Source organism: Carcharodon carcharias, chromosome 10 (genome assembly GCF_017639515.1).
Source record: "Carcharodon carcharias isolate sCarCar2 chromosome 10, sCarCar2.pri, whole genome shotgun sequence".
NCBI classification, from domain to species: Eukaryota; Metazoa; Chordata; class Chondrichthyes; order Lamniformes; family Lamnidae; genus Carcharodon; species Carcharodon carcharias.
Window position 1 is genome coordinate 151,127,935 of NC_054476.1, and position 144,179 is coordinate 151,272,113.

Consider the following 144,179-nt stretch of genomic DNA (forward strand, 5'->3'; position numbering starts at 1 on the left):
ATGTGGTGTAGGTACATCCACTAGACCCACTGTAGGGAAGGAGTTCCAGGATTTTGACCCAGCGACAGCGAAGGAACGGCGATGTATTTCCAAGTCGGGATGGTGAGTGGCTTGCAGGGGAACTTCCAGGTGGTGGTGTTCCCATGTGTCTGCTGCCCTTGTCCTTCTAGATGGTAATGGTCGGGGGTTTGGAAGGTGCTGTCTAAGGAGCCATGGTGAGTTCCTGCAGTGCATCTTGTACGTGGTACACACTGCTGCTACTGTGTCACTGGTGGATGGAGTGAATGTTTGTGGATGGGGTGCTATTCAAAAGGGTTGCTTTGTCCTGGATGGTGTCGAGCTTCTTGATTGTTGTTGAAGCTGTACTCATCCAGGCAAGTGGAGAGTATTCCATCATACTCCTGACTTGTGCCTTGTAGATGGTGGACAGGCTTTGGGGAGTCAGGAGGTGAGTTACTTGCCACAGGATTCCTAGCTTCTGAACTTTTGTAGCCACGATATTTATATGGCTAGTCCAGTTCAGTTTCTGGTCAATCGTAACTGCCAGGACTTTGATAGCAGGGGGTTTAGCGATGGTAATGCCAACAGTTAGATCCTCTCTTGTTGGAGATGGTCATTGCCTGGCACTTGTGTCGCATGAATGTTACTTGCCACTTGTCAGCACAAGGCTGGATATTGTCCAGGTCTTGCTGCATTTGGACATGGACTGCTTCATTATCTGAAGAGTCACAAATGGTGCTGAATATTGTGCAATCATCAACGACCATCCCCACTTCTGATCTTAAGATGAAAGGAAGATCATTGAGGAAGCAGCTGAAAACAGTTGAGCCAAGGACACAACCCTGAGGAACTCCTGCAGTGATGTTCTAGTGTTGAGATCACTGACCTCCAACAACCACAACCACCTAGATAAAAGCAAAATATTGCAGATGCTGGAAATCTAGAACAAAAACAAAAATACCTGGAAAAACTCAGCAGGTCTGACAGCATCTGCAGAGAGGGACACAGTTAACATTGAGTCCATATGACTCTTCATCAGAACTAAGGAAAAATAGAAAAGAGGTGAAATATAAGCTGGTTTAAGGGGGGGGTGGGACAGGTAGAGGTGGATAGAGGACCAGTGATAGGTGGAGATCGTCAAAAGACGTCATAGAAAAAAGGACAAGAGGTGTTGAAGGTGGTGATATTAGCTAAGAAATGTGCTAATGGGACATTAAGGGTAGAAGGCAGGATGAGCAAGGGACAGATAGCCCTAGTGGGGGTGGGGTGGGGGAAAGGGATCGAAATAGGCAAAAAGATAGAGATAAAACAATGGTTGGAAATACATTTAAAAATAACAGAAATAAGTGGGAAAAGAATTTTTTTTTATAAATTATTGGAAAAAGGGGGATCGGAAAGGGGGTGGGGATGGAGGAGAGTTCATGATCCAAATTTGTTGAACTCAATATTCAGTCCAGAAGGCTGTAAAGTGCCTAGTCGGAAGATGAGGTGCTGTTCCTCCAGTTTGCGTTGAGCTTCACTGGAACATTTCAGCAGGCCATGGACGGATATGTGGGCATGAGAGCAGGGTGGTGTGTTGAAATGGCAAGAGACAGGGAGGTCTGGGTCATGCTTGCGGACAGACTGAAGGTGTTCTGCAAATCCAGTTTGCGTTCGTTCTCTGCAATGTAGAGGAAACCGCATTGGGAGCAGCGAATGCAGTAGACTAAATTGAGGGAAGTGCAAATGAAATGCTGCTTCACTTGAAAGGAGTGTTTGGGCCCTTGGATGGTGAGGAGAGTGGAAGGGGCAGGTGTTGCACCTTCTGCAGTTGCATGGGAAGGTGCTGTGGAAGGGGGTTGAGGTGTAGGGGGTGATGGAGGAGTGGACCACAACCACCTTCCTTTGTGATAGGTTTGACTCTAAGTAGCAGAGAGTTTTCCCCCCATTCCAGGGATCCTTGGTTCCACACTCAGTCAAATGCTCCCTTGATGTCAAGAACAGTCACTCTCACCTCACCTTTAGAGTTCAGCTCTTTTGTCCATGTTTGAACCAAGGCTGTAATAAGGCCAGGAGCTGAGTGGCCTTGGCAGAACCCAACCTGAGCTTCATTGAGCAGGTTATTGCAAGCAAGCGCCACTTGATAGCACTGTTGATGACCCCTTCCATCACTTTACTGATGATCGAGAGTAGACTGATGGGGTAGTAATTGGCCAGGTTGGATTTGTCCTTTATATGTAATAGGACATATTTGGGCAATTTTCCACATTGCCAGGTAGATGCCAGTGTTGTAGCTGTACTGAAACAGCTTAGCTAGGGGTGCGGCCAGTACTGGAGCATAAGTCTTCAGTACTATTGCCAGAATATTGCGAGGGCCCACAGCCTTTGCAGTATCCAGTGCCTTCAGCCATTTCTTGATTCCACATGGAGTGAATTGAATTGGCTGAAGAGTGGCATCTGTGATGCTGGGGACCTCCGGAGGAGGCAGAGATGGATCATCCACTCAACATTTCTGGCTGAAGATTGTTGCAAATGCTTCAACCTTAACTTTTGCACCGATGTGCTGGGCTCCTCCATCATTGAGGATGGGACTATTTGTGGAGTTGCCTCCTTCAGTGACTTAATTTAATTGTCCACCACATTCACGATTGGATGTGGCAGGATTGCAGAGTTTAGATCTGATCCATTGGTTGTGGGATCGCTTAGCTCTGTCTATCACTTGCTGCAATTGCTGTTTGGCACACATAGTCCTGCGTTGTAGCTTCAGGTTGATCCCTCATTTTTAGGTATGCCAGGCGCTGCTCTTGTCATGCCCTCCTGCACTCCTCACTGAAGCAGCTCTAAAACAGTGTCCACTCAAATCCCAGATCCTTGGAATGCATGGATTGACCTAGATTATTAGCAACGATGTATACCTTACGGTATGACTTCCAGCCATGATAATTCAGATTAGCGTTGTTTAATCTTGAGTCAGAATACATTTAATCAATGGATGAATACATAACATACCTAATCAACTCATGGCTGGTGGTGTCCAGATAGTTGAGTATTATATTTACCTACCTTTTAAGGTGTCTAGCTAGGATTAGCATCTCAACAGCATGCCTGAGGTTAGAACTTTGGCATGTAGGAGAATCAACATGACAAGCCAATGGTGCACCGTCAGCCACCCTTCTGCCTGATTAAATGACCTCTCATCACCAAACTCGCTGCTGGGGAGGGTGCAAGATTCCATCCTACATCGCAATAGTACTTTATTAGCTGTAAAGCACTTTAAGACAGAGTTCATGTAACTAGCTATCCATATCAGGAGAGGTGCAAGAGTTGTCTGAGGTGATTCTCCCTGACTGGTTTTTCCTTTGTCTCTACAAGGAAACACCTACCTTTCAATCCCAGCAGCAGCAGCATGGCTAGATTGCACTCAATGTGCAACTGCAAACCTACCTTACCAGAATTGTGTAATTTTGATATTTTGGAACCACAGTGCACAAATTTTTGACTAGACTGCCTCTACTTTGATTTTGCAATGACCCAATGACACTACATGTTGACCATATGCATACTGATCACCACCAGTGATGCCTTCACAGTCCAACAGCAGCCTCCTCTCCCAAGCCAACTCGTCCAGCATCAAGGCAATAACCACTCAAAACCAGCTCTGCTGGCCAGAACATGTCTTTCGTATACCAGGCACCAGACTCCTGAAGCAACTGCTCCACTCGGAACTCGGCTGGGGTAGAAGCCTCCCAGGAAAACAGCAGAAACACTTTAGGGATGTCCTCAAGAGGTCAAACATACCTGCCAACTCGTGGGAGTCCCTGGCTTGTGACTGATCAAAATGGAGAAGGTTTATTCAGAAAGGCACCAAACACATCGACTGTCAGGAACATACAAAAACAAAGATGAGGTGTCGAAGAGAGCATACAAACCTTCAGACAATCCATTTACCCAGCCCTTCTAGCACCACCTAACCTGCATGTGTCAGAGACTGCAGATCGCACATTGGACTTATCAGCCATATCAGAACCCATCAAACCAGAGTACAAGCGAGTCACCCTCGATCCCGAGGGACTGCCTAAGATGATGATGACATACTGATCTGCATTAACAAAACCCAAATGGAAAATAGTAAATAACCAGAGGCTGGAACTGTGATGTAAATGACAGAGTTCAGTTTAATCCTAATCCCTGCTTTGTCTCTGCTTTGTTCATTGGGGTTTACACATCCACTGCGACAGTGAAGTGTATCACGAGTCCAATTGCCAGAATGAGTGGTCCTGAAAGGAAGGCTAGGCCACGGCGGATGATCAGTTGTTTCATGGGTAGAACATCTCCAACTGTAATACCAGATGGTGTCATACTGGACTCATCGATCAGTTGTTCTATGTCGATGTTGTTCTCTACTTCCTCAATTTTTTCTGCAAAACAAATCAAGGAAGAAGTGTTGTGTCAAACAAAGTTTCACAGAGTCAAAGAGATGTGAAGCTTGGTCAAATTATAAGGAGTGTCTTAAAGGAGGAAAGTGAAGTACAGAGGTTTTAGGGAGGGAGGTCCAGAGCTTTGGAACTGGCAGCTGATAGCATGGCCACCAACAATGAATGAACAAAATCAGCGATGCTCAAGGCTCCAGAATTGGAAAAGTGCAGAGGCCTTGGGCTGTTGTAAGGATGGATTTTACAGGAGATAGGGAGGGACAAGGCCCTGGAGGGATTTGAAAACAAAGATGAGAATTTTAACACTGAAACATCACTTAGCCAGGACCCAATGTAGTTCTGTGAGCAAAGGGATTACTGGGCTATGGACCAAATGCTAGAAAGTGGGATTAGACTGGGTGGTTTGTTTTTTGACTGGCACAGGTACGATGGGCCAAGTGGCCTCTTTCTATGTGGTAAACGTGCTATGATTCTATGATAGGATAGCAGTCAGGAGAGCACTGGAATAGTCAATTCTAGGAGGTAACGAGGCTGAAAGTCACACAGATATTCTAAGCCCATTATTTGACAAGTGGACCAAACTTTTAGGGGCTCAGAATGACCATGTGCAAAGCTGCCCGACCCACACACACAGGTGGTGTAGCAATTGCAGAAAGGGGTGACCAAACTGCATTCTTGGCCTACAAAAGGAACATACTGTCAATGCCGGAAATCAGAAACAAAGAGACAGAAAATGCTGGGAATACTCAGCAGGTCAGGCAGCATCTGCGAAGAAAGAGTTAACATTTCAGGTTGATGATGTTCCATCAGAATGGGGAAATGTTATAAATGTACGTGAAAGGCAGGGAGGTGGAAGACCACCAAAACGGAAGGTCTGTGTTGGGATGGTGGGGTTGCTGGGATTAAATGACAAAAGGTTTCATAGTCCAAAATCAAAGAGAGCGGTAATGCGACAAGTAATGAAACTAAAGATGTTGAGACGGATGTGAATGGCAAGATAGCTACATTCAAATGCAAAATAAAAGGAGAGAGAAAAAGCAAATCAGTAAAGGAATGTGAAATAAATTGCAAATAGAGGTTATGTTCTGAAAGCATTGAACTCAATGTTGAACCCTAAGAGAAACACTGGACTTTTTTTTTGGATCAGTGCAAGGTTCTTCATCCATTAAAGTATCATTGTATACTTACTTATAAAAATGTCACTATTTGTGTTAGTTAAAAGGAAAAAGATTTTGTTTGGGATACTCTTTCAAGTTTTAAATGGCAGGTGGGAGGGGATTGATATAGGTGGAGCATGCAAAGAGAGTAAACTTCTCATTGCTTATCTTGGAGTCCTCTCTTTTAGATTTTCCTTTCCCTTTTTCTCTGAGCTGTTCCAATAGCTTGGCCAATTGTCATGAAGCTATTAAGGTATATAATATTTTGGAAATTATTCTTGTTTTAAAATAGAGGTTTGGTCTGCGGGTGTGTCTTAATTAGATTAAAGTCAGCTACTCTGGGTGCTTTGATATGTTCTAGTTTGAGATGTAAACAGCGAGGTAGAGTGTATTTGCATTTTTTGAATAGAGCATCCAAGGAGTGGGGTGTAAACTTGATGCCTTTCTAGCAGCTACCAAGCCATATGCTTATATTACTAATAAAATTGGTTCTAAGGGGTTTCATTGTTAAAATGTAAAGTACAAAGAGGCTGGTGAGACAATGAGAATTTGAATTCAATCAGTGGTGGTAGGTATAACTTCAGCAGTTTTTGGGTGTGCAGGCAGAGGCCTGTAAGATCAAAAGGCAGCTGCAAGCCTCCAAGTGGCTCCAATGAAAAGAACCTCATTTTGAATTTGTAAGGTGAAAATGCTTTGCCTGGTGTTTGCTTAAGTCTGTGGGTTGCTGTTGCCTTAATGGAGATTAGTTTGGGAATTTGTTAAAAGCTTATAATAGTAGTAATTTGTAGTCATGTAAGTAACTGTGAAAAAATGTAAATAAATAAAATGTTTCAATTAGTTTAATGTAAAACCTCAAGAACTGGTGGTCTGATTCCTGAATTTAGAGTCGCATCTCAAACATAACACTTAAAATTATAGGTTATGACAGTTGTTTAAAGTTTCCCTCTGGGATTTTTAAATAACTCCGCTGTACCAACTGCATCAGTCATAACACCAATAGAGAGACATCAGTCCTTATTGGTCTTCCACTGGTTTGAAGGAGAATTGCAACTTCAGACTGGCTGGAGGGCTGGCTAGAAGGAAACACGTTACTGGCCATGTCCATGTACACTTCCTTCCTCTTTAAGCAAGCAACTGAAATGATCATTGGTAGGAGGGAATAAATGTTTACTATGTGATGCATAGTATGCATACTATGTGATGTATTATCAATAAATACAGGGATTCCTCACAATCACTGCTTTTGGTTTAATTCAGGAGTTGAAAGATAAAAAGCTGTTGCCCTGTTGCTCTGCAAGAAATGTGTCCCCTGTTTGTGAATCATACAGCTCTAAAAGTGGCTACTGGCCATGAGAAGGTTTGTTCTTGTATCATGCCTGTCAGGGTGGCCATTTCTCTTCAATTTCCAATTGGATTTATTGGTGACGATCTTATACTTATAGCCCCTAGTTTTGATCTCACCCACAGTTCTTATATTTCATGTGAAAAATATCAATTTAATGCATAAGCATTGTTTAAAAGTTGTTCTATTGATTACTCTACGTCAGCTACATTTTCTGTGAACTTATTCAAAATATATGAAATTACTTACTTCCATGTAGCAAACTTATAGCCTGTTTATACAGGGATGGGTTTATGGTTTTGTTGATTCAGAGCAGTGTTCAGGTTTGTTAAATGGAGAGTGATTTAAAGTGGACATAAAATTGGATACCTGTAAAAATAACTTCTATTTGGCCACCAGAGGGGCTGTTTGAGGAATCCACGTTATTCTTCACACCGGCATTAACCCGAGCCTTTAAAGTACAAGAATCTTTATTAAGAGAAGACAGACCTGGAATAGGGAGTGCTTTCTATTTGAAGAAATCCCCCTCATCTATATTATTTTAGAAGCAATCAAAAACTATTTGCCAGGTGTTAGAATCATAAAATGATACAGGAGATCATGTAGCCCATCATGTCTTTGCTGGGCCTTTGACAGGGTTATCCAATTTGTCTCTACCCATTTCTACATAGCCTTGCCATATTTTTCCTTTCAGAGATTCATCCAATTTCCTTTTGAAATTCATTGAATCTAGTTCCACTAACAAATTTCAGGCAGAAAAGTAAAACCACAGGTACAACTGGTCTAACAGCTATGAAGAACTGCATTTTCATGCTCCTCCATCAAGAAACACCATGAGTTCTCCATATGTGCTCTGTAGGCAGTTCCATTAGGTTTGTTGGGAGCTGATATGTCACAAGAGCTGACAGACCAATCTCAAGGTACCCTGCAGCTAGAATTTTCTTCTTGCTGATAGAGAGGAACCTGCCAGCCCATTGGTCTAAGCGGCACTTGAACCGAAGTACCAGAGGCTAGCAGTTAATGAACTGAATTGGTTGGGACTTTTTAAAAAATCGACTCTAAGGAACATTTTACTTGATATGCTTATTGTAGCACTTCACTGTTGTATAATGGAGGTAACCGAGAATTAAAGGAAAGTATGTATCATTCATCATTTTTCACAACCCTAAGATGGCCCAAAGCACTTTACAGCTAACAAAGTACTTTTGAAGTGCAGCCACTGTTGCAATGTAGCAATGTGGCAGCCAATTCTATACACAGCAAGCTCCCACAAACAGAAATGAGATAATGACCCACCTAATCTAATCTAGGTGTTGGTCGAGGGATAAATATTGGTCAGGACACGGTGGATGACTCCTTTTCTCTTCTGAAAAATATTGCGCACAGGATATTTAACATCCGCCCATGGGAGTGGATGAGTCCTCATTCTAATGTCTCACCTGGAAACCAGCACCACTCCCTCACTACTGTGCTAGGGGTGTCAGAGGAGGGCAGCAGAGGAGGGGTGGCAGATGAGGGGCGGCAGGAGTAGATTTTATGCTCAAGTTCCCGAAGTATCCTGCAAACTTTCAATTCGGAGGTGAAAGCACTACAAACTGAGGCTGAGAGAACAGTATCCTGGCACTTTCCCACTGGGAATCAGAGAGCAATCCTTGGCCTCTGCCAAACACTAACAGTGGTCAGATGGCGAGGGACTCCACAGACCATGTGGGAGCACATCCAGAGTTTTGACTGGACTGTTGTGCATGACTTGAGGAAACAAGAGGGAAAAGCAGGATTCCAAAAAAAAAAGCATATTTTTGCAAAATTTACATAGTAACTAATTTCCGTTATACCTGATCAGATGTTTTCTTCCAGTTCAATTTAAAAATCACAGTTTGGAAAAAGATCACTTGCACAATCACAGCTGTAAACATTCCGGACCAAAGGCCTGCAAACACAGTAGGACTGCAATGAACAAGTGCACAATCAGGTTGACATTCTTCCTGGGCAGTTTTCTCCCCTTCTCTGCTTGAATTACCTTTGACATATGTTCTCATGATGTGGCACGGGAATCTCACCTTCATTAGCCAGGCCCAATTCCCTTGAGAAAGCGGCCTGCCTTCTTCTATAGCAATTTTTTGCTGAATTAATTGGCTGGTGGCCCATTCCAGAGGCATCAAGTGTCAACCACACAGTGTGTGAGGCTAGGGTCAATGCAAATACATTTTTCTAAACTATATATAAATGTATTACAGCATGCTGCAGTGAGATTTGAACACTCAACCTTCAGGTTGCTAGTCCAGTGGAATAGCCACTTCACTACAGCAATCAGAAGTGCCAGTTGCTCTCTGGCACCTTGCACAGTCACATGCAAGTCTAGGCACGGAGTGTTGACATGTTCTTCAATCACAGCCAGGTTCCTAAAGTGTACAAAAGCAAAATACTGTGGGGGCTGGAATCTGAAATTAAAATAGAAAGAGTAGGAAATACTCAGGTCAGAGAGAAACAAGGCTATTGTTTCAGGTCAACGATCTCTTACCAAAACATCCTGAATTCAGAGTTCACTGAATGTTAACTCCAGAAGCACACACACTATCATGATCAGGAGTGGGAAATCTTTTCTCCGCCCCACCCAATGGCGAAGTTATCAACTAAAACACCCTTACCTCTAACCTGGTTGAAATGAACTAACTCAGCCCTGACTAAGGGATCAAATTGCCCTTCATATCTATCCCCTCATGAAATGCTGCAACTTAACCAGATGGCTTCCCAACTAAGCATCTCCACAATGTAGCACAAGAAGAACAGAAATATAAGCCAGCTTTCATAAAAGTATTATAGTATATTCAAAATAAAATCCTACCCAAGATGCCAAGTTTTGCTGCAAACATCAGTGATATTCCAATGGGATAACCAATTGCGTAGAACACAATTAGATTGACAATGGCTCCCAGTTTTTGTTTCCCAGATCCTATTACCACTCCAGTACTCACACACTGTAGAGCAGACAAATGAAATATATTAGTGACATAATTCAATTTTCTGTTACAATCTTCCCCTACCAGAATTAGATAACAAGTTAGAGAACCTTACACCCACACAAGCTGCCAAATTCACAGTCAGAAAGTTTAATAAGTCTTTTGAGTTTAATATGCCGAGGTTGTGTTCTTGTCCAAACTTTAATCTTGCCAGATGTTAACTACATTATCAAATCAACAACAGAAAATGTTGATGCAAGCCAGATCTAGGCAGTGACCATGTGGACAGATCTGGACTTTGCCTAATAGATTATGGCCTTGGCACTTCGAAGCCCTATGAATTTGACCAAAATTCGCCTTGGTTTCTAGGTCAGCTGGAACAGGACAAAAGTACAAACATTAGGATGTGATATTGTTCCAGTTACATACATAAAAGATTATCCTGGATTCTGTGACATAATCTACCTACAGGGGGAGCACATCTTCCTCAAATGGGAATAGTTTCCCTGACTACCATGGATACACTTAACTTTTGAGCTCCACAAGTAACTCTCTATCCTATATAAAGATCTAGCACAAGTCTCAATCTCACCATATGGCTCAACGATGCATTAGTAATACCCATGTTGAAATATGGCTCAGAAATGGGCATAAGAACTGGGCATAAGCACCAAAGTAATGAACAAACAAATGGATGGATCTGATTTTAAATTGCTTTGAATACCACTAAAGGGCAAGGCTCAGGACAAAATCTCAAAAGAAACTACACGAACTGACTAATCAATTGCCACTAACCCAGTTGGTGGACTCTAGCATGGACACCTCATGTGCCAACCCATGCCTGACTTTGCCAGAGTATTCACCACAAAAATGGAAAAGGCCACCAGGCAGAACAAAATGTGGCAACAATATAACAACATATACTTCCAAGGGGACACAAGCAAGTGCCCAGGGCCAGAAAGGCTGGAAGATGGCTGCACCCAGAGACAAAAGCTCAAGGCTTATGCTACCAGTTCTTCAGGTTGTATTGAATGCAGCAGCAAAAAGTTGAAGTTATGAATATTGACTCTAATAGATCAAATGTAGATTAAACTTATGCGTCATTTGTACAATAGTCCCAGCATTCGGAACAATGTACTTACTTTTGACTTGATGAACAAAGATGAAAACAACCAAATCACAACACTGGGGGAAAAAAAAACTTAAAATAGCTGAATGTCTTCCCATCTTAAAGGGTACAGGCTGGGGTGGTTCAAAGTTTAAAGTCTGGTCAGTCTTGTGTGAGCCTTCCTCAGCCAGGACAGAAGGAAGTGTGTCCCAATTGGTTTCAACACTCCTGGGTTCACACTCTTGGTAAGCATGCAATGACCACAGACGGAATGTAAGCATGGACATTGGGCATGAACAGGGTTGAACTCAGCTGCATTGAACTCAATGGATGATTAGGCTGATGACACAATCTAAACTCACATGAAGGATATTGCTGAAAAGAGAGACAACATGTTGCTGAAGCTTTTCTTCTTGCACTCAAACACAAGAATATTCAAATTATCACAACAATTTTTACCTCAAGAGAAAAGGGGGTTCTGATTGGTTGGCAAGTTGACTTCAAGCCAGCCAATCAGCACCCTTTTCTCCTGAAGTATAACTTGTTGCGATTGTTTGAAATTTGGCATTCTTGCATTTGTCCTGATGAGCGCAAGATGAAAAGCTTCAGCAACATGTCTCACATTTCAGCAATTTTCAAGTTCTGCACTACCAAGCAACATGGAGAATAGTTGAGAAGTGAACACGGCATTGAAGGACAGCCTATATTGAATCACGTGATATTTTCTTTAAATTTGCTGTATTACAATATGGGAAAGCCACTGTTGTGTCCTTCTGGATCACAACAAACATTAGAAACTGTACTCAAGGTTCCAGACTACTTTTGATCAATGTGAACATAGCAACAGGAGGGGGCTATTTAGCCCCTCGAGCCTGTTCCACTATTCAGTTTGATTATGTCAGTTCTGTATTTTAAATCCATCTACCCACCTTGGTTGCATACCCTTAATACCTTCACCTAAAAATAATCTATCAATCTTAGTTTGAAAATTTTCAATCGAGTCCCAGCCTCGACAGATTTTTGGGGAGGGAGTTCCAAATTTCCACTATCCTTTACGTGAAGAAGTGCTTCCTGACATCACCCCTTAAATGGCCTGGTTCTAATTTTAAGGCCATGTACTCATGTTCTGCACTCACTCACTAGAGAAATATAGTTTGTCTCTATCAGATCATTCAACTCCTGTTATTATCTTAAATATCTCAATTAGATCACTCCTTAATCTTCTACTCTATACCCAAGGGAATACAAGCCTAGTCAATGCAACGCATCTTCATAGTTTAAGCCTTTAGGACAGGGAACACACAAGAATATAAACAATGTTCACATTCTTGATAAATAATACCTTTTGGATTCAACTTTTAGTTTGAAATTAAAAAAAATACTCACAGTCACAGCATCAAAAAAGTGGTAAGTAGCAATTAATGGATCTAAATGCGCAACCATTCGAATAATTTCTCTAAGAGAAAGAAGAGACAGGTGTTAGTTTGAGGTATTTGTAAATTACTTTTGTAAAGTACACACAGAAGAGTTTTTCCAGTTTGTAAAATTTTGCTTTTACTAACTTGTCAGTGGTAAAGATATAACCCACCACATCCTTTATGGCTGCCAGTATCAGAGCGATCACCAATGCACAGCAGCCTGTTGAAATAGACCTGCATGAAATGGCTAAATGAAAAGGGATGCGAGGTATTCAAAAATTATAAATAAATTTAAAGCTCCACCAAACTCTTAATACTACAGCTCAGCTGTTTCCGAATCTTTAAGCTTGAAGATGGTATGGAATTTTCCTTTGTTTTGCAAATATATTTTTTTAAACAAGTTTAACTTGATGGGGGATATCTGTATTAGTCAGAATTCTTGCTCCTGATCCAGCAACCTCTCTGGGAAGCTCGATCCTTTGCACCCTACAGCCCGATCCAGTCAAATGACAAGTCTCTGGCCCACATATTGAAGAATCAAATGAGAGAGCGAAGTCAACTCCTTCCAAAAGAGGGACTGGGAAGGGGAAAAAAGCATAAAGGAATGGAGTAAGAATTGAGGCGATGGATTACATTATTTGAATGGAGGCCATTCAGCCCATCATATATGTGCCAGTTCTTTGACGGAGCTCCCAATAATTCCCCCCCCCTCCATAGCCCTGCAAAGTTTTCCTTTTTAAAGTATATATCCAATGCTCTTATGAAGCTTGCAGGCAAGTAATTCATCACCAACGTAATATATTATAAACCAAGCACTCACCAGCACACAACAGAGCAACTTTGGCACATGTTTTAGCCCGCTCTGGGTTTCCGGCACCCAAAGCATTCCCCACACAAACGGCTACAGCCACATTGTATCCCAGAGGGATCTGCAGGGGAAACAACATCATGATTGTAATTCAGGATCACTTCATTTTCCCCATGTTGTTCCTCCTTGTGATAGGTAGCTTTTGCCCCATCAGTATATGGTGTAAATGTACGATTTGGGGTGTTACAGCACCATAAAAGACTCAGATTAAAATTCCCAGTCTGTGCTATGACATGCTGTTTGGCAGCAGTGGCTATTTGGTCTGCTTCGTCTTTCATTGTGTCGGCATCACAGGCCCATATCTATCTTCCGCCAATGTTTATATAAAGGGCAAAACAAAAGAGGGTACCAATGATATTGCTTTCGACAAGCCTGAGCAAGAAAAGGCAAGTGTATTTTGCCTGAGTTCAGTAAGTAGGGGTTAGAAACAGTACAGGTACCAGGTGATCCCAGTCACACTGAATAATCTGTTTCATGCTGCATGACCAATTTGCGATTGCTTGTTTTAATAAGTTGATGATCCTAATAAATAGAACAAATGTAATTCAGCAAATGTTCTGGGGTGTTTTGATGAAATAAAGTGCCATAAACATTTTGTTTTGAACAAGCTGCACTGCTCTACATTTTGCATTGTAACCCAGTTTCCAGTTTAAATAAGTAAGCTAATGGTGTGTAGTCTCAATGAAATGCCAGCCTTACCATGTATGCTGCTGATAAAACTTGATAAATAATGGCCTGGGCTCCAAGTTCTACTTCACTAACTAATCCTGTGAAAAGGAAACAGTACAACCAGACTTTAATAATGTAAGAGATGTCAAAATAAGAAAAAATATAAAGACTTGGATTTATATGTTAACTTTCTTGATCTCAGGATATCCCAAAGCACTTTTAAAAAAAAGTAATTCATCAACTACAATTTACAGTCACTGTTGTCATGTAGGAAGTGCAGCGCCCAATTTATACACAGCAAGCTTTTATAGATGGCAATGTGAAAATGACCAGATAATCAGTTTGCTTTAGTAACGTTGGTTCAAGGATACATAAATCAGGACACAGGAGAATGCCCCTGCTCTGCTTTGAAATAACATGGGAATTATTTTTATTTTTAAAAAAAAACATCCACCTGTGAGATCGGACAGGACCACTGCCAGTGACGTATCAATCCCTGGAGTGTGGTTTAAATACAACTTGCTGACTCAGGTGAGAGTGCTATCGACTGAGCCACAACTAACTCAAGCAAGAGAAGGCCATTTCTGAACAACCTTTTCACCCTGCCTGGCAAATTATCCCAGAACACATCAAGCAGCACAGATGCCATTTCAAAATATTTTTTGTTAATTTATATCTGGTCTTACCCTCTTTTTGAAAAGTAATATTCAGGGTTTAACTTCTGCAAGCTCTTTAATATTTTATATACACAAAACTCCCCCCACCAAACATCCAAAAACACAACAGCATCAGTTTTCTCATGTATGCTGCCCTTTCTGTTGACTCCTGCACATCGGATAAGCAGTCTGATAATTTACTGAATGTGCAGGAATTTTCTCCACTTAAATATTGGGAATATCAAATCCTCGCTTTCAATCCTTGCTCCAAACTCCATTCCCTTATCACCAACCCTCATCCTGACAACTGTAGAAATGGAACCAGTCTTTGCACAGCCTTGGTGTCACGCTTGTCCCCAAAATGAGCTTCTAGCACATACCCACACCATCACCAACCTGTTTCCACCTCCGTAACATTGCCCGACTCCGCCACTGTCTCCACTCCATCTGCTGCTGAAACCCTCATCCATGTCTTTGTTGCCTTTAGACTTGGTTATTCTAACACTCTATCACCCACATTCTACCCTCTAAACCTGAGATCATCCAAAACTCTGCTGCTTGTACATTACGAACTCTGGACTTCATAAGACAAAGTTTTAACTGTCTCTTTGAAGAGGGGGATGTAACCTCCTAAGAAATATGCTTGGAGACAGGCCCATGTAACCTGCTTAGTATGGAGACAGAGACTCAAAAATCAAATTGAAAGTAAGGTGCATGTTTTAGCACCTTGAGACAAAGGAGGAGCCAGCTGGCCCAGCTGCATATAGATCCACGGACTCTCAGTCAATCAGGCAGAGAGATTTGGAGAAGCTGATCCACAACAGATGCTGCCATGCCAGAAGAAAAGGACTGTTTTTTGGGTTAATGACCAAGCAGAGTGCTGGTAAGGACAGATCCAGTCCCAGTTCTAATCTCCTTCAGCTGCCTTGGCCTTGAGGCTCTGGAATTTCCTCCCTAAACTGCTCCACATCCCTACCTTTCTCTCCCTTTTCTTCTTTAGGATACCCCTTAAATTCTACCTGTTGAGAAAGCTGTTAGTCACCTGTCCTAATATCTCCTTAGGTGGCTCTGTGTTCAACTTTGATAATACTCTAGTGAATTGCCTCAGGACATTTTGCTGTGTTAACAGGTGCTTTATAAATGCGAATTGTCATAATTATGTTATACTTGGGCTGTCAATTATTTCATCAGAAATTTGAAGTGGAGTACAGATCGAATATCCTTTACCCGAAACCTTCGGGGCTGATAGTATTTTGGATTTTAGATAATTTTGGTTTTCGGATACTGCTTATAAAATTACAATAGCCTAAGCTGGCTCTAGTCTAAAGTAAATAACATGGCTAGAAAAGAAAGCTGTATCACTGAAAAAACAAAGGTTGCGGAGTATTAAAGGCTAAGGCATCACTAGAGCATGCCTTACCACTGGAAGTCCATTCGATTATGCTCAGAAGGCTAAGTGAAATGACACTGGAAGGTTCACCCTTCTGGGGTAGGGAGAAGAAATCCTGTTAAAGCCAAAGGGAGGTTGGGACTTTAAAACACAGGATTACATTTCCAGTGAGTGCGCAGAATTACGTATGAATGATGGGAGCTGGGATTTTCCGCTCCAGTTCGCAGCGGGCGTCATAAGCGGAAACGGAAAATATCGAGAAATCACAAAAACTTGTTTTCAAGTTGTCATAAAACCAGTTTGCGATCGTCCGCTCTACCCACCAATGGCAGGCTGCGTGTCCTGCCACTGCACATTGGGAAGCTAATTTCAATAATTAGAATCTCACTATAAACACTGCTCGTTGGAATCATCCTGCGCTTCCACCCCCCACACCCCCCCCACAATCCACCCCCCAAGGCTGCATGATGAACTCACACCGACGTGTTCCACAATGCTGACCAGTTGCACTTCGCTCGGGACTTCGAGGTTTGTTTGCCTCCCTCGCTTCAGGCAGCACTTGCGGTCATCAGTACCAGGCTTCGCAGGAAGCACATCGCTTTTAGGGGGAGCTCATGGGCAAGTCTCTACCCACCAGACCAGCTGTAAGGCATATTTGGCTTTTAAATGGCTGCAGGGCCTGGTCTTCATTGGGGAAGGGGAAGAAAGGAAGAGGCTGCAGGGCAAGGGCTGTACTGGGGAATGGGAGGATACCCCAGGGTATGTATGTGTGGGGCACATGTTGATCTGTGCATGTGGCCTCAAGATGGTGAGGGCTGAGGAGGCAGTCTCCAGAGGAGATGAGGCCAGGTGGAGATGTGAGGGTGTGTATGAGAAAGAGTGAGTGGTAATGTCCCCTGAGCTGGCAGTGAGTGAGATGCCAGTGAATGTGTGATGGCCTTGTGAGTGCGTGAGTTTAGAGTGATGAGATGGTTGACTTACCCTGGCTGCACGGATGGGATCATTCATCCTCCTTCTGCACTGGATGGCCAACCTCTTCTGTGCAGCATTGGCACTGACTCCCAAGCCAGAGTGGCTAGAGTGCTAGACCTCCTGCGGCCAGTGCAGGGGTGGAGGACACCACACAGGCCTCCCAAAGGCATTCCAGTGATGGGTCACTGAACTCTTCTTGGCTTTCAGGGCCATATCTTCATTGGAGCAGTCCTGGGCTACAAGCATTAAGGACTGTGCGCACGACTGCAGTTTAGATAGGGCACCTGGAGTGAGGTAACAGTGAGGTAATGGCATGGCGGGTGATTCAAGGCCGCCCACCAGTGAGATGGCCTGTTTCCTGTGGCTGCATAATTAATGAGGCAGGAAGCGGACAATATGGTGCAAAAACCCACCATTGCTGGCAGGAAAAACGTCTTTTTTCACACTCGCCACCATACTTAATGCAATTCTGGGAAAATTCAGGCCGGGGTTTTCGGTTGTGTTCAAAAGTTAATAGGGAATACCTTTTCTGTAGCTTAGTGTAGTAGTTGCCTACTTAGTAATGTGCGAAGATTTTAGTTTGTTTGTTACAGTAAACATCTTAAAATGTGAAATCTTGGTATGTAATCCTTGCATTTGTCTCTGTGGAAAATTCATATCCCTTTAAGTTATTGGTCTCCACGGGGATTGTAATACCATGTCCTCAATCAAACAAAGTTCCATTCACCTAGCACCCCTGTGCTCGCTGACCTATAATGCTTCCTGTCAAGCATGGTCTTGATTTTAAAATTTTCATTCTTGTTTCTAAATCCCTCCATGACTTCGCTCCTCCCTATCTCTGTAATCTCTTCCAGCTCCACAACCGGATATCTGCACTTGTCTAATTCTGGCCTCGAGCACCCCTGATTTTAATCACTTCATCATGGGTGGTCAAATCTTCAGCTGCCAAGGCCCTATCCACTGAATTTTCCTCCTCAAACCACTCTGCCTTTATCCTCCTTTAAGACACTCCTTAAGCGACCTCTTTGACAGAGTTTTTGATCATGTGCCCTAACGTTGTCTTATGGGGGCTGAGTGTCAAATTTTGGTTCTATAATGCACCTGTGAAGCACCTTGAGAAATTTTATAACATTAAATGAAGCTACAGAAATACAAGTTATTGCCTTTTTTTCTAGCCTATAGTTCAGGGATTGAGTTTCTTGTAAAGTTTTCTTCAAAACCCATCCCACTTAAAGCTTGAAGCACTCACTATTCTGCACCACCTCCAGGGGTTGCATACCTCCATTGTAGTCTGCTGACCAGAATTGTGTGCACAGAGCTTGTGATATCACCCAATGTTTTGTCTGTTTTTTTTTAAAAACACATTACCTCACCCCATCATTTAAACATTGATGGTGACAAACTTAGAGTCACAGAGGTCTACAGCATAGAAAAAGGCCCTTCAACCCATCGAGTCTGCGTCGGTCAAACAAGTACCTAACTATTCTAATCCCATTTTCCAGCACTAGGCCCATAGCCTTGTATGCCATGGCATCGTAAGTGCACATCCAAATACTTCTTAAATGTTAAGAGGGTTTCTGCCTCTACCACCCTTTCAGGCAGTGAGTTCCAGACTCCCACCACCCTCTGGGTGAAAAAATTCTTCCTCACATCCCCTCTAAACCTCCTACCCCTTACCTTAAATCTATGCCCCCTGGTTATTGATCCCTCTTAACTATTACTCGCAGGATCTCCCTGTCCCAGTTCTATTCTCTTTCAGCTACCTTGGCCTTAAGGTTCTGGATTTCCTCCCTAAACAACTCCACTTCTCTACCTCTCTCTCCCTTTTCTCATTTAGGGTACTCCTTAAATTCTACCTGTTGAGCAAGCTGTTGGTCACCTGTCCTAACATCTCCTTAGGTGGTTCCGTGTTTAACTTTGATAACGCTCTAGTGAATTGCCTCAGGACATCTTGCTGTGTTAACAGGAGCTTTATAAATGCGAGTTGTCATAGTTGTGTTACACTTGGGCTGTCAATTATTTCACCAGAAATCTGAAGTGGAGTACAGGTTGAGTATCCTTTACCTGAAACCTTTGGGGCTAATAGCAATTTGGATTTTAGATAATTTTGATTTATGGATACTGCTTATAAAATTACAATAGCCTAAGCTAGCTCTAGTCTATAGTAAATAAAATGGCTAGAAAGGAAAGCTGTATAATGAATAATGAATAGAGGTACCTGTAATAAGTTTCTTTTTGGCACGTTTACCACAAAAATCACAAGGTGCAGACAAAAGACTAGACTTCCTGCGCTAAAGGTCAATAAGGTTAAAAAAAGTGGGGTTTTTGGATTTTTTTCGGATAAAGGATACTCAACCTGTACGCCTAACAAAAAAGGCTTTCACTCGTTAATTAATAAGAGAGTCAGGGACTTCAAAGAGGAAATGTTAGTTTATTTACCTGCAAGGAAAATTCCAATTTCATATGTCCACCATTCAATACACATCATCAGCATGCTAGGAACTGCCAACTGTATAAAACGGCCCCACTCTTGCAGGCAGTCAGTGGACCATCCTAGGCAAGAACAAAATGGTATAGTTGACACAATGTACAAATAAATAAACAAACTATCCAAGAAGATTAGGAGGAAAGAAGGGAGGAGCAGGAAGAGAAAATTCTAGGTTCAAGTTATGAATTGCAGCCTGGTCATTTTTAGGATAAAGCTGAATTCACACCAACTTTGTGATCTCAGTCATGCCCATCGTGCAATCTCACTGTGTGAAGGTTAACTGCTTCTCCTACAAAGAAGGATACAAAACACTGGTGACGGGTCATCTTGGCTTCCTAAAAGCTGATAAACATTGATGTCTGGAAATGGATCACCCGCCTGAACACTCAAGGAATTGCAACAAATGGTGAGATACTGATCCACGAAGACCAGAATGTGATGGACTGGGTTACATGATTTAGCCTTGCTGAATTTTGCATAACCATTTCAGAACATAAAAGAAAGAGAGAAGGCCATGTTGGACCTTATGGTTACAATGCCTGCTTGCAATATCCTGACCATTTGGCCATCAGAACTGCCTAGCCATCCTTCACTGGTTTCCTACCAGAACTCTGCAGCTTCCTTATGGCTTATTGCCTCACAGAACTTGATATTAGTCCGCAGCAACCTCCCCCTCTTCTACGGGTTTCCACTTTTAGCAACTCTTCAGGACATGCATTCATAATTTTCAAATTCTGTTATCGTTCCTGAGGTAGTGATAGGGAAATATGCCACTCGGAGATGAAGTGAGCCATATAACCATATGGGGGATGGTCCCAGAGTTGATCGTGTCTCATCTAATTAGTGGCAGAGGTGCTATAATTTGCCGCAGCAGCTCTAAGCCAGGAGGGGATCCATCCGCCTACACTTCCACATCTCATTGCTGCCCAGTGATTCTTGATGGAAAGTGTTTTTACCACGAGTGAGAACAAGATCAGACTTGGCTATAATCCCCTTAACAGTCAAATCTCTTGCTGGCATTCCCCATCTAAAATCACTCATTTAGTACTGGACAGCCGTCAGCACCCACGGGACCAGCCAAAGGGTCAAGTGCAACACATGGGTAGTAGTTAGGAGGCAGAGATCTGAAAGGCTGAACCCTGTGAATAAACCTACTATCAAGGAAAAGATCTAGGTCTGGTTTCATACTTCACCATCTGGCTTGGATCCATCTAACATGCCAGTCTATGCTGGTATTTGTACTCCACACAAATCTCCTCCCAGACAAACATTAATTACCTGTCCAGGTCCCAACATACAACTTTTTCCATCGAATGTATATAAACAGGAGAATGCCTTGACAGTACTGAGACACAACATTGGCAGCAGCAGAGCCTCTGTATAAAAAAAAATTACATTCACGTGTTAAATGTGGTTCCAAATCTGCCAATTCAACAGAGAGCTCGCCTCATCAAAACTGGATTTGGAAGGATTTCGTTTTTACATATTGGCCAGCATAAAAGCATTTATAAAGCACATTTCACACCCTTGGGATGCCCCAAAGCAATTTATGACCAACAAAGTAAAGCCATACTGTTGTAACGTGGGAAATAGGCAGCACTTTTGGACTCAGTGAAGTCACACAAACAGCAATGGGTAATGTCTTGGATTATTAGTATTTTTGGTATTGGACACCAGAGAAAGATCCTCTGCTCTACTTCAAAATAATATCCACTGGATCTTTTACATCTACCCAAGAGGGCAGGCGGGGTCTTGGTTTAACATCTCAGCCGAAAGATGGCATCTCTGACAATGCAGCAATCTCACTGCACTGCGAGTCTGGAGTGGGAAATTTCCGACTGATGCACATAGCCACAGCTGGCATAGCAACAACTATGCAGCCAGAGACAACAAAAATAAGGTTAGATAGGTATGATACTACATGGGCAATGGTGATCATGAGGCCAAAAAAGGTGAGTAATTTTTAAGTTTATACAGGGCAGCTCAGTGTACAGCATGCTTAAAAGCAATAACATAACCGAGGGATTGGGATAACAGTAAACTGGTCAACACTTTCTGTTGTAGGGTTATGATGGAATCTCAATTCCTAGATGTGCCACCAATTCACAGGCACTGGAGTTTATAGGTCCTTCATTGTATATTCTATACCGCATGGCCGTACGTTGTAAACCTTTCAATTGTACTTTGATCAATTCATATAGTTTCCAATACTTCAAATAATGTAAGGAATTTTCAATAAGGTAACATGTATTTTTATCCCTTGGCTGGACATGGACCCCAAATTCCATTGCTGAGTGGGAACCTTTGTAATTCTTCCCAATACCATTGGAAAGTTATCTAGGGACTGAGTAATTTAATACAGAAATCCTGCTAAATTTTCACTCATTTCTGGTTGAACAACATTTCTGTCTATCCAACAGAGGCCAATGCCTGTGTCTGTCTTGGGGCAAGAAGAGTGTGAACCTTAACTAAGGCTGGAATTTAAAGCTGCTTCTCCAATTTTTGCAGCACAAATTTCCACAACGCATTTGATAAAGTGTCAAATCAAACTTTATTGTGGAAAATAAAAGCTCATTGTGTAGGGGTAACATATTGGCATGGACAGAGGATTGGCTAGCTAACGGGAAGCAGAGAGTAAGCATAAATGGGTCTTTTATCTGGCTGTCACGAGTGGTGTGCCAGAGAGATCAGTGCTGGGGCCTTAGATTTTTACAATTTATATAAATGACTTGGATGATGAGACTGAAGGAACGATTGCTAAATTTGCTGACTACACAAAGATAGGTAGGATAGTAAATTGTGAAGAGGACATAAGAAGGCTACAAATTACATAGGTAGGTTAAGTGAGTGGGTAAAAATCTGGCAAATTAAGTATAATGTGGGCAAATGTGAAATTGGCCATTTTGGCAGGAAGAAAGAAAGAGAAGCTTATTATCTAAATGGTGGGAGGTTGCAGAGCTCCGATATTCAGAGGGATCTGGATGTTCTAGTGCATGAATCACAAAACGCTAGTATGCAGGTACAGCAAGTAATTAGGAAAGCTAACAGAATGTTATCATTTATTGTGAGGGGAATTGAACACAAAAGTAGGGAGGTTTTGCTTCAGTTATACAGGACATTGGTAAGACCACATCTGGAATATTGTATATTCATTGTCTCATTATTTAAAGAAAGATGTAAATGCAGAGTTCAGAGAAGATTTATTAGACTAATACCAGGAATGGGCAGGTTGTCCTATGAGGAAAGGTTGGACAGGTTAGGCTTGTATGCACTGCAATTTAGAAGAGTAAGAGGTAACTTGATTGAAATCCTTAAGATCCTGAGGGGTCTTGACAGGGTGGATGTGGAGAGGATGTCTCCTCCTGTGGGAGAATCTAGAACTCAGGGTCGCTGTATAGACCCTCTATGGCAATAATATGCTTCGTAAAAAAAGGGGACCAAAACTATACACAGTACTCAGTGTGTAGTCTAACCAAGGTTCTATATAATTGAAGACAGACTTCGCTACTCCTCTATTCAAATCCTCTTGCGATAAAAGCTAATATTCCATGTAATTGCCTGCTGTACGTGCATGTTAGCTCTGTGACTTATGGATAAGGCCATCCAGGTCCCTTTGTACATGTAAACTTTCTAATCTCTTACCATTTAAGAACTATTCTGCACATCTGTTCCTCCTACCAAAGTGGATAACCTCACATTTTTCCACATTATATTCCATCTGCCATGTTCTTGCCCGCTCACTAAGTCTGTCCAATTCCTTTTGAAGTCACTTTGCATCTCCCTCACAACACACATTCCCATCTAGATTTGTGTCATCCATGAATTTGGAAATATTACATTTGGTCCCTACATCCAAATCATTGATATATAGTATGAACAGCTGGGGCTAAGTACTGATCCTTGGTACCGGACCATGAACCTAGAGATCATGAGTTCAAATCCCATCAAGGCAGGTTGAGAGTCAATAAATCTACTACATTTGTGACCAAGTAGCTGGGAAACAAGACTTACATTTATATAGTGCTTTTCATGACCACTGGACAACTCAAAGTGCTTTACTGTCAGTGAAATACTTTTGAAGAGTGGTCACTCTTGTAATGTAGGAAACACAACAGCCAATTTGTGCACAGCAAGCTCCCAATCAAAATAGAAATGCGATAATGACCAGATAATCTATTTTTGTGATGCTGATTGAGGGATAAATACTGACCAAGACACTGGGAATAACTCCTATGCTCTCCTTCAAAATAGCACGATACAATCTTCCACATTCGCGAAAGGGGGCAGACAGTGGCTCTGTTTAACCACTCAGAGAAACAGAACTCTGACAATGCAGCACTCCCTCAGAACTGCACTAGCAGCTTTGATTTTTTTTTGTGCTTGAACCCAGAATCTTGTGATTCAGAGGCAAGAATGCTACCAACTGAGCCACAGTCGACCCCAAAAAAAAATGACAATGAAAGATGACAGCGAAAGCTGCCAGGTTACTGTAAAAAGCCAACTGGCTCACTAATGTACTTTGGGAAAGAGAAGTGGCCACTCCAATTTGACTGGACCCGACCTACCTGTGGCTCCAGTGTCACAATATAACTGGTTGACTTTTGATACTATTTTTAAAGTGTAAAAAACTACTAGAGAAGGTCCCTCAATACTGTCTCAAGGCAACTAGGGATAAGGACCAACAGCAGGCTTATTAGCCTTAGCCGGATCTAGGAGGACTTCTTTTTAAATTACAGGACAAAAATAGAGGTAATCTCTAAATAGCATGGAGTGACTGCAAACTTGTTTATGGTCGGTTCGTTAATCAGTGTTCACCGTACCAGTATAACATTCTTGCGTGCATTATTTTTACATAATTATTAACCTATTTACAACAAACAAATTAATTTGTGTGTTAAGAAGAGCATACACAGAAATAATAGGACTGCACTAATCATAGGTAAACCTCATCCACGGAATGAGCCTCCTATCACACAAGATAGGCAGGTTCAGTTTGGCTTCATGTTTTTTAAAATTAGATTGAGAAACCCAGATGAAGGGTTAAGGCCTGCAGTGAAAGACACCATCAAGGCTGAAACAATCAAATGGGAAATTGGAGGCTGAACCACCAAGAACTGCTTTTGCAAAACTCTTCCAGTGGCTAGTTACACAACGGGGTGTGCAGAATTTTAAACTCTCATCCTTGTTTTCAAATTCCTCAACACGTCCAGCCCCCACCCTCCAAGATATCTGCACTCTTCTAATTCTGGCTTCTTGAGCATCTCCGATTTTCACCATTCCACCATTAGAGGCTTTGCCTTTCAGCTGCCAATGACCCAAGTTTTGGAATTCCCTCCCTAAACCTCTCTGCTCTCTCTCCTAACTTTAAGACACTGCTTTAAAACCTACCTCTGATTAAGCTTCTGGTCACCTGTCACGTTTTGCTTGATAAAACTCCTCTGAAGTTTCTTGGGATATTTTGCTATGTTTAAAAGATGCCGAGAGTTCCTATTTAGGTTGGAAGTGAGTGCCACAAGTACAAATTTCTAAATCTGCATGTAAGCAGACAACCGAGTTTTTGGGCTACATGCACTCATAACTATGCCCCACTAGGTGGGCCTACCTGTTCATATCCCACAATTTGCTTTCTCAAGTTTTTGCTTTTTTTTCTCAGCGTAGAGCAGGAGGGGGCTATTCAGCCTCTCAAGCTTGCTCTACCATTCCTTTAGATCATGGCTGATCTGTGTCCTAATTCCATTCACCCTCCTTGGTTCTGTTACCTTCTATAGCTTTCCCCAAGAAAGATATCTCAACCTCAGCTTGTGAAATAATCAATTGAAGAATTTTGATGGGGTGGTTGAAGTGGAGGACTGTAGAATTCATTTGCTCTCCCCTTCAAGCAAACAATGGGGGGTGGGGCAGAAGGGGTGATACGGGAGAAATGAATACAGATATACAGGGAAAGGCCTATCACAAACAGGTGACTACAGTTTTCATTTTTCTTTGAAAAAGGAAAGAATTATGTGCTACTTACGGCACTCCCAGCATTAGCACATACAGCAAGATGTAATTTATCACAGCATTAAAAATGTTGGCTGCGAAACCAGTGAAAATCTGTGGCAGGATAATCCCCTGGAATGAGAAGAAACAATAAACCAGTTCTTGCTGTTTCCATTTAGCTGATCAAATAGACAGTGAAATGGGAAGAGACATGATGGATAAAATTTAAAGCAGAGAAGCACGGAAGTAACGCTTTTTAAGTGTAAGAACAAGAGGAGGGGATATAAACAAAATGTTATAATTTCTAAAGGGGGACAGTGGGGGGCAGAGGTGGGGGTGCAGGAAAATATGGACCTGGAGTCTCTAAAGATGGCAGGACAAGTTGATAAGGCTGGTACAGAAACAGGGGTCCTTGGCTTTATCAATAGGCAGAGTAACAACACTTGTTACGTTAAACCTTTACCAACCGCCGGTTAGGCCTCAGCTAGGTTACAGTGTCCAAATGTGGGCACCACACTTTAGGAAGGATGTCAAGGCCTTGCAGAAGGCAGAGAGGAGATTTACTAGAAAAGATGCCAGGGTGAGGGACTTCAGTTAGGTGGAGGGACTGGAGAAGCTGGGATTGTCCTCCTCAGAGCAGAGATCGTTAATGGGAAATTTAACAGAGGTGTTCAAAATTAAGAGCCATCTGGCAATAGGATCAGTAACTAGAGGAAAGAGATTTAAGGCAATTGGCAAAAGAACCAGATGGGAGTGGGGGATGCGGAGAAATTCTTTTTAACCCAGCGAGTTACGATCTAGAATGCAATTCCTGAAAGGGTGGTGGAAGTAGGGTCAATGGTAACTTTCAAGAGGGAATGGATGAATACTTGAAAAGTAAAAACATGCAGGGTTTTGGAGAAAGTGAGGTGGAGTGACACTGATTGGATAGTTCTGCTAAAGAGCTGGCATGGACACATTGGGCCAAATGGCCTCCTTTGCTGTATAATTCTATAATGGCCTGGATGGACATGAGGAACATGCGCCGGAACACAGATTAAATACCTCTCAGTTTATCTCAACTGTACTGCCTGCAGGAGGGGGAAAGGCTTTGGTCAGGCTCATGTTGCTAGGTTTCTAGCAGTTGGAGAGCAATGTTGAAGACTATTTAGGAATAAGTGACATGAATACGTGGCTCATTGAAAGAAAAAGGAAAAATGAAATGAGGCATTGTCCTTCCTGTAACCCTGCGATTTCTTTGGAGAGGGGAACCAGCTGAGGCCAATTGTCAAGTAAAATGTTGGGCAGAGTGAAAGCCTTCAGGAGGATGCTTCATGCAGATGTAAAGGGTAACCTTTCTTCCCTCTGGTGCATTTTCAACTCCATAACTTTTTATGTAGAAACACATAGTATAAAATTGCAGAAAAGGCATGTTTCTACTTGTGGGCGAGACCAGAATTAGGAATGTAAATAGAGGATAAATCTAATCGGGAATTCAGGAGAAAGTACTTTACTTAGAGAGTGGTGAGAATGTGGAACTCATAACCAAATGGAGTGCTTGAGGTGAATAACACAGATGCATTTAAGGGGCAAGTTAGGTAAACACAGGAGGAGAAAGGAAGAGGGTTATGCTGTGTTATGATCCTTAGCTGAGGTTACCACTGGACAAGCCTGATTCCAGGGTGGAGCTCAGAGCTTGATAAATGCCGGGGGGGGGGGGGGGGGGGGGGGGGGGTTGTGGAATAGTGGTATTGTCACTGGACTAGTATTCCAGTAACCCGGATAATGCTCTGGAGGCCCAGGTTTGAATCCCACCACAACAGATGGTGAAATTTAAATTTAATTAAAATTCAATTAGATTTAGAATTAAATGTCTAATGATGACCATGAAACCATTGCCGATTGTCATAAAAACCCATCTGGTTCACTAATGTCCTTTAGGGAAGGAAATCTGCCCTCCTTACCTGGTCTGGCGTAAAACGTGACTCTTAAAATGCCCTCTGAACAAGAGCAATTAGGGATGGGGAATAAATGGTGGCCTAGCCAGCAAGGCACACATCCCATGAATTTAAAAACCTAACATTTATTTGTCCATTTAGATATGTGGAGAGAGGCTACCAAACAGAGTTACTGGAGTCAGCTAATGAACTTTTAACAAAAGCATAAAATGTTTATTAAACAAGAAAAAAAATGAACTATATTTACAGATTTATAAGGATAACACAAGCTATCTTATAGTCTAATGTTCCCAGTAAGTACACAGTCCATGTAAACCAATAGACACCACATAGTCAGACACATCACACTTTGAGGTGGCATCTGTCATTATGTTTCAATCGGATGCTATGGATCTCTCCTCAACTCGCCCCAGAAGCTTGTCACACCATGAGCCAACCGATCTCACTGCACTCAGTCTTTCACAAGAGGGTTTCTAATCTCCACTTTCCAAGAACTCGCCTTGGAATCTTCTCCCAAACCAACGCTTTCTCTCAGAAGCCTTCCACAAAGATTCACCTCCAGGGTTTCAAACTCTCTTTCCGACATTTCTCTCCCCTGGGTCACCACATGCATTCAAGCTGTCTTCCACACATTCTCTCACTGGCACAGCCATCAACAATACACCTCTGCATCACATGCTCATAGCAAGGAGTTACAGACCTTCAGTTGTCTCTTTGTACCTTCTGACTTCTCAAATCTTTATCTCTTTAAACTTGAAGCCTTTCACTAACTTCACTTAACAGGACTTTTTCCCAGGTTCCTGTCCTTCCTTTGACTAAAAGGTCTGCTTGGGACTTTCTCCTGTTCCACACCCCTGGATTCTTGGTTTTTTCTAGAGCTGGGGACTTGCTATCTGTCCCCTTTGCTTCAGTCTCTCCTGCAACTACTTTCAACCAACTTTATCTTGGAACTAGCTATCTGCCCTTCTAGGTTGTTTCTGCTTGGCAGCTGTCTTCAAAACTGAACTCAAAATTGCTTTTCTAGATCTTTGTGTCTGTGTGCCTGTGGGAGGGACCTGCCTCTCTGGAAGCCTGTTGCTAGGCAACAGCACTGTTTTTCTACTCTTGTTTAACTTAAGTCGTAAAACTCATTAAAATGCAGGCACCTTTTTAAAGTGAAACTAAAACTCAATTTGATCTTTCTTAACACACAAATATAGAAATACAAATCAAACTTAAACATTAAAAGCTAAAACTCATTCCTAACATCCACAAATACCAATATAACTTACTTAAACTGTCTCAATTTCCTAACAGCTGAAAGGATGAGATGAAGTAGCATGGGAGGAGGCTCACCGAGCATAAAAAAATAATTGAGGCAAGTTTGCCTGAAAAACCTGTTTCGAGGCTAATGTAAGCCCATGAAGTACACTTATTTGTTCACTAATAAAGGAAATTACTCCAGGCGGTATGCTGTCAGAACAGGTTTGTCTCAAGACAAAAGTGAGAATGTGTCTGGGATGATGGGACTGTCACTTGTTCCTCCCTCTTGTTGGGAGACAGGTAACCTTTTGCTCTTTACCTCCCCACAAAGGTATTGCTAACATCAGCAACTTAGCAGATTGAACGCTCTTCTATTACTATGGCACTTGACAGTTTGTATTTCCAAAGTCATCCAATTTATTGATTACAGCCAAAATTCAAACCAACAGAAATGAGTCAACACTGCATTTAGTAATATTTCACAAGTCCTGTGCATTTTCAAAAATAAAGTTAAACCTTCATTCATTAAACATACCTGATTCTGAAGGTATCTGCTCTCTAATTCATAAATAAATGTTGCCTAAGAAAGAAAGATGAAAAATAAAATTACTAAAAACAAATATGTAGCTAACATTGGTGAGATGGACAATAAACTTACATTTGGACTTTCTTTAAAAACTTGAATCTGACCTGCATAGAACCTGCCACTTGCATAGGACCAAATTGTAAGAGAATACAGCTTTAGAAACTGAATGGGTCTTTTACAAATAAACACCTTTTTCTAGTTAGCCAATTGCTGAAGGATAGCACTGAGCCAATCTTTACTCAGCCTTACATTTATTTACAGAGTCGAACGTTACAAGCATACACCTCCTAACTCAACCACACAATTTTAACAAGTGTCTCTTTATATGTGCTCAAGTGAAACCTCAGTCAATGATCTCCTCCTGCAACCAATTCAACACAATAAACAAGTCACATGCTGCTATAACCTGCTGAGTTTCTGACTAGACTTCAGTGCACTTCTGGTTCCTCAGCTTCATTTAGTTGCTGTGCTGGGTCCAGGACACAAGCCCACTTTCTCGGAAGTAGTTCATTTTTCTGCTGCTTATGGTGAGATAGCAGCTATGTCACTGGACTAGTAATCCAGAGGCCCAGGCCAATGCTCTGGGGACACAGGTTCAAATCACACCATGTAAGCTGGTGGAATTTAAATCCAAATAATTAATAAAATTAATTGATAAAAATTCTGGAATTGAAAGCCAGTGTCAGTAAGGATGACCATTAAACTATCAATTGTCATAAAAACTCATCTGGTTCACTAATGTCCTTTAGGGAAGGAAATCTGCCACTCTTACCTGGCCTGGCCTACATGTGACGCCAGAGGCGCAGCAATGTGGTTGACTCTTAACTGCTTGCAAGGGCAATTAGGGATGGGCAACAAATGCTGGCCTTGTCAGTGACCCCCACATCCCATGAAAGAATAAAAAACTTCCAAGGACACTGCTGTTTTCTAATGAGACTCGTGTCCTCTGCTGTGTGATTTCTAGTATCTGCTGCTGTGTTCAGTTTTCTCACGAGTAGGATTCTGATTGGTTTTCATGCTACTCAGACATCTGTTGTGCTGCTGCCTAATGTCCTTTGCTCATCCTTTTGCACCTACTTCCCAGTATTTCTGGTGTACCTCTGCGGGGGTACTGGATCCATTGGTGTGCGCTCTACTATTGACCGATGCCACTACTCAACTCAGCTGGATTACCAAATGCTGGCTCACCTTCGACTCTCCTCGCCTCATTTTCCATATAAAAACGACTAGCACGGCGGCCACCAATACTTTGCCTGTCTAGCAGCTCCCTACTTACTTAGCCTTCACGCTGGTCTCAGAAGCCGGATTACAGTTTGTTGGTGCTCCACCCTGTGTAGAAGGCAACTTGACCCCGTCACAGGATATTTGAAATCTATCTTGTGTCCTCTCTCGCAACCAGAACAAATTTACCTTAAAACGCGATGTGCCCATTCACATGTGCATTTTGGCACCTGAGCCTCTTACTTTCTAACTCTACTTTCTCCCCTGTCTCCTCCCTTGCTTGGTAACCACCATACTTCCTTTCAATCTCTCCTCAGGCACTTTTCACCTAAAATCCCTAAACCAAGCATTCACGATTCCACCACACTGTTACTACCGTTCCAGACTGAACTCCATTATGGATAAGCTCAGAGCTTTCCCTCTATGCCTCTCTGAAGGACTCACTGAGATATTCATTGTTGCCTCTTCATGAGCAGCAGCCCCAACTGCCCCCTCCTCCTCAATTGATCTCCCCCAACCAACACTCCGGGCTAATCTTGACAACCTCCTCCTCATTTCACTCACCTACCCCACTAGTGACCCTATACACTCTGCCAAAGAATCAGTTCTCACTGCCCCTCACCACATTTTCTCATGGAATCTTATTTCACTTGCAAACAAGTCCCTTGCCAACCATGACCTTATTATAGATGATCACCTTGTCATCGTGACCTTGCTAGAAAATTCAAGGTGTCAGCATGGGTGTTGACACCTTGCCTCTTTCTGAAGCCTCTCCACCTTGCCCTCTCAGCTAAGTTTGCTACCACCCTGATCCTCCCTTATTATCTCCCTCTGTACACACTCTCCTACCCATATTCACAGCCACCCCCTAAGCCCTGCCATCTCATGACTTCTCGATTGCCATCGTGCTAATCACAGACGTGGCCATCTCTGATCACTTCCATGTAGCCCTCACATCGCCAAGCAATTCCTTGTGTCTGCCCCGGGAAAATGCTCTCCCAGGAGTCATTTACAACAACACATTCAAACTCCCTTATCAAGCAAGAAGCTCCTAGGTTCAAAGGTCTGTGATGAGCTGCAATGGTCCCAAACCATGCACAAGACGTCTGGAAGAGGGAATATCAGCAGGCATTGCTGCTTAGAATTCAGTACTTCCACTGGGAAGTCTGCAAGTGTGGACATTGGGCGAAAACAGGGCTGGTTTTCGGTGTGTTGCTCTGCATGATCATATCAGGCTGTCAGGGCTCAAATTTGTTCGCACGTGAACAATGCCCACTTGAATAAGGTGCTGATGACCATCTTCAGAATCACCAGGCTTTCATGTCTTTGCAAAACTTAATGTATGTAGAGTAACAGCAAATGCAGCAGCATGAACACCAGGCCAGTTGATACAAGCTAACACCACCCAGAAAGGGATCAAACTGGCAAGGTCCACTCCATCATATGGCTCAGTATCACACCAGGCAATTATTAACCCACAGAGTAACTTTCCTTTATTGGACTCAATTGTTCCATATTTCAGCCAAACAACTGTCTTCAGTGCAGTTATGAGTCTTGCGTTATCTATAATAATTTACTTACGGGAAGACCAGGAATAAATATCTTCACATAGAGTTGTGTTAAACTGCAAGAAAAATAAAAGATGCTGGTAACAATAGGGTAACAACAGACTACCAATGGTAACCTCAAAAATACAAGTGGGAAGGTCACACAATGCTCAAAACACATTGTGACAATCCAGCATTCAAGGGCATGAAGCAATCTGGACTAGTGTTTAACAAGTATTGATGCAACTCCGAACAATATGATTAGTTTAAACTACACGAAAGGCCATCATTCAAACTGAATTCTGTGGGTTCTGTGATTTGGAGAAAACGTCTTTAAAAAAAAAGAGTAAAAGACCAGAATTTCATCTGATGTGGTTTTAAAAGCATAACTGCTTGTGTTAATGTCATGGTTTCTCCGTTCCCTCTCCCTCCACTTCTCCCTTCCATTAATTACAGGAAACAGTCCATGTTTTACATGTTAGCTAAAACAAAACTGCAAAATTTCAAGGAGGCCCTGGCACAGAAAGGGAAATCTGTTTGCAACCTACAACAAGGTTTTCAGGGACTGGAAAGTTCCCGAGTGGTTTTGAAGCCAGTGACACCAGCAGTTTGCAATGGAGAGAATGACACTGCTAACTAGAAACATAAGAGCAGCCTAACAACTGTACCCTCAGTTCTTCATGGTGGCAAATGGATTGACAAATTTTTTGCAAGGCTATTATTTTCTATTCAAAGAGACAGTACTCTGAAGAAAAAATATTCCCCTTATACTACTATTGTCTGTCATACAGCCACAGAAGGTTACAAAAGCATTTATGTCAAGAGAAAAGAAAGCAGACATATTCTTAAGTGAGAACAAGACTCCAACTTACCTATGACAGAGTGACCATGACTGACTGGCTGGCTGTGGGGAAGGACTAGTGACTACAACCTTCAGCCTATCCACCCTACAAAGGCCATGGGGGAGCAAGTGCCCAGAAAGGGGAGAGTAGGTCCCCTAATTTGAGTTAAGTTTGTGTGCCAGCTGTGGTTCATTGGTAGTGCTTTCACCTCTCGAGTCTGAAGGTTATGGGTAGAAGTCCAATCCAAAGACATAACCTTGACCTTTTTATTCATTCATGATATGTGGGTGTTATTAGCTGGACCATCATTTATTGCCTATCCCTTGGTGACTGACACTGCAGTGCAGTATTAAGGGAATATTACACTGTTGCAAATGCCATTGTTCAGCTAAGACATTTAACAATGGTTCTATCTGTCCTCACAGGTGGAGAAAATATGCCCCACTCAAAGAGCCTGGCAATTCTCCCAGTGTCCTCATTTAACCTTTAACCAACATCCACAGCCGTTTACAACAACAACAAAAATAGCTGGAAAAACTCAGCAGGTCTGACAACATCTGTGGAGAGGAATACAGTTAACATTTCGAGTCCGTATGACTCTTCATCAGAACTTCCTAGTTTTGATGAACAGTCATACGGACTCAAAATTTTAACTGTATTCGTCTCCACAGATGTTGTCAGACCCGCTGAGTTTTTCCAACTATTTTCGTTTTTGTTTCAGATTTCCAGCATCCGCAGTATTTTGCTTTTATCCACAGTCATTTATCTCATTGCTGTTTGTGGGAACTTGCTGTGCACAAATTGGCTGTCATACTTCCCTGTGTGACTGTACATGAATGGCTGTAAAGCATTTCAAAAATGTCTTTATTGCTTTGAACAGCAGCCTTCACAACCAAGTTCTTTGTTTTTGAAAAAAAAAGACAAATGTGTTCGCTTGTTAAATGCCCTATTTTGCCCACCATTCCCAACCAACTGGACAATACGTGGCCAGTTGTCTGTGTTTTCCCAATACTGGATTCCAGGTGGTTCCTAGAGTAAGATACATTGGCTTAACCTCTCATTTCCCTACCTTGCCACTGCTGGATTCTTACCCAGATGAGACTGGGCTTCTCTCCAAGTTAAATCTGACATGTTACCTGTGAACTATCATCCCAATACCCAGCTGCTTCATGTGCACTAAGCTGCTCTTTCATTAGCCTGAGCCCACAGAGGATTTTCTTTCTAACAAAAAAATGTCTCACACCCAAAGACCACGGAAGATAGAGGGACACTCACTTGGCCACCTCGGGAGATTGCTTGAAAGCCAACAGGATTTGCTTGATGTTAATGAAGAGCGCCCAGCAGGGAAAGCAGGCTATCATGAGAATGAGAATCCCTCTTTGGAGAATCACGCCAATTCGCTTCAAGTTTTTACTACCAAATGTCTGAAAATCAGAACAAAAATAAACTTTTGATTTTCGCTGCTGAGCTGCATGGTCTTTTGGATCAATTACATATCTCCATTGGGTACAAATATTTCTCACAAAAGAGTAACTGCAACAAAGTACTTTGCAACAAAAAAAAAACTTGTAACTCGAGCACTTTTATGTAACATTACAGATCATGCCCTGTAAAAAGAGAGGTTCAGATGATAAGTCCAAAGGGAATGTTACAATCCAAGGAACTGCAAGAAAACAGTTTTCTAAAAAAAAGATACATTAACTCCAAGTGGACTGATTCCCGTTTCTTATGCATGTATTATGTTATTTAACATTCAATGCCTTGCTGCTTAAAAAGTTGTTTTGCCTGTGGGAAGAGGTTGAGTGACTGCTCTGCTGTCTGAGGTGATGATGTCTGTAAGCAGACACCTTACAGATTCTCCAGTATATAGTGTTTGAGAAGTTTGTTGGAGGGGCAGGTTTGGGGAGTGGGGGGTAGGGAGAAAGAGGTGATTCAACAATAGGTTATTCCAAGCCATCTATGGTAGACATTAAAGCAATAGGTTACAGTTTATAAGAGACTCATTTATAGAAATAGTTTGTGAGAAAAAATGCCAAAAAACAGAACCGTAACTCCAGTTACTTCGACAGTTTGGCTTTTAATAAATATCATAAAAAGGGATTTCTAGTTGCGTTTCCTAGGGGCGCTAGCCAGAAGCAGAGCCAGGGAATGTGGAGGTGGCTGGTTTAAGCGGTATTGAAGTCGGATGACTTGGGCAGGCTCCAGGTATACATCACACATTTAGATGTGAAATTAGCAATTAACTTGTCTCCTGACCTTTTCACAAGTGACTTTCCATCTGTTTGTTAGAGGCAGAATACTGAGGGTGGACACTTGGACTGTAAGCCTAGCATCTGGGCTGAACTGATGTAGGAGTAGAGTACCAGGACCAGGGGTTCAGGAAACAAAATAATTTTCAACAACACCTTCACCAAGCAGTTAGGTTGTGAAAATTCAAACATCTGAAAAAAAAATTGTAGAGAAACTTAGTGAGAGTTCCCTAAGATTCCATTATTTGGTTTTTCCCTTTGTTTATTGCTATTTTGTCTTGCAGACATATTCTGCAGGAATATGGGGTCAGTTTCCACATGTTTGTTTGCAATATTCAGCACTCCTGAGTTCCAGTGCTACCATTGTACTGTCAGCTGTTTGTTCAGTGTCAAGTCAAAAACTTTCCCAACACTGGCAGCTACCACCAAAATCTTGGCATGATTCAGCCTTCTCCTGAGCTGCTTACTGAGGTTCCACCCAATGGTGTGCAATATTTATGGCCTATTCACCCAAGCAAAACTTCAAATAACATTACCTATCTGACTAGATCATTATTTCCAGTTCCAAGGTATCACTTGTCCCCAATGTTCTATGAACTTCGAAAGCTTTATTATTACATTAAAAAGGCCCAATTAAAAACACAAGTTACTCAAGAGACTAAAACTTCCAAATGGAAGGCTGTTCCAATAACTTTTTTCAAAAACAATATTTGGGATGCGAGTGGTGCTGGCAAGGTTAGCATTTATTGCCCCTCCCAAACTGCCCTTGTGAAAGTTCAGGCAGAAAGTAGCTGAACCATACAGGCTTGAATTATTCTGGGTTTCATCCCATCTCAAGCAGGGAAGCAATTTTTTTTTTTGAAAAATATACTTTATTCATAAAATATCTGGAAGAACATTCCAAACCATTTCAAAATCACCATCAGTGTGTGTCCCTGGGAACAGCCCATAGTGCACACAGAGTCCTGTGTCACAGAACTGCTCGGGATGAACCTCAACAGAAACCACTGCACCTTTCTCCAGACCTTCTTTGCAAAGGGACTTTCCACAAGGAGGTGAACAACGGTCTCGACCCCACCACAGCCACCTCGAGGGCAACGTGCAGAGGGGGTGAGACTCCTGGCGTGTAGGAAGGATCTGACGGGGAGGGACTTTCTCACCACCAGCCAAGCTACGTCTTGGTGCTTGTTGGAAAGTTCTGGTGATGAGGTATTCTGCCAAATGACTTTGATAGTCTGCTCAGGGAACCATCCCACAGGATCCACCCTCTCCTTTTCCCTCAGGGCCTCTAAGACGTTACGTGCTGACCACTGCCTGATGGACTTGTGGTCAAAGGTGTTTCTCTGTATAACTTTCTCCATGAGGGACAGATGGTACAGCACGGTCCAACTACTTGGAGCGTTCCACGGCAGCGTGGCCAGACCCATTCTTCGCAACACTGGGGACAGGTAGAACCTCAGCACGTAGTGACACTTGGTATTTGCGTACCGAGGGTCTACGCACCGCTTGATGCAGTCACACACAAAGGTGGCCATCAGTATGAGGGCGACGTTGGGCACTTTTTTCTCTCTTTATCTAGAGGCTTGTACATCACATCCTTGCGAACACGATCCATTTTCAACCTCCAGATAAAGCAAAAGATGGCTCAGGTGATCGCCATCGCGCAGGAGTCTGGAATGGGCCAGACCTGCGCCACGTACAGCAACAGCGAGAGTGCCTCACACCTGATGACCAGGTTCTTACCCGCAATGGAGAGGGAGCGTCGCTCCCTTTTCACCATTTCTTTTCACCATAGACACTCACTCCTTCCAGTTTCTAACACATGCCCTGGTCCCTCCGAACCATATCCCCAGCACCTTCAGGCCATCAGCCCTGACGGTGAAGGGGACAAAGGATCAGTCAGCCCAGTTCCCAAAGAACATGGCCTCAATCTTCCCACGACTTACGTTGGCTCCTGAGGCCAGTTTGAACCGGTCGCAGATGTGGATCAGTCTGTGCACTGACAGCAGATCCGAGCAGAAGACGGCGACATCGTCCATGTACAGGGAGGCTTTGACCCGAGTGCCTCCACTGCCTGGGATCGTCACTCCTCTTATGCCCTGATCCTTCCTGATGGACTCAGCAAAGTATTCTATGCAACACACAAAAAGGAGAGGGGAAAGAGGGCAGCCCTGCCTGACTCCAGATTTAATAGGAAAGCTATCTGATTCCCACCCATTGATTGAGACTGCGCTACTGATGTTAGTGTAAAGCAGTTGGATCCAATTGCGAATTCCCTCCCCAAACCCCATTTTGGAGAGCACGTCCACCATGTAGGTGTGCGATATTCTGTCAAAGGCCTTCTCCTGATCCAGGCTGATGAGGCAGGTGTCCACACCCCTGTCCTGCACATAGGCAATCGTATCCCTGAGCAGCGCGAGGCTGTCAGAGATCTTCCTGCTCAGCACAGTGCAGGTCTGGTCAGGGTAGATCACCAATTCCAGAGTGGACATGACCCGATTGGCGATGACCTTGGACAGAATCTTATAGTCCACCTTCAACAGTGAAATGGGTCGCCAGTTTCTAATTTCCTACCTTTCCCCCTTGTGCTTGTAGATGAGGGTGATAATGCCTTTCCTCATGGATTCTGACATACTGCTGGCCATATGCATACTCTTGTACACTTCTAGCAGGGCTGGGCCCACACAGTCCCACAGAGCCGAATACAGCTCCACCGGCAAGCCGTCGCTTCCGGGAGTTTTACTCTTCTCAAAGGACTCAAGGGCCTTAGTCAGTTCGTCAGGAGTTAGCTGCTTGTCCAGGCTCTCCCCTGTACTGTCGTCTAAGACCTCCGTGATAGAGGACAGGAAGGACTGGGAGGCTGTGCTGTCTGTGGGCTTCATGTCATACAATCCGGCATAAAAGTATTTGCTGATCCTCAAAATGTTGGACTGCGATGACTTTACTGAGCTGTCTTCTTCCTTCAGGCTGCTGATCACAAAGCTCTCTCTGTGTACCTTTTGGAAGAAGAAATGTGAGCACATCTCATTCTGTTCCACGGAGCGGACTCTGGACCGGAAGATTATCTTGGAGTCCTCCGAGGCAAAGAGCGAGGCTTGCTGGCTCTTCACCTCTTGGAGTTCCTCCTTAACATCGACCCCCATCGACTGCAGCCGGAGCAGATTTTGCATGTTTTTCTGGAGTCGGAACATTTCCATCTGTTCCTTTCCAGCTTTCTGAGCGCCTCTGAGGATGAAAAACCTCTTGATGTTTCCCTTCCCTTCAGTGTGTCAGGGACTCAAAGAGGGGTTTCACGGTCCTCCAACCTTTGTAATCCCTCTTGAGCTCCTCAATGTTCTCTGGGATCAGCAGTTGCATGTTTAGCTTCCATGCAAGCAGGGAAGCAATACCAGGACTGCAACTGCCCTCAACAGTCCTGGATTATGAGCAAATAAATGGCCAGGGTATCACCCTGATGGAAGCACGTTTAGATTAGTATTTTGTCCTTGCTATGGAGCAATTGCACTGAACAGTAGTAATCATCTGACCTTTCAAACAGTCATGGTAATTTTAAGCAAACTCACCGGTCACTTGTAATCACAGGACTGTTTTATTTGTGTCACCTTGTCCCAATTTCATTAGCTGCTGGTAAATACATAGCCAATCAAACATGAAACAGTGCTCTGGGCCAATGTTAGTAAAGGCAAGGAAGGAAGAGTAGGGAGTAGTTGTGTTTCAGTTTACATATTAATGGCTTATGGATCTCTTTTGCAGTGACCACTGCTCTTTGGTTTTAAAGGCTGTGTTTGGTCTAGGGTAATGAGGTAACTGAAGAATCTCAGCTAACAGTGATCTGCAGTGACCACATGACACAACATGCAATGATATCACCAACAGTGGCAACACAGGGACAGTTTCAACTGATTTTTTTTTCAAAAAAAAAGATTTTTTTTGGTAACCCAAGAACAATGTGCTAATGCTCATTAAATGAATGTAAACCAGGAGGGAATAATTCAAAATCCTCATCCCATTTATCATTAAGTTACAACGGAACTATGTAATATAGGCAGATGAATATTGTATATCTTGACCACTTATGGCTGCTGGGATTAGAAGGCAGATGACAGAAGAGCTTTGAACCTGATTTCTAACCTCAAACAAAGTCATAAGACTTTTGAGCCAATGGCTTTTCAGCCTGGAAAAGGAGCTCCCAAGAACCGATTTTAGAGATGCAGGAAACAATGAAGGGAATGGAATAGGCAAATGTGCAATATTGGATTACTATTATATAAGGGTATACTTGAATATAAGAACATTACTATATTATAGTAGGACCACTTGCGTTTATATAGCATCTTTAACATAGCAAAACCTCACATGGCACTTCACAGGAACAATTCTTAAATTAATTGACACCAAGCTCTGCAAGGAGATATTAAAACTGGTAACTAAAGGCTTGGTCAAAGATTACGTTTCACACTATGAAAGAGGTAAATTTAGACAGATATCAGAAAGTCTTGAATTACGCAGAGTGATAGCAAACACGTGAAATGGATTTCCACACCAAGTTGTGAAGGCAAACAACTTGGAATCACTTAAGAAACAGCCATCCTTGTCTGCAATGATCTTGAGAGTAATGGAATAGCAGGAATTTATAAACCCATGGAATGTAATAAATATACTTTTGATGATATTATGTGCTTGCACAAAGGCCATGAGCAATCAACTAGTATTTAAATATTACCTTCACTGTTAAATATGTACACTCAGAGTGATTAAAGCATTTTACAACAGTCAATCTGTATCATTTTATTTCTTGATCACAATCATGGCTTTAAGAAGGAAAGTTCTGTCTGAATTTGTTGGGACTCTCATTAAATTATTGAACTGGAAATAATGATAGAGATTGTGGCATAAAGATCAACTCATGTTGTGTAGTGAATTGCAAGGAAAATTATTGGAGCAAACAAGCACTGCAATCAATAAAGCATTGTATTTACAATCAGCACAGGTTAGAATTTGCATTAGAATCAGGATCAATTGTGATAGAGATTAGAATTTGCATAGAAATCAGCATGAAAATCAGTTCCATGCTAGTCAGTGTATTTACCCTCAGAACCAAATGGGAGAATTACAGTAACGAAGTTTAAGGAGGAAACTAACATTCTGCGTTAGTTATTAAAGATTTATTTGTGGCATACAGTAAAGCCCTGCCATTCGTGACTCCCTTGTTCCTGTATACGCTTACCCACGCTAAAGCCTTTGTACACCAGATCACCCATTGAGGGAGCAACTGTTTGCTCACCTGCTTTACTTTCCCCTGTCTCATTAAAGACACTTTACTCTAAATGAACTTATTCCATTTTATTAATTTCATTCTGGACGGATGTGACAGCGTTCAGTGGTTGGTGCCAAGGAGACGGCAGCCATGATGGAGCAGAGACCTCGGCACATTTTAGTGGGGAGATGGCGTGGAAGTCTCTGGAAGTGGCTTCCTTCCATTAGTTCTGGATGTGGACATTTATTTATTTATTTTTTAAGTACCTTTCTGACAGGAGTGAATGGAATGGTTGCAGCTGAAATGCAGCATGAATGGAAAGATTAACTTGGAAATGTCCAAACCTCAGTCCAGTTCTGTTAAAAAGACAAATAAATCGGTGAACATTTCATGTACTTGCATCAAAATCTGATTCGGTAAAACTTGGGAGTCAAAGGGAATGTTATTTGGTCATTTTTTTTTTTGACTCTTGTGTTACGGATGGGCACTTTCTTTGTTCAGGTTAAGAACCATAAACACTTATTTTAATTAACTGGGTTGAGTTGGCTGAATGGATGGTTTGAATAGGTGCCAGATGCAGCACCGGCTTGTAAATGTATGGTGTTGTGTGGTACTGCTGTACTGGGTTGGGCTCCCATTGATTGATTGCGAGCCAAGGAGACAGTGCCATTGGCTTGACGAGGTTTCAATGCCTTTGTAAAAAATTCATTTAAGGGACGTGGGCTTCACTGGCTGGGCCAGCATTTGTTGGATTCCAAGCAGAAGGTTCGCTGGATCAAAGCATCCCTGGTTTCCCTGCCTCCATGAGGGCTCCTGTCCTCTGCCTCAAGGTTCTCACCCTGCACCTCCACAGGCTCTTCATCTAATCCATCACTGGAGTCATCCTCCATGGCCTGTGAGCTGCCTCGCTTTCCTCAGCCTCCAGTGGGTCCCATTTTGCCAGAGCCAGGTTGTGTAGGGCCCAGCATGCGATGACTATGAGGATGACATACTCTGGAGGATACTACAATGTTACCACTGAGTGGTCCAGGCATCTAAAGCGCACCTTCACTAGCCCGATAGTCCTCTCCACCACCACCGAAGAGTGGGGTCATCAGCCACCTCTTCAAGGGATAGCCCTCGTTACCCAGGAACCATCCATCCACTCGTACGAGAGCCATGAACAGCCTTGGTACCTGTGTGTGCCGTGAGGTGTAAGCATCGTGTGAGCTCCCATGGTAACGGGCACAAACTTGGAGAATCTGTGTCCTGTGGTCACAGACAATCTGAACATTCATTTGAGTATAGGAAGGATGTGATTGCACTGGAGGGGCTGCAGAGGAGATTGACCAGGATGTTGCCTGGGATGAAACATTTAAGTTATGAAGAGAGGTTGGATAGACTTGGGCTGTTTTCGTTGGAGCAGAGAAAACTGAGGGGGCGACCTGATCGAGGTGTACAAGATTATGAGGGGCATGAACAGGGTGGATAGGGAGCAGCTGTTCCCCTTAGTTGAAGGGTCAGTCATGAGGGGATATAAGCTCAAGGTGAGGGGCAGGAGGTTTAGGGGGGGAATGTGAGGACAAACATTTTTACCTAGAGGGTGGTGACGGTCTGGAATGCACTGCCTGGGAGGGTGGTGGAGGTGGATTGCCTCACATCCTTGGCACGTCATAATATTTAAGGTTACAAGCCACGTGCTGGTAAATGGGATTAGGTAGGTAGGTCAGGTGTTTATCATATGTCAGTGCAGACTCGATGAGCCGAAGATCTCTTCTGCACTGTGATTCATTGAGTGGAACCCCTTTCTGTTTATGAAAATCCCAGGCTCACCTGTTGGTGCCTTGATGGCCATGTGAGTGGATTCTATTACACCCTGGACACCGGGGAACCCAGCCATCGCAGTGAAGCCTCGTGCTCTCTCTGCCTGGCTTCCCTCACCTATCCGGAAGTGGATGAACGTGCGGACATGTCTAAAGATAACTTCAGTCACGAGCTTGACAACTGTGAGCAGCTGATTGAGAAATGCCGCACAGGTCCCCCCCACTAAGTCCTGAAAAGAACCAGAGGCATAGACGTTGAGGGCCACTGTGACCTCCAAAGCCACTGGCATGGGGTGACTGACCACGCAGGTGGAGGTGATTTATGGACCTATCATGTGACATATTACTGTCACTGTGTCCCTGGAGAGGCGGAGCCTCCTGCGGCACTGGACCTCGCACATTTGGAGGTAGTTGGAGCGTTGCCTGAACACTAGACGCTGGGTAGTGGCGTCTTCAGTGTGCCCTCCCACCTTGGCCTCCCTGTTGGCCCTGTACCAACTGAGCCCGTGCCTCTCCTCTTAAAGGTCTGTCGTTGGGATGCTGCCCACGCCCATCTGGCCTCCTCTCTCTCTTGTCCCTCGCTCTTCTTCAGAGCAGGTTCCACCAGCGGAATACACTATCCCCATTAGATGGGATGCAGAGGAGCAGTGCCTTGAAAATGAAGGAGTGCTGGGCTGCAATACTCCGGGGAACCTTCCAGGGAAGATGAGGACCTGAGAAGCTGAAAGGCAGGCTTGACAATCAAACGAGATGCCAAGAAACTGCCAAGAAACTCTGGGACAACTTTGTACTCACTCAGCAAAGGAATGACAATGACAAAGAAAGTGCTGCTGCTCCGGGGTCCTTTTATCCCACTTGGGGATGAGGAAATTATGAAAAATTAAAATCTGCCCACCTGTTTTGTCCGGACAAGCTGGAAAAAAAATCCCACAGGTAACGTAAGATCATTGGCAATTGGCTTTTTAAATGGCCTTAATTGGCCCTTTAATTTTCAGCAGGCACTGCTCCGACTCCCGCGCACACCTGCTGACCTCAATGTTGCACGCGTGTGCAATGATGTCAGGACCCACGCCCAACATCCTTTCGCAGTGTTTTACATGTGTTCGGAACACAAAATTCTGGCCCTTTTGTTACAACATTGAACTCAGAGTCCGTCCCCCCCCAACCCACCAATTGTCACATACCCACAATTGCTGTAGAGTAACTGCACAAACCAATGCTGCCCTCGTATTGCTGGAGCCTATATAATTGACTCATATTGGAGAGAACACTCCTCATTCGCGATGTCTTTGCTTGCAATGTTTCACGAGAAAGTAACCCCAGCGAATGCAGGGACTTTGCTGTAATCTGGATTATGCGCTTACCTGAGATACAAGCGTGTCACATGCTGAAGACAACCCAACACCTATCGAAATACCTGATATATTTATGACCTGTGACAAAGAATCATACAATATATCATATTGTTGCAGGCACCATTGCTATGCTATCACAAAATGTAAAAGATTAATGCATGTTACAGGAATTAATATTTTATGTCTCCTTTAACTTTCTCCCCATAGGTACTGATGTGGTGGGGTACAGCTCCAGGACACGGCCAACTCTGATCTCAACCAAGATGCGAGGTAGGTTAGCCAACACTGACCAACTATTCCACTGTGGAATGCCTCACAACAAAAACCAACATGGCTCTCATCCAAAATCCTCCCAATCAATTATTTCAGGAGACATCACTGGATACCAAGTACTAAAAGGGCTTGCACATATATGGCACCTCTATGGCCTCAGTACATTTCAAAGTGCTTTACAACCAACAAAGTGCCACTGAAGTGCAGTCACTCTTGTAATTTAGGAAATGCAGCAGCCAAATTGTGCACAGCAAGCTCCCACAAATAGCAATGAGATAATGACCAGATAATCTTTAATTTAATCCTTTATACTCATTCCCGGGATGTGGGCATCGCTGGGCAGGTTTTCATTTATTGTCTAGCCCTAATTGCCTAATTAGAACTGATCCACCTACTTAACAATTGAGTGGTTTGTTAGACCACTTCAGAGGGCAGTTAAGAATCAGTCACATTGCTATGGGTCTGGAGTCACATGTAAGCTAAACTAATAAGGTGGGTAATTTTGCTTCTGTAAAGGACATTAATGAATCAGATGGGCTTTTGTATCACATGGTCAGTTAGCTTTTTAATTACAGATTTATTTAATTGAATTTAACTTTTCCAGTTGCTGTGGTGGGATTCAAACTCATGTCTTCTGATCATCTGTCAAGGCCTCGGGATCGCTAGATCAGTACCATAACTACGGTGTTACTGTTCCTGATTTTAACTATATGATTGAGGAATAAACATTGGCTAGGACACAATACAAATCCTCTATTCCTCTTTGAAATAGTTGCCTGAGATTTTTTTACATCCACCCAAGAGGGCAGACAGGGCCTTGGTTTTACATATCATCTGAAAGATAGCACACCTCTGACAGGGCAGCAGTCCCTCATTTCTGTAATGGGAGCACCAACCTGGATTTTATGCTCAAGCCTTTTTTATAATTCATTCATGGGATTATGGGCATTGCTGGCTAGGCCAGCATCAATTACCCATCCCTTATTGCCCTTGAGAAGGTGGTGGCGAGTTGTCGTCTTGAACCGCTGCAGTGCCTGTGGTGAAGTTACACCCACAGTGCTGTTAAGGAGGGAGTTCCAGGCTTTTGACCCAGCAACAGTGAAGGAATGGCGATATATTTCCAAGTGAGGATGGTGAGTGGCTTGGAGGGGAACTTCCAGGTGGTGGTGTTCCCAAGTGTCTGCTGCCCTTGTCCCTCTAGATGCTATAGGTCATGGGTTTGGAAGGTGCTGTCTAAGGAGCCTTTGAGTTCCTGCAGTGCATTTTGTAGATGGAACACACTGCTGCCACTGTATGTCAGTGATGGAGGGAGTGAATGTTTTTGGATGTGGTGCCAGTCAAGTGGGCTGCTTTGTCCTGGATGGTGTCAAGCTTCTTGAGTGTTGTTGGAGATGCACTCATCCAGGTAAGGGGAGAGTATTCCATCACAGGCTTGACTGGTGCCTTGCAGATGGTGGACAGGCTTTGGGGAGTCAGGAGGTGAGTTATTCGCTGCAGGATTCCTAACCTCTGACCTGTTACTGTAGCCACAGTATTTATATGTCTAGTCTAGTTCAGTTTCTGGAGTGGGAATTGGACCCACAACCTTTGACTCGAGGGGAAGAATGTGACTTGCTGAGTCGTGTCTATCACAGGATCTCTGGCATACTTTTTGCCTCCTTATTGAAGTTCAAGGATACTGCTGTCTCTTCTGATATCAGATAGATCAGCAAAGACCAGCAAATGAACCCAAGAACCTCTCAGGCTGTTTGGCGCAGTGATGTCATCGAAATCTGTTTTCCGTTTGTAAAAAGCACTTGATCTGTTAATAAGCACATAGTATCAATTTAAAAACAATCTACTGCAGCTCAGCTTGTACTTAACAAAACGGATATTTCTATACAATAAATCATCATAGACATACTTACAGCTGTGGCAAGTGAAACAGCATCCAACTCAACTTTTCCTAAATGCCCACAGAATATGGAGCTGACAACACTTATATTAAAGACCATCAGATGCGAGAAAAACTGTAGAAAAACATGAAATTGTCCATTAGGCTTTCTTTTGAATACATGTCTAAACAAAACTTCATAGTGCGATGGAATACTGCCCACATGCCTGGGGTATTGCGAAGTTACTCAATTTGGTCTTTAACCAGGTTGAAATCAAGGCTGAAATGATTGGACATTACCTTGGAGAGTTCTCCATCACCTACAAACCTGTCATGCACAGCAGACCTGGTATCGGTGCCACTCACTCCTCCAGGTTCATTCCTCTGAAGTAAACTGTTTACATGGGAATGTTGCTTAAATAAAATTAATAAAGAGTTGCTGCGATTGTACAGGGTTTTTGGCAAGACCACATCCGGAATACTATGTGCAGGAAGAAAGGATATACTTGTATTGGAGGTGGTACAGCAAAGTTCCACTAGATTGGTCCCGGGGTTGAGGGGGTGGTCCTATGACGACAGGCTAAGTAAATTGGGCTTATATTCTCTGGAGTTTAGAAGAATGAGAGGCATTGAAATCTATGAAACTCTGAAAGGATAGACACCGAGAGATTGTTTCCATTGTTCGGGGAATCAAAAACACAGTGGCAGCGTCTCAGAGGGACCAATCATTTAGGACTGAGCTGAGAAGAGATTATTTCACTCAAAGGATTGAATGTCTTTGGAATTCTCTATCCCAGAGTGTTGTGGATGCTCCATCACTGGATACATTTAAGGCTGGGATAGACAGACAAGGAACTAAGAAATGTGGGGAGTGGACAGGAAAGTGGAGTTGAAGCCCAAGATCAGCCATGATCATATTGAATGGTGGAGCAGGCTTGATGGGCCATACAGCCTACTCCTATTTCTTGTGTTCTTGAAAGTGCAGCTCTAACACTCAGGGAGCTTGACAGCATCTAAGGCAAAACAATCCACTTGATTTGCTCCGCCATATTAAACATTCACACCCTCCATCACTGAAGCATGTGATTACATTGTGTACCATCTACAGAATGCACTGGAGCAATTCACCAAGGCTTCTTCAAAAGCACCTCCCAAACTCATGACCTCAACCTGGAAGGGCAAGAGCAGCTGGCACATAGAAACACCAACAAGTCACACACCATCCCGACTGGAAATATAATCACCATTTCTTCATCGTTACTTTGTCAAAATTCTGGAACTCATTACCCAACAACACTGTGGAAGTACTTTCACCACACAGGACATGGCAGTTCATCACCACCTTCTCTAGGGCAATTAGGGGTGAGCAATAAATGCTGGCCTTGCCAATGACACTCACATCTCGTGAATGTAAAAATAATTCAGGTTTTAGAATAACAAAAACCAACTTATGTTTAACTCACAGTTCAACGTTACTGGAAATGGTAATAAAAAATATAGTTCTATTTTATACAGCTGCAGTTAAGTGAATTGCCCATGATGTTACCATCAACAATAAATGACTCACTATTTGTATTACACAATGTGCATTCTGTTCCAAGTGAGCTAATCTCAACAGCAATGAACTGCAATAAAAAAGTGAAAGCCAGTGTTTTACCACCGGTACATATCACTGAAATGAAATGATGCAGATTAACCCTCCTGAGTACTTCTGACACAAACTAGGTACTCAGCTAGTTAAAATTACATTTTTCTTTAGAATGCACGACTGATGGTAACTGACAGTCAACTGCTAAGCATGGTTTGAAATTTAAACCAAGCAGCTTGACCCTGATTGGTGTAGACTGTCCTGAGGAATGAGTCAGCGAATGGCTGTTATTTACTTTGCGCCTCTTTCAGCTAAACAATGTGTGTATATGTTCTTTCTGTCTACAAAGAACAGGGCCCTGTGTCTTAATATATGTAGCTTCCAGGACACGCAAATGTGCCACACTGCATGCCCAACGAACAATCTTAAATTGGTTGTCAGAGTAACTCTTAGCACACTGAGGATTATTTAGCTAATGTTGTCCAATTGTGGAATCGCATCTAATGTTGGACAGTCTGTTCTGAGTTTGCAAGGATGGGTTTGTTGGGTACGGTGTGTACCCTGCCCATTGCAAACAGTGGCTGGGACATGTTATTTGATACAATCAGGCGGTCTTTGGGACATATGGCCTACATGCCTAGCATCACACTGGCACTGACATTCATATACCATATTACTCATTCATGTGATCGGCTGAATGTCTTTTTGACTCGACAGCAGCATCCTGCTGGTGGCGAATCCACTCACGTTGCTACTGCATAGTAACACCGTCAAACAGCTAGCTTCACTTGTTGCTCAAATTTTTGACATACCTTACCCTTAGGGTAATCAGGGGTAGACTGGGCACTTTTTAGGGCTGAAAGTGACAGCCTTAGTCCCGTTAATGAGTTTGAGTGATATACAGCGCAAAATAATCTGAGCAGGGTAACCGTTATCCGGCAGGATGTCTTTGATGTGCCCTATTTCATGATTAAGAGCATAAGACATAGGAGCAGAAGTAGCCCATTGAGTCTGCTCCATCATTCAATGAGATCATGGCTGATCTGATATTCCTCATCTCCACTTTCCTGCCTTTTCCCCAAAACCCTCGATTCCCTTACTGATTAAAAACCTGTCTAGCTCAGCCTTGAATATACTTAATGACCCAGTCTCTATGGTAAAGAATTCCACAGATCTACTACCCTCAGGGAAGAAATTCCTCCTCATCTGTCTTAAATGGGCAACACCTTACTCTGCAATTCTGCCCTCTGGTCCTAGACTCTCCCACAAGGGGAAACAACCTCTCAGCATCTACCCTGTCAAGCCCCCTAAGAATCTTGTATGTTTCAATAAAGTCACCTCCCATTCTACTAAACTCCAATGAGTACAGGCCCAACCCACTCAACCTCTCTTCATAAGAAAATCCCTCCATATCCAGGATCATCCGAGTGAACCTTCTCTGGACTGTCTCCAATGCCAGTATATCTTTCCTTAGGTAAGGGGCCCAAAACTGTTCATAGTATTCTAGGTGTGGTCTAACTAGTGCCTTGTATAGTTAAGCAAGACTTCCCTATTTTTATATTCCACTCCCTTTGCCTTCCCTATTACCTGCTGAACTTGTATGTTAGCTTTTTGGGATTCATGCACAAGGACTCCCAAAACCCTCTGTCCTGCAGCTTTCTGCATTTAAATAATATTCAGCTCCTCTATTCTTCCTAACAAAGTGCATAACCTCACATTTTCCCACATTATATTCCATCTGCCAAGTTTTTGCCCACTCACTTAACCTGTCTGTATCCCTCTGTAGACTCTGTGTCATCCTCATCACTTGCCTTCCCACTTATTTTTGTGTCATCTGCAAACTTGGCGATAATACATTCACTTCCCTCATCTAAGTCATTAATATATTGTAAATGATTGTGGCCCCAGCACTAATCCCTGTGGCACTCCACTAGTTACAGATTGCCATCCTGAAAATGCTCCCCTATCCCAACTCTGTCTTCTATTAGTTAGCCAATCTTCTATCCATGCTAATATACTAGCCCCAACACCATGGGCTCTCATCTTATTAAGTAGCCTTATTTGCGGTACCTTATCAAATGCCTTTTGGAAATCCAAATATATTACATGCGCTGGATCTCCTTTATCCTGCTTGTTACCTCCTCAAAAGAGTTCTAATAAATTTGTCATGCATGATTTCTTCTTCATGAAGCCATGCTGACTCTGCTTGATTATATTATCTATTTCTAAATGCTCTGCTATTACATCCTTTATAATGGACAGCAACATTTTCCCAATGGCAGATGTTAAGCTAACTGGCCTATAGTTACCTGTTTTTTGTCTCCCTCCCTTTTAGAATAAGGGCATTTACATTGGCAGTTTTCCAGTCCTTTTGGACTTTTCCAGAATCTAAGGATTCTTTGAAGGTTACTACCAATGCATCCACTATCTCTGTAGCTACTTTTTAAAAATATCCTAGGATGCAACCCTTCAGGTCCAGGAAACTTATCAGCCTTCAGCCCCATTAGTTTCCCTAGTACTTCGTCTCTATTGATAGTTATTGTATTATTTCCTCCCCTACTTTTCCCCTTGATTATTTAGTATTTTTGGAATGCTATTAGTGTCTTCTACCATGAAGACTGATGCAAAGTATTTATTCAACTCCTCTGCCATTTCCTGGTTCCCCATTATTATTTCCCCAGCCTCATTATCTAAGGGGCTTATGTTCACTTTGGCCTCTCTCCTCCTTTTAATATATTTAAAGAAGCTCTTACTATCCATTTTTATATTACTTGCTAGTTTAACCTCAAAGTTTATTTTCTTCTCTTTTTTTTGGGCATCTTTTGTTGGTTTTTAAAATTTTCCCAATCTTCTGGTTTACCACTGATGTTTGCCACATTGTATGTTTTTTCTTTTAATTTTATATTATCCTTAACTTCCTTGGTTAACCATGGTTGGTTTATCCCCTTCCTACAATCTTTCTTCCTCACTGGGGTATATCTTTTTTGAGAGTCATGAACTATTTTCTTAAACGTCTGCTATTGTTCATCAACCGTCTTTTCTGCTAAACTCCTTTCCCAGTCCACTCCAGCCAATTCTGACCTCATTCTTTGTAATCACCCTTATTTAAGTTTGCCACAGTTGTTTCCGACCCAAGTTTCTCACTCTCAAACTGAATGCTAAATTCAACCATGTTATGGTCTTTTAATCTGAGATCATTTATTAAACCTGCCTCATTACACATTTCCAGATCCAAAGTAGCCTGGTCCCTGGTTGGATTCACAACATATTGTTCTAGGAAACTGTCCTGCATACACTATGAATTCTTGCTCTGTCAATTTGAGTTTCCCAATCTACACGAAGATTAAAGTCATCCGTGATTAACGTATTGCCTTTTTTACATGCCCTCATTATCACCTGATTTATTCTGTCCTACAATATAGCTACTTATAGGGGGCCTATAGACTACTCCCACCATTATCTCCTTCCCCATGTTATTTCTTACCTCCACCCATATGGATTCTACATCTTCCGATCCAGATCATTGCTTATAGGATTACAAAAATTAAGGTTTTGTGAAAAGGAAGTGTCAGCCCTACATAAGATTATAGACCTTTCAACTTTCATCTTTGAACAAGGAATGATCATGACCCACACTCACTTTTGACACTGGCTTCATAATATGATAGCACAGGCTTAACCATTAGCACCAACACCAGTTTAACTGGCTATTCATTTCATCTGTTGCTGTGATCTTGCTGTGTGCAAATAGGACCAGATACAGCTGCAACAGATGGATTGATGAGGATGAAGTTAAGTAGGTTTTCCCTTCTTGTTGGTGTTCTCACCACCTGCCACAGGCGAGGCCTGGCAGATGTTTCTTTGGGACTCAGCCAGCTCAGTCTGTAGTCCTGCTACTGAGCTACTCTTGGGGATGGACATTGGAGTCCCTCACCCAGAGTGGGTACTGTGCCCTCATTACCCTCACTGTTTCTTCCAAGTAGTGTTCACCATATGACAATACTGGTTCATCACTTGAGGGAGGGCAGTAGGTAATCAGGTTTCTCCGTCTGTGTCTGACCTGACACCATGAAATTTCATGGTGTCTGGGGTCAGTGTTGGGGATTCCCAGGGCCACTCTCTCCTGACCATATATCAATGAGCTGCCACCCTTCCCGAGCCTGTCCTGATGGTGGGACAGGACATTCCCAGGGATGGAGGTCCCTCCATCAGGTTTCTCCGTCTGTGTCTGACCTGACACCATGAAATTTCATGGTGTCTGGGGTCAGTGTTGGGGATTCCCAGGGCCACTCTCTCCTGACCATATATCAATGAGCTGCCACCCTTCCCGAGCCTGTCCTGATGGTGGGACAGGACATTCCCAGGGATGGAGGAGTGGGGATCATTGGCTCTGAGCTATGGCTCCAAGTATGAATACCAGGCAGCTTTCTAAATTTGGACATAGGACATTATAAACAGAAATTAGTACATAGGTGAGAATTTTAAAAAAGAGGCAAATTAAATTATATCAACAAGCCTTAACCCAATTATCCCACTATCTAAACCAGCTTCATCTGAGAATGATCAATGGCCTTGGCCCCTCCTGAGCAATACTGTGAAAGGCTGAGTAGCAACATTAATTTTTAATGCAATGATTTAAAATAGAAACTCACCACTGGCCCAGCCAACCGGGAAAGCTCCTTCGCTTCTTTCCAGAAACTGTCCTCACTTATGCCAATCACTCTCCTCAATATTGAGCGCTCCGAACTGCCTGCTGCCGGGCTACCATTGCTAAAGGTCACATCTGCCGACTGGGCCATGCCTCAGGGCTTCCACTGCACCCCGAGCCGCTTTCTGCCGCTGGGGAGGGGAGCGAATTTACGGCTTTCAAAGCGCTCGGACTTTAAACAGGAGCTGCGTGCCCGAGCATACCTGATTCAAACTGTGCGGGCCAGGCCCGCCTCCAGGTGAGTCCAGGTGAGCAGCCCCTCCCCACTCACCTGGCCGCCGCCGCCCCCACCCCAGCTCCCGCTCCCGCTCCCGCTCCAGCACGGCTCCCCGCGATTGGCTACAGGCACTGCCAATCACTCCTCCGCCTACCGCATCGGGCTCCGCCTCCCATTGCGGACGCTCTATCAACGGGCGGCCAATCAGCTGAGGGAGCTCAGCCCCGCCTCTGCTGCAACCTCCAATCACGATTCTAACCCTGCCCCCTCTACCATCACCCTTCGCCCAGCCGTTGAACAGTTAGCCCGTCCCTCTACAATTACCCCGCCCATCTATCATTGCTCCGGCCCCTCTACAACTATTCAGCCTCCCTATCATTGCCTCATTCCCTCTACAATTACCCTGCCCCTCTATCATTGCCCAATTCCCTCTAACATTACCCTGGCCCTCTACAATTACTCTGCTCCATTGTCACTCCCCACTTGCTATACAATTACCCCATCCCTCTATCATTGCCCAATTCCCTCTACAATTACCCCACCCCTCTAAAATTACCCTGCCCGTCGATCATTGCCCTGCCCCCACTATTGCCCCACCTGCTTATATCAATGCTCTATTGCTATTGCCCACCTGCTTTTGCACTGATATAATTGGGGAGATGATGGCGTAGTGGTATTGTTGCTAGACTAGTAACCCAGAGACCCAGATAATTCTCTGGGGACTAGGGTTTGAATCCAGCCATGGCAAATGGTGGAATTTGAATTCAATAAAAATCTGGAATTAAAAGTTCAATTATGACCATGAAACAATTGTTGTAAAACCCCATCTAGTTCACTAATGCCCTTTAGGGAAGGAAATCTGTCGTCCTGGCCTACAGGTGACTCCAGACCCACACCAAAACAAAAACAGAATTACCTGGAAAAACTCAGCAGGTCTGGCAGCATCGGCGGAGAAGAAAAGAGTTGACGTTTCGAGTCCTCATGACCCTTCGACAGAACTACAATGTGGTTGACTCTTAAATGGTCTAGCAAGCCACTCATTTGTAACAAACACAAAAAAGGAATGAAAACGGACAGAACACCCGGCATTGATCTAGGCACCGGAAACGACAACAGCAATTGCAGTCCTGTCGTCCCTGCAAAGTCCTCCTTAGTGCCAAAATTGGGAGAGCTGTCTCACAGGCTAGATGAGCAACAACCTGACATAGTCATCCTCACAGAATCATACCTTACAGATAGTGTCCCAGACTCCACCATCACCGTCCCTGGTTATGTCCTGTCCCACTGGCAGGACAGACCCAACAGAGGTGGCGGCACAGTGGTATGCAGTCGAGAGGGAGTTGCCTTGGGAGTCTTCAACATCCACTCCTGACCCCATGATATCATGGGCAAGGAAACCTCCTGCTGATTATCACATACTGCCTCCCTCAGCTGATGATTCAGTGCTCCTACATGTTGAACAACACTTGGAGGAAGCACGGAGGGTGGCAAGGGCGCAGAAGGTTCTCTGGGTGGAGGACTTCAACGTCCATCACCAAGGGTGATGGTAGCACCACTACTGACCAAGTCCTAAATCACATTGCTGCTAGACTGGGTCTGTGGCAGGTGATGAGGGAACCAACAAGAGGGAAAAACATACTTAACCTCATCCTCACCAACCTGCCTGCCGCAGAAGCATCTGTCCATGACAGTATCGGTAGGAGTGACCACCGCACAGTCATTATGGAGACAAAGTCCCACCTTCACATTGAGGATACCCTCCATCATGTTGTGTGACACTACCACTGTGCTAAATGGGATAGATTTCAAACAGATCTAGCAACTCAAGACTGGGCATCCATGAGGCGCTGTGGGCCATCAGCAGCAGCAGAATTGTACTCGAAGACAATCTGTAACCTCATGGCCTGGCATATCCCCCACTCTACCATTACCATCAAGCAAGGGGATCAACCCTGGTTCACTGAAGAGTGCAAGGAGGCATGCCAGAAGCACCAGGCATACCTAAAAATGAGGTGTCGACCTGGTGAAGCTATAAAACAGGACTACTTGCATGCCAAACAGCATAAGCAACAAGTGATAGACAGAGCTTTGCCATCCCACAGCAAACAGATCAGATCTAAGCTCTGCAGTCCTGCCGCATCCAGTCGTGAATGTTGGTGGACAATTAAACAACTCACTCGAGAAGGAGGCTCCACAAATATCCCCATCCTCAATGATGGAGGGCCCCAGCACTGCAGTGCAAAAGATAAGGCTGAAACGTTCGCAACAATCTTCAGTCAGAAGCGCTGAGTGGATGATCCATCTCGGCCTCCTCCAGAGGTCCCCAGCATTCCACATGCCAGTCTTCAGCCACTTCGATTCACTCCATGTGATATCAAGAAATGGCTGAAGGCACTGGATATTGAAAAGGTGATGGCTCCTGAAAACATTCTGGCAATAATACTGAAGACTTGTGTTTCAGAACTTGCCGTGCCTCTAGCCAAGCTGTTCCAGCACAGCTACAACACTGGCATCTACCAGGCTATGTGGAAAATTGCCCAGTTATGTCTTGTACACAAGAAGCAGGACAAATCCAACCCGACCAATTACTGTCCCATCAGTCTACCATCATCAGTAAAGTAATGAAAGGGGTCATCAACAGTGCTACCAAGCGGCACTTGCTTAGCAATAACCTGCTCACTGACGTCCAGTTTGTGTTCCGCCAGGGCCACTCAGCTCCTGACCTTGTTTCAGCCTTGGTTCAAACATGGGCAAAAGAGCTGAACTCCCGAGGTGAGGTGAGAGTAACTGCCCTTGACATCAAGGCAGCATTTGACCGAGTGTGACATCAAGGAGCCCTAGCAAAGCTGGAGTCAATGGGAATCAGGGGGAAACCTCTCCCAGGAGTCATATCTGGCACAAGGGAAGATGGTTGTGGTTGTTGGAGGTCAGTCATCTCAGTTTCAGGACATCACTGCAGGAGTTCCTCAGGGTAGTGTCCTAGGCCCAACCATCTTCAGCTGCTTCATCAATGACCTTCCTTCCATCACAGGATCAGAAGTGGGGATGTTCACTGATGATTGCAGAATGTTTAGCACCATTTGGGACTCCTCAGATACTGAAGCAGTCCATGCCCAAATGCAGCAAGACCTGGACAATATCCAGGCTTGGGCTCACAAGTGGAAAGTAACATTTGTGCCACACAAGTGTCAGGCAATGTCCGTCTCCAATGAGAGAGAATCCAACCATCAGCCCTTGATGTTCAATGGCATTATCATCACCGAATCCCCCACTATCAACATCCTGGGGGTTACCATTGACCAGAAACTGACCTGGACTAGCCATATAAAAACTGTGGCTACAAAAGCAGGTCAGAGGCTAGGAATCATGCAACTAATAACTCCCCTCCTGACTCCCAAAAGCCTGTCCAGCATCTACAAGGCCCAAGTCAGGAGTGTGATAGAATACTCCCCACTTGCCTGGATGAGTGCAGCTCCTACAGCACTGAAGAAGCTGGACACCATCCATGACAAAGCAATCCGCTTGATTGACACCACATCCAAAAACACTCACTCCCTCCAACACCGATGCACAGTAGGAGCAGTGTGAACCATCTACAAGATGCACTGCAGGAATTCACCAAGGATCCTTAAACAGCACCTTCCAAACCCACGACCACAACCACTTAGAAGGACAAGGGCGGTAGATAGATGGGAACACCACCACCTGGAAGTTCCCCTCCAAGTCACTCAGCATCCTGACTTGGAAATATATCACCGTTCCTTCACTGTCGCTGTGTCAAAATCCTGGAACTCCCATCCTAACAGCCCTGTGGGTGTACCTACACCACATGGACTGCAGTGATTCAAGAAGGCAGCTCAGCACCACCTAAGGGCAACTAAGGATGGGCAATAAATGCTGGCCCAGCCAGCAAAGCCCTTATCCCATGAATGAATAAAAAAAATAATTGCCCCATTTCTATTTCCCCACCCTGTTATTATTGCCACACAGCCTATACTTCCATCTCTCCTGCTGCGATTGCACTGCTCTTATATCATTGCTCCTCCTCGGTTTCCAACAGACAGCCCCCAGATCTCCCCACCCCTGTATCATTGCCCAGCATCTTTATTATTTTCCTTGTCTCTGCTATCATTATTCAGACCCTGCCATCATTGCCAGGATCCCTCTATCTTTAACCCACCTCTATCATTGTCCTGCCCCTCCATCATTCCCCCAACCCAGGGTTTCATTGGAACAAACCCTCCAACATGGCCCCACTCCCCCTACCCTCGGGCCATTCCTGCCTTTTCTGTTTCTCAACCCGTCACAGCTGAAACTGGTACAGGGTAACAGTTCCTGTCCCACCATGTGCCATGGCATTTTCTTTTCAGGACTTTTCTGCAATAAATATTAAATAAAATATGAAAGGGCCTGAACTTCCTTGGAGGGACAATAAGCGGATTGCCGCTCAGTACCCAATTTCTTACCGTAATTTTTCTTCATTCCTATCTAGCCCAACTTTCCAACTCAGGCCGGGCGAGATCCAGGCAATGCAAGCATGTGTCCGGGGCCTTGTATTAAGGAGAGTCGAAGTGAAGGAGGCCGTGCCCATTTTGTTTGCCTTTAGCTGCCATAAACCAGATAAGTTGAAGGGTCCAGTGAAATTTAAAAGTTTCGACTGGCCAAGGAAAAGGTAAGTGCCTAAGGTAAGTGGATAGGATTTGGGGAGTTGAGGGGTTTCGGAGGTCAGTGGGGGGTATCTGAGGTCAGGGGGTCAAAGGTCGGAGGGGGAAGGTCAGGGAAGCCGGAGGCCGGGATGTGGGCGGGGAGTCGGACGTTGGGGTGGTGTCGGGCCTCTCGGTCGGGGAGTGTCGGGCCTAAAGGGGGGAAGGGTTATACCTCGGATCGGGTCGGGTCTGGGGGTTGGGGAGCGGGGTGGCTGAGTCTTGCAGGGGGTGTGGGGGAGGGTGTCAGGCGTTTTGTGGAGGGGGGTGGATCTGGGCTTCAGATCGGCTTGGGTCGGGCCTCAAGTGGTGGGTGTCTGGCCTCGTGAGGGATTGGGAGGGAGAGTGCTGGTCCTTGGTGGTGGGGGCGGAGGGGGGTTGAGCTTGGAGGGGCTGGGGTTGGGGGTGAGAGTCAGGCGTACCAGGGCTTTGGGGGTGTTGGAATCCTGTGCCAGTGAGGGAATCCCTTGGTGGGGGGTGGAGTCAGGGGTGATCAGGGGAGCCCCCTGGGTAGAGTAGTTGGGGAGTGGGGGGAGAAGCCCTGGGGGTTTGGAATTGTGCGGGACTCCAATGGGGGCTGTTGGTCTGGGTCTGTACAATAGTTACCCAGAGTTAGAAGTGGTTTTAATTCTAAATATTTCTGGGTAACTATTGGTGTAACCCAATCAGAACCATCTGGAATTTGCGATTTAAATTGCACTTATGTATCGTTCCCAGTTCAGGGCAATTGCCCAGGGGAAGTTTGCCCTTCCGGCAATTGCCATGCAATCCTTACCTGGGAAATCCCGAAGGGGGTTCCCTAGTGCATTTTAGGGTACCCTCCCCGCCCCCCCTCCCACCCCCAAATATGATACTGTGGAGCTTGGAAGTTATGGCCCTACATATTTTTAAACTAGAGTGCATGCAGATTCTATCAATGTAAGATAGGCCCTAATAAATGCAATAGAGAATCCTGAAGAAATCCAGAGCGGAGTTGGAACGTGAACCTTGCTATTGCATGGAGTGGTTCAGGCCAATAGCAAAGATTCATTTCAGGGAAAACTAGATAAGCACCTGAGGGAGTGAGGAATAAAGGGATATGCTGATAGAGTCAGATGAATTAGATTATGGAACATAAACACTATTGTAGACCAGTTGAACCTAAGGCTTGTCTGTGCTGTAAATTCTATGTAATAATTCTTGCTTTATTTTATAATCATGTGGCTTGTAGCCAGAACCAAAAAGGAAGAAGCAAGAAATAAGCAGAGTCCTCCAAAGTGTTTGCACAGCAGTAATGAGCAGTAGCTGAGTCACTTCATGTTAACATGCGTTGATAGCTGTAATTTCTCTGAAATATTGTCAATGAATGGACCTGTCAATGCAAGCTTTCATTCTGATGCAAGCATGTCACTGTTTTTGTTCCTATAACTAATGATCTGTTCTAACCACAGTAGGTTTATAATGTCTGCCTTGTAATTTTTTGAAGAAGGAAAAACAATAACCAGGCTTTGTCAATAGTTTATTAGTGCCAACATGCAAAAATAAAACAAGCTATTTCTAGAGTGCTCAATCATCCCTGTATGCATAGAGCCCTTTTTCTTGCATTTCCAACCAATCCACTCTTATCAATCAACAAAGCAGCACCAGGCATGTCAGATCATCATCTGATCTACATCCAAAAGGGACCTTTCATTGGTATTTCAAAGGCAATATCAACTGCAAAGTTTGGCTATAGGACTGAGCCAGTTGGAATAGCCTCAAGCAGAAGGCTACAATCTCAGATTGGCATACCATCTCTCAGTTAAAAACTCCGGACTCCATCTCAGATCAAACAAATTATATTTAATGCTATTGATTCCATCCAAAGAGCTAAATGCTAATACTAACCTTAGCCCAAACTTTCCTTTAATGAAAGACATATTGCAGAAATACCCAAAAAGCAGCAATGCTTTGGTTTTTACCATTTTATGGTAAGCTCTTGAAAAAAATTGAGTGCTTTAATTGAATTCAAGTTTTGTGTGAATGGCTATTTATTAACTTTTTCTATCGGTCTAATGACATGTTTCAATCAGGATGGGAGGTGTGTTCAGGTCATCAACCCCACTACTCCACAGCTCACACCATTAGTAAATGTTTAATTCATTCACCAAAATGGCCAATTATTTACCTTCACTACTGATAGACCCAGAATAAAAGAGATTTTAACCAGGCTTCTTTCAATAAACTCAGAATGATTGATTTATTATAAACTGTAGGAGGACACCAATGGACTGGTCAGGTGGGCAGAGCAGTGGAATTCAACATGGGAAAGTGTGAGGTAATGCATTTGGGGAGGGATAACAAGGCAAGGGATTACACTATGGATGGTAGGACCCTGGAAAGTACTGAAGATCAGCGGGATCTTGGTTTGCATATCCACAGATCCCTGAAGGTAGCAGGGCAGGTAGATAAGGTGATTAATAAGGGATATGGAATGCTTGCCTTTATTAGCCAAGGCATAGAATACAAGAGCAGGGAGGTTATCCTGGAACTATTTAAAACACTGGTTAGGCCACAACTGGAGTACTGAGAGCAGTTCTGGTCACCACATTATAGGAAGGATGTGATTGTACTGGAGAGAGTGCAGAGGAGATTTACCAGGATGCTGTCTGGGCTGGAGGGTCTGAGCTATGAAGAAAGATTGGATGGGCTGGGGTTGTTTTTCTTGGAACAGCAAAAGTTGAGAGGAGATCTGATAGAGGTGTGTAAGATTATGAGAGTCATAGATAGGGTGGAAAGGAAGGCACTTTTTCCATTAATAGAGGGGTCAATAACCAGGAGGCATAGATTTAAGGTAAGAGGTAGAAGGCTAAGAGTGGAGTTGAGGAGAAATATTTTCACCCAGAGGGTGGTGGGAGTCTGGAACTCACTGCCTGAAAGGGTGGTTGAGTCAGAAACTCTCGTAACATTTAAGAAGTATTTAAATATTCACTTGCTTTGCCATAGCCTCCAGGGCTATGGGCCAAGTGCTGGAAATAGGATTAGTGTTGTCAGATCTTTGTTGACTGGTGCAGACACAATGGGCTTAATGGCCTCTTTCTGTGCTGTAAATGTTTATGAGTCTATGACCAAATCACTGAATAGAGCTTAACAGTTTCACAGCAGTCCCTTAAATGGATTTTGTTCCCTCTGATTGAAAAACTGTTCATGTTTTATTGAGCTCTTATAGAGTAGCATCCTTGAGAGTTAAGAATTTTCCCAGTTTGTATAATCTTTTTTCTAAGTTTAAAAATAGTGATGAAATCAAAAAAACTCTTCAAAATGGAGGTGTTACGCATAAACCAGTGGTTTACAGATTAAAATAATTGAGTTATTTTCAATTTAATTGTAAGGTAAACTATAAGAGCAACTTGCATCACTTTATTCAAAAATGGAGGGAGACAGAAAGCAGGAAACTACAGGCCAGTTAGCTTAACTTGGGAAAATGTTAGAAGCTATTATTAAAGATGTTATAGCAGGGCACTTTGATAAATTCAAGGTGATCAGGCAGAGTCAACATGGTTTTGTGAAAGGGAAATTTATTGGAGTTCTTTGAAGAAGTAACATGTGCTGTGGATAAAGGGAAACCAGTGGACGTACTGTACTTAGATTTTCAGAAGGCACTTGATAAAGTGCCACATCAAATGTTATTGTGGAAAATAAAAGCTCATGGTGTAGGGGGTAACATACTGGCATGGGTAGAAGATTGGCTATGTTTGGACCTGTTTGGGGATTATCAGGAACTAGGAACTAAATTAAAGAACAGGTCCTCAAGGGTTATAATCTCCGGATTACTACCCGAGCCATGTGCAAATTGGCACAGGGACACGAGAATAAGGGAAGTAAACACGTGACTAAAGGAGTGGTGCAGGAAAGAGGGGTTCCATTTCGTGGGGCACTGGCATCAGTATTGGAACAGGAGGGATCTGTACCGTTGGTATGGTCTCCACCTGAACCGATCTGGGACCAATGTTCTAGCGAAAAGGGTAAATAGTATGGTCAACAGGACTTTAAACTAGAAAGTTGGGGGGAGGGAAGGGTAAAACTCCAAGAAGTATGACTAACGGGAAACAAAGCAGCAGGTTAGCATGGAGGGGTTTGGGGGGGGTGGGGGGGTGGATTCAACTTCATGGAAAATTATGAAAAAACTGAAAAGAAAGGAGAGCCCAGGAGAGGCTATTAAAGTCTCCAGAACACAAAATAGGATAGAGGGTTTAGAAAGGGCTAGGAATCTAACTTCAAGCACATCAGTTAAAAGAATGACAATGAGAAAGGGGACGAGAAATACAGGACTGAAGGTGTTGTATCTGAATGCATGCAGTATACAAAATAAGGTAAATGAGCTTGTGGCACAGATTGAAATTGGCAGGTATGATGTGGTGGGCATCACGGAGACATGGCTGCAAGGGGATCAGGACTGGGAACTAAATATCCAAGGATATACATCCTATCGAAAAGACAGCCAGATTGGCAGAGGGGGTGGGGTTGCTTTGTTAGTAAGAAATGAAATTAAATCAATAGCAAGAAATGACATAGGGTCAGATGATGTAGAATCTGTGTGGGTAGAGTTGAGGAACCGCAAAGGTAAAAAAACCATAATGGGAGTTATTTACAGGCCTCCGAACAGTAGTCAGGATGTGGGGCACAAGATACACCAGGAGATAGAAAAGGTGTGTAAGAAAGGCAAGGTTACAGTGATCATAGGGGATTTCAATATGCAGGTAGACTGGGAAAATCAGGTTGGTGGTGGATCCCAAGAAAAGGAATTTGTAGAATGTCTACGAGATGGCTTTTTGGAGCAGGGAGCAGCTTGTGGTGGAGCCCACAGGGAACAGGCAATTCTAGATTTAGTGATGTGTAATGAGGCAGATTTGATAAGGGAGCTTAAGGTGAAGGAACCCTTAGGAGGAAGTGACCATAATATGATAGAATTTACCCTGCAATTTGAGAGGAAAAAGCTGGAATCAGATGTAATGGTATTACAGTTGAATAAAAGCAACTACAGAGGCATGAAGGAGGAGCTGGCCAGAATTGACTGGGAGATGAGCCTAGCAGGAAAGACAGTGGAACAGCAATGGCAGGAGTTTCTGGGAGTAATTTGGGAGGCACAGCAAAAATTTATCCCTAGGAAGAAGCAGCATACTAAAGGGAGGACGAGGCAACCATGGCTGACAAGGGAAGTCAGGGACAGCATAAAAGCTAAAGAGAAAGCATACAATGCGGCGAAGAGCAGTGGGAAACCAGGGGATTGGGAAGCCTACAAAGACCAACAGAGGACAACTAAAAAAGAAATAAGGAGGGAGAAGATTGAATATGAGGGTAAACTAGCCAGTAATATAAAAGAAGATTGCATGAGTTTTTTTTAAATATATAAAGGGTAAGAGAGAGGCAAAAGTGGACATTGGGCTGCTGGAAAATGACGCTGGAGATGTAGTAGTGGGAAACAAAGAAATGGCGGAGGAACTGAATAGGTCAGTCTTCATGGAGGAAGACACGAGTAACATCCCCAAAGTTCAAGAGAGTCGGGGGGCAGAGGTGAGCCATTACCAAGGAGAAGGTCCTAGGAAAACTGAAAGGTCTGAAGGTGGATAAATCATCTGGAACAGATGGATTACACCCCAGAGTTCTGAAGGAGATAGTTGAAGAGATAGTGGAAGTGTTAGTGGTGATCTTTCAGGAATCACTGGAGTCAGGGAGGGTCCCAGAGGACTGGAAAATCGCTAATGTAACCCCCCTGTTTAAGAACTGAGTGAGGCAAAAGATGGGAAATTACAGGCCGATTAGCCTGACCTCAGTCGTTGTAAGGTTTTAGAATCCATTTTTAAGGATGAGATTTCAGAATACTTGGAAGTGCATGATACAATAGGGCAAAGTCAGCATGGTTTCATCAAGGGGAGGTCATGCCTGACAAATCCATTAGAATTCTTTGAGGAGGTAATGAGTAGGTTAGATAAAGGAGAGCCAATGGATGTTATCTACTTGGACTTCCAGAAGGCCTTTGACAAGGTGCCGCACAGGAGGCTGCTCAGTAAGATAAGAGCCCATAGTTTTAGAGGCAAGATACTAGCATGGATAGAAGATTGGCTGTCTGGCAGGAGGCAGAGAGTGGGGATAAGGGGGTCCTTCTCAGGATGACAGCCGGTGACTAGTGGAGTTCCGCAGGGGTCAGTGTTGGGACCACAATTTTTCATGTTATACATTAATGATCTAGATGAAGGAACTGAGGGCATCCTGGCTAAGTTTGCAGATGATACAAAGATAGGTGGAGGGACAGGTAGTATTGAGGAGGCAGGCAGGCTGCAGAAGGATTTGGACAGGTTAGGAGAATGGGCAGAGAAGTAACAAATGGAATACAATGTGGGGAAGTGTAAGGTCATGCACTTTGGTAGGAAGAATAGAGGCATAGACTATTTTCTAAATGGGGAGAGAATTCAGAAATCTGAAGTGCAAAGGGACTTGGGAGTTCTAGTCCAGGATTCTCTTAAGGTTAACTTGCAGGTTGAGTTGGTAGTTAGGAAGGCAAATGCAATGTTGGCATTTATTTCGAGAGGACTAGAATATAAAAGCAGGAGTGTGCTGCTGAGGCTTTATAAGGCTCTGGTCAGACCACATTTAGAATATTGTGAGCAATTTTGGGTCCCGTGTCTCAGGAAGGATGTGCTGGCCCTGGAGAGGGTCCAGAGGAGGTTCACGAGAATGATCCCAGGAATGAAAGGCTTAACATATGAGGAACGTTTGAGGACTCTGGGTCTATACTCGATGGAGTTTAGAAGGATGAGGGGGGATCTGATTGAAAGTTACAGAATACTGAAAAGCTTGGATAGAGTGAACATGGGCAAGATGTTTCCATTAGTAGGAGAGACTAGGACCCAAGGGCACAGCCTCAGAGTAAAGGGAAGACCTTTTTGAAGAGATGAGGAGAAACTTCTTTAGCCAGAGAGTGGTGAATCTATGGAATTCATTGCCAGAGAAGGCTGTGGAGGCCAGGTCATTGAGTGTATTTAAGACCGAGATAGATAGGTTCTTGATTGGTAAGGGGATCAAAGGTTACGGGGAGAAGGCAGGAGAATGAGGTTGAGAAACTTATCAGCCATGATTGAATGGTAGATCACACTCGATGGGCCAAATGGCCTAATTTCTGCTCCCATGTCTCATGGTCTTATCGCTAGCTAACAGGAGACAGAAGTTAGGTGTAAAAGTGTATTTTTCTGGATGGCAAGGTGTCATGAGTGGTGTGCCACCGGGATCAATGCTGGGACCTCAACTTTTTACAATATATATAAATGACTTGGATGAAGGGATGAAGGTATGGTAGCTAAATTTGCTGATGACATAAAGATAGCTAGGAAAATAAGATGTGAAAAGGACATAAGGAAACTACAGAGGGGTCTAGATAGGTTAAGTGAGTGGGCACAGATCTGGCAATTGAAGTATAATGTGGGAAAATGTGAAATGTTCCATTTTGGCAGGAAGAATAAAAGAGAAGCAGATTATCTCAATGGTGAGAGATTGCAGAGCTCTGTGATGCAGAGAGATCTGGATGTCCTAGTGCATGATCACAAAAGGCTAGTATTCAGATACAGCAAGTAATTAGGAAAGCTAATAGGATGTAATCATTTATTGCGAGGGGAATTGAATACAAAAGTAGAGAGGTTATGCTTCAGTTATGCAGGGCATTAGTGAGACCACATCTGGAGTACTGTGTACAGTATTGGTTACCTTATTTAAGAAAGGATGTAAATGCATTGGAAGCAGTTCAGAGAAGGCTTACCAGACTAATACCTGGAATGGGCAGGGTCTTTTATGAGGAAAGGTTGGACAGACTAGTCTTGTATCCACTGGAGTTTAGAAGAGTAAAAGGCGACTTGATTGAAACATTTAAGATCCTGAGGGGACTTGACAGGGTGGATGTGAAGAAGATGTTTCCTCTTGTGGGAGAATCTAGAACTAGAGGTCACTGTTTAAAAATAAGGGGAGCACCCATTTAAGATAGAAATGAGGGGAAACTTTTTCTCTCAGAGGATCATGGGTCTTGGAGATCTTTCTCTAAAGACAGTGAAAGCAAAATCTTTGAATATTTTTAAGTCAAAAGTAGATAGATTCTTGATAAGCAAGGGGTTGAAAGGCTATCACGGGTAGGTGGGAATGTGGAGCTGAGGTTATAATCAGATCAGCCATGATCTTATTAAATGGCGGAGCAGGCTCGAGGGGCCGAGTGGCCTCACTCCTGCTCCCAATTCGTATGTTCATAAATATGGAAAGGTATTTGAAAATGGTTTGCATTAAGGAGAAAGAAAGGAGCAACAAAGGGGGAATTAGAGAAGACTACAATGGAGGTGCTGAAGGCATGCTTTGAAGAAAACTGTTCTAAATTGGATTCTGAAAACCGAGAGGAAAGTGACAGGCAAATGGATTAAAGTAAGCAGTTCCGGAGGACAAGTGCAGGGTAACCATCAATAATAGAGTGAAGGGAGTGGGTACCAGGAGTAGCACAAATATCAGAAGAGTGGCATTGACAGATGTGAGTGGATATGTAAGGAGGATATCACTGAGGTACAGAGAGGCAAGGCCTTGAAGAGATTTGACAGTCATTGTGAAAACCTTGACATTAATTCAATTTCACATATAAACCCTGTGGACCTTGGCAAGGGCTGGGGAAGTGGAGGCTCACCCATACAAACAGGCATGTCCACAAACAATTTGCCAAATTTTCTAAGTATGATATCTGCATCCATAAACACAGCAAAGTCTAAAATGCCCTGAGACAGAATGTAAAAATACCTGTAACACTTGTTATGCCACAAAAAATTCAATCAGCATATGACATTGACTTATATTGTACCATTTTGTATCCCTCTATCAGGGGGTCGAAGCCTTTAGTCTGAGTACATTTTCTGTCCATTGACTAGGAATGGATAATGAATTGAGCACATATTTTGGCAGAACTCCAACTTTTCTTTTCCAAATCCTAAATTTTAACAATGACATGCCTGTTAACTTCAATTGAAATATTTTTTTCAGCCACACTGTACAATATTTCACATGCACACAAAACACAGACGCTTTGTATAATTTGGAAACAATTGTTACAAATACAACTGTATTGAAGTTTTATGCCTGATCACATCAAACATGTCAGGAAGCAATGCATCTCGTTCATATCGAAGGAATGTTGTTATTGATTAAAGAAACAGTCTATTTATCAATATGCAGAAACAATAAGTAAAAAAAGTGCACAATTCAAACTCTTAATGGTGCTGGTTTAATCATCATTAATTCACTTTGTGCTGGTCCAGACATAATCTGGTAGGGCAAAAAGCAAATTACTGCAGATGCTGAAAACCTGAACCTCTCCATCTCCGAGAAAATGTGGAAAACACTCAGCAAGTAAGGCAGCATGAGTGGAGAGAGAAACTTCTTGGCAACTTGATCTTTCGCTCTATGAGCATTTCCACCTTATTGGATAATGCTGAGATACAGATTTTCTCAAACCAGGGCTGTGGACCAGTATAAATGTTTAACTGCAATAATAATTAATATAGGTGTATGGTAAGCAGAGTGGTTAATATACAGGCCGAGTAATCCTGAGGCTGAGACTAATGATCTGGAGACACAAGTTCAAATCCCACCTTGGCAGCTAGGGAATTTAATTAATTAAATACATCTGGAATGAAAATCTAGTATCAGTAAGGGTGGTCACAAAATTACCAAATTGTCATATGAAAAGATCATCTCATTCATAAATCTCCTTCAGGGAAGGAAATCTATCATCTTTGGCCTGGCTTACAGGGGACCCTGGACTTACAGTAATGTGTTTGACTATCTTTACTGCCCTCTGAAATGGCCACTCACTTGCATTCAAGAAGGCGACTCACCACCAACTTCACAAGGGCAGTCGGAGATGGGCAATAAATGCTGATCTTGCCAGCAACACTCACATCCTATGAATAAAATACTCGTTGAACAGGACTTGGTGTTTCGAAGGTGTGAGATAGCAACTTCCTGATTACGAAAAATCCAACATGTGCATTTGATAGGGAAACAGAAAGTGCCAGAAACATTCAGCAGGCCCGGCAGCGTCTGTGGAGAGGGAAACAGAGTTAATATTTCGAGTCCAATGTGACTCTTTCTATCCTGTTCTGTGAAGAGTCACATTGGACTCGCGATGTTAACTCTGTTTCTCTCTCCACAGACGCTTTCAGACCTGCTGAGATTTTCCAGCACTTACTGTTTTTATTTCAGATGTCCAGCATCCGCAGTGTGTTGCTTTTATTTATTTACATCCACTTGATATTTCTTTTCATGAATCCTAATGGAAGGCAAGTCAACGCAGATCACATAGGATTGACAATAGGCAGCAAGAATTTTATTAAACCGTTATTCACAAAGCTGGACTGATTGAGAGCACAACTATAATGAGAAATTCAGTGAGGCTTCACTGTAATGATAGGGTCCTATACAAGTATATATTGTCTCAGCTGAGACTGATAGTGCACCAGTACAGAGTGGTAAAAACATCGATGTTGATTATAAAACAAAAACAAAAACAGAATTACCTGGAAAAACTCAGCAGGTCTGGCAGCATCGGCAGAGAAGAAAAGAGTTGACGTTTTGAGGAAAAATGTTGATTATAAGTTCATTGAGGGATTAGCATCGAGTCATTTTTTGTACAAGGTGTTTGTACTGAATGAGAGCAATGGAACTTAAAGCATCCAAAAACAGGAGGTGATAAATAATCAATGTGAAGTATATACCCAGTCAAGTCTCTTTAATTCAGCATGGCAGCGGTAGATCTTCACCTACTGGGGAAGGGAGAATGCTTCCCTTTAATCCAGTAGTCGAACTATGTCAATAGTTTGAAGCGCAAATCAACTTTTAGCTTTGGAGACAAAATGGTTAATGGTTGGCTTTGGATTCATTTCAGAAAGGGGTAAAGACTATGGGCGTGATTTCCCAGCCACGCCAGCCCCCATGATCACCTGATCCTGTCGAAAGTCAATGGGTTTTTGCCTGGGCCGGTGAATCTCCTGCAGAGCGTTCCTCCACAACGGGACCAGAAAATCCCAGCCTAGCATTTAAAGGGCACTTTTCATGAACACAGAAAAGCTCAGAGTTCTTTACAGCCAATGAAGTACTTTTTGAAGTGTAGTCGCTGTTGTGGGAAACACGGCAGCTAATTCGCACACAGCAAACTCTTGCAATGAGAAAATGATCAGGTAATCTGTTTTGGTGATGGTGATTGAGGGCTAAATATTGACCAGGGACAACTCCCCTGCTCTTCTTTGCAATAGTGCATTGGGATCTTTTATACCCACCTGAGAGGGCAGATGCAGCCTCAGTTTAATGTCTCATTGGAAAGACTCTGACAGGGCAGCACTCTTTCAGTATTGGGATGTCAGCCTTGATTTTTCTGCTCAAGTGCCTGCCTTCTGATTCATAGGCCACAGCGCTACCAACTGAGACACAATGCACATCGAGCCAGAAACTTTCATTTAATAGTGTTTCCATAATATTGTACTTAATTCATTTTAGCATAATATTTGAATCTTTTAATCAAAATCCTCTTGTTTCAACTGGTCATTACCTGACATGGCTGTTACCCATTGGCCTTAGGCATGCAAAGCTAAAGTTTGCCGGTTGACATAAATTAGATTTGATATGATTAAGACAGAAACAAATTTGTCACTGCATCAGAATGGCAATATTCACTGCATCAGTATTGCTGATGACAGAATTGAAAACAAAAAATTCTGGAAATGCTCAGCAGGTCTGGTAGCATCTGTGGAGAGAGAAGAAAAACGGCATTGGGTGGAATCATGTTGAGGAGTCGGGGTCTAGCCTGCTGGCTGGAGAGCTGGCGAGAGACCAGCACTGCCTCTTTTTGGGGAAATCTGTCGAACCACATCCCACGTTAAATTAGGAAAGCATCCCTATTACAGGAATTTTAAACTACTTTAGCTATACAGGATTATGTGTTTTATAAATAAAAAGTTGCGATGGGAGAAAATCTCTTACTCTTCAGAAATTAAGGTTGCCTATTGTAAACAGATAAAGTTGATTGTATTTGGCAGATAAGTGGAACTTTTCTACTAGGAGTTCAAATATAGATTGTTTTGTCTTTTGGCATGTGTAAGATTCAAAAGATGTTTGCCAAATTTCCCATTAGAATATGTTAAATTTCAAGGTTTTTAAACTTTTTAAAATCAAAATGCTGCTATTAATTTAAGATCAGTGCTCAAGGGCAAAGTAGTTTGAGAACATCAACGATCTAGGAACATACATTTGAACCAACAGCCAGGATTAGACAAATTGGCAATGTTTTTCTCAAATACCACTTCAATTGGGATTTATTAATACATTCTGACATCATTGACAAATAACTGCTTTGGCCTGGGGCTTGATGTGAGTGGGTGGAGGAACAGTTTCTGCTGTTCATGTTGTGTAACACTTCCCACAGCCATTTTGTAGGTTTGCCAGTGCAGTTTTCCAGTCTTCCAGTGTCAGTTTGAATTCAGCGACCTTTATAGGTGACCTGTGGCAGGGTAAGCAGCAGGGAGATTGGTCAATCAATTGGACTGAAGAATCCTTACAGACAGCATAGCATAAAGTAGAAAACAGGAAATATAAATTACATTTAATTTATTGTGCAGGAAGCAAAGATTGGGCCATAGACATGGAATTAAGAGAAATACATACATAACAAAACTCAGAAAATTATTTTAAAAGTATATCATTTTAAAATCTGCAAAAGTAACATTTTCCAAAGGATTGAAACTTCACATTTTTTAAATTATTTTTTCAGGGCCAGAGAGGATGTTCATCAGGTATTATCACTTATTATGTTGTTTAAAACCTAGTCACTCTTGATGAACAAAGTTTAAGTTTTTCATCGGTCTTTAGTTTGATGGACAGAGCTAAGCAATTCCACAATCAATGGATCAGGTATAAACTCTATAGGCCTGTCATATCCAGTCATGAATGCTGGTGGACAATTAAACAACTAACTGGAGGAGAAGGCTGTACAAATACCTCCATCCTTAACATTGCCTAGCACATAAATGAAAAAGACAAGGCTGCAGCATTTGCAGCCAACTTCAGCAAGAAGTGCCAGTTGGATGATCCATCTCAGCCTCCTCCTGAGGTCCCCAGTGTCATAGATGCCAGTCTTCACCCAATTCAATTAACTCAACATGATTTCGAGAAACGGCTGAAGGCACTGGATACTGCAAAGGCTATGGGCCCTGACATTCTGGCAATAGTACTGAAGACTTGTGCTCCAGAACTAGCTGCGCCCCTAACCAAATGGTTCTAATGCACTACAATACTGGCAACAACGCTGTAATGTGGAAAACTGCTTAGGAATGCCTTGGCGACAAAAAGAAGGACAAATCCAACCTGGCCAGTTACCACCCCATAAGTCTACTCTCGATCATCAGTGATATGATAGAAAGTGTCAACAACAGTGCTATCAAGTGGCACTTACTCAGCAACAGCCTGCTCACTGGTGCCCAGTTTGGGTTCCACCAAGGCCATTCAACTCCTGGGCCTGAATTTTCCCGTCAGTGATTTGGGGGCGGGGGCTGCTCGCTGACAGGAAAATGACACGGGATGACATCAGGAGGAACCCCCAACGTCATCCCGGTCCATTTAAATCTTTAGGAAGGGGGTGGACAGTGAAATCAGCTGTCCGCCCACCGACCTGTCAATGGCCAATTGAGGTAATTAAGATAATTAAAGACCTGCCCGTCCAACCTGGCGGGCAGACCAGGAGCCCCAGTGGGCTTCTGATAATACATGAAACCTCAACCACTGGAGGGATGAGGTTTCATGTTCATTTTTAAACTTTAATAAATTTTATGTGATATTTATTAACATGTCCCATCTCGTGTGACATTGTCACATGAGGGGGACATGTTAATAATTTTTTTATTTTTCTATTTTTTAACTTTGTAACACTTTCATTGATCTCCCTGAGACAGCACTTAGTCTCAGGAAGCAGTGCACCTTTTGACAGATGGGGAATCCCTCCGCCGCCCGCCCCCCCTCACAGGAAGCACATAGCGCTTCCCATTGGGCAGGCCGCTGGGCGGGCTTAAATTGGCCCGCCCACTTAAAATGGCGGCGGGGCCCGCTTCGGCGGCAGAGTTCGGCTGCCAGCCTGCCAACCGAGGGCAAAATTCTGCCTCTGAAATCATTACAGCCTATGGCCAAACATGGATAAAAAAGCTGAACTCAAGAGGTGAGGTGAAAGGGACTGCCCTTGAAATCAAGGCAGCCTTTGACTAAGTGTGGCATCAAGGAGCCCTAGCAAATCTGGAGTCAGTGGGAATCAGGGGGATAACTCTTCACTGGTTGGAGTCATACCAAGCACAAAGCAAGATGGTTGTGGTTGTTGGAGGTCAATTGCTTTAGTCCTGGGACATTGCTGCAGGAGTTCCTCAAGGTAGTGCCCTATGCCCAACCATTTCAGCTGTTATCAATGACCTTCCCTCCAATATAAAAGCAGAATTGAGGATGTTTGCTGATGATTGCACAATGATCAGCACCATTCGCGACTCCTTAGATAATGAAGCAATCCTTGTCCAAATGCAGCAAGACATGGAGAATATTCAGACTTGGACAATATTCGTAAGTGGCAAGTAACATTCACACCACACAAATGCCAGGCAACGACCAACTCCTACAAGAAAGAATCTAACCATCTCCCCTTGATATTAAATGATATTACCATTTCTGAATGCCCCACTACGAACATCCTGGGGGCTACCATTAACCAGAAACTGAACTGGATCAGCTATATAAGTAACTGTGGCTACAAGAGCAGGTCAGAGGCTGGGAAGTTTGTAACAAGTTACTCACCTCCTGACTCCCCAAAGCCTGTCAACCATCTACAAGGCACAAATCAGAAATGTGATGGAATACTCTCCACTTGCCTGGATGAATGCAGCTTCAGCAACACTCAAGAAGCTCAACACCATTCAAGACAAAACAACAACACGTTGGCACTCAATCCAACACCTTATGTCATGAAAATATAATATTTTTCATAACATTATCGTGATTTATTGTAAAAGTGGGTTAACAGTGGGGTTTGGATTAGTTTCTCTATGTCTATGTGTGTGGGGGTGAATTTAATTGAATTGGAAGACAGCTGGTCTGGAAGCTTTGAGTTATCAACAAGAAGCTTGGTTTGAAATGCTAAATGTATAAACATGGCTGAAGTTTTAGAATGTGAGGAGTAAGGAAAATGTTTTAGATAAATTAGGTTAGTTTGAATTTCAAAGAGATTGTAAGATGTTACACCTAGCCAAAAGAAGCTAAGTGAAACAGTGTGTTAATTTGTTCCCAAAGGTTACTGATAAAATTATGAAAATATTTATATTATGAGAAAGGTAAAGTTCCAAAAACATATCTGAACAATGAAATTTGCATTAGAATGGGAGAAATATGTATAAAGGAGATAAGGCTATGTGTAAGAGCAGAAGACATTCTAAGATCGAAACAAGCGTGAAAAGCTTCCACAACCTCTGTGCATCAAGTTTCTGTCCACAGAAACCGAAGCTAAGGAAACTCACTTTGAATATCACTGTCCAGGGTATTGTGTGGCTTTGCCTGGGCCTGTTTAAATCTATTTGCTTTCACTCTTGCCTCAACAGAGATGTAAATGGGAACCAGATTAATTAGGAGTTTTAGGAGTAATAATTTGTAATAATTCGTAGATCTATGTATGTGTTTGAAATCTTTTCTTTTGTTAATAAATGTTTAATTTAGTTTTCTAAAAACCTCTGAAGTTGTGGTAGCCTTATTACTTCTGAATTCAGGGCACATATCTCAAAATAAAATACAAGTTGCAAAACAGTTGTGACAGTGTGATCAAGTTTCCCTCATGGATTTGATCTGCCTGGCACACATCATCTGCCACATCATAACTAATTGGGGGCTAGTTGCGGGATATATTTGAAATTCCTTGATTGGTTTGGAGTTGGTGAATCTTGAGGTTCGAGTACGAGAGGCACTTTGAATTCAGGATTGGTGTGAGGTATTTTTAAAGTGGTGAAACTGCAAAAATGGCTGTATCCATGGCTACGATTTTTTTTTTGGGAGTAAAAGGTACAATTCTGATTGGTTTACAAAAGGCAGCTTAGGTAAGTTCACAAAGTTGGTGGACAAGCTGCAGTTGAGGTTACCTGTAGGGGCAAAGAAAGCAGACATAGTTGAAGGGATAGCACGGCATTTAAAGTTGGAAGGAATACCTGCCAGTAGTGAGTCACAGCTGCAGGTAGTGAGACTTCAGTTAGAAATGAAGAGGCTTGAATTTGAACAAGCAAAGGAAATGAGAAAGCTTGAACTAGAGGCAGCTGCAGAAAATGAAAGGACAGAGAAAGGAAGAGGAAAGGAAAGAGAAAGTGCATTCCGAAGGGAACTGGCAGGAAGGCAGGAGAAAGAAAAAAAGACAAGAAAGGGAACTTGAAACAGTGAAGTCAGAAAAGAAAGAGAGAATGAAGGAAAGAGACAGAGAGTACCAGCTTAAAAAGCTGGATTTTAAAAAAAGAGATGTCAGATGCTGAGGAAAGTTCTGATGATGAGAAAACCTTTAATCTAAAACCTAGTGGGGAGATGTTTAAATTTGTGCAAGCTCTTCCGAAGTTTGTGAAGATAGCTAAACAGATGAAATGGCACAGGAAAACTGGACATTGTTGTTACATTCTAGGTTGTGGATAGAGCACTTGAGGTTTATGCTTCACTGTCAGAAGAAATGTCAATGGACTATGATATGGTAAAAAAAAAGGCTATTTTGAGTGCATATGAGATTGTTCCTGAGGCATACAGGCAGAAATTTAGGAATATGAGAAAACAGCCTGGGCAAACTTATGTTGATAAAAGCAAAATGCTGCGGATGCTGGAAATCTGAAGCAAAAACAGAAAATGCTGGAAAACCTCAGCAGGTCTAACAGCATCTGTGGAGAGAAAGACAGAGTTAACATTTTGAGTCCGTATGACTCTTCTCTTGCTGAGTTTTTTCAAACTTATATTGAGTTTGAGTGAGTAAAACAAAGTAATTTTGATTGGTGGATATGAGCATTAAAGATAGAGACAACATATGCAACCCTTGGAGAAGTAATTCTTTTGGAAGAATTTAAAGATTCAATTCCTTCGGTAGTGAAAACTCATGTGGAGGAACATAGGGTCAAAACGGTAAGACAAGCAGCAGATATAGCTGATTCATAGATCTAAACATTTTTTGTCACCCTTTTTAAATCCAAGAAGGTTGAGAAGGTCCTTGAGAGGGTGGAAGGCAGGAGCGATTCAATGACAAAGAGGATAATGATGCAAGGCCACAGGGAATGGGACAAGTAAAGAAATAAAAGATGGGTCTGGAGGAGGCATAAGCAGAATCAATATGTAAAACATGGGGACAAAGTTTTTGATCTGAACTCATTGATCTTAGTGCTGAATCCAGAAGGCTGTAAAGTGCCTGATTGAAAGATGAAATGCTGTTCCTTGATCTTCCATTGAGAGTGGGGTGGAGGATTAACACACTGCTGCTAATGAAATAAAGCCAGCTATAATCTGAACTGTGATGAATCAAATGTCCAACAAAGAAAAGTCACCATGAAGTACTCCAGGAGTCACTGAAAAAATGCCCCACTTGTGTAAGGTATTGAGTCATGTATTTTCCCAGTTTTTGACCACAGTTGGAGTGTCAGAATGCATGATAAAACACCTCTGCACTGCTGGAACCAAGGGATCTTTCAGGGTCATGTCCTTTGCAAACAGAAAGAGCGTGTCCATGCATTGTATCTTTTTCAACTAAACAAAAGCTTGGGGTACAGCCATTCCCTCATTCATTTCCCATGGCAATGCTTTGACCAATCAGAATCATCTTGTCTGGTTTGAATTTAAACAAAAGCTTGGCAGTTAACTGTTTCCTGGTGCATTCTCCATGACCAATCAGAGTCAAGCTGCCTGGTTTAAATTTCAAACAATGCTTGTGAGTTACCATCAACTGGTGCATTCTTCATGGCAACGTCTCTACCAATCAGAGTCCACTTGCCAACCAATCAGCACCTTCTTCTCGTGCAGTATAAATTGTTGTTTCCTTTGAGATTTAGTATTCTTGCGCATCTGTCCTGATGAGTGAAAGTTGAAAAGTTTCAACAGCATGTCTCTTATCAGCAATACTCAAGTTCTGTACTACCAAGTGACTGTACATAATAAAATACATGTATGAATTTACATATCAATGGGAAAAAAAATCAAAATTAAAATAGACCTAACTTTATATTATTGCATTTTAAAACTCTTTCATACTATAATTCTGTCAGTAGAGTTATTTTTAAAACAAATTTAATTAAATTTAAGGTGTGTAGAATTAAGACAATGGGCAGAATTTTACTGTCAGCGAGCAGGGGGTGGGGCCTGCTCGCTGACACATAAAATAATGCAGGATGAGGTCAGGTGGAACACCTGACGTCATCCTGCCCCATTAAAATTTTCAGGAAGGCGGGGGCACAGCGAAATCAGCTGTGGGCCTGCCAACCTGTCAACCTTGAGGCCTTGACAGGATCAATTAACCAATTAAAGGACCCGCCCGTCCAACCTTAAGGTTGGCGGGTCAACCAGGAGCCCCGGCGGCAAATAGAAAAAACATGAAACCTCATCCAGCGGCTGGATGAGGTTTCATGCAGGGTTTAAAAAATTGTAATAAGGTTGTTATGGAAAATAGAAACATGTCCCAACTCACGTGACATTGTCACATGAGGGGACATGTAAGGGATTTTTCTTTTTTCTATTTTTAATATTTTTAAAAGTTGAGGCGATTTCCCTGAGGCTGCACTTAGCCTCAGGGAGATGAGCGCGCTCTTTCGTGCGCATGCGCGAAAAAGGCGCACTCTCGATTTTAGGGACTCCCCCCCCCCCCCCGCCCGCATAGGGTGCGCATAGCGCTTCTCGGCAGATGTCACACTGGGCAGGCCTTCATTGGCCCGTCCATGTAAAATGGCGGTGCGGCCCGCTTTGCTGGCGGGGATCGGCTTCCCGCCCGCCAGAGATTGCATTGGGCCCGCCTGCCTGACAGGCAGAAAATTCTGCCCAATATGTTTGGCTATTGATTTTCATGATGAAGAAATAGCTTCTAATAGAGTGACCATTCAAAAATTGATCATCTCACCTACGTTAGAAGCAATAATGATCGCAACCTTTAAACCTGATCGTTGAACCAGAGGCATTAACCATAACCAGCAGGGTAAAAATATCATTCAAATGGGTTAATTTAGAGCACAATGATGTTTTTTTGTTAAAGTAACCATTTGGAGCCATTTAAGTGCAGCATAATGATTAACCTTTTAATCCCGCAATAAAAACGTGGCTCTTACTTTACTTCACCTCACTTTTTCCGGCTTTTTTCATGATAATGTGATCCAACGGGAAAAGGTTGGGAGCCTCAACTGAGATGTTAAAAAGCCGCATGCAGCTCCCGAGCTGCAGGTTGCAGACCCCCCGGCCTGGACAGTAGTGTTAGCCAGATATATGGAGAGCATCACAGCCAATCCTAAAATAAATACAGAACACGACGGAAATATTCAGCAGGTCAGACAGCACCTGGGGAGAGAGGAACAGGGGCCAGAATTCTTTCCTTGTCAGGTCGGCTCGGCAGGAGCGGGTGGGGGCGGTCGGGAATCCGGCTGCTGCCCGCGATCGGCTCCGCTCCGCGATTTCACAAGGGCGGGCCAATTAAGGCCCGTCCTCATGGATAGCGAGCGGCAGCGCTCAGCACTACCTGTGTGGGCGGGGTGGGGGGGAGGAGGGAGAGCGGGTCTGGTGCACAGTTCGTACATGCGCGCAAAAGGGCGCCTCAATCTCCCTGAGGCACGGAGCTGACCCAGTGAGATTGAAGTGCTTTTTGGAAAAAATCATAAAGACAGTAAAAATTTTTTAAAACATGTCCCATCTCATAGTCCATGTTTTTGAGGTTTCCTAAAAAATCTAAAGGCCGCTCGGCCTTTTCGCCTGCCCGCTGACCGTTAGGTTGGACAGGCAGCGTTAATTTGATTTTAATTAGCTTGTTAATGGCCTTACGAGGCCTTTCAATTAGCCGAAGTTGGCTGCGCCCCCACCGAGCGAAATATCGCGCGAGTGCACAATGACATCAGGACGCACGTCTGACATCATCGCACGGCATATTACGCTCGGGTATGTCAGGTGCGCGCCCGCACTCTGAATGTAAAATTCTGCCCAGAGTCAATTCTTCAGGTTGATGACCTCTCATCAGCCAATTCTAATACCGTCATTAGCCCATTTTCCTGCGGAGATGATTGGCTATCATCACCAAAGCTGTATTTTGCCCTTACTGGCACAGGGGCACTGAGGTAAATTAGAGTGTTTCTCCACTTTACCCTCAGCTTAGGTTAGCTAACACAGCAGTCACTGAGATTGAACCTGGGACCTTGATGGATGATATGGCACACTGACACATGAGGCAGTGCATTTATCTACTGAGCTTTCAAGCAGTTTTCTTTTATTAGCAAATGTAGCACACTCAGCACAGATTCTTACGTTAGCCAGCTACGCAATGGGCTGTGGATGACCAGTGCACACAGTATAAAGTCGACCTGAATGTTGGTCTAACGCAAGTCACACTCAAAATTCTGCATCGCATGTAAAAGTTAATTATATTTTCCATCCCAGTTGTAATCATTACACTAGCTGTTATCATCCCAGTCATTCAAACATTAAACCAAGGCCACATCTGAACTCTTGCATGGAGGTAGAAGGTCCCATGGCATTACTTTGAAGAAAAGCAGGGGAATTACCCCGTGTGTCCTGCCAATGTTATTCCCTCAACCTACATTCAGTATAACAGATTATCTGGTCATTATCACGTTGCTATTTGTGGCACCTTGCTGTGCGTTAGTTGGCGGCAGTGTTTCCTACTTTACAACAGCGACTACATTTCAAAAAGTACTTCATTTGCCGTAAAGTGCTTTGAGACATGCTGAGATTGCGACAGGTGCCTTGTAAATGTAAGTCCATCTTTCTTTTAAGAACTTTTTTCTATGTTTGTTCTTAGGCAATATTCCTTTATCATTTAGAAATCAGATACCTTCAAAATCAGGTACAATCACTGAATACTAATATTTACAATTTAGAAGATCAATTTTAATCAATGTTTAACATGTAAAATGAATTCTCCAAGTTTTATTTTGCTTAATTTGGTTTTTATGATGATTGATTCCATCAGCATTGGTTGGCAATGCAATGAGCTGCTTGTAACTATCCTTCAAACTGAGTCCTCATATCTCAGAATGCCCATGATTGCTTTTTTACTGACTTGTTAATAGTTCTCTCTCTTCAGGCACTCTCACCCTTTTCCTTCAAATCTGCTGGTATCTCCCTTCTCCTCAGAAAAATCAACTCTTGACCGCACAGTGCTTGCAAACTACTGCCCATCTCCTACCTCCCTTTCCTCTTCAAAGTCACTGAACCTGTGTTCACCTCCCAAACCCACGTCCATTTTTTCCCAGAACTCCATGTTTGAATCCCTCTAATCAGATTCCTGTCCCTGCCACAGTATCATCCTGTTTTTTTTATCAAAATCAAAATGACTTCCTATATGGTTTTAACAATGGTAAACTATCCTTCCTTGTCCCTTTCAATCATTCTGTGGTTTGACACTGTTGACCACACCATTCTCTGATGCCCAGTGTCAGCTACTAATTTTTAATTTGACAACTCCCTGCTCTGGCAGCTCCTCAAAGTGGTCATTCATGTATGAACCCAGAACTGTCTGGCTGTGAGGATACAACATTCCAATGCTGTAACCATCTGACATTGATGCACATACTTTAACTCATCAGTACAGAATAGCAATCGAGCAAAGAAACCCTGATCTATTTTTATTTTCCTCTCACAGATTCGTGTTAAGTAGTGCCGCATTATGTGCAATTTTATGCTGGAGATTTGTGTCCACTGGGTAAGAACCGAGATCAGGCTAGCTCCAACAAGATCACATCCTAGTATCCAATCTTTGATCATTTTTTCTCTTCCTCTATAGCACTTAGTCACAATCCAAAGAGGTTAATGAGCTGTAGGGATTAACAGTCTTTTTTTAAAATGAGAGTATAGATCACATTGGATTATTTTATGAGGCCACGCCTGCAGTTGCATCTCCTTGAAACATAGAAATAGAAATAGAAAAACATAGAAAATCTATGGCTCTGAAGAAGGCCATTCAGTCCATCATGTCTGTGCCAGCCATAAAAGAGCAATCTAGCCTAGTCCCGCCACCAACTCTTGGTCCATAGCCCTATAGATTTTGGCGCTTCAAGTGCAATTTCAAGAATTAAAATGTGATGAGGGCTTTTGTCTTTAACACCCTTTAGGCAATGAGTTCCAGACACCCACCACCCTCTGAATAAATAGCTTTCTCCTCAACTCCCCTCTAATTCTCTGCCAATTACTTTAATCTATTGTTCTCTCTGCTTTGTGAAATAGGTCCTTCGTATCCACTCTATCTAGGCCCTCAATTGCTTCTCAATTGAAGACCAATCCAAATAGTCCCACTCGTCGGCTCTTTCTAGATGTACCTGCAGCTTCTCCTCCTTCAAGTATTTATCCAATTCTCTTTTGAACCTTGCATAAGAAAGTCTTGCCTCTTGCTGTCTCTGATTTTACCAATCACGTTCAATCTGTTTCCTCTGGTTGTCAACTCTTCAGACACTGGAAACAGTTTCTCTTTATTTACTTCATCTAAACCCGTCGGGATTTTGAACACCTCCATCATATCTCCTCTTAGCTTTCTCTGCTCTACCGTGAACAACCCCAGCTTCTCCAATCTATTGACGCAAACCTTCATCCCTGGAACCATTCTAGTAAATCTCTTCTGTACCCTTTCCAAAGCTTTTGCATTCTTCCTGAAGTGTGGTATCCAGAATTAGACATAACACTCCAGCTGGGGCCAAGCTAGTGTTTTATGTAGGTTTACCATAACTACCTGGATGCCTCCATTTGTTAAGCCCAGGATCGCTTATGTGTTGTTCCCTGATTTTTTAACCTTCAAAGTGTTAGGGGAAAATTAAAAATGCTAAAAGAGAACACTGTAAAAATTTACTGAAAATCCCTAAAATCTCCAGGCAGACATGGCTGTTAAACATATTGAGAGTTGAAGATTACCAGATAAACATTGCACAGTCTTGAGAGTCAGACTGGAAGACACAAGCAGGACATAAATTAGATTAGGTGCACTCCCCTCTTAGAAATGGGAAGACATACAATGGACAAAGAGGGGGCTTTGATGAAACACAAACAGTCTTGAGCTGTGAGAACCAAGGTCTTTGCGTACATGTTTTAATTTTGATTGGATAATATAATCATGTATACATCCTTTAGAATAATTGGTTAGCAAAATCACTCAATAGGATATAGTTAGCATGAGACCGATGTGTCAGTTACCGATTGGATGTAATCAAATGTTCTCAAATGTATTATGATAAGAAAAAGTACAAAAGTAGTGAAATGTAATCAATCTGGGAGCTGGGTCATTCTTAGGAATGATTGCGGCTCCCTTGCATATGCTTGAATAAAACTGGTTAAAGGAAGCCTGAGTCTCTGTGGTCGCTGTGTGATTGGGGATTGTAATTTCTCCTCTTCAACTGGCCTATGTGGTAGTTGCTGGATTGAAAGGAGTACCCTCTTCAAAAGGTTTATGCACAAAAGCTCCCAGGCCTTGCTGTTCTTGCACTCCCTAATCATACCATTTAGCATATCTCCTCACCCTTCTGTATCAACCAATCCCTCATTTTTTACTCCGTGTCTTCTCCTGTTGGATCTGTATGGTATATGTAACATGCCCATCCTGTCTATGGCGACACCATATCACATCTGGGTTATTTTTCAATTGGCAATACCGTGATTAACCTGCTCTGCGTTTTTTGTTCTCACTCTAGGGGATCATCATGCCACAGATACTCACTGGTTTCATAGCCAACATTTTCAATGCTGCAACAAATTACCTTCTGTTGAATGTGGGTGTGCAGTAAGTAGCAAATAAATTTCTTCGTCTTTGAGACATAGAAGTATAAACATCTGATTTGTGATCTTTCTTTAATGCAGCTTATTCTTGTCTTTGTTTTTCACTTTGTTCGCATGAAAGGGGGCAAGAGTGATCAGCTGAGTATCAGAGTTGTCTATAAAATTTGTGCCACTGTCACCGGGCTGGCAGCAGATGTGCTTGCTTCACAGAGCAATAGAACACGAGCCTGGTTTGGAATGTGGAGAAGATCCAAGTAATCTGAGCTCGTGTAGCACATGGACTCAGTTTTCAGTTACACTTGCATATAAGCATAGGAATTTGTACTCAGTAACCCTTTCCAATAGAGTATGGGCTTGCATCGCAGTTCAGTTGGCCAACACAACTGAAGAAGATTATCATAAAAACAAAAAAACTGCGGATGCTGGAAATCCAAAACAAAAACAGAATTACCTGGAAAAACTCAGCAGGTCTGACAGCATCGGCGGAGAAGAAAAGAGTTGACGTTTCGAGTCCTCATGACCCTTCGACAGAACTTGAGTTCGAGTCCAAGAAAGAGTTGAAATATAAGCTGGTTTAAGGTGTGTGTGTGGGGGGGGGCGGAGAGATAGAGAGACAGAGAGGTGGAGGGGGGGCGGTGTGGTTGTAGGGACAAACAAGCAGTGATAGAAGCAGATCATCAAAAGATGTCAACAACAATAGTACAATAGAACACATAGGTGTTAAAGTTAAAGTTGGTGACATTATCTAAACGAATGTGCTAATTAAGAATGGATGGTAGGGCACTCAAGGTATAGCTCTAGTGGGGTTTTTTTTTAATTTATTTTTTTTAAATTTTTTTTTATATAATGGAAATAGATGGGAAAAGGAAAATCTTTATAATTTATTGGAAAAAAAAAGGAAGGGGGAAACAGAAAGGGGGTGGGGATGGGGGAGGGAGCTCACGACCTAAAGTTGTTGAATTCAATATTCAGTCCGGAGGGCTGTAAAGTCCCTAGTCGGAAGATGAGGTGTTGTTCCTCCAGTTTGCGTTGGGCTTCACTGGAACAATGCAGCAAGCCAAGGACAGACATGTGGGTAAGAGAGCAGGGTGGAGTGTTAAAATGGCAAGCTACAGGGAGGATTGGGTCATTCTTGCGGACAGACCGCAGGTGTTCTGCAAAGCGGTCGCCCAGTTTACGTTTGGTCTCTCCAATGTAGAGGAGACCACATTGGGAGCAACGAATGCAGTAGACTAAGTTGGGGGAAATGCAAGTGAAATGCTGCTTCACTTGAAAGGAGTGTTTGGGTCCTTGGACGGTGAGGAGAGAGGAAGTGAAGGGACAGGTGTTGCATCTTTTGCGTGGGCATGAGGTGGTGCCATAGGAGGGGGTTGAGGAGTAGGGGGTGATGGAGGAGTGGACCAGGGTGTCCCGGAGGAAGCGATCCCTACGGAATGCCGATAAGGGGGGTGAAGGGAAGATGTGTTTGGTGGTGGCATCATGCTGGAGTTGGCGGAAATGGCGGAGGATGATCCTTTGAATGCGGAGGCTGGTGGGGTGATAAGTGAGGACAAGGGGGATCCTATCATGTTTCTGGGGGGGAGGAGAAGGCGTGAGGGCGGATGCGCGGGAGATGGGCCGGCCACGGTTGAGGGCCCTGTCAACGACTGTGGGTGGAAAACCTCGGTTAAGGAAGAAGGAGGACATGTCAGAGGAACTGTTTTTGAATGTAGCATCATCGGAACAGATGCAACGGAGGCGAAGGAACTGAGAGAATGGGATGGAGTCCTTACAGGAAGCGGGGTGTGAGGAGCTGTAGTCGAGATAGCTGTGGGAATCGGTGGGTTTGTAATGGATATTGGTGGACAGTCTATCACCAGAGATTGAGACAGAGAGGTCAAGGAAGGGAAGGGAAGTGTCAGAGATGGACCACGTGAAAATGATGGAGGGGTGGAGATTGGAAGCAAGATTAATAAATTTTTCCAAGTCCCGGCGAGAGGAACAACACCTCATCTTCCAACTAGGGACTTTACAGCCTTCCGGACTGAATATTGAATTCAACAACTTTAGGTCGTGAGCTCCCTCCCCCATCCCCACCCCCTTTCTGTTTCCCCCTTCCTTTTTTTTCCAATAAATTATAAAGATTTTCCTTTTCCCACCTATTTCCATTATATATAAAAAAAAATATTTAAAAAAATTTTAAAAAACCCCACTAGAGCTATACCTTGAGTGCCCTACCATCCATTCTTAATTAGCACATTTGTTTAGATAATATCACCAACTTTAACTTAACACCTATGTGTTCTATTGTACTATTGTCGTTGACATCTTTTGATGATCTGCTTCCATCACTGCTTGTTTGTCCCTACAACCACACCACCCCCCCCCCTTCCACCTCTCTGTCTCTCTATCTCTCCGCCCCCCACACACACACACCTTAAACCAGCTTATATTTCAACTCTTTCTTGGACTCGAACTCAAGTTCTGTCGAAGGGTCATGAGGACTCGAAACGTCAACTCTTTTCTTCTCCGCTGATGCTGCCAGACCTGCTGAGTTTTTCCAGGTAATTCTGTTTTTGTTTTGAAGAAGATTATCCTTCATTAGCCAACCCCACCCCACTCCCAGGCCCAGCAACAACTTATTTTCATTTCCCACCATCCCATTCTCATCTCAACATTCCACCATGACACAAAGCGAGCAGACAGGTAACCTGTTTACAGTCTTTTGTCAATTCCTGTTCTTGTTTGAAGATAGACCGCGGGTAGAATATCATGTCCAGTTCTGCCGCTGTACATCAGCAAAGAGATTAAGGCCATGAAAGTGCAGAAGAAACTGATGATGCCTAAAAATGAGAGGCTGCATTTATGAAGAGAGGCTAGGAAAATTGGGCCATTTTAATTGGAACTGAGAGTTCATGAGGAGATGTTACAAAGATGTTCAAAATGATGAAATGTTTTGATGAAAAATTCTTTCCACTGGGTATTCAGTCTAGAAGTTGAAAGCATACATTTAAAATCATAATCTAAAGATAAAGGGAGAATTCAGTGGATTATTTTACACAGAGGGTTAATAAAACATGGACTGCCCTACCAAAATCAATGGTGAAAGCAGAACGCATAATAACTTCTAAAGATAAATGTTAAAAAGGTGTAGGGAAAGCCCTTGGAGTAGATAGTTCATTCAGAGAGCTGACACAGATGCATTGGCCCGAACACTTCTGTGATATAAAATTCCCTCATTCTAAGATCAGTCATGGTTAATGTTCCTCCTCGTCCGCTATTCTACTTGGAACCTGAGTGACATCTTGCATTTTGGGCCTTGGTTCTTTGTCTTGGTTTCCCAATTGAATTAATTGAACCAGCACAAGTTTAGTAAAGAACACTGGATGCAATTGTTGTGTTGCTGTAAAGATATACCAATCACTCATAAGAGAGTTGGTAAACATGATGGTGTGGGTCCACTTATTAAGATTAGACACATGAGAACAGTTATACATAGGCATAAAGCTTGAAGCCATCAGACTGTGTGTGCGCTCTGCTCAAAGCAAGAGCAAAACTAAGACTGGAACACATGACACATGACACATGTAATGTCATGCTGACATCTCTTAAAGGCATATTACAACACCAATGCCACCCTATACTGTACAGAAGTATCTTCTTCTTCAGAATAATGATGGACCTGTGAGAATTAAAACCAGAGACTAAGGGCAGAATTTTACAGCCCTGCTTCAATGGGGGCGGGACCATAAAATGCAGCAAACCGTTCAAAAATACATTGACTTCGGCAAGACCGGAAAATCCTCCAGGCCTAAAATTTCGCCTTAAGATTAAGAACTTTCAGAAATTCTCTTATGTTCATTTAGTTTACCTGTACAATACATTAGTGGACCATAGTGTAGAAGGTGGAGAACGACTGCAAGTTCCAGAATTGGTTCACATTCTCATTGCCCCAGACATTGAGCTGTGTGTTTCTGTTGGGCTTATAGGTGGAATGTTGCTTAACCAGAAAAAGTGAACATTTGGCAGGATTTCCAATCCTTCATCCCCCAATCGCTATGGCACATAATCATTGGGTTGGGTTATGGAAGCTCCCACTTGTACATAGAACACCAGGAACAATGACATATTTTGTATGTAAAGATAGACTTTCGAGTCCCCAACCTGGAAAAGACACCTCTTACAGTCAGGTACTTGGCACACAGCGATGGCACATTGGAATATGGCAGACTCTATTGAGCTTATACAGAATAGCACCCGGTCGGCAATGTATTCCAAAGCAGTGGATTGTCGAGGAGTTAAAATGGCATTTGCCAAAGCTGTGTCCAACTCATATCCTGTTGCTACCTTGAGACATATTACATTTTAATTAATTAGATGTTAAATTTTGCTGTATGATGTACACAAACTTAACACTGCTTGCACCTGTTTACGGTTTTCCATTTTTCTATGAGGAACAGGAGCAGGTCATTCAGCCCTCAAGCCTGTTCTGCCATTCGGTTAGATCATAGCTGAGGCATGTCAGAATGCCAGCGACTCTCCTTGGCTGACAATGATAAACACCCAGCTCAAATCACACGCCTTGAACACAAGGTGTTGAGCCGTTAGTTGAGTGGTAATATCAGACTTCACGGGCAGAATTTAGCCCTCGATGGGCGGGCTGGCAGCCAAACGCTGCCACCGAAATGGGTCCTACCGCCATTTTGAATGGGCGGGCCAATTAAGGCCCGCCCAGTGACCTGCCCGACGGGAAGCGCTATGTGCTTCCTGTGCAGGGTGGGGGGAGGGATTCCCCAACTGTCAATGGTCAGCCAGCACGAAAGGCTCACTGAAAAGGTTCAGCGCTGCCGGGGTGAGGGCGGGAGGAGGGCGGGTGTTTAAAATGAAGTGGAAACGGCTTTTTTGCGTTTTTTGCTTACCGTTGGAAACCTCGTTCTGCCCGTGGATGAGGTTTCATGAAAAATGCAAAGGCCGACTGGGCTATTCGCCCACCCGCCAACTGAACAGCTGAGTGGGCAGCGAAAAATACAACTTAATTAATCAACTAAGGGCCTTAATAGGCACCTTAATGGTCAGCGAGCGCACTGCCGATTCTCGCGCATGCCCGCCGACTGAAAGAACGTGAGAGTGCGCGATGATGTTGGGACACTCGCCCGATGTCATCGTGCTTGATTTTACACCTGATCGGGTTGGGCGCGCACCCAACCGACAAATGTAAAATCTTGACCCAAGGCTCATGGACCCCCAAAGCAGGTAAACCTGGGGTCTTGGGCCAGGTGGATTTGGGTAGGTCTGTGAGATAGGTGTGGGTTTGCGGTTGGGTTCAAGGGAGGGGGCATGAAGACAGGAAGCGGGTGGTTCAACCTAGGAGGCTGCCCCACAATTGGCAAAGGGCAGCCCTCAAAGAGCGACCCCCTTCCTTCTCAACCTTTAAACAGTTGAATGAAAACTTCAGGCTTCGTACTCCCGCCTGGCTGCCATTGCCAAATATTTTATGGCATGGCCAATGTATTATCAGGGTCAAATGGCTTGATAACAAACCTAATTGATCTTTGATTACTCATTTAAATATGGCTGGTGGGCAGCCGATTTCAGTGCCCACCCACCCCCCCATACTATGGGTGTGAGCTCGAGGATGGGCTAAAAGGTTGGTGGGATGGGCACCCAACCTATTTTATGTGCCCCTCAACAAGAAACATGCCCACTTGGAGCATGTAAAATTCAGCCCAAAGTTTGAATCCATTATAATAGGCTATAAAAATTCTCATCTTTCTTTTGAAATCCCTCCATTTTCTTGCCCCCCTCTTGAGCTCTATTTTCTTCCCCAACTTAACCAACCGCCGAGATCTTTTCACCCTTGCGATTCTGGCTTCTCACCCATTCCCGGTTTTAATCGCTCCACTACTGGGGGCTGTGACTTCAGCTGCCTGGATCCTAAGCTCTGAAATTCACTCTCTCAACCTCACTGCCTCTCTCCAAGAGAGGAATGAGCAATGAATCACAACTCTGGTGACATCCTAGCTGCAGTGTGCCATGAGTAGAGGCTCTTGGAGGTCTGTGAGCTCTGCTGAGGTCCCTGGGCGATGGTGAGTTTGGCTGCAAATGTTTCACAGTAAAACATGACTATACCTCCTGTTTATTGGGTCCCCATCAAAATTTCTACTATGCTCCCACAAACCAACAGAGCCAATCTGTCCTTGTTGCTGTTGTCCCACCTGCACTCTGATTCAGTGTCAAATATTCCGAAAGAGTTTTGGTGGGTTGAACTTTATTTGAACTCAACTTTCACATGCAAATTGGTGTTTTTCAGAGGCTCAGCTGCTGCCAATGTTGCCTCCCAGTACTGTTTAGTTATTCTCCTGTTTGTATACATACGATGGAGAAAGTTGCACTTTGAAACCTGGCCAGGTAACTTACAATCTGTGAGTAACTCTTGTTTCTTCAAATGACTCTTAATTATTTGCTTTGCACTTTTCTATGCCCCTCTGGACCTTGTTCAGATTCACTCCCCTGGCTCTCTGGTACCTTGCATAAGTGCCCATGCTGCGAGTGTAAACATTATGTCCACCCAGGGGAGCATGGGCTAACTGATCCTGACCTGCTCACACTCAATTGTTGGGTGGGATCACTGGATGTAGAAAATAAAAGCTCATTATGCAGGTGGTAACATATTGGCATGGATTGAAGATTGGCTAGCTAACAGGAAGCAGAAAGTTGGCATAAATGAGTCTTTTTCTGGTTGGCAGGATATGACGAGTGGTGTGCCACAGGGACCAGTGCTGGGGCCTCAACTTTTTACAATTTATATAAATGACTTGGATGAATGGACCAAAGGAATGGTTGCTAAATTTGCTGATGATACAAAGATAGGTAGGATAGTAAATTGTGAAGAGGACATAAGAGGGCTACAAAGTGACATAGATAGGTTAAGTGAGCGAAGATCTGGCAAATGGAATACATAATGTGGGCAAATGTGAAATTGTTCATTTTGGCAGGAAGAATAAAAGAGAGGCCTATTATCTAAATGGTGAGAGATTGCAGAGCTCTGAGATTCAGAGGGATCTGGGTGTCCTAGTGCATGAACCACAAAAGGTTAGTATGAGGGTACAGTAGGTAATTACGAAAGCTAATAGAATGTTATCATTTATTATGAGGGGAATTGATTACAAAAGTAGGGAGGTTATGCTTCAGTTGTACAGGGCATTGTTGAGACCACATCTAAAGTAATGGGTACACTACTGGTCTGTTTTTTAAGGAAAGATGTAAATGTGTTAGAAGCAGTTCAGAGAAGGTTTACTAAACTAATACCAAGAATAGGCAGGTTGCCTTATGAGGAGAGGCTGGACAGGTTAGGCTTGTATCCACAGGAATTTAGAAGAGTAAGAGGTGTCTTAATTGAAACCTTTAAGATCCTGAGGGGCTTTGACAGGGTGGATATGGAGAGGATGTTTCCTCTTGTGGGAGAATCTAGAACTAGGGGTCATTGTTTAAAAATAAAATTCTGTGGCCATCAAGGCTTGAAGTGAGACTTGAACCCAGAGTTTCTGGCAATGTTACCACTGTGCCACAGAACCCCCAGATGGTGCTTTATCATAGCAAAATATCTCAAGGCATTTCACAACAGTGTTATCAATCAAAGTTTGACACCAGGCCACAGAAGGAGATACCAGGTAGGTTTGAAGGAGCATATTAGAGCAGGAGAGAGACGCAGTGAGGTTTAGGGAGGGAATTCCAAAGCTTAAAGGCTGGGCAGCTGAAGGCACAGCCATCAATGGCGGAGTGATTAAAATCAGAGATGCTAAGAGTCTAGGATTGGAAGAGCACAGAGATCTTGGAGGCTTGTAAGGCTGAAGGAAGTTGCAGAGATAGGGAGGGATGAGGTCATGGAAGGATTTGAAAATAAGGGTGAGAATTTTAAAATTGAGATGCTTCAGGGCCAGGAAACAATGCAGATCAGCGTGCATAGGGGCAATGGGTGAATGGGGCTTGGTTTGAGTTAAGATACTGGTTTCCTTTCTGCTGCATTTCATCCCTCTGCAACAAGGTCAAGGCATGTAGCAGGGAGTGTGGGAGATGACACTGATAATAAGATGGGGTGGTGAGGAAGCTTGAAGGTTCCATTATCATTAACATGAGTTGCCGGCAGCCGGAGCTATTTGGCAACAGTTCACTGAAACATATTCCAACTGAATAATCCCTAAGCAGTATGATCCAGCTGGCTTCCATGATGGCCATTGGTAGAAATGGGTCCAGGCGTTTTGAGAGATGGAAATGGGTTCCATTCTGCGACTGCCATTGGTACTGGATTTCAGCTCAGAAATCTGCTGAAGCACAAAAGAACAGACCAAGACACCTGGGACCCAGGTGAAGCTCCTTTCAATTTGGTCTTCCAGGCTGTCCAAGGCACGTGAAATGGTGGAATCCAAAACCTGGCTTATATTTACATGAACATTCCTCAGAGCTTCTGTTACTGGCGCTGGTGTGAAGGCTTCAGCTGCCGTAACCTTTGAGTTGACCCCAGCTTCATAGTTGACTGTAGACTTTTGATGCAATGCTCCTGGATCACACCCAAGTTGTTTGTGGACTTTTTCAAACTCTCTGACAAATCCAATGCATTCAACGTTTGCTAATGCAGGGGAATGTTCTTGAAGACTGGGCACTCCAGTCGCTAGGATACAAGCTGATACTTCTGTAAGCTGGAGGCTGTACAGAAAAGAGCCTATATGGCTCTTCCCTAGAGGCCAGGATCTGGGATGTGAGGATTAAACGAGAGAGAGACTCAAGTCATTTTCAGCCTGAGAAGGAAGCATCCGAGATAAACTCTTGAAATAGAAAATTGTATGGGAAAGTTAAATCTGAAATAATACTTGAAGTTAAATTGTGAGCAGGCCAAAGGTACATAAATAGGTGCATGAAGGAGAAAGTAATGGAATAATACTTGGATGGGATTTGATAAAGAAGGATGTGAAGAGGCTCATGTGGGGAACAAACATGGACCAGTTGAGCTGAATGACCTGTTTCTGTGTAATCAAACACCAACCTACCCAACTTCTCAAAACCCCTGGCCCTTTTAATAGGAGATTCACCATCTCTCAAATTGGGACGATGTTAATTACTCTATAGGAATTGAATATGGACTGAATCTGCAATCCATTCATTTTAGGCTGGGGATTAATACCTTCTCCCTATGTCAGCCACCCTGTTCTCTGTATCCCTTCAACACCTCATCCCTGTGAGGTCACACTGTTAAACAATACCCACTGACCTTTATCAAATAAAGTGATTGAAAAGTTAGAGAAAAAGAAGCAAAACAAATATCATCACAGGCAACGAGTACTGACCAACTTGTCCTTCCTAACCCCACTACTTGATAATTGCCCTGGAAAGTGCAGAGCTGGAGGAGAGAACAAGTGGGCTATAAAAATGCCCCCTGGTCAAACAGGGGGGCTCTGCATCATGGCCAAAACTTTTCTGCCCAACTCCATTGGCATTAACTTGAGACTTATTGGGGGAAGAAAGGTGGCATGGCTGTTTCTTCAAATTTAAATTTCGCTTGTAGATATTTCACTTTACATTTGTTTTACTTTTCTCAGTTGTGCATCACTGTTATCTGTTGAGACTAGCTTAGTCAGAAACATTTCTGGCCAGCCACATGATGGAAAGAAACTGGACCCTCTACCATCACTATCCATAGCTCCAGGGCTACAACATGCTTGTAAAAGTGTACGCTGCCACAGCTATTTGGACTCCTTGGGGGTGCTGGTTGGCTCAGTTGGCTGCAGGTGTGGTTCAGTTTGGTGCCAACAGCATGGGGCTCGATCCCCGTTCCGACTGCAGTGGATTCGGGACATGCCTCCTTGTCCTACCCACGGTGGAGGCCACAGTCACCAGCCTTCAGGCAGAGAACTGAAGAAGAAGCTGAATTCTGATGAAGAGTCTTACGGACTTGAAACGTTAACTCTGTCTTCCTTTCCACAGACGCTGTCAGACCTGCTGAGTTTTCTGGCAATTTTTGTTTTTGTTTCAGATTTCCAGCATCCGTTGTATTTTGGTTTCGTATTAAAGAAGCTTAGTCAGTGAGCTAAATGTACTGGCATGCCTCATGATTGCCATGCTTCCCATCTAATGCAGCCACCCTGCATGTCACGTTTGTCACTCTTTTGGGCTCCATAAAACTGCACTCTCACCCTGCCCCAAGATTTTGCATGTGGCCAAGGTCAACCTAAGCAGCTCCAGTCCTTATCCCTTCACAAGAGAAAATCATCCCCATATCAGTCCCAAGTAGGCATAAGTTCAAGGTGAGGGGCAGGAGGTTTAGGGGGAATGTGAGGATAAACTTTTTTACCCAGAGGGTGGTGACGGTCTGGAATGCACTGCCTAGGAGGGTGGTGAAGGCGGGTTGCCTCACATCCTTTAAAAAGTACCTGGATGAGCATGTGGCATGACATAACATTCAAGGCTATGGGCCAAGTGCTGGTAAATGGGATTAGGAAAGTAGGTCAGGTGTTTCTCACGTGTCGGTGCCGACTCGATGGGCCGAAGGGCCTCTTCTGCACTGTGATTCTGTGATCTGTTTTCCTAATTACATCAAAAGAAGATTGAAAAATCTTTTGCAATTAAACTTTTTTTGAGGAGCATGAATGTGACAAGGTGAAGTGATGGGGCACAGCCTCATTTCCACAGGGTATCTGAGCCCTTGAATGTTGGTGCTAAGCACAGGATAAGCACGGCACCTCAGCAATTAGAGAAGGGAAGAATCTGAGGGGTGAGGCATCACCATGCCATTCTACCTTCATTATGGAGGTAGGTTCTGTGCAGCAATAGGAGACCTGGAAGCTGGCCCCTCACCCACTCTCTCTCAGCTGCGGGAGAAGTGGGTCCCAGGATGAGTGGGGGGAGGAGAGAAAAATGAGGGAGGGGCAGTTGGAAGCTGACTTCCAGCTGGCAAAGGACAATAAACTTGATTGGCTCCTGTTGAAATGTTAATTCCTTCTAAATATAGTTTTTGTCTCCTTTGTGCTTATTCACTACAACAAAGTCTTTCATGTTTCATTTCTCATTCACAGGAATAATTAGTGAAGTTGAACTTGGAGCCCAGTGTGTTATTCATCAGATTTTAATGGCAGTATACATGGTAAGGCTGAAGATTCTGGACAAAGCTTGCGTATCAAAAAAAACCTAAAAGTTTTCACACAAAAAATGTACAACTTTAAAACATGAGCATTCATTCTTAAATGGATCAAAGCCAGATATTGAAGTATGAAACAAGACGTACATCTTTTCCTTGAGAGTAGGTTTATTCATAGCATGCAGCATTACAGATCTCTGCTGCCTAGCTACCCACGCACCATTCCAGCTGAATCTCTTTATATGTGCTCTCAATGCCCATCTGTCAACCATTAACATTCATCATTTTTGGAACACTAATTTCTCATTGATTGAATCAAATCAACACAGCATAAAGCAGGTTAAGTGGAAACATTTAGATCATGTTTAGACCAAATTGCAATGTTTAATCAATTTTATTGTTCACAGGAACCAATCTGTGAAAAATGGCTGAATTTTTAAAAAGTATTAATAATAGTACATGCTTACAAAGAAGGGCATGTTCCCATAGTCACAAGAGGCTTAAAAGAGGGTTGACACTTTCACAGAAGACACTGTTTCAATAAGTGGGTTGGGGGGAGCAAGTATTGCTATTATTAAGGTTGGCTAGTCTTGGGCCTGGGACTAAAGCATGCCTGCACCAATGCTGTCTCCAAATCTGCTTAGTATAACAGTCACATATAGGCATAGACTAGTCAGACCAAATGGACTGCTTCTGTCCCATAGAGTTTATGTAAATGCAATGCAGGAAAAATACATTCTGCTTATAGGAAAGAACAAACTATGCACCAGCAAGACTCCATGGATGAATAGAGACATAGAGGAACAATTGACGGTTAGGAGAGAGGCATTCATTACGTACATAAGCAGCAGAGAAGGGAGGATAACAGGGAATACATAGAGATTAAGAAAGTAAAATCAAAAAACAATTAGGAAGGCTAAGAGGAATTTGAAATTAATTATGAAGGAACATAAAATAGTAAAATATTTTATAAGCACGTCAGTAAAAAAGGAAGGCTGTGAAGGGAATAGGATTATTAAGGGATAGCTAGGATAATGCCACAGACAACAATAGAGATAGCAGAAATATTAAACAACTATTTTGCTTTGGTATTTATCAGTGGCAAAAGTGACATTGAAATTGCACTGAGTGAGAAGAGCTACGAGGTAAGTGCATTGAAAATAAAAAGGGGGATGTATTGAATAAGCTAAGCAAACTCGAAGAGGATAAAGCCCTTTATCTAGATGGATTCTTCCTCAGGTCTCTGCACTAAGGCACCTCCGACCCACAGCACCATGATCTCCACCACGGGTAGGGTAAGGAGGCAGGATCTGATTCCACCCCAAACGGAAAGGGGATTGAAACAGAAATCTCTTTGGCTTTTACCGCCTGCAGTACTGGTGTACTTTGGAAGGATTTACAAGTTAATATTCAATCTGTTTGGCAACATTATGATGGCTCCTTTCTTGACCATCAGGTCTTGGAGTGGGGCTTGAACCTGAAGCTTCTGGCCCAGAGGCAGGGATGTTCCCCACAAAAGACCTCCCCCTAAATGGGTTGCGTCCATGTATTTTAAAATAATTTAAGAAAGAAATAGCAAATGCATTGCTACACGTATTTAATTCTTTGGTAGGAAAAGAATAATGCCAGAGGACTGCTGTATAGCTAATGTAATTTTTACATTTAAGGAGGGGAAGAGAACATGTCCAGGGAATTATAGACCAATCAGCTTAACATTGGTAGTACGACAAATACTTACCAAAGGAGAGAATAGAAGAGCATCTAGCAATGAGAAATAATAATGAATAGTCTGCATTAATTGCAAAAGGGACCAACGTTATTGAATTTTTTGAGGAGGTAACAGAGAGGATAGACAATGGTAATGTTGTGGATGTAATTTATCTGAATTTTCAAAAGGCCTTCAATAAGATGTCCCATAATTGACTAATGAAAAAGGACAGGAGGTGTGGATTCAGGGGACATGTAGCAGAATGGATTGCTAGCTCACTTCAAGACAGAAAGCACAGAGTGGGAGTAAAAGGTAGTTATTTAGGGTGGAATAAGGTGGAAAGTGGTGTTCCACAAGGATCAGTAGTAGGAGCTCTGCTCTTCACAACTAACATTAATGGTTTGGATTTGCAGATGACACCAAATTGGGGCTGGGAAATAGTCAATACTGAGGACGACTGCAACTAATTACAGGAGGACATTAATAAACTTGCAGAATGAGCAAGTAATTGGCAAATGAAATTCAATGCAGAAAAAATTGAGGTAGCAAGGATAGAGAGGTGACTTATTACTTGGAAGGTTGGGTTGAGGAACAAAGGGATCTCAGAGTACAAATACACCAATCATTAAAAGCTGCACCACAAGTTAGACTTAAGCCAATTAAAATAAAAGCAAACCCAGTGCCAGACTTTATTTCTAGAGGGATAGGGTTGAAAATTAGGGAAGTTATCCTCAACTTGTGTTGGCCTTTGGTTAGGTTAGATTTAAGAGCACTGCGTGCAGTTCTAATCAGCAAATTATAAACAACTATCAATGTCCTAAGGGTTACCATTGACCAGAAACTGAACTGGACTCACCTCCTGACTCCTCAAAGCTTGTCCATCATTTACAAGGCACAATTCAGTGGAGTATGATGGAACATTCTCCACTTGCCTGGATGAGTGCAGCTCCAACAACACACAGGGATCTCGACACCATCCAAGACAAAGCAGCCTGCTTCATTGGCATCCCATCCACAAGCATTCACTCCCTCCACCACTGACACACAGTAGCAGCAGTGTGTACCAACTGCAAGATGCACTGCAGGAACTCACCAAGGGTCCTTAGACAGTACCTTCCAAAACCACGACCACAGCAGAGCAACGGGTAGATGGGAACACCACCACCTGGAAGTTACCCTCCAAGTCACTCACCATCCTGACTTGGGAATATATCACTATTCCTTCACTGTCGCTGGGTCAAAATCCTGGAACTCCCTAACAGCAGTGTGGGTGTACCTACACCACATGGACTGCAGCAGTTCAAGAAGGCAGCTCACCACCACCTGCTCAAGAGCAATTAGGGATGAGCAATAAATGCTGGCCTAGTTAGCGACAGCCCCATCCCATGATAAACCCCAAAATAAATAAATAAAACAAAAAAGATATAGAGGCACTGGAGATGATGCAGAGAAGATTTGCAAGGTTGATACCAGAAATGTTTGGGTATCCATAACAGCAAAGAATTGACAGACTGGATCTCTTTTCTCTTGGAAAATGAAAGCTAAGGGGTGAACTAAAAGAGTCTTTAAAATTCTAAAAGGTTTTGACAGACTGGGTAAAAGAAGAATGTTTCCTCTTCTGGGGATAAGTGTACCCAGAGGCCATCAATATAAGGCAGTCACCAAGAAATCCAATAGGGAATTCAAAAGGAATTTCTTTACCTGAGGAATGGTGAAGATGTGGAACTCACTGCTACAGGGAGTAGTTGAAGTGAATACCATAGATGCATTTAAGAGGAAACTAAACAAGCATATGAGGGAGAAGGGAAAAGAGGGTTACAATGATAGATTTAGATAAGGAAAGATGAGGGAAGGCTTGGGTGGAACATAAACACTGGTATGGACTGGTCAGGCTGTTTCTGCGCCATATATCCTGCATAATTCTATGTAGTGTCTGGTGTTTCCTTTCTTCCACAGATACCTCAGGGATTCAGTGTAGCTGCCAACTGTTCGTGTGGGTAGCAGACTGGGTGCTGGAAAAACAGAGAGAGCTAAAACCTCTGCTAAAGTTGCTTTGTGGTGCACCGGTGAGTCCCTCATTTGCAATTCATTGCACTATTGACAATAATGTGCTTATTCAAGTAAGGGAATGTTCACCTCACTCTTCATCCATGTGTCTCTTCCTTGCTGTTTGCTTTTGATCTGATAATGTTCATACCGTGAAACATTTCCATGAATACTGTGGCCTGAATTTTACCCTTGGGGTGCGCCCGAGGTTAATGCGGTCGGAAGCAGATGTAAAACCCGCTCTCGGCTGAGTTTGCGCTGTGAATGCGATCTTACACTAGGTGGCCAATTAAGGCCCGCCCAGCGTGAAACATGACCACGGGATGCGTTTTCCACATGCGGGGTGGGAACGCATCGGGTCCAATGGGGATCCGGCAGTGTGTTCAAAAACGGAATTGCCGGGGAGGCTAAGGGAGCTGTCTGGAAGAAATCCAACAAATGGCCTGGTGTGCAGTCATGGCGTCAGCACCTGCCAACTGGCACTAAAACCTGCCCTGCCAAGGCTGGGATGTCAGCACGACTGGCCTCAGTGCATTGCAGGGTGAGATGTGCCACAGTGACACAGCCCGTCTAATGCCCGGGTGGGAGAGTGGCTGGGAACCAGGAAAGGACCTTCAGGGAGACGGAGCAATAATGAGGCTATTTTTCCCTGTCGGGTGAAGAGGAGTCTTAAAGCTGTGGAGCGCTGCAGTACAGGTGGAGGAGTGCCAAATCCGTGTATCCTCACTAAGCACAAGGGCGATGCGCTGGAGCTGGAGTGCCACTGGCCAGCTCGCTCCTCTAGTCGCAGTGAGGTGGGGTCTCGGATGAAGGTAGAAGTGCAGGTGACAGATGTGTGTGCGGTGGGTACTGGAAACATAAATGGCTCCTCTCACCAGAAACTGAACTGTCGTAGCCAGAAAGCCCATTGAAGTCCAATGCAGATGGCACCATGCAGCAGGTCTCCACTGTCTCCTCAGCCCACCCAACATGATAGTGACTATGATGATTGAATGTACTGATCTTTTGCCTTCCTCCCACAGATGCGTCATCCGCAGGAGCTGCCTGCAACCCCGAGGACCCATTGAGCTCCGAGGAAATCAGCACACCCACACCAGCGTCACACTGTCTCTCTGAATCAGGCACGTCGGTGGGCATTAGATATTCAGCTCCGCCGGTAATGTAGAGTGGTGATGGAACATCACACTCGCATGAAGAGCTGGAAGAGGCAGAGAGGTTCCAGGGAGCCGACAGTGGGAGCACAGCTGGAGACCAGGAACATGCTGCATCCGAGGCAGATGATGAGCCTCTGGAGTTGTCCATCAGGTGGCAGATGCTGGATGTCCAGCGGGATGCGCAGGGAGAACTGGCAGAGATCCATGAGGGTCTGCATGTCACCATGGTCTCCGTCATAGAGTGGAGCATGAGTTCTGCATTGACCCTTAACACCAAGTGCACAGCCTCCTCCACTGAGAGATTGACAACTCTCTTGGAAAGGCAGCTTCAGGAACACTCAGGGGTTCCTGGTGTTGTACTCGGACTTGCAAACTCTCACACTGGCAGTGAGCTCAGGGAGCAGGGAGGTTGAAACACTGGCAGATGAGCTTCCTGTCATCTCCGTGGGCCTCTCTCAGGGTCCTCTGGACCAGGGCACCAGCTCCTCCTCCCCTCTGCCAGTGGCTGCTGCGTCTGATGATGCCGCGGTGACTGAGGAGAGCCCAGCTATGGGGCTGGATGCATCCTCCCAGGCAGAGCCTGCTCAGGCTCCGGCAGCCAGAGGACGACCTCCAAGGTCATCGGGGCCACCGGGACAGCAGAGTCAGCAGCTGCCTCCAACGTCACTGTCAGCGAGGGGGGGGGGGAGGGGGGCACCCAGACACGGCCACCCACAGACGTAAGTTGAAGGCACCTTGAGCACAACAGGGATGTGTCACGGGTGACATTTTTTGCGTTAATTATTTTGACTCTTGTGTTAGGGATGAACACTTTATTTGTTCTTTGTTTGTTCGTGTGAAGTAACAAACATTTATTTGATTAAATGGGCTGAGTTGGCTGGATGGTTTGAATAGATGCCAGACACAGCACCGACTTGTAAAAGTCTGGCATTGTGTGGTGCTGGTGTTGTGTTGGGTTCTCATTGATTGTTAGCAAAGGAGAGAGCGCCATTGGCTTAATGAGCCATCAATGCCTTGGATGCCTAGCAGAAGGTTCACTGGATCAAAGCATCCCTGGTTTCCATGCCTCCATGAGGGTTCTTATCCTCTGCCTTGAGGTCCTGACCCTGCACCTCCTCAGGCTCTTCCACTGAGCCATCACTGGAGTCATCCTCCGTGGCCTGTGGAGCTACCTCGCTTTCCTCAGCCTCCAGTGGGTTCCCCTTTGCCAGAGCCAGGTTGTGCAGGGCGCAGCATGCGATGACTATGAGGGAGACACACTCTGGAAGTTACTGCAATGTTCCCCCTGACCAGTCCAGGCATCTGACACGCATCTTCAGCAGCCCGATGGTTCTCTCCACCACCGCCCTTGTGGAGGCATGACTCCTGTTGTATCTCTCCTCGGCTTCAGTTCTTGGGTGAGAGTGGGGTCATCGGCCACTTCTTCAAGGGATAGCCCTCGTCACCCAGGAACCATCCATCCACTCATGCAGGAACCATGAACAATCTTAGTACCAGTGAGTGCGGCAAGATGTAAGCATCGTGTGATCTCCCAGGGCAATGGGCACAAACTTGGAGAATCTGTGTCCTGTGGTCACAGACAATCTGAACATTCATTGAGTGGAACCCCTTTCTGTTTATGAAAATCCCAGGCTCACCTGTTGGTGCCTTGATGGCCATGTGAGTGGATTCTATTACACCCTGGACACCGGGGAACCCAGCCATCACAGTGAAGCCTCGTGCTCTCTCTGCCTGGCTTCCCTCACCTATCCGGAAGTGGATGAACGTGCGGACATGTCTAAAGATAACTTCAGTCACGAGCTTGACACAACTGTGAGCAGCTGATTGAGAAATGCTGCACAGGTCCCCCCCACTGAGCCCTGAAAAGAACCAGAGGCATAGACGTTGAGGGCCACTGTGACCTCCAAAGCCACTGGCATGGGGTGACTGACCACGCAGGTGGAGGTGATTTATGGACCTATCATGTGACATATTACTGTCACTGTGTCCCTGGAGAGGCGGAGCCTCCTGTGGCACTGGACCTCGCACATTTGGAGGTAGTTGGAGCGTTGCCTGAACACTCTAGATGCTGGGTAGTGGCTTCTTCAGCATTCCCTCCTGCCGTGGCCTCCCTGTTGGCCCTGTACCAACTGAGCCCGTGCCTCTCCTCTTAAAGGTCTGTCGTTGGGATGCGGCCCACGCCCACCTGGCCCCCTCTCCCTCCTGTCCCTCTCTTCCTCTTCAGAGCAGGTTCCACCAGCGGAATACACTATCCCCATTAGATGGGATGCAGAGGAGCAGTGCCTTGAAAATGAAGGAGCGCTGGGCTGCAATACTCCGGGGAACCTTCCAGGGAAGATGAGGACCTGAGAAGCTGAAAGGCAGGCTTGACAATCAAACAAGATGCCAAGAAACTGCCAAGAAACTCTGGGACAACTTTGTACTCACTCAGTAAAGGAATGACAATGACAGAGAAAGTGCTGCTGCTCCGGGGTCCTTTTATCCCACTTGGGGATGAGGAAATGATAAAAATGTGAATTCCACCCACTCATTTTGCCTATGCGATGTGCTAAAAATCGCATGGGGAGTGTAAAATCACAGTCAATAGGCTTTTAATAACTATAATTGGCCCTTTAATTGTCAGCGGGCACTGCTCCAACTCCCACACTCGCCTGCTGACCTCAATATTACACGCGTGTGCGATGACATCGGGACACACCCCTGTCGTCTTTTTGTGGAATTTTACATGCAGGTTGGGCGCGCGCCTGACATCAGAACGCAAGATTCAGGCCTATAAAAAGAAAATAAAGATTTACATTTACATGACACCTTTCATGACCTGAGGATGATTCAAAGCCCTTTACAGCCAATGAAATACTTCTGGAAGTGTAACCTCTGTTAAATGTAGGAACGCAATGGCCATCATTGCCAAGCTTCTCACAGAAAGGACCCACAAACAGCTTGGCAATGATGGCCAGATAACCTCTTTTTTTGAGAGGTAAGTATTGGCCAGGACAACACGCCTGGTCTTTGTTGAAATAGTGCATGGAATCTTTTACTTCCACCTGGAGGAGAATTCAGGACCTCTATTTCATGCCCCATCCAAATGTCGACACCTCCGACAGGGCAGTACCCCCACTGGTGTGTCAGCCTGGATTATGCATTCAAGTAATGCAGATGATGGGGCAGAGAAGAGCCTCTGAATTCCTGTTTACTTTTAAGTGGGATGCCTGGAATTTATAATAGCTTAGTTGGTCAGAATTATATGTATATCCAATTTTCAGTAGTAATTTCTTGTGCTTCCATTTGAACAGGTCTCTGTGCTTTGGTAATTTCTGTCATACTGAAAGCTGTAAGTGATGTGGTTGGTTATATCTTCACCTCTGACAAGTTAGTAACAAAGCAATTCTACAAACATTAAAAATTCGACGGTGTATAATTTACAAAGTGATCTCAGCAATGTCTGAAGTCTCTCTCGACACCGCTCTCTCCCCCTTACAGAGAAATTATTCAATTAGTTGGGAATATATTACCAGTAGTCGTTGCTAGACAATGTTTTGATGCTTTGATTGTGAGTATTTCAACTGATCCCTTAAATATTTATACACATAGTTTTCACTCAAAATTAAGATTACTGGGGAGATTTTCTTCTTCAATGCAGCATGTATCCATGGGTCCTATCTGAACAAGTTCTGTCCTATGACTTTGCAAATTCAGAAAAATAATTTCTATTTGCTACTTATAAAATGACTTCACTAAAGTTAATTCAATGATGAAGATAGTGAGCTGGCAACAGGAAGCTTCATACTGTAGAAAACACTGGAACAGGAGGAGACCATTCAGCCCCTTGAGCCTGCCCCACCATTCAATCAGATCATGGCTAACCTGTATCTCAACCCCATTGGCTCCTTATCCTTGATAGCTTTATCTCAAAGAAAGTAAAACTGATGATGCGGTGTCTTTAACATGTTTCATTTGTTTATTACACAGTGTGTGAATGGTGGGGTGTTGAGAGGAGTTGGGAAGCAAAGACTGGGAGCTATTGGTAATCTAGTGAGATTTTATCTCATTGGTTTTCCCATTGGAATCTCACTGATGTTTGCTGCAAAATTTGGGATCAGAGGTAGGAAATTGTTTACTAATATGTTTCTTTCTTCTCTTCTCCTGAAGGCTTGGTGACTTTCAGGGTTTCTCTCCCACCTGCACCAGCTAACCTGTTACCTCACCCCAGTGGCTGTTCTTTCTGTGTGAACAATCAGTATTGACCTTGGTATTTGGAAGAACACTTCTGATTCTCACTCCATGTCCACACAGACACATTTACCAGCGTTGACCACAACCAGGAGCAGGAACACTGGCTGGTTTCATTTCTCGCTCCTTCCTAACCCAGTGGCCCTGATGCACATTTTACCACCACCAACGTGATGCTGGCTGAGATCTCCTAACTCGACCAGGAGAAGGGGTCAAATATGAGACCTTCTGCATTATAGGCCGGAAACTATCTCACATCTATAAACATTAATGGTGTCCTGAAATGGATTAATATTCTAGCGTTATTAGCATCAATAACCACAGACAAAGATTCAAGATAATCTGCAAAAGAACCAAAGGCAGATTCAATTTTTTTTTTTTTACACAGCAAGTTCTTGTTTTTAGAACATAGGAGCATAGGAGGAGTGGGCCATTCAGCCCATCGAGCCTGCTCCACCATTCAAACAAATCATGGCTAATCATCTATCGCTACAGTAATTTTTGCCTTTATCCCCCATATCCCTTGATGTCATTAATATACAGAAATCTATCGACTTCTGTCTTGAACATGCTCATGATTGAGCTTTCACAGCCCGCTGGGGTAGGGAATTCTAGAGTGTTCTAGAATACACTTCCTGAAAGGGGTGTGGAAGTAGATTCCCAAAATCATTCTCAAAAGGGAATCAATATATAGTTGAAAGAGAACATATTGCCAGGCTATCAGGAAAGATCAGTGGAGTGGGACTAATTGGTAGCTTTTTTCAGAGAGTGGGCATAGACTAGAAGGTCCAAAGGGCCTCCTTCAGTATTGTAATATCCTCTCTCCCGACTGCCCTTTTGCCAATACTTTCTAACATTATGGAAGATATTGTTAACTCTGCATTTATCCAGCACCTTTAACGTTCTGCCCCAATTAAACCCAGCCCCAAAATTCAGCAGAATCTCACCTAATGATGCCCTGTAACCCAGGATATTGGACATAAGGGGCACAGAAACTGGCCAAAACAACACAGGCTGGAAATCTGAAACATAAACGGAAAATGCTGGAAATACTCAGCAGGTCAGGCAGCACCTAAACAGAGTTAATGTTTCAGGCTGATGACCCTTCATCAGAACAGCCATTCGGCCTAACCTGTCCATGTGACTGACCTTGCAGTGGCCAGTTAGAGGGCACTATATCTAAGTGGGCCGGCAGTACCCAGAATTGCAGGGGACCAAGTGAACCCAGATTCCTGCAAGTGTTTCAATGGGTTCCACTCGAGTTACAACAGAAGTCACAGTGGGAGTCTTACGATCTTCAGGCTTTTAGTGTTAAAGCTTAATTGGTGCCACCTAATCACCATTTCCTGATTTACTCTCTGGTGAGAGGTTGGACCAGAAGCCAGGCCCCCAGTCTCTGATGATGCCGCTCTTTATGCAGCCAATGGGTTTGATTTGCCAGCCCTTCCGTTGCTTAGGGTGAAGCACTTGTTCTGACCTCCAGGCACCCCCTTTCCCTGATGAATGGTGAGCTGACCAGGCAGTAAGCAACCACATTCCAGTTGGATTTTACCAGTTGCCTGGATGCATGTTCATGCGTTCGATGTAACACCCTGAATGTACCTTTTGTCAATGGGCCACAACTCTTGCTGTCACAGCAGAAGATCTGTCAAAAAGAACAGACTTTCTTGACCATGATTTTACACTTGGGCTTTGTGAACCTCCTCAGCTGAGAGCATTGGCATTGATGTGCAATGGCTCTGCAGTTCCATCAATGTTACCTGCTCTCATTGAGGAATAGTAAAGGGGAAAATGCTGGGAGGGAAACACAACAGTGTTGCCTCAGATCTTACTGCACCATCCCTATTTTGCAGGTTACTGGTACAGAATGATGGTTTGTGTGTTTTTCCGGTTTGCTTTCTATCATGTAGTGATTTACAGAACCAACTGGAATGAAGCGTCCAATCAGGTAACAGCAAATAATAGACATTCATGACTGTGCCAATTATTTCCTATATTTTTCAACTTCTCTCCTCTCCCTTGTACCCTCACATCATGCATGGCACCAGCTGGGAGAGGAGCCAAACAATTATGACTCCGTTGCTTTCTCATTGTCATTCTTCATCTGGTCATCTGGGGCTTATCAAAGAGAGCCTCTGGGTTACTATATGGCCATGCTGCCCACCTCCCAATAGTAAAGTGTCTGGTTTCCCCCCTGAAGTGTCCATGTACCTCCTTCAACAGCACAGTTGGAATCTGGAATGCCAGGGGAATCACAGATGCAAATCACTCTGTGGCATATTGCAATGGAATCCGACACTGTGCCACCTCTCCATATGATGAATTGGACAGAATGTTCCTTTTGGAGAAAGGTTTTGGCACTCAACTTTCTTGGTGAAAATCAAACAAAGAAATAAATTGGGTAGTGCAGCAGGTGAGCATCATGCCTTTTCACCTTTGCTAACTGAGTTTGCACATAGCTCAGGTTGATGTGACCTGTGCTGCACAGCTAGAAGTTAAAGCTCTTAGCGCAGGAACACTTTGAGATTCGGCTCCAGTCTGGTCCACAGGAATAAATTCAATAGAACTGACTCCTGAAAAAAAAGACTTACATTTACAAAGTGCATTTTACTACACCCGACATCCCAAAACACTTGACAGACAATTAATTATTTATGGACTGTTGTCACCATCGTAGTGTGGCAGCCAATCTGTGCACAGCAAGCTCCCACAAACAGCAATGTGATAATGACCAGATAACCTGTTTTTGTGATGTTGATTGAGGGATAAATATTGGCCAGGACACCAGGGCTAACTTGCTCTTCTTGGAAATATTGCCAGGGGAACTTTTACATCCACCTGAGAGGGCAGATAAGGGGCTGATTTTTACATGCCCCGGCAGGGATGTTTCCTGTGGTTGGGCACGTAAATAGTGGGTGGGTGCCCATCACACCAACTTTCCCCCCCAACCCCGAGCTCTTTCCCATTATACAGCATATGAGTGGGTGCCGAAATCGGCAGCCCACCCGCCATATTTAAATGAATAAGTAAGGATCAATTAGACTGGTTATTAAGCCAATTGACCCTGATAATATGCTGCCCATGCCATAAAATGTTTGGCGTGGGCAGCAGGGTGGAAGCGGGTAGCCTGTTTTTAAAACTTTAATGCTTAAAGGGCAGGAAGGAGGGGGAGGGTTGCTCTTTGGGAGCTGCCCTTGGCCGATCGCAGGCTTTTTTTCCTACCCGCTCCCTCCTTTAATCCCACCTGTTTCTCCCCACCCCTACCCCTCTTCCTAAGCTACCCAAACCCTCCTGGCCCAAGACCCCAGGCTTACCTGCTCCGGGGATACATATGTCTTGATCTTTTCCTTCTGCGGTCCCAGCAGTGGTCACTGACGCCTTCCTGGCACTGCCGGGACTAATGGACTTGCTGGCCAATCGGATTGGCCAATGAAGGACGGAAGTTCCACTCGGCACTCGTTAGTCCACACGGCAGCACTTTAAGGCTGGGTGGTTGGGGAGTGTATTGGCTCCACATCGACGTGGTTTATTCTGCCCAAGGCCTCAGTTTAACATTTCATTGAAAGTCAGCACCTCCAACAGTGCAGCAGTCCCTCAGTACTGCACTGGAGTGTCTGCCTAGATTTTTTTGTGCTTAAGTCCTGGAGTGAGACTTGAACCCAAATCTTTCTGAATTAGAGGTGAGCACACTACTGAGCCATAACTGGTTCTTAACATATACTGTGAGGCAAGTGAGGAAGTGTAATTAGGTGTGCTTTGGACAGAAAACCTATCCTTTGCCTTTAATTAAGGATTTTGTGGGTTTTGTTTAAAGGCTCTAGTTAATGCAGGTGTGAAGAAAGATGTGGACCCCTCTCACAGCGCCTCTGGTGGTCAGACTGAGAATGTATCAACAGGTATGAACAATATTATGACAACCTTTAATCATGCCATTGAATTGTTGAAAAAAAAATATTTTACAGCATAATGCTTCACCAAGGTTTGCGTGTTGGTTGGGTGTAATTATAGTCTGACTGGCTTACTTAGGCAGTTTCCATTATAAACATGATCATGGTTCCTCTTTCGACTTTTTCCCATGTTACATGGAGCCACCACAATGCTGGTTGATCACCCTCAATTCAACCATCACTTTTGGATATGGTGGGTGTTTTTTTTAATATAATCAACTTCCTGTCATGAGCCCTCTCCATTTATCCAGTTTGGGGATCAGCACCAATACACAGTGGTTTGCCTGTGCACCGTGACTGGGCTCTTCCCTAGCCAGCCGGCCCTGGAGTGGGGCCTGTGCCCGGGTTCTAGCTCAGACGTAGGAGAGCTACCCGCTGAGTCACTTCACCACCCTATTGGAAATATGGTCCTGAGAATTTATAATGGCTACCACCGTACAGAAGTGCCCACCATGGAAGATTTTTAATATGTATCAGTGCTTCATCTCCCATGGTGTTTGCCACGGTCCCGCCCACCCGAAGTTGGGATCTTCATTAACAGGGGGCAGCTGTCGGCTGGAGTTGGGCCAACTGACCCAGGAAAAAGAGTGGAGGCAGCCACAGGATCTGCCAGGTACCAAGGCTGGCTTTATAAAAGCCCGGTGCTGTGAGACTTCATCCCAGTTAAAATAAAAATACAAAGGCCCTCCAGCCCTCACACCTCATGCCCTCTCACCCTCCAAACACTCCCCATGCCCTGTCCCTTCCACCACATGCACCCCCACACCACATGCCCCTTATGGCCCCTCATGCCCTCCATGCCAAGCTCTGCCCTTTTACCCACCCCCGTGGCCCCTTATGTCCCCTATGCCAAGCTCTGCCCTTCCACCCACCCCCATGGCCCCTTATGTCCCCTATGCCAAGCTCTGCCCTTTCACCCACCCCCCAATGGTGCCCCATGCCCCCTATGCCTAGCTATGGCACTCCCATGCTCATTGACCCACTATATGCTGTATAGGCCCAATGAACCCTATAGTGGCAGTAGGATGTCTAAAAAAGGCTTTTAAAAATTAATTAATTCATGACTTTCTACAATGTGAAGAAAGTAAGTTTACTTAGAAGGCAAAAAAATGTCATTCATCCAGACATTTAAAGTATCAATAACAAAAACTAAAAACCCTTGAAACCATTTACCTTGTGTAAACAAACATTGTGAAATTGACAGCAGAGATCAGAGAGCCTGTGCTGTCTTCTCTATTTTCCTCTGGGATGCAGCTGATTCAATGGGAATATCAGTTGTCTGGACTCTCAGAAGCTGGTACTGTCCCGGGTTTCTCTGAACTCCAGTCTCCCAGCTGCACCAAGTTATAAATGGCTCCTAGGGCTCCTCTTGAGTCCTAACTGCCTCCAGCATGGAACCAGTGACCTTATACCAGCCCCTTAGCTCCCCGGGACTTCTCTGAGCCCTAACTGTATGGAGCCTGCTAACAGTAACACCTTTTCAGTAACCAGCAGAACACATTCTCTCAGCAAACACAGAGGTAAATTGAACACAGAGAATCTTCTTAAGTTTCACCCATCTCCATGACGATATAGCCTGTTCTAGTCCATCCTCAAACTGACCTCCAAGCCAAGTATCTCTGCTTTACAATTTTTCCAGCTAAGTAAGTCAACCTGTTGTCTTATGGCTCTTACCTTTCCAGCTCTCACCTCCTTAAGTCAACATGGCCCCATGTTAAGTGTAATAGAGTCCAAGTTGCTTTAATTGCATTTAACCCGTTTTCCACAGTTAGACTTTAATCTTCCCAGAACTAATTATTACCTCTAAAATATTCACATGAACCATGAGCTTGATACTCATCGCATGTTGCGCATGAGTCAAGCCATGCATTGTCTTCAGGTGAGGTCAGGGTATCGGGTAGGAGATAATTGTTGGACTCTGCACAGATATAATTCAGTCCAGTTTATGCTTAAGAAATTGAAATAAGAGAAGTTAATGAATTATTTTAACCATTGGGAAAAAAGTATTGAGGGATTATCTAAGTTCAGGAAACCTGTAGGTTTAAATTCTCATGTTTGGGCAGAACAGGACTGTCACTGTAGGCAAACTGACAGATTCCAACCTTCTACTAATAGACAGGATAGCATTTTTAGTAAGCTGGCTAATGTATTTATACATAATCCTTGTGTGTTCTAATGTTATAAAGATATTAACCAGGAATTGGGTTTGAACTTATAAACCAGTACACTGAAAATAGAGTACAAAGGGAGGTCAGCCCCTGAAAGTTGCAGGCCCACCTTGTGTCCTGTTTAATATTCAGGACTCCTGATAATTATTCGGCAGGGTAAAGTTTTTTAAAATGATCCCTTCATTGTTGATCCAACCTATGTGATTCCCTGGTCCCATGGATATGAACGTAACTGCATTAAAGACATATCTATATTTAGAATCACTAAATTATACAGCTCACAAAGAGGCCATTCAACCTATCATGCCTGTGCTGCCTCTTTGGAAAAGGTATCCAATAGCAGTTCCACTCACATGCTCCTCCCCCATAGCCCTGCCAATTTGTCTCTTTCAACTCTTTGTCCAATTCCATTTTGATATTGTGTTTGGCTTTTATTCTATATTGTCATTATAAATTCCTCTGTCAATTTTTACAATAGAAGCTGCCTTTGTAAACTTGTCACACTGTAATCACAGAACCACAGAATCACAGAATCTTCACAATGCAGAAAGAGGCCATTTGGCCCGTTGAATCTGCACTGGCTCTCTGATAGAGCATTCTACCTAGTCCAATTCCCTTGCCTTATCCCTGTAACCCTGCACATTCTTTCTTTTCCGGTAGCAATCCAGTTCCCTTTTCAATACCTCGATTGAACCTACCTCCATCACCCTTGTTCCAGACTCCAACCACCCACTAGGTGAAAACATTTTTCCTCACATCACTTTTACTCCTTTTGCCAATTATTTTGAATCTGTGCTCTCTAGTTCTTGATGCTTTCTTGAGTGGGAACTGTTTCTCACTATTTACCCTGTCTATACCCCTCAGGATCTTGAATACCTTTATCAAGTCTGCTCTCAGCCTTCTTTTCTCCAAGGAAAACAGTCCAGCGTCTCCGATCTAACCTTATAGCTACAGTTCTTTATTCCTGGAATCATCCTTGTGAATCTCCTCTGCACTCTCTCCAATGCCTTCACATCCTTCCTCAAGAATGGCACCCAGATGCAGTATCCATGAGGCCAAACTAATGTCTTATACAAGTTCAACATGACCTCCTTACTCTTGTACTCAATAACCCTATTAGTAAAGTCTAAGATATTATATGCTTTATTAACTACTCTCTCATCATGCCCTGCCATCTTCAATGACTTATGTAATGCACCGTCCTGCTGGTGGTAGCACCTCTCCTGATGTGAGAGCGTAATTACAGCAAGACAAGTCCCATTGTGATTGTGAACGTAGGAACTGATAAGAAAAAAAATAGCAGAAAATGCAAGTGGGTGTACAATTTTTAATTATTAAGTTTGTAGCTGTAACAGCTTTCAATAACCATGGAGGAGGTCACTCTCCCATTTCTGAGTTTAAATTCAGTGCTCCCATGCCCCTGATGGGGAGGTGTGGTCAACAATTGTGGAAGTCACAAGAAAACAAGAACTAGGAGCAGGTGTAGTCCATTCAACCCCTTGAGCCTGCTCGGCCCTTCGATAAGATCATGGCTGATCTGATTGTGGCCTCAACTTCACATTCCCATCTGCCTCCCCATAGCCCTTGACTCCCCTGTCGATCAAAAATCTATCTTACTCAGCCTGGAATATATTCAATGACCAAGCCTGCAATTCTCTCTGGGGAAGAGAATTCCACAGACTAATGACCTTCTGAGAGAGAAAAAATTCTCCTCACCTCAGTCTTAAATGGGAGCGCTCTAATTTATAAACAATGTCCCCTAGTTCTAGATTTCCCTACAAGGAGAAACATCCTTTCAGCACCCACTCTGTCAAATCTCCTCAGGATCTAAAATGTTTCAATAAGATCACCTCCCATTCTTCTAAACTCCAATAGACTCCAAGTCAGGAGATCAGGATCCAGTAATTATCTCTGATCCATGCTCGCTCTGGAGCACAGATTCTCGATCAGGAACATGGGTTCATGAAACCGATCTCTTGGTTTTCAGGTGTGATATTTAACTTACAATATTTCAATACCATTTCACTTCACAGAGGTCTATTCAGGAAACTTTGCAGTCATTGATGTCAGTCCAGTGAGAATAATGTAGACTGGGAACAACTGAAAGAGGAGAGCTCAGCCGCAAAAACAAATGTTCGAGGAATTTTATCTGTGAAACAACTGATCATTTGTCGCGGACTAACCTTCCTTTCAGGACCACTTGTACTGGCAATTGGACTATTGTTAAAGAACACGTAGACTTCAGCGAGCTTTGCAGAGACAAGCAGGAATCTAGGTCACTTTCTGTGGCCAGGGAAGCAGCAATGAGAGGCTTTGACCAACAGACTAAGGAAAACCAAAGTTTGTGGAGAACATGATTGTCACTGTAGGCAAACTGGGAGATTCCAACCTTCTACTAATAGACAGGGTAGCATTGACAATGTTCAGCTTTAAGCAGATTCCCGAGGATCTGATGGACAGTTCACATTCCAGTCAGACACTACGGAAAAGAGGAAGTCATATTCACTTTATTGCTCGGTGAAATGAACTGGTGGAGCTGATTGGCCAGCTGTTACAGAAATTGCCTAATCTTCAATGAGAATTGAACAGGTTCTGTAATGGGACATGCAACCTGCTCAGTCAGTTTATCATGCAAGTGGTGAGGGTGTAAAATGACTCCTCTGTATGCCATCTCATTATTAGCGTTCTTGTCAACAATGAACGAGAAAGGGATGTCCACATCTTACAGTTTTGAGGAAAGACCGTTCAACCAGACTGCATAGTTGACTCTGTATCTAACTGGTTGCCTCATTACAACATTGGGATAACAGCTACTGTTATTCAGGGGACCATCTAAATTCTTACCTTCCTTCCTTCACAACAAATAAATATTTACTCTTATTCCTAATTAAATGGTTCCTCTATCATTTTTTTAACATTTTCATATATGATATTATTTATCTGGCAATATAATAAACCTGTATGCATATATTCATGTACACAATAACATTTCAAAAGTACCTAATTGGCTGCGAAATGTTTTGGGACACCCTGAGGACTTGAAAGGTGCTATATAAATGCAAGTCCTTTCCTTTTCCCTTTGCATTGATTGCATTCCCTTTACTTGCTAAGACCAGGAATTATCTACATTATCCTGTATCCTGAAATGTTAACACTATAAGACCAGTTGATTCTCTGAAATCATGCTCCAAGCAAGTATGACACATTTTTGAAATCAATCCTATGTCAGGTGCCCCCAGTAAGGGTGCCACTCACAGAGAGCGCTGTTTGGGGAATCACACACCTATACACCCTCAGTTTCTCATCTTTTAAAACACACATGTTCAACAGGTCAAAGTTAGCATCCCGTTTTTTTTATACTCTTTCGTTGAAAAAGAACAAAGAACAAAGAAAAGTACAGCACAGGAACAGGCCCTTCGGCCCTCCAAGCCTGTGCCGATCATACTGCCCATCAACTAAAACATTTTGCACTTCCGGGGTCCGTATCCCCCCATTCCAATCCTATTCATGTATTTGTCAAACTACCTCTTAAACACCGCTATCGTACCTGCTTCCACCACCTCCTCCGGCAGCGAATTCCAGACACTCACTACCCTCTGCGTAAAAAAACTTGCCCCGCACATCTCCTCTATAGTTTTCTCCTCTCACCTTAAATCTATGTCCCCTAGTAATTGACTCTTCCATCCTGGGAAAAAGCTTCTGACTATCTACTCTGTCCATGCCACTCATAATTTTGTAAACTTCTATCAAGTCGCCCCTCAATCTGCGTCACTCTAGTGAGAACAACCCGAGTTTCTCCAACCTCTCCTCAAAGCTAATAACCTCCAGACCAGGCAGCATCCTGGTAAACCTCCTCTGCACCCTCTCCATCACCTCCATATCCTTCTGGTAATGTGGCGACCAGAATTGCATGCAATATTCCAAGTGTGGCCTAACCAAAGTTCTATACAGCTGCAGCATGACTTCCCAGCTTTTATACTCAATACCCCTGCCGATGAAGGCAAGCATGCCATATGCCTTCCTACCTTATCCACCTGCGTTGCCACTTTCAGTGACCTGTGGACCCGTACACCCAGATCCCTCTGCCCGTCAATGCACTTAAGGGTTCTGCCATTTACTGTATAATTCCTGCCTGCATTAGACCTTCCAAAATGCATTACCTTGCATTTGTCCAGATTAGACTCCATCTGCCATTTCTCCACCCAAGTCTCCAACCGATTTATATCCCGTTGTATCCTTTGACAATCCTCTTCACTATCTGCAACTCCTTCAACCTTAGTGTCATCTGCAAACTTACTAATTAGCCCAGTTACATTTTCCTCCAAATCATTTATGTATACTACAAACAGCAAAGGTCCCAGCACTGATCCCTGCGGAACTCCACTAGTCACAGCTCTCCATTCAGGAAATCACCCTTCCACTGCTACCTGCTGTCTTCTATGACCAAGCCAATTCTGTATCCATCTTGCCAGCTCACCTCTGATCCCATGCGACTTTACCTTCTATTCCAATCTGCCATGAGGGACCTTGTCAAAGGCCTTATTGAAATCCATGTATATAACATCCACTGGCCTACCATCGTCGATCATCTTTGTCACTTCCTCGATAAACTGGATCAAATTAGTGAGACATGACCTCCCCTTCACAAAACCATGCTGCCTCTCACTAATACGCCCATTTGCTTCCAAATGGTCGTAAATCATGTCACGAAGAATCTTCTCCAATAATTTCCCTACCACTGTTGTGTTTAGTTATTAGACAGAGGGCCTTCAAAAGCAGAGCACTCCAAAAAAAAGCTTACAACACAAAGTTGTCTTTACATTTGTCTACCCAAATTATAACTAGATCTTCTCTCATACAAAGGTATGTGTGCTCAAGTATGCAGAATTTTATCTATCCAGATTTTTCACTTAAATTTAAATGCAGAAACAAGAAAGGAGGATAAAATTAAGAAAGCACTCACATGACTATTTTTGAAATTTCAGGATAACTGTTAGCCCAGTTGGTAGGTTTGTTTTTCTTCCTTTCTTGATGAGGCTGGAAAACAATTCCATGGCCATTAGCAGCCTTACAGTTCCTTGTCCAAGTCAGAATTCATTAGGACTGATAAGGTATTCGGGGATCCCAGTCAAACATAACCCACATTCAGAGATAGATGCCCACTTTTCAGTAAAAGTCAAAGGTCATGGATAGAAACCTGCATTAATTTTCCCCCTTCACCAGTCCAAGAACATTGAAACCAACTATCACCATTCTAGTAGATTGGCTGAAGCAGGACTTGAATCTTGGACCTACCTGCTCTTTGTGACTCAGCTCCACTCTAAACAATGTAGTTATTAACTGAGCCATTAAGGGAGCAGTGAACAGCCTACAATAAACTTCTCTTTCTAAATTCAACTTCATTCTTCGTACAGTGCAGGTTTATTCAAATGCTTTGATTAAAGCATACTTTTCACAGTTCAGTAATATCACAAGCCAGCAAGGGCTCTACAACACTCATGAGTCTCCAACTTAGTTTCCAAATTCCATGTGAAACAATTCAATCCTAGACTGGCTGCTGACCAAAGCGATCAACAAGGTTGAACATTTGCAGCACTGATAGCACAATTAGGTCTGTAGTTTGAATATTTTCTTTAGATGTCATGAACAAAAGGTGTTGGATTGGAGAAAAGCAAATTTTAGGGATTGAAGAGTTCCAGCATTAACTAGGTGGACAAAGCTGGGAGACAAATACCAGACCAATGCTGGGAATTAATTAAAAAAACATTTCAAACTTGAGGCCAAAGTTTCATGAATAAGCAGATTACATCAAAATTGAAGTCTAAAGAAATCAGTATGCAATAAAAGTTAATGCAAGTGTAAGGAACATATCTTTTTAATTTCTGTCAGACTGTGGAAAAATTACAATGGCTGCAGTTTGAAAGACATGTCCACTGGAGCAGGTGAAAGATAAATACAATGTTGTAGTCCTGGAACAGAGTGTGCCATGAAAGACAGGATGGTGCCGAAAGGAGTCCTGGATCAAGGGAGCTGCCTGACAACAGCATTTTAATTGGCTACTGACCAGATTTTGTGTGGTGGCAAAGCATCTGAATAGCTCCTAGCCTGAAAGGAACAAGACCTAAAACTTCTTTGTCCTGCGTGTGGAAGATTTCAGTAATTCTACAATAATAGCTAGCTTGTTTTTTTTTCTCCTCATATTTCTATAACCTGCTCTCTCTCTGAGGAAAAAGAAAAAAATGGAAAACCACTGTTAGAGACATTGAAAAGCAAGTTGTCAACCAGCAAACTAATTACTCAAAGTGCTGGAAAACCACCTAGTGTCATCAAAAAGAACTGAAAGGAATTTGGAGGACATCAATCAAAATCGATCCATCGAATCCTGTACTCCAGATTGGTACTATAGAACTGTTTTATCCAATCCTGAAAATCCATGCTTTGTGTGTCCTGCGTGTCGTGTGTGTGTCCTGCGTGTCCTGCGTGTCATGCGTGTGTGTCATGTGTGCATGTGTGTGTCCTGCGTGTCGTGCGTGTGTCCTGTGTGTTATGTGTGTGTGTGTCCTGCGTGTTGTGCGTGTGTGTGTGTCCTGTGCGTCATGCGTGTGTGTGTCTTGCGTGTTGTGCATGTGCGTGCGTCTTGTGTGTCGTGCGTGTGTGTGTGTCTTGCGTGTTGTGCGTGTGCATGCATCTTGCATGTCATGCATCTTGTGTGTTGTGCGTCTTGCGTGTCAGAAATCAATAAATTTTTTAAAAGTCAATAAATCAAAGGGGGGTAAACAGCCCCTGGTGGGGCAATGTAACTAAAACAAAACGTCAAACAAAATCAAATCAAAATGTCATTTCCAGGGGTGAAGATGAGCCCCAGCCCCAGCCCCAGTCCCAGCCCCAGCGATGCCCACCGGTCACGGAAAGCCTCCAGAGTACCAACGGGCACCACGTGCTCCCTCTGCAGGGCCACCCGGTCACTTGGATGCAGTAGAGGGGCAGGCAGTCGGGCTGGATGACCGCCCTCGGCCGCCCGCTGCCCGGACCTGTTGATGGCCACCTTGGCCAGGCCCAGGAGCAGGCTTACGAGGAGATCTTCCTCCCTCCTCGCAATCACCCCCACTCCACACTGGGTGACCAAAGATCAGCAGCGTGGGGCTGAAGTGCAACCAAAGATTGAGGAGCAGCCCCTTCAAATAATAAAAAGAGGCTGCAACCTCTGGCATTGTATGTATACATGGAACACAGACTTCCCCTTGGCTGCTGAAAACGCATGCGGCCTAGGAGTCCGTAAATCGCCTTAATCTCCTAATGCATGGCACTGCTGCATGCAACAACCTTCATGTCAGGTCCCTGATGGAAATAGGGAGGACTCCCACATAGCAAGCCCTCCACTGGGGGCCTCCCGATTTTTCTTTCCATTTACAAAGCTAATTAACCAGGCTCCAGTGCATTAGGTTCTGACAGCATTTCGAAGCACAAAAAGGCACTTATTTTCCTCCCTCACCAGGTCCAGTCCAGAGGAATCGATCCTGGGAGGGGAGAATCAGAAAACTTAACCGATTGGGAGAAAGCACAGAGCATGACAGAGGAGCAGCTACACAGTATAAGTGACCCCCCCACCGCAGCCACCCCCCCACCACCCCACCCCCACACTCGGTTGAAGAGCCTTGGGATCCAGACCAAACATGTCCAGCATTGGAAAAATGAGATGCTGGCAGAGCATCAATCACTAGTGCAGCCACTGGGGGTCACAGCAGACTGCTGCAAACAGCAACTCAAATGGAAAAGATGACATTGAGTCAGATCGTTTTACCTCACTCTGGTCTTCCTGGGAATTTAAAAAAAAATCATTCATGGGTTGTGGGCTTCAATGGCTAGACCAGCATTTATTGCCCATCCCTAGTTGCCCTTGAGAAGGTGGTGGTGGTCTGCCTTCTTGAACCGCTGTGGTCCATGTGGTGTAGGTACACCCACAATGCTGTTAGGGAGGGAGTTCCAGGATTTTGACCCAGCAACAGTGAAGGAACAGCGATATATTTCCAAGTCAGGATGGTGTGTGGCCTGGAGGGGAACTTCCAGGTGGTGGTGTTCCCATGGTGTCTGCTGCCCTTGTCCTCCTAGATGGTAGTGATCGTGGGTTTGGAAGATACTGTTGATGGAGCCTTGGTGAGTTTCTGCAAGGCACCTTGTAGATGGTACACACTGCTGCCACTGTGCATTGGTGGTGGAGGGAGTGAGTGTTTGTGGATGGGGTGCCAATTAAGCAAGCTGCTTTGTCCTGGATGGTGTCAAGCTTCTGGAGTGTTGTTGGAGCTGCACTTGTCCAGGCAAGTGGGGAGTATTCCATCACACTCCTGACTTGTGCTTTGTAGATTGTGGACAGGCTTTGGGGAGTCAGGAGGTGAGTTACTCGCTGCAGGATTCACAGACTCTGACCTGCTCTTGTAGTCACAGTATTTATATGGCTAGTCCAGTTCATTTTCTGGTTAATGGTAACCCTCAGGATGCTGATGGTGGGGGATTCAGCGATGGTAATGCCACTAAATGACAAGGGGCAATGGTTAGATTTTCTCTTGTTGGAGATGGTCATAGCCTGGCATTTGTGTGGCATGAATGTCGGTTCAGGCCTGGATATTGTGCAGGTCTTGCTGCAATTGGACATGAACTGCTTCAGTATCTGAGGAGTCATGAATGGTGCTGAACATTGTGCAATCATCAGTGAACATCCCCACTCTGACCTTATAATGGAAAGAAGGTCATTGATGAAGCAGTTGAAGATGGTTGGGCTGAGGGCACTACCCTGAGGAACTCCTGCAGTGATGTCCTGGAGCTGAGATGACTGACATCCAACAATCACAACCATCTTCCTTTGTGCTAGGTATAACTACAACCAGTGGAGAGATTTCCCCTGATTCCCATTGACTCCAGTTTTGCTAGGGCTCCTTGATGTCACACTCAGTCAAATGCAGCCTTGGTGTCAAGGGCAGTCACTCTCACCTCACCTCTGGAGTTCAGCTCTTTTGTCCATGTTTGAACAAAGGCTGTGATGAAGTCAGGAGTTGAGTGACGCTGGTGGAACCCAAATTGAGTGTCAGTGAGCCGATCATTGCTAAGCAAGTGGCGTGTGATCACACTGTTGATTACCCCTTTCATCACGTTACTGATGATGAGGAGTAGACCAATGGGGCGGTAATTGGCTGGGTTGGATTTGACCTGCTATTTGTGTACTGAACATGCCTGGTCAGTTTTCCACATTGCTGGGTAGATGCCAGTGTTGTAGCTGTACTGGAACAGCTTGGCTAGGGACACAGCAAGTTCTGGAGCACAAGTCTTCAGTACTATTGCTGGAATATTGTCAGGGCCCATAGCCTTTGCAGTGTCCAGTGCCTCTAGCTGTTTCTTGATGTCATATGCAGTGAATTGCATTAGCTGAATACTGGCATTTGTGATGCTGGAGAACAAAGGAGGAAGCTGAGATGGATCATCCACTTGGCACTTCTGGCTGAAGTTTGTTGGAAATTCTTCAGCCTTCTCTTTTGCACTGATGTGCTGGGTTCCTCCATCATTGAGGATGGGGATATTTGTGGAGCCTCCTCCCCCAATGAGTTGTTTAATTGTCCACCACCATTAACAACTGGATATGATAGGACTGCAGGGCTTAGATCTGATCCATTGATTGCAGAATCCTGTATCTCTGTCTATCATTTGCTGCTAATGCTGTGTGACATGCAAATAGTCCTGTTTTGTAGCTTCACCAGGTTGACACCTCATTTTTAGTTATGCATGGTGCTACTCCTGGCATGCCCCTCTGCACTCCCCATTGAATCAGGGTTGATTCCCTGGCTTGAAGGCAATGGTAGTGTGGGAAATATCCTGGGTCATGAGGTTACAGATTGTGTTTGAGTACAATTCTGCTACTGCTGATGGTCCACAGTGCCTCATGGATGCTCCGTCTTGAGTTGCTAGATCTGTTTAGAATCTATCCCATTTAGCACCCATGCGAGAGGACAAATCCTCCTAACCGTAACATTGCCTTGAGACAGTTCTCCATAGAAGACCTGTTTGGGTATTCTGTAGTCATCTATGCAGGAGACATGTCCTGCCTACCTAAGTGGAATTTTCCAGAGGGTGGTCTCAATGCTTTTTGAACCCAGCACAATGGACGAGCTCATTGTTTGTGATTCCTTTGAGTTCTCATGATGGACCTTGGGTATCTTTGGTGAAAAAAATAAAGAGCTTTGACGTGGGGGTTAATAGAGATGTTCAAAATTACAAAGAGATTTGGTAGAGTAGACAAGGAGAAACAGTTTCCACCGGTGGTCACCAGAGGATGCAGGTTTAAGATGATTAGCAAAAGAACCAGAGGAGAGATGAAGAGAATTCTTTTACTCAACAAGTTGTTATGGCCTGAAAGCATGATGGAAACAGATTCAGCATTGTAACTTTCAAAAGATGAATACTTGAAAAGGGTGAGTACTTGAAAAGGAAAAGGAAAAGTTTGCAGAGCCAAAGGGAAAGAGCAAGTGAAAGAATCAAAATAGACTGTTTGTTGAAAAATGCACAGACACGATTAGCTGAATGGCCTCTTTCTATGCTGTTACAGCCCACTACAGTGATAACAATTTTTATCATGTTGAATAAATAGGTAGTTTGGAATGTCAGTTGAACAATTCCTGGCTCTTTCTCTACTCTTTCTTATCACTTTTTGATAGCCAATAGTTTATTTTGTAGTAATAACTCCAAAGCACAACTTAATCTTGGTAAATATATAACAGCTTTGCTGTTGAAAATTTTGCTTAGACCAAGAACTCAAGAGACCAGATTACAAGCCAAGAATTTTGCAAGCTTTAATTCACAGTCTACTTCTTAATTTCATAATTCTTCATGGAACTGAGTGACAGAAAATACTTCATAAAGTCACATTTTGCCCGATAATGATTTGAATTTTGTGTCTTGCTGCTGTCACAGGAGGTCACGAGATATTGGGGTGTTGGGTGGGGGGGGGGGGGGGGGGGCGCGGGGTGCATTTGAATGATCCTAACTCATTTAGCAAAAAGAACCTACAGTCCAGCAACTGTTGCTTGACTAAATTCCAGGACTTTGTGCTTCCATTACTCTGCCCATTCAAATTGTGAAAAATCTCCCTGACTGCAGTCCTGAATTTGCCTACTATCTGATTAGGCCATACTTGCCCTTCCTTAACTGTCATGCTAAAGCTTAACGAGCGTTCCTGATTCATTTTTCCTGCACCATTTGCTATATTTTTCACCTCTGAGGTAGAATGTCACTTAGCCGCCTTCTCTGAAACATTGAATTGGCCAAGTTTTGCCAGGCTTTCCAAATAAATTCAAGTTTTCCAACATTCAAGCTCATGGATCTTCTAGGTGACATCGGTGGCTCAATGGGTGGCACTCAAAGCCCTGAGTTAACTTCTATTTGAAGTATTAAAGCACAAAACCTGGCTGACACTCCAGCACAGCTCTGAAGGAAGGATGCAGCACCCTTAGAGTTGTTGTCTTAGGAGTGAGGCATTAAACTAAAGTCCTGCCTGCCATCTCAATTGGATGTAAAAGATCCCATAGCACTATTTCAAAGAAGAATAGGGAGGTTCTCCTTGGTGTCCTGGCTGTTATTTATCCCTCAACTAACATCACTAAAACATTGCTGGCTGTAAGAGTTTGCTTTGTGCAAACTGGCTAATGTGTTTCCTACAATACAACACTGACTACACTTCAAAAATACTTCATTGCCTTTAAAGTGCTTTGGGGTGTCCTTGGGCTGTGAAAGGCACAGTATTGAAAGTAACTCTTGTTTTCTCCTCTGCCTCATCTCCAGGTTTTGAATTCTTCTTTGTGTTTTGATAAACTGGCCACAGGCCAGAAAACTTTGCTGTTTTAGCATGGCAACCTCTGAATTATATTCCACTACTTGAGCTCTATATATCAGCATCCTATCCATATCCTATCTACTTTGTTGATGCCGTTTCTGCAATGACTGAATATATTCATTAGTAATGATTCAGATCTCTTTCAACTTTACTTGCATTTATAAAGCATGGCAATGCCACACATGGTGGTGAGTGCCCTCAGTGTGAAGACAGGACTTTGTCTCCACAAGGCCTGTGCGGTGGTCACTCCAACCAACACTGTCATGAATAGATATGTCTGCAACAGGTACGTTGGTGAGGCCGAGGTTAACTATATTATCCCTTTGTGGTGGTTGTGGAGATGGCATTGTGGTATTGTCACTGGGCTAATAATCTAGAGACTTAGGGTAATGCTGTGGGGACCCGGGTTCAAATCCTACCATGCCTGATGGTGGAATTTGAATTCAATAAAAATCTGGAATTAAAAGTCTAATGATGACCATGAAACCATTGTTAATTGTTGTAAAAACCCATCTGGTTTGTTAATGCCCTTTAGGGAAGGAAATCTGCTGTCCTACATGTGACTCCAGATCCACAGCAATGTGGTTGGCTTGTAAATGTTCTCTGAGCAAGGGCAATTCAGGATGGGCACTGGCCTAGCCAATGACACCCACATCCCATGAATGAATAAAAAAAAAGGCCTGGCCTGCCAGCAGTATCCTTTGGGACACAGTTAGTTTGATCATTGGCGGTACTACCAAGCCACTCTTGGCAATGGACATGGAAGCCTCTGTACAAAAGTACATTATGTGCTCTTTCTATGAGTGTTTGCTGCACTTATGTTCACCATGGATCAATACCGATTCATCATCCGAGGTTAGGTGGTAATCAGCAGGAGGTTTCCTTGCTTATGTTTGACCAGAAGCTATAAGACTGTATGAGGTCTGAGTTCAATGCTGAAAACTCCCATGGTCACCACGTCGCAACTGACTGTAATTAACTGTTCCCCCCAAATCTGGAGGGCCTCTTCTACTGATGAAACAAAACATATCCAGGGAGAGTGATGAAGCAAAAACAGAATTACCTGGAAAAACTCAGCAGGTCTAAGCAGTCTGGGATGTTGGTCAATGGATATGACTAAGTTAGGGTGATTCTATTTCATTTCAGACATCCACACCCTGGTCACAAGAGTGGCAGCTTGCTCACTGGGGTTCTGGCACAGCCACTGAATGGGAAAATGGTCTCCTCAAAACTCACAGCTTAACACTGTCCAATTGAGATTTCAACCATTCGTGAGACATTTGGAAATCTGTTCATAGCTGATCATTGTTAATAATTCTTTCTTTATTATTTACTTGACAGTTGATTGGAGTTCATCAGTAGCAACGGGTTTTGTGTGAACTTTGGCCTCTGTTGTCCTTTGGGCACAGTCTCACTATTCATGCTGCAGAAAATAATCTTGCTCTGTCTCTCCATTGTTCACTGGGGTCTACATGTCCTTTGCAAGAATGAAGTGTATCACCAGTCCAATTGCCAGTACAAGTGGTCCTGAAAGGAAGGCTAGGCCACGACGAATGATCAGTTGTTTTGTGGACAAGATTTCTCCAATCGTGGTCACTCCAGTGTCCACAATGGAAGACTCATCTGTCACCTGGTCCTTGTTTATCTGTTGTTCCAATTGACAAACATTGGGAATCGGATCCACTGCGCTGTTTCCTGTGTTCACTTCTGTGAAGGAAAGTTAAATTGAAAAGTTGTAAGTAAGTGATGGTACCAGTTGATCCAATTGTTATTAGGAGGGCTGGTGATCAGACCAATGATCTCCTCCATGACCACCAGTCATTGGCAATACCACATGATCTATATACAAGAGATTCATCCTGTCAAAAACACAGTGACCAATTTAAGTTCTTGGGCCCCTAATTTTGGATTATTTCAATACAGGGTCTCCCTATTCATTGTCTACAGAGAGTTGGCTGTGTAGCCCTCCCAACAAAGTTTAATGGGCCATCTCAAAACATTATTTAACAGTAGGTTAACTTCAAGCACATATACATTGCCTCTTTTCTTTGACCATTTAGATTTCCATTTACAGTTCAGATCCCTCCAGGATCCAACTGAGATTTGAGCCACTAATGGGCTATTAGGTGAAAACCATTACTTCACAACCATGTAGTCACATAGCTAGCAAGCTGACCAAAGATTGGCAAAAGTTCAACAACCAAATCATTGGCGGATTTGACCATCAATCACCACAGGTCAGTTTAAACTACAGCTCTACTGGTCTATTAGAAGTTAGATCGCTGAATACTGGAAATCCCAGAAGTCACCAATAGCCTATTCAAGCACAATGGCAATAAAACAGAAATGGCCTCTCACCCTTTCTACGTGCCTCTACTTCCAGTTTCCTGTGTATTACATAACTTTATTCATTTGTACCTATGCACTAATCACAGAGCTTTGATTTTAAAGTTATTGTTGCTTCACTGACCTCCAACATGGGTTGGGATCTAAACTAGGGGTGAATCAGGATGGGATGCTCAATTACAGCAGATGTCCTAAGCATCTTTTGCAGTGGGAATTTCTGGCAGCACAATTTAGTTTGATAGATCACGTTGAATAATTTAATGAAAATATACCATCAATGTTTCTCACTCTAGTCATATTTGTTAATTGAAAAGTGTAGTCCTTATGGTTTTATTTAGTGTGTAATAATGTACCTTTATGAATAATACTTGTTAGGAAGGATCACTTGATCTGTAGTAACCAATAGGAGGGTAGCGCGGGCTACCTCAGCAGACTGTGTAGAGATAGAGTTGGAGTTGAAAGCACGTGCGTAGTTGCTGCTGAGTATATTGTAAATAAACTTAATGTTCCCAGTTAAGAAGCGTCTGCAGTTCAACCCTATTACTAATACTACAACTCAGCCACCCTACAACAGGAAGTGATTTAAAGTCAGCACAATGTTCTTTTTTACCTGTTGAAATTTCCTGGATGTGGCCACCAGAGGCACTATTTGAGGCATCCACATCTTTTTTCACACCTGCGTTAATCAGAGCCTTTCAACAAAGCACAAAATCATCATGAAATGTGAACGCTGGGTATATCTGCTAGTTTTTGGGAATTAGTTTAATACTAGTTGCACACTTAGCCCAGTTTGGAGACTTGGCATTTCAAGTCTTGCATCAGGCGATAGCCCAGCAACATATTGTCCTGGATTTTCATAGTCAGTGGCAAAACAAGGACAGTCACCACTAACATTGAAGAGAACTGCCCACAGAAATCTAGCAATCTGGGGATCTAGTGATCTCTGTGGTGGGAAATTCCCCTTTCTCTATTGCAGTTTAAATCTGGCGCTAAGTCAATGAAATGTCTTGGTGTGCAGCAGTGATGTCAGCAAGCAGATAGAGAACCCATCAAATTGATGAATTCACATACAGCAAACCAGCAAGTTAAAAGCACTTAAAATCGTTCACTGTCAGATAGCTGAATAAATGTGTGGCTCAGTTCCTGACTTCATCACAGCCTTGGTTCAAACATGGAGAAAAGAGCTTAACTCCAGAGATGAGGTGAACATGACTGCTCTTGACATCAAGGCCTCATGTGACCAAGTGTGGCATCAAGGAGCCCTAGCAAAACTGATGTCAATGGGATTCAGAGGGAAAACTCTCCACTGGTTGGAGTCATACCTAGCACATAGGAAGACTGCTGTGGTTGTTAGAGTCAGTCATTTCAGCTCCAGGACATCATTGCAGGAGTTCCACAGGGTAGTGACCTCAGCCCAACCATCTTCAGCTACTTCTTCAATGACTTTCCTTCCAGCTTAAGGTCAGATACTGAAGCAGTCCATGTCCAAATGCAATAGGACCTGGACAACATCCAGGCTTGTACTGATAAGTGGCAAGTAACATTCATGCCACACAAGTACCAGGCAATGACCATCTCCAAAATGAGAGAATCTAACCATCACCCCTTGACATTCAATAGCATTACTATCACTGAATCCCCCAGTATCAACATGCTGGGGGTTACCACTGACCAGAAACTGAACTGGACTAGCCATATAAATACGGTGGCTACAAGAGGAGGTCAGACGCAAGGAATCCTGCAGCGAGTAACTCACCTCCAGATTCCCCAAAGCCTGTCCAACATCTACAAGGCACAAGACTTACTTGGCATCCCATCCACAAACATTCACTCGCTCCACCACCGATGCACAGTAGCAGCAGTGTGTAGCACCTACAAGATGCACTTCAGAAACTCACAAAGTCTCCTTCAACAGCACCTTCTAAAACCACAACCACTACCATCTAGAAGGACGAGGACAGCAGACACATGGGAACACCACCTCCTGGAAATTGCCCTCCAAGCCATTCACCATCCTAAGTTGGAAATATATCGCCGTTCCTTCACTGTGGCTGGGTCAAAATCTTGGAACTCCCTCCCTAACAGCACTCTGGGTGTACCCACATTCAATGGACTGCAGTAGTTCGAGGAGGCAGCTCACCACCGCCTTCTCAAGGGCCATTAGGAATGGGCAATAAATGCTGGCTTAGCCAACGAAGCCCGCATCTCTTGAATGAATAAAAAATATTAAAATAGAAGCTAAAATAATGATAAACTGATCTTATGAAAGAAAATCAATTTTTTTAAAAATGTGGAATTTGTTCATCATTGTGGAGACATTTGACATTCCACAAACATGAAGTTAGCTTTTCAGGGCTATTGAGGTTGTTTAGCAGTAGTTCTGAAGTTAGCATATTGTTACAAACCTAGTTACGCCACGTTGTGTTTTTCAGGGTTTGAAAACTATGACTAACAGTGGCTAGAGGAAAGGCTCTTATCAATTAAGGATTGCATTGGAGATTACAACCTGCAGAAATCTCTCTACAGCGGAGGAGTGTAGTCTGACCAGTAACAACTTTTCCACTTTCAAATTTCCACTTTATTCTGCACATGCGCTGACTCCCAAAGTTGTTGTCAATTTAAGAAGAGCAATGAGTAAAAGAATTTACATTTGCTTTTTGGGTAGCAGAGTAACGCAGTGGGTAGCATCCCTGCCTCTGAGCCACAAGCTGCAAGTTCAAGCCCCACTCCAGGACTTGATGGCCACCGGTGGGGCGGGGGGGGGCATTCATAATGCAGGCAAACAGGTTGAGTATCAACTTGAAAATCCTTCCAACACACACCAATGGAAGGAGGCAAGAGCGGGAGAGATTCCAGGTCAGTCATGTGATGCAAAGAAAATTGGATCTGCTACCATCACTATTCCTAACTCCAGGCTACAACATGCATGTAAAAATGTATGTTGCCACGGCAACTTGGGCTCCCTGAGGGGCTGGTTGGCTCAGCTGGCGGAATGGCTGGTGTGGATCAGATTGGTGCCAACAGCACGAAGTTTGATCCCTGTTCTGGCTGGGGTGGATTCAGGCCTGGCCTCCTTGCCCTACCCATTGTGGGTTGGACCTGCCCTCAGGCAGGGAGGAGAAGGGGGAGGAAGTAGCCCCCTGGTGGCCAGATGAAGAAAAACATTGGGAGATGTGTGGGGAATTTGGTGACTACTCATTCTGCCACCTGGGTACAGTGAATGGCACAAGGAGAGAACAGGGTGGGAAGAAAAGAAAAACTTACAAAGAAAAATTGGTGTCATAACTTACCTCCACTGAATGCTCTTACCTGATTGGATGCTTCGTTCCAGTTGATTCTATAAATCACTGTCAGAAAGAAAACTAATTGTACAAGCACACAAATGAGCATTCCGGACCAGAATCCTGCAAAATAATAATGGTACAGTGAGTGTGGAGACAATGCTGTTGAGTTTTCCTTCCACTGCCATTCCTTTATGGAATATTTCAGTCTTTATCAGATGGCTGGTGTCAGCCTGCACGGAGCTACTGGTCCACATTTGGCCTCAGCACCTCTGGATTCTGGAGGGGAAGGACTTAGCCAGAAATCCCACTCCTGATTGATATATAATGATCTGTTCCTGCATGAAAGCTGGGTGAGACCCTTGACTCGACTCAGCTGTGATGCTCTCCTCCTGCCAATACTCCAGCGTCTATGGTTACAGATGAAAAATGGCCATGGGAGGAAGGTGCCCTATCTAATGGGACAGAGTGAGGATTGATAAAGATTGGCCCCAAAATCACACAGGGCTGGTTAGACTCATGCTATACCCCAGGGACAGAACTTCTGCCCAACTACAATCTCCTTGAGGTGATCTTGAAATGGAATGGTATCATCAGTATATTAACGAGAGTGCTTGGAGGGTGATAATTTCTGGTAAAGAACAAAGGGAAAACTATCTAAATTCCTACCAAGTACACCCTGTTTTGCAGCAAACATCAGTGCGATTCCAATGGGAAGCCCAATTATGTAATATCCAACTAGGTTACCGATAGCTCCCAGTTTCTGCTTCCCAGCTCCTCTTAACACTCCACCAAGTACACCCTGTAGAACAGACAAACGGAATATATTACACCTGTTGTGGTTTCTACAGAAAGAAAACAAAACCTAGTGACTTAATATGTCCCCAAATAATTCAGAACCAATGGATTACAGTTTGAACACTGACATGTATGTTATGTGGGGAATAGCTTATGTGGTCAACTAGCCTTCATATATCGTAGACATTAATGATATAAAGTAAAAACTCATTTCTCAATTAATAACATCAAAGCACACGGGTTAATTAGATCTCTCAAAAAGGCTGTGGATGCTGGAGATACTGAAGCTTTCAAGGCTGAAAAGATTTTTGTTGTGTAATGGTATCAAGGATTATGGATTCAAGGCAGGAAAATAGATTTCAGGTACAGATGAGTGATGATATAATTAACTGGTGGAGTAGACCCAAGGGGTTGAATGGCCTCCTTCTGCTCCTATGATCCTATGTGGCTATTGGCTCTGCAGCTGCAGTCTCCATTACAATATGATAAGAGCAACTACATTCCACTCCTGTGGGCTCCATGTTTCAAACTGATCTCATCAACTTTAATAAAACTCCAGCTTAAAAAACCAATTAAAATTAAAAACTACAGGGCACCTGAAACAGACATACTTCAAACCAAAGCAGGAAAAAGACAATGAGGATCAATTTCCTGAGGGGCTTCTCCCAATATAAGGTCAGCAATGGTTCTGTTGAGCCCTTTTTAATTGCCAAGTGGGCAATTGCACTTAGCCACCTCCAGCAGTCCCATCTATCATCACTGTCAGTATCCCTCCAATTTGCATCACTCCTGCTGATGTTAAGGAGCAACTGGACACAGCAAAGACTCTGATATTGCAGAAGACCAGTGCACCAGAGCTAACCGTTCTCCAACCAATTGTTTCACTACAGCTATGAGATCGGCTTCTACCCAATAATTTGGGACCCCAGGTATCTATTATTCTCAACACACAGGATAAATCTAACCCAGTTAATTGCTGCCCTAACGGCTGTCTCTCAATCATTTGAGATCAATCAAAAAATGATAGTAAATTTTACAGCACGGAGTTCACTTAAGTGTTCACATCACACAAAAGCCATTTGAACCATGTGAGTCTCCTTACATTCTGCATTTTTTTTATTCATTCATGGAATGTGGACATTGCTGGCATCCTTTATTGCCCTTGTGAAAATGGTGGTGAGCCACCTTCTTGAACTGCTGCAGTCTATGTGGTGTGGGTAATCTCAGAGCGCTGTTTATGAGGACATTCCAGGATTGAGACCCAGTGACAGTGAAGAAATGGCACTATAGTTCAAAGTCAGAACGGTGTACGGCTTGGAGGGGAACTTGCTGCTTTGTCCTTCTGGGTGGTAATGGTTATGATTTTGGAAGGACCTGTTGAAGAAACGTTGGTCAGTTGTTGCACTGTATCTTGTAGATAGTACACACTGCTGTCACTGTGCGGTGGGAGTGAATATTTAAGGTGGTGAATGGGGTGCTAATCAAGTGGTTTGCTTTGTCCTGGATGGTGTTGAGCTTCTTGAGCGTTGTTGGAGCTGCACTCATTCAGGTAAGTGGGGAGTATTCTATCACATTCCTGACTTGTGTCTTGGAAATGCCTTTGGGAAGACACGAGGTGAGTTACTTGGTATAGCCTCTGACTTGCTCTTGTAGCTACAGTATTTATGTAGCTGGTCAAGTTAGATTTCTGGTCAATGGAAACATCCAGGATGTTAATGGTGGAGGAAATCAATGGTGGCAGTGCCACTGAATGTCAAAAGGACATTCCTTTGGTTAGATTCTCTCTTGTTGGAGAGGGTCATTGCCAAGCACATGGAATGTTACTTGCCACTTATCAGCCAAAACGTGCATGTTCTTTCAGCCTTGCTGCACATGGAAGGGGACTGCTTTATTATGTGAGGAGTCACAATAAATAATGAACATTGTCCAATCATCAGTGAACATCTCCACTTCTGACCTTATGATGGAGAGAAGGTCATTGATGAAGCAGCTGAAGATGGTTGGGCCTTGGACACTATCCTGAAGAACTTCTGCAGTGATGTCCTGAGATGATTTGGCCTCCAACAATCACAACCATCTTCCTTTACACAAGATATGACTCCTACAAATGGAAAGTTTTCCTCCCTCATTCCCATTGACTTCAATTTTACTAGGGCCGCTTGAGGCCACACTTAGTCAAATGCTGCCTTGATGTCAAGGGCAGTCAATCTCACATTCAATTCTGGAATGCGGCACTTTCTTCCATGTTTGGACCAAGTCTGTAATGAGGTCTGGAGCTGAGTGCTTCTGGCAGAACCCAAATTGGGCATTGGTTATTGCTGAGCAAGTGCCGCTTGTTAGCACTGTCCACAGCACCTTCCAACACTTTGCTCATGATCAAGAGTAGACCAATGGAGCGGTAATTGGCTGGGTTGGTTTGTTCTGCATTTGGTGGGCAGGACATATCTGGGCAATTTTCCACAATGTCGGATAGATGCTCGTATAGTAGCTGTACTGGAATAGCTTGGCTAGGGCTGGGTGTAGTTCTGGAGCACAAGTCTTCAGTATTACAGCCAGGAGGTTTTTGGGGCCCATAGCCTCTATTAGTCCCATGCACTCAGCCATTTCTTCATATCACATGGAGTGAGTTGAATTGGCTGAAGACTGGCATCTCTGATGGGAGGGGCCACAGGAGGAGGTCAAAATGAATCATTGGCACTTTAGGGTGCTGATGGTTGCAAATGCTTCAGCTTTCTCTTTTGCATGGGTGTGCTGTGCTCTGCTATCATTGAGGATGGGTGCTCCTGGCGTCTCCTCCTCCAAGTTAATTGTTCAATTATCTACCACCATTCATGCCTGGACAAGGCAAGAATGCAGAGCTTTCATCTGATCTATCATTTAGATCTTCATCTCATTTCAGTAATATATCCTCCTGTTCCTTTCTGCCTCGTGTATTTATCTAGTTCCCTCTTAAGTGCATCAATGCTGTTCACCTCAACAGCACCATGTTACAGTAAGTTCCACACTCTCACCACCTTCTGGGTGCAGAAATTTCTCCTAAGTCCCTACTGGGTTTATTAGCAACTGGCTTATATTTATGGTTTTCAGTTCTGGCCTTGCCGCAATTGGGATTATCTTCTCTACATCTAGACCATCAAACCCTTTCAGTTTAAAGACCCCTATCAGGTCACCAGCCCCACCTCACCCACCCTACCTCCTCTCTTTTGTAATAATGCACAGATACTGAAATACTCACTGTAGTGGCATCAAAGAAATGAAAAGCAGCAGATTGTGGAATGATGTCTGCAACTAAATGAACAATTTCTCTGGAAAATGAAAAGAGGGATATTAGAGAGCTTTCAAATGATTCTGGGTTCATTTTGTAAATGTTTGTTGATGAGTTTTTATGCTTGAAGAGTTTTTTTTACTTACTTGTCACTGGTGAAGATATAGCCCACCACGTTCTTTATTGCTCCAAGTATCATTGTATTTACTAAGGAGATGCACACTGTGCAAGTAAATATATATGTAAAAGAATTCTCATCAAATAATCACAGAATCACAGAGCAGAAGAGGCCCTTTGGCCCATCGAGTCTGCATCAACACGTGAGAAACACCTGACCTACCTACCTAACTAATCCCATTTACCAGCACTTGGCCCATAGCCTTGAATGTTATGACATGCCAAGTACTCATTCAAGTACTTTTTAAAGGATGTGAGACAACCCGCCTCCACCACCCTCCCAGGCAGTGCATTCCAGACCGTCACCACACTCTGAATATAAACGTTTTTCCTCACATCCCCCCTAAACCTCCTGCCCCTCACTTTGAACTTATGCCCCCTTGTGACTGACCCTTCAACTAAGGGGAACAACTGCTCCCTATCCATTCTGTCCATGCCCCTCATTATCTTGTACACCTTGATCAGGTCATCCCTCAGTCTTCTCTGCTCCAATGAAAACAACCCAAGTCTATCCAACTTCTCTTCATAACTTAAATGTTTCATCCCAGGCAACATCCTGGTGAATCTCCTCTGCACCCCTTCCAGTGCAACCACATCCTTCCTATAATGTGGCGACCAGAACTGCACACAGTACTCCAGCTGAGGCCTCACCAAGGTTCTATACAACTCCAACATGATCTCCCTACTTTTGTAATCTATGCCTTGATTGATAAAGGCAAGTGTCCCATATGCGTTTTTCACCACTCCACTAACATGCCTCTCCGCCTTCAGAGATCTATGGACACACACGCCAAGGTCCCTTTGTTCCTCAGAACTTCCTAGTGCCATGCCATCCATTGAATACTTCCCTGTCGAATTACTCCTTCCAAAGTGTATCACCTCACACTTTTCAGGGTTAAATTCCATCTGCCACTTATCTGCCCATTTGACCATCCTGTCTATATCTTCCTGTAGCTTAAGACACTCAACCTCACTGTTAACCACCCAGCCAATCTTTGTGTCATTCGCGAACTTACTAATCCTACCCCCGACATAGTCATCTATGTCATTTATATAAACGACAAATATTAGGGGACCCAGCACAGATCCCTGTGGTACACCACTGGACACTGGCTTCCAGTCACTAAAGTAGCCTCATCACACTCTGCCTCCTACAACTAAGCGAATTTTGAATCCACCTTATCAAATTACTCTGTATCCCATGTGCCTTTGCCTTCTTTATAAGTCCCCCTATGTGGGACCTTGTCAAAGGCTTTGCTGAAATCCATATAAACTACATCAACTGCACTAGCCTCATCTACACACCTGGTCACCTCCTCAAAAAATTCAGTCAAATTTGTTAGGCATGACCTCCCTCTGACAAAGCCATGTTAACTATTCCTGATCAAACCTTGCCTCTCCAAGTGGAGATAGATACTCTCCTTCAGAACTTTCTTCAATAGTTTCCCTGCCACTGACGTGAGACTCACTGGCCTGTAGTTCCCTGGCTTATCTCTACAGCCCTTCTTAAATAGCGGAACCACATTAGCTGTTCTCCAGTCCTCTGGCACCTCCCCCGTGGCCAGAGAGGAATTAAAAATTGGGTCAGAGCCCCTTCGATCTCCTCCCTTGCCTTCCTCAGCAGTCTGGGACCCAAATCATCCGGACCTGGAGATTAGTCCACGTTTAAGCCTGCCAACACCTCCAATACCTTGTCACTCTCTATATCAATTTGCTTAAGAACCTCGCAGTCTCTCTCCCCGAGTTCGATACCTTCATCCTCATTCTCTTGGGTCAAGACTGAGGTGAAGTATTCATTCAACACTCTACCGATGTCCTCTGGCTCCAGCCATGGATTGCCCACTTGGTCCCTAATGGGCCCTACTCTTTCCCTGGTTATCCTCTTCCCATTGATATACTTATAGAATATCTTGGAATTTCCCTACTTTTACCAGCCAGAGCTTTGTCATATCCCTTCTTTGCTCTCCTAATTGATTTCTTAAGCTCCACCCTGCACTGTCTGTACTCCACTAATGCCTCTGCTGATTTGCTTCCCTTGTACCTGCTAAAAGCCTCTCTTTTCCTTCTCATCGTAACCTGAATATCTCTGGTCATCCATGGTTCTCTGGGCTTGTTACTCCTTCCTATCACCCTAGAGGGAACATGTTGAGTCTGTACCCTCCAATTTCCTTTTTGAACACCACCCACTGTTCCTCTGTAGATTTCCCCACAAGTAACTGTTCCCAGTTTACCTTGGCCAGATCCTGCCTTATTTTACTAAAATCCACTCTCCCCCAATCCAAAACATTTTTTTGCAGCTTGTCGATTTCTTTGTCCAAAACAAACTTAAACCGTACCATGTTGTGGTCGCTATCACTAAAATGCTCCTCCACCACCACCTCAGCCACCTGTCCGGCTCCATACCCCAGAATTAGATCCAGCAATGCGCTGTCCCTTGTCCGACCCTCTACATATTGTCCTAAAAAGTTCTCCTGTACACATTTCAAGAAATCCACTCCATCCAAACCCTTAACACTGTGTCTATCCCAATTAATGTTGGGAAAGTTAAAATCACCTAATATAATTGTTTTTACACACCTCCAAAAATTGGTGCACATATTTGCTCCTCAATTTCCCGCTGACTATCTGGGGTTCTATAATAAACACCTAATAATATGGTTGCCCTTTTTTATTCCTAAGCTCTACCCACAAAGCTTCATTCGATGCCCCCTCCAAGATATCATCTTTCCTTACTGCAGTAACTGACTCCATAACTAATAATGCAACGCCTCCTCCTCTTTTACCCCCTCCCCTGTCTCGCCTGAAGATTCTATATCCCGGAATGTTGAGCTGCCAATCCTGCTCTTCCCTCAGCCACGTCTCTGTGATGGCTACTATATCAGAATTCTACGTGTTAATCCTCACCCTTAAATCATCCGTTTTACCTGTAATACTCCTGGTATTAAAGTAGAGGCCATCCAGCCTTGCCTTACTCCCTTGAAACTTATTGTAGCTGTACTCCCTCTGACTAGATTGTTTTACTGTATTATGATGTGTCCCTATTCTGCTAACATTCTGTGTCTCTTCCCCGGCTGAATTAGTTTAAACTCCTCCCAACAGCACTAGTAAACCTGCCCGCAAGGATGTTAGTCCCGCTGTGGTTCAGGTGTAGACCGTCCTGCATGTACAGGTCCCACCTTCCCTAGAAATGGTCCCAGTGATCCAGGAATCTAAAACTCTCCCTCTTGCACCAACTCTTAAGCCATGTATTCATCTGTGCTATTCTCCAATTTCTGAGCTCGCTAGCACGTGGCACTGGGAGTAATCTAGAGATTACAACCCGAGAGGTCTTGCTTTTTAGTCTACTTCCTAACTCCCTGAATTCTTGATGCAAGACCTCATCCCTCTTTCTACCTAAGTCATTGGTACCAATATGTACCAAGACCTCTGCCTTATCACCCTCCCCCTTCAGGATGCCCTGCAGCCATTCAGTGACATCTCGGACCCTGGCACCAGGGAGGCAACACACCATCCTGGAGTCATGTTGATGGCCTCAGTAGCGCCTATCTGTTCCCCTGACTATACAATCCCCTATTACTATTGCTCTTCCTCCCTTCCTCCCCTGTACAGACAGGCTGCTTGTGGTGCCAGAAGCTTGGCTCTGTCCACACTTCCTGGAGGAACCAGCACCCTCATCAGCCTCCAAAACGGAATACTGATTTGTGAGCTAGACCCCAGGGGACTCCTGAACTACCTGCCTGTTTCTCTTGGACTGCCTGGTGGTCACCCATTCCCTTCCTTCCTCAGGTCCCTTCAGCTGCGGTGTGACCACCTCTCTAAACGTGCTATCCACGATGTTCTCAGACTCGCGGATGCTCCACAGTGTCCCCAGCAGCCGTTCCAGCTCTAAAACCTGAGCTTCCAGGAGCTGCAGCTGGACACACTTCCTGCACACATGCTGGTCCCGGGCACTGGAAATGTCCCCGGCTTCCCACATGGAGCATGAGGAGCACGCCACGGCTTTGAGCTCTCCTGCCATGACTTATCCCTTTAAATTAAATCTTTTAAGTCAATTACTCGAGGGCCCTTCTTTCCTGATCCTCGTTACTGTAGAATATATAAACTGTAAACCACAAAAAGACCTTAAACTATAAGCGATTAAAGTAGTAAATACCTTACCTATTACTTACTGGTGATTCCTTTCCCTTGTAGCCTCTCCTGCTGTAGCACGCTCTGAAGATTTAAGAAGTTGGATAGCAAGGGAAAAGTGCAAAGAGTACCTCGTCCCCTTTGCACCGAATTCCCGCATGGCACGAAATTCGGAATACCCACTCTGGCTGTGCCCCACTCAGGATGTGCTCGCTCTCCTGTTCCTGTGCAAGCACACTGTAGCGTGCTTCTAGATAGTCCCTTTCTTAAACAGAGCTGAGTTGACTAACCACAAGTTATGCTTCAAATAGTAATTAACACCTATTCAGGCCCTAATCAGGCTTCAGGTGATTGACAGTTAACTGTCGCACAGTCAGCTGAGTCAGCTACCTTACCAACCTTTTAACTAGACGACCGAACTTAAAAAAATTGAAGAGAAATTAAAGAGAAAGACTTACCAGTTCAATTCTCGTTTTGCACCAAATTCCCAATACCCACTCTGGCTGTGCCCCACTCAGGATGTGCTCTCTCTCCTGTTTCTGTGCAAGCGTAATCTATTTGAAGTTCTAGACTATCTTTCTGAAGAAAATTGCTGTCGCAGTTTTTTCTTTCCTCCTCTTTTTCCAAAACAGGACCTCCCCACCTCCCTTCTGTTTTCCTGGGTATCGATTCCGTGATGGATTCAGTTGGATGGGACCCATCCCCTCCCTGATCCTTCCCTTAACTCGCAAGGGAACTTCTCCCTTGTTAAATCTAGACAGCGAATGTCAACCTATTTGACTGTAGCGGAGGGCGCATCGCTGTTAGGGCTGGTCGCATCCTTCTTGTCCACACCCACACCCTGGATAACCATCAGGAGCAGGGCCAATGGTTGATTTTCCCCCTCCCTGATCCAGATTGTTGAGATCGGCCTCTAATTGGCATCCCAGTGGAGATCGACTAACTCAGCACAGATCAGACATCAAACATCTCATCTCTATAAAACATACACAGAAAACAGAAAATGTTGGAAAAAACTGAGCAGACTAGGCAGCCTCTGTGGAGAGGGAAAGAGGGTTAGACATTTCATCGGAATCAGCAAAAAGTTAGAAACGGAACAGATTTGAAAACAGGTAGAGAGGCAGCGAAATAGGGAAGGGTGGATGGAATGAAAGGGAAGCTCTGTGATGGGGTTAGGAGGCAGGAGTGACAAGATAACAAAAAGCATGATGGTGCAAGGCAAAGTGGCGGTGGTAGGTCAAGGCAAGATACAGAGAGCTGGTCTTGGGGAGCTCTAAATAGCAACAGTAGCGTCATTACCAAAACCTGCACCTGGGAAAATGGAGCATTTGTTATGGGGCTGAATCGTCTGGTCCCATTGGTGGCAGGCATCATGGCGGACAGGGGGGTGGGGGTGGGGGGGGAGGACAATTCGGCATGGGAGGCAGAAATCAGTTCCTCACCAGCGTGACATCACAGCGGGTCATCCGATGATGTCCACCATGGCGGAACGCGAATCCCACTGGAGGCCGGCATGAACACGATTTGCATCCCGCTAATGAGATGCAAAGTAAGGCCCAACTAGAAACGTCGCCCCACGCTACCCACGCCAGATTTACCGTTACGCCGGTGGGAAAACACGCCGACCCAAGCATGACATGTAGAAGTCAGGATTTATCGTTAGGGCCTTGCTCAGATCGTGGACATCCGAGGAGCAGAAGATGCTGGAGCCCGACAGCTACCAGGCCCTGGAGGAACACATGCATCGCATGTTGGGTGGATCCTCATGGACAAGGGCTCCATCACGATGCAGCTCATGGAAGGTGGAAGGCCCCTGTTGATGCTTTGGGCCTGCTTCGGATCATCATGGTCTTGTCGACGATGGGGGTGGGGAGAGGAAGGCTTAGCTGTGAGTGGGACAGGAAGGTGTACTGGGGGAGGTGAGGGTGGGCGGGGGGAGACAAAGGTATCAGGGTAGGTGAGGTTGGGACGTGGGGGGAAGGGGGAATGAAGGTGTCGGGGGTGAGGTGGAGGGGGGAGGAGGGAGTATGGGGAGGAAGGACTATGGGGAGGAGGGTGTAATGTGGAGAACACAGCAAGTGAGGAGATAGGTGTAAGGGGGAGGAAACTGTAAGGGAGGGAGTTCAGAGGGGGAAGATGTCCGGGGGGAGAAGGGAGTTCGAAGGGGGGAAGGTGCCCAGATGGAGGAAGGAGTAAGGGTGGAGGAGGGAGCAAGTGTGGGGGGTAATGTCCAGGTGAACATGCAAGGGAAGGGTCCGTGGAGTCAATGACTGCCTCCTAGGGAGAAAACTGAGAGTGGGCTGGGTAGCAGGGAATGATGCATGTGAGAGGGAGCCGGTAGGATGGGAGGGTGAGGTGCTCGGTAATGGTAGAAGGGATGGTGAGGGTGGTTGGTGGGCCATCGGAGGTATACACGGACCCGGGGGGTGGGAAGGAGGAGGTCAGGGAGGCCAACATGGATGGGGGTGGGGTTCTCAGGAAGGTAGGGAATGTGCACATTCACCTGGACATCCTAGAATGACAAGGGTTCGGGTTGGTAGGTGATGGTGGGGAGGTGAAAGGTGACGCCAGGGGGGTCAACAGTGATGGAGGAAAGGACATGGGTGACTGAGAGAGGAGAAAAGATGAGGGAGCAAACAATGAACTCGATCAGAATTTCTTAATTTTTCTAGGTCTACCATTTCTTCTAGGTGCTGCCCTGACATCCGCTCAGGGATGGAGGCAGCCTGCGCAATGGTTGGCCCTGTTGCCTCTGATGACTTTGGCATGCGTCTTCTGGAGATCCAGGGCCTTGAGGGCCCCAGCTTGCTTTAGCTGTCCTCCTCAGAGGGAAAGGACAGCCTCTGAGATTTCTGACTGTGTGACCCAGAGGTGTCCAGCTGCCACTCCCCCTCCCTTCAGGTGCCCAGAGGCCCCAGACTGAGTCCTTGAGGGAAAGGAGCACCTGGAGGGACATTGAGGTGGCCTGTTTCCCTCTCGCGTTGCCATTGCAGGAACTCGCCCATGGCTACTGCGATGGAGTGCAGGTCTGTGTGCAGCTCCATGTTCTGCTGGACAAGGGTCACCATGGCATCCTCAATCCTTCCCATGGAGACCTCCAAATAAGCACATGTGGGCACCACTCCATCAGAGAGCAGGCAGACACACTCCTCCAACTCTTGTGCCACTCTGTTGAGGGCTTCCAAGAGCTCTGTGTGTTGTTCCCCCGCTTTCTGCTGACTCTCCACGATGAATTGGAAGACCGAATCCAGAGGTTCGTCATATGACTTGGACCTCACAGGTGCCTTGTCCACAGCAGTCCTCCAAGTACTGGGGAGCTCGGCTGAACCTGCCTCCTCCTGCTGCAGACACATGTCCATGTGGTGACCACCAGATTGTGAACCTGAGCCTGTTCCAGATCTTGCTTCCATTGAAGTAGGCGTGTGTCTCTGCACTGGTGGAGGGTGTGGGTTAACACTGTGATGGGTCCTTCAGGCTGTTTATTTCCAACTCTTCAATGGAGGAGGTGTCCTTTTGGCTGGAGGTGAGGACACGGATGGAGCAGAGGGACTGTCTGACTGAGGGTGTCAGTTACTTAGCAGAGCTCCCTGTGAACCAACGCAGAGGTAATTAGTGCATGGCAGCAGATTCAAAAGCAGGAGAGAGAGCACTCACAGCTGAATTGAGTGAGGGATAATGTGGTGCAGGATCCTCATGCAGCTATTCACTGCCGACCTCATCGTCACCACAGGCACGGTCCACGTCCTCACCAGTCAGCACGATGGCACGTTCCTCAAAGTGAGTGAGGGGCCTAATGTGGGCCACTCCACCCTCAGTCTGGGACCTCTCCCTGCTGCTGTGAGCCAGCTTCTCCTGCGTGAAAACAGATGGAGCGAGTGTGAGCAGGACAAGTGGCACTGCGTGGAATGTTTGTGTGGTGAGCGTAGACATGGACAGGATGAGGATGCGAGTTCGAGAGGGTATGAGCCTGATGGAGATGTGAGGGTGTGTGTGAGAGTTAGTGGTGTTGCCCCTTGAGGCGTGAGATCCCTGTGGGTGTGTGATGGGTTTGTGAGTGTGTGAGTTGAGAGGGATGAGGTGGTTGAGTTACCCTGGCGGAACGGATGAGACCATTCATCCTCTTCCTGCACTGGATGGCTGACCTCCTCTGTGCTCTGGTTGGTGCTGACCACCACTGCCACCGCCTCCCAGGCCGGATCAGTGATTCGGGTGGACCTCCTGCAGCCAGAGCGAGGGTAGAAGACATCCCGGCAGCCTTCCCCTGTACCCAGCAGGCGCCCCCAGAGAAGCGTCACTAAATTTGGGGGCTGCTGTCTGCTTTGCTTTCAGGGCCATCTGTCGCCTGGAGCAGCCCTGGTCTGAGCTCTGGTGCGCTTTAAATATGGCGCCCGGAGCGAGGAGGGGTTGAGGTCACGGCACAGCGGGCAAATCCAAGCACGCCCGCCCGCCCGCGATCCAGAACGTTTTCCATGAATGCATTATGAATGAGACGGGACACACCGGGAAGGAGATGATATGGCACGAAACCCGCCATTGCAGCCGATGGGTAAAAGATCTTTTTTCAAACCCACTACCGCACTTAGTGCAAATCTGGAGTGATTCTACCCTTGGTCTAAAATTATTGAACTCAATGTTGAGTCCTGATGTTTACTGAGGCCCAAATTTACCTGAGCCAAAAGGGCATCTCACCTTAACCAAAATAGCCCCGGAGCCCTGATTCCAGAAGTCCCACCCCCAAACCCAGCACCCACTATTTTCACCGGGGAAGGAACAGGGGCCGTTGTATTTTGCATATCCATGGTTCATGATGGTAGCTGCACATGTAGAAGTTCAGTTACCTTCAAGCTGATGCAATTTTCATTACTGCCCAATAGGAAAAAACAGCTAGGACCCAGTATTCTTATTTCCTGGTTTTTAATCTTTTTTTCATTCTGGGTGGGACGTCCAAAACATGACTCGTGGGCTTTAGACATTGGAGGAAAAGGTCTAAAGCTGTCAGAGTTATTTAGAGAGTATTATTAGGGTACCATTTTGGAGAGCTCCAGGTATCCCTTCAGACGGGAGTCAAGGTGCCCCTTGGGAGAGTTACGGTATACTTTGGAAGAGGTAAGGTGCCTCTTGGGAGAGTTACGGTATACTTTGGAAGAGGTAAGATGCCCCTTGGGAGAGTTACGTTGCCCTTTTGGGATTATGAAGAGTAGACATGAATGTGCATAAAAAGTGAATAAGCCCAGTGGAACTGTCAAACTGTCAAGTAATTTAAATCCACAAGCCCTTTAAATTCTTTGAAAAAACTATGCTGTGGTTGCTTGCAATTTCACTAGCTGTTTGTTACCATAAACCCAAGGGTTATCATTATAGAAATAATGCTGCATGACTGATTCCACAACCCATCATTATTACAGTGGAGTCCTGTAAATTCACAGTTTGATTGACAACTCACAGTGGTTATGTAGCCTTTAAAGTGGAGCTATGAATACATGTTTGTTTTAGTAAGGAATTAAGTACTTGAAGAAAACATTTGTTTTTTAAGGGATTAAGTAAGTACTTGAAAGAAGCTATTTGCAATGAATTTTTTTTTATGAATGAGAGTTTATTTTTAAATAGTGGTGTTTACAATAGACATATACACCTTTATTTTCTTTCATCTCACTATGGGTCCTGAGGTCTGGCCATGGTGGATACTAGGTAAGTCGGCATATAGGATGTAAGGGCAAAGGATGGCAGGTGAGGGGTCGTGGGTTGGCATGGGATGACACTAAGTAGGCATAGGGGCAAGAAAGGGCCATGGGGTTGATAGAGCAGTGTAGTGTGGCATGAGTTGGCATGTATGTGGAGTGTGTGGGCATGAGGGGGTGTGAAGGATGAGGGCTGGAGGGCTATTTTGTTTCCTTGTTTTTATTGTAGCTGGGGTGAAATCCCAGAGCATCGAGGCTGATCTCTACAAATTATCTTGATGCAGGCGTTTTTGGCTGTTTCAGCAACAGCCACAGTTCAGGAGTGGAACCATTTGCTGATGATTGCTGCAGTCTGCAATTCCATTTATGACGGAACGAAGCAGCCTACAGAAAGATTTGGATAACATCCAGGCTTGTGCTGGTAAATGACGGTTAACATTTGAACCATGTAAGGACCAGTTTAATCACCATTTGAAACAAGAGAAAATCCAGCCATCTAACTTCGATAGCACGACCATTGCTGAGTGCCCCATCTCCCAGCTTCTGAGGAATCACCATTACCCAGAAACTTAACTAGAGCAGCTATATCAACACCTTGGCCACAGGAGTGGATCAGAGACTGGGCAGTCTGGTCACTTAAAGCCTCTCCACCATCTACAAAAAATTCAAATCAGAGCTGTGAAATTATACTCACCACTGGTATAATCACAACATCACTCAGCACCATCCAGTATGAGATTGTTCCCCTGCTGTTAGACTCAATACCCACTCCCTTCACTGCTTCCAAACGGTGACTGCAATATGTACGATCTAGAGGATGCAGCAAGCTGCTAAACTAACATCAACAACATCTCCACCTCCTGTGACTGCTGCCACAAAGAAGGAGAAGAGTCTCAATGGAGAATAACCAGTTTTATTCAATGAGTTTAAATTACTAGACTTACCAATGCAGTATATAGCAACTTTAGCAGAGTTTACAGCCTTGTCTGGATTACTGGCACCCAGTGCGTTACCCACATGAACAGTTGCAGCCACCCTGTATCCTATAGAAACCTGCAGGAGAAAGAAGATAAACACCGTCTCAAATTAATTTGTTGCTGAAAGTAACTGCTCCATCAATATACCTGTGGGTGGATGTATCACCAAACAGATCAGGAAGGTCAGATGTTCAGTCCCTCCTTTGTGCTGAGTTACTTGATTTCAGTTGGGAAGTGGTTGGTTTTGCAATTAACCTTGTTATCCACCACCCCCAACTCCACCCTCATCACCCTCCAGGTCTCTGGAAGGAATAAAATCAGTCAGACTTTCTGTTCTTAATTACTATCTGTTAACTCTACCACGAGATATCTAATATATGAATACCAAAAGCATGAAACGGATCTGCATTGGCTGTAATTCCCTCCTTTTTGTCCTCTGTGCCCACCATCAAATTGCCTTATGACGCTCAATATAATCCCATGCTAGTCTCATCCCTCCCTATCTCTACAATCTCCTTTAAATTTACAACTTTCCACGATCTCTGCATTCCTCCAATTCCGGCCTCTTGCCCATCATTCCAACACTGACAGATTCTCCTTTGGCTGTGTAGTCTCTAACATCCGGAATTCACGACCTGAATGTTTCTGCCTGTCTTTCTGTCCATCCTTTAAGGCAGTGGCTCTCAAACAGCTTTGGCCACGGACCGCTTTGGCAGAGCCAAAAAGCCTGCAGGCCACTCCCTGGCCCTACCCCACCCCACTTTTGTGCAAAAGGTCTCATCAGAGTTAATGGGAGGGATGGGTCTGCTTTCGATGAGGGACCAATGAGGTGATGTCTGATTCCAAGACGGGGAGCTTCAGCCAGGTGTCGGGCTCCATGTTCAGCCAGTTTCCCTTCTTTGTTTTCAGCCCAGAGGTGTTGAAAATGCAGTGGTTTGTTGTTGGGAACAGCAGCAGGTGCTTCAGAGCTGTGTGGCGAGTGCAGGATACTTGCACCATGTATGCAGCCAAAAGTCTATCCAGCTATTCTCACTGGATGCCAGCTTCAGTGACCTGGATGTTGGACCAGCCTGTGGACTAGCTGGAGGACCCTCACGAGTCACCAGCAGTCCGAGGATCACACTTTGAGAAGCACTGCTTTAAGACAGTCCCTAAAACTAACGTTAACAAATTTGGCCTGATAATGTTCCTGTGAAGTGACATGGGTCATTTTACTTTGTTAATGCTCCTTATAAAAGCATTATTATTGTTGAAGAATGACCCCTTAAAAGAGGTACTAGAAAGCTCATTCACTTCAGCTTTCACTAGATCACCTGCTGGAAAGCTCCTCCACAGTCCATATTGGTGTCAGGAGCACGCGTCACCATTGCTGTTAAAGCCATCAGTTCTATTTCCGTTCTACAATTTATCTGCACAGGAGAAGGCGGAGGTGAAAAGTGGTTTCACAAAATAACATAGAAGTTTGATGATGATACCAAGTTAAGTGGCCTGGCAAACGGAGGAATGATATAGAGGATTACAGCGGGATCAAGCAGGTTAATAGAGTGGGCAGATAGGTGGAAAATATAGTATAATGCTGAGAAACCTGGCGGCAGAATAATTTGGTTACAAAGAAACTCCAGTGCAAGATAAAATACACTATACGGTTAGATTGTTGACACAGTGGAGGAACTGAGAGATCTCAGGGTGCTGATCTGTCGATTTTAAAATGAGGGTCTGCAGTTGGAAATGGCCATAAAAGGGCAAATAAGATTGTGAGTTTCATATAAAAGCTCAGGATTAATGTTGAGTTTCTATAAGATAGTAGTAATGTCACAATTGAAATATTGCATGCAGTCCAGAAACCTCATATTAGAGACACAAAAAGGGCACCACAAAGGTTCACAGAAACATTTTTAGGAATGAGAGGCTAAGCTACAAATAAACAGCTTGAAGATTTGAGGTTTTTGTCGTTGGTGCAGAAAATATTGAAGCAGAATGCGACTGAGGATTCCAAAAGTATGGCCAGAATCTCCGGGTCAGCGTGCGGGGGCGGGGCCTACTTGCTGAAGATTAAAATGATGCGCAGTGATGTCGGGCGTGTGTCCCGACATCACTGCGCATCATTCAGACATTGAGTTTGGTGGGCACTCACCGGAGTTGGCTGCGCAGCTACTGAACTGTCAAAGGCCTATTAAGGCCATTTAAACAGCAATTAATCTAATTAACTGAGCTGCCCGTCCAACCTTAAGGTTGGCAGGGGGCAGGCAAAAAGCCCAGGCGGCCTTCGCATTTATCACGAAACCTCATCCACGGGCGGGATGAGGTTTCATGAAGGGTTTTAAAGTTTCATAAAAATATTAAATAAAATTCATTGACCTGTCCCAGCTCATGTCACATGAGGGGACATGTCGTAAAAAATTTTTTTTTCCTTTATTGAAATTTTCAAAAATCAAACTCATCTCCCTGAGGCGGCTCTGTGCCTCAGGGAGATTTCTGCGCTCTTGAAAAGAAAAAGCGCAAGCCCCAATTCAGCCTCCTCCCCCCAACCCGCACAGGGAGTGCACAGCGCTTCCGGGTGTGCATCACGCTAGGTGGGCCTTAATTGGCCCGCCCACATAAAATGGCAGCGTCCAACCAATCGCAGGCAGGGATCAGTTGGGCACCCACACCCGTCCAAACCACCCCACCCCCCACCCCCCACCACAGGAGAGAGAATTCTCTCTTATGAAAACGTCTTGAGAGGGTAAATGGTGAAAATTGCTTTCACTGGGAACAAAGAGGGAAAGCTCTGGATTAATGTAGAAGAACAAAGAGAAGGAGTAATAAGAAACATTTTCTCAGACAGGATGATTAGAACATGGAATACTTTACCACAAGGAGCTACTGAAGGAGAGACCATAACCTGATTTAGAGTGGAATTGTCCAAGTACTAGAAAAGGATGTACATAAAACAATGTGATGATAGGGCATAGAAATGGAATTTTAGAGGGTAGATCTGGTTGAAGGGCTAACACCATTGCAGCAAAATGGGTTGAATCGTCTCCTTCTTTGATGAATTTTAGTGACTCTTCAAGGGACTCTACAAGTTAACAAATAGATTAGTGACATTACTGCGATTGTCTTTTCAGCTGAGTTTGCAATGAGCTTTAGAGGTGCTATACTGGAAGTGCAGTAAAAGGAGGAGAATGTTTAACCTTCATTTGAAGCCTTTTCCAGGTGCTAAGAGTAATTTTGTTCCCCTGTTGTGTTAAAATTGCTATACTTTGGTCAAGCGTGCAATAGGTATGTAAGTGTTGCCCATGTATGAAACATTCATCCTTACCCTGTAAGGTATTGTTATAACTTGGTAAGCAATGGACTGGGCTCCAAGTTGAACTTCATTAATTAGCCCTGTGAACAGGAAGGGAACAAACAGTAAATTAAATTTCATTGAAGCAAACAAATATCAAAAGAGAAAATATATTATTTAGAATTAACCTTTCAACAGAAGCCAAACCAACTTCTGGCATTTTTACTTATGGGGATGAGTGCCAACCTCTAATTACCCTCCCCTCACCATTTCCACCTCACTTCTATCACTCCACTGGACCTGAATCTGAAAGAGTGGGAGGTGTCGGGGTTCCTGTTGTCTGCCAATGTTACTGAGAAGTCACTTCCAGGATACAATAAGAATGATCTGAAAATGGTTTTCACTTCAATTTCCTCCTCTCCTGAGTAGCAGTGTTTGACCTACAAGTTGCTACTGCCCAGGGCAGCCCATGGTGATAACTCAGCAAAGTAGAGAATTGACCGTCACTCCCTGGTGCCAGTGCTAAAAAAGGATAGTTTATTTAGTGTATGTGTGATGTAATAGGAATGATAGGCATAGTCCGCGATGTGCTACAGAGCAGGAACATGTTCATGGACTGAGACTTCATAGAATCATTGACTCTTACAACACTGAGGAGGCCACTCACCCCATCATGTCTGTGCCAGCTCTTTAAAATTGCTGTCCAATTTAGTCCATCATGCTACAAATGCAAAATTGATACAAGACAATAAGTGAAATTTTTCACTCGGTGGGCGAGCACACGCCCGACCTGGCCGAGCGTAAAATGATGCGTGATGATGTCGGGCATCCTGATGTCACCATGCACTCGCACGATATCTCGGTCAGCGGGCACACACCAAAGTCGGCAGCAGGCCCACCGACAATTAAAGGGCCTATTAAGGCCATTAAAAGTTAATTGAAGTAAATTTTTCCTTGCCCGTCCACCTTAGGCCAATGGTCCATGAGACTCCTTCTGTGTTTCCTACATTACAAAATAACTATACTTCAAGAGTACTTCCCTGACTGTAAATTATTCTGGAATATCCTGAGGGCTCTGCATGAATGTAAGTCTTTCCTAACGAGTCTGACATGCAGTCACAGGTCATAAGTGTACAGAAGGAGACTCACTGTATCCTTTAATCTGAAACACTGGACT

The 144,179-nt window shown here is 44.0% G+C and overlaps 3 protein-coding genes across 11 annotated transcripts in view; 1 reads left to right on the forward strand and 2 right to left on the reverse strand.

Moving 5' to 3' along the window:
* Positions 1-4,136: 4,136 nt before the first annotated feature.
* Positions 4,137-52,192, reverse strand: LOC121283492 (multidrug and toxin extrusion protein 1-like). Of its 3 annotated transcripts, none has more exons than XM_041198135.1 (17): positions 51,844-52,191; positions 45,638-45,739; positions 43,467-43,535; positions 34,070-34,218; positions 31,987-32,029; positions 29,134-29,178; positions 25,454-25,551; positions 20,719-20,816; positions 19,392-19,505; positions 13,965-14,032; positions 13,218-13,326; positions 12,542-12,644; positions 12,366-12,435; positions 9,757-9,889; positions 8,747-8,841; positions 7,281-7,362; positions 4,137-4,397 (listed from the first exon to the last, which is right to left on the reverse strand). In XM_041198135.1, the coding sequence occupies exons 1-17, from the start codon at positions 51,988-51,990 to the stop codon at positions 4,198-4,200; spliced, it is 1,725 nt and encodes a 574-aa protein (XP_041054069.1). In that variant the 5' UTR covers positions 51,991-52,191; the 3' UTR covers positions 4,137-4,197. The 3 variants fall into 3 exon arrangements, with proteins under 3 accessions (XP_041054069.1, XP_041054070.1, XP_041054071.1); XM_041198136.1 differs by having other exon boundaries at positions 12,542-12,617; positions 51,844-52,190; XM_041198137.1 differs by lacking the exon at positions 7,281-7,362 and having other exon boundaries at positions 4,243-4,397; positions 51,844-52,192.
* A 33,411-nt stretch (positions 52,193-85,603) lies between these two features.
* LOC121283356 (multidrug and toxin extrusion protein 2-like) lies at positions 85,604-110,093 on the forward strand. Of its 7 annotated transcripts, none has more exons than XR_005944234.1 (9): positions 85,604-85,677; positions 87,136-87,247; positions 91,892-91,959; positions 95,618-95,727; positions 100,155-100,230; positions 100,831-100,963; positions 102,945-103,039; positions 104,906-104,987; positions 109,240-110,093. XR_005944234.1 is itself a non-coding variant. In XM_041197842.1 (5 exons), the coding sequence occupies exons 2-5, from the start codon at positions 100,936-100,938 to the stop codon at positions 109,293-109,295; spliced, it is 261 nt and encodes an 86-aa protein (XP_041053776.1). In that variant the 5' UTR covers positions 99,586-100,230; positions 100,831-100,935; the 3' UTR covers positions 109,296-110,093. The 7 variants fall into 7 exon arrangements, 2 of the variants coding, with proteins under 2 accessions (XP_041053776.1, XP_041053775.1); XR_005944237.1 differs by having other exon boundaries at positions 85,617-85,677; positions 100,155-100,192; XR_005944235.1 differs by having other exon boundaries at positions 85,617-85,677; positions 87,136-87,233.
* Positions 110,094-114,029: 3,936 nt separating this feature from the next.
* The window catches only part of LOC121282898 (multidrug and toxin extrusion protein 1-like), a 58,947-nt gene continuing 28,797 nt past the window's right edge, over positions 114,030-144,179 (reverse strand). The window contains exons 10-19 of the mRNA XM_041196708.1: positions 143,036-143,103; positions 139,699-139,807; positions 128,918-128,993; positions 128,742-128,811; positions 125,378-125,510; positions 124,737-124,831; positions 122,038-122,119; positions 120,554-120,788; positions 114,699-114,723; positions 114,030-114,320 (exon numbers count right to left, since the gene is read on the reverse strand). Coding sequence (XP_041052642.1) covers positions 114,030-114,320; positions 114,699-114,723; positions 120,554-120,788; positions 122,038-122,119; positions 124,737-124,831; positions 125,378-125,510; positions 128,742-128,811; positions 128,918-128,993; positions 139,699-139,807; positions 143,036-143,103 — 1,184 coding nt within the window. The remainder of the gene's footprint in view (positions 114,321-114,698; positions 114,724-120,553; positions 120,789-122,037; positions 122,120-124,736; positions 124,832-125,377; positions 125,511-128,741; positions 128,812-128,917; positions 128,994-139,698; positions 139,808-143,035; positions 143,104-144,179) is intronic.

Excerpts from the sequence above, each read along its gene's own strand:
- LOC121283492 (XM_041198135.1), bottom strand. The coding sequence starts at position 51,990 with ATGGCCCAGTCGGCAGATGTGACCTTTAGCAATGGTAGCCCGGCAGCA. Across the intron at positions 32,030-34,069 it reads CAATCTCCCGAGGTGGCCAA|TTTAACACAACTCTATGTGA; the intron begins GTGAGTGTCCCT and ends TTTTTCTTGCAG. Across the intron at positions 19,506-20,718 it reads GTATGTTGGGACCTGGACAG|GATGGTCCACTGACTGCCTG; the intron begins GTAATTAATGTT and ends GTTCTTGCCTAG.
- LOC121283356 (XM_041197841.1), top strand. The coding sequence starts at position 100,807 with ATGTTTCATTTGTTTATTACACAGTGTGTGAATGGTGGGGTGTTGAGA. Across the intron at positions 100,964-102,944 it reads TGCAAAATTTGGGATCAGAG|GTTACTGGTACAGAATGATG; the intron begins GTAGGAAATTGT and ends CCTATTTTGCAG. Across the intron at positions 103,040-104,905 it reads GGAATGAAGCGTCCAATCAG|GCTCTAGTTAATGCAGGTGT; the intron begins GTAACAGCAAAT and ends TTTTGTTTAAAG.